The 115,725-nt window shown below is 41.2% G+C and overlaps 8 protein-coding genes across 14 annotated transcripts; 4 read left to right on the top strand and 4 right to left on the bottom strand.

Annotated features, from left to right (window-relative positions):
• Positions 1–8,349: 8,349 nt before the first annotated feature.
• trpv4 (transient receptor potential cation channel, subfamily V, member 4) lies at positions 8,350–21,327 on the bottom strand. 3 transcript variants are annotated; one of them, XM_080499140.1, is made up of 18 exons: positions 21,145–21,327; positions 20,075–20,236; positions 19,919–20,000; positions 18,614–19,062; positions 17,910–18,085; positions 16,241–16,393; positions 14,695–14,835; positions 12,433–12,731; positions 12,152–12,331; positions 11,774–11,932; positions 11,054–11,146; positions 10,874–10,947; positions 10,447–10,612; positions 10,294–10,360; positions 9,868–10,172; positions 9,346–9,473; positions 9,151–9,272; positions 8,350–9,033 (listed from the first exon to the last, which is right to left on the bottom strand). In XM_080499140.1, the coding sequence occupies exons 3-18, from the start codon at positions 19,925–19,927 to the stop codon at positions 8,933–8,935; spliced, it is 2,622 nt and encodes an 873-aa protein (XP_080355266.1). In that variant the 5' UTR covers positions 19,928–20,000; positions 20,075–20,236; positions 21,145–21,327; the 3' UTR covers positions 8,350–8,932. The 3 variants fall into 3 exon arrangements, with proteins under 3 accessions (XP_080355266.1, XP_080355265.1, XP_080355264.1); XM_080499139.1 differs by lacking the exon at positions 20,075–20,236 and having other exon boundaries at positions 19,919–20,019; XM_080499138.1 differs by lacking the exon at positions 20,075–20,236.
• A 2,724-nt stretch (positions 21,328–24,051) lies between these two features.
• gltpa (glycolipid transfer protein a) lies at positions 24,052–27,599 on the bottom strand. The gene is made up of 5 exons (XM_080499147.1): positions 27,482–27,599; positions 25,015–25,073; positions 24,798–24,931; positions 24,560–24,710; positions 24,052–24,431 (listed from the first exon to the last, which is right to left on the bottom strand). The coding sequence occupies exons 1-5, from the start codon at positions 27,582–27,584 to the stop codon at positions 24,249–24,251; spliced, it is 630 nt and encodes a 209-aa protein (XP_080355273.1). The 5' UTR covers positions 27,585–27,599; the 3' UTR covers positions 24,052–24,248.
• An 858-nt stretch (positions 27,600–28,457) lies between these two features.
• Positions 28,458–34,941, top strand: tchp (trichoplein, keratin filament binding). Its single transcript, XM_080499146.1, has 13 exons — positions 28,458–28,502; positions 28,810–29,004; positions 31,717–31,927; positions 32,019–32,075; positions 32,386–32,454; positions 32,848–33,021; positions 33,116–33,228; positions 33,307–33,373; positions 33,475–33,647; positions 33,737–33,818; positions 33,907–34,092; positions 34,174–34,317; positions 34,427–34,941. The coding sequence occupies exons 2-13, from the start codon at positions 28,814–28,816 to the stop codon at positions 34,457–34,459; spliced, it is 1,500 nt and encodes a 499-aa protein (XP_080355272.1). The 5' UTR covers positions 28,458–28,502; positions 28,810–28,813; the 3' UTR covers positions 34,460–34,941.
• Positions 34,942–35,100: 159 nt separating this feature from the next.
• Positions 35,101–51,125, bottom strand: git2a (G protein-coupled receptor kinase interacting ArfGAP 2a). 4 transcript variants are annotated; one of them, XM_080499144.1, is made up of 21 exons: positions 50,806–51,125; positions 46,474–46,607; positions 46,062–46,174; positions 45,808–45,913; positions 45,605–45,691; positions 45,373–45,503; positions 45,187–45,281; positions 44,922–44,967; positions 44,235–44,286; positions 44,078–44,150; positions 43,352–43,449; positions 43,134–43,245; positions 42,872–43,014; positions 42,619–42,768; positions 40,529–40,777; positions 39,573–39,662; positions 38,217–38,299; positions 37,892–38,077; positions 37,550–37,684; positions 37,028–37,091; positions 35,101–36,809 (listed from the first exon to the last, which is right to left on the bottom strand). In XM_080499144.1, the coding sequence occupies exons 1-21, from the start codon at positions 50,855–50,857 to the stop codon at positions 36,597–36,599; spliced, it is 2,412 nt and encodes an 803-aa protein (XP_080355270.1). In that variant the 5' UTR covers positions 50,858–51,125; the 3' UTR covers positions 35,101–36,596. The 4 variants fall into 4 exon arrangements, with proteins under 4 accessions (XP_080355270.1, XP_080355269.1, XP_080355267.1 ...); XM_080499143.1 differs by having other exon boundaries at positions 37,550–37,681; XM_080499141.1 differs by lacking the exon at positions 37,550–37,684.
• Positions 51,126–52,306: 1,181 nt separating this feature from the next.
• Positions 52,307–59,847, top strand: ankrd13a (ankyrin repeat domain 13A). Of its 2 annotated transcripts, XM_080500182.1 has the most exons (16): positions 52,307–52,329; positions 52,659–52,834; positions 54,705–54,840; positions 55,046–55,170; positions 55,257–55,302; positions 55,455–55,598; positions 55,676–55,865; positions 56,190–56,256; positions 56,346–56,427; positions 56,522–56,583; positions 56,671–56,801; positions 56,996–57,153; positions 57,259–57,390; positions 57,479–57,639; positions 57,755–57,819; positions 57,978–59,847. In XM_080500182.1, exons 2-16 carry the CDS (start codon positions 52,727–52,729, stop codon positions 58,174–58,176), a joined length of 1,806 nt encoding a protein of 601 aa, XP_080356308.1. In that variant the 5' UTR covers positions 52,307–52,329; positions 52,659–52,726; the 3' UTR covers positions 58,177–59,847. The 2 variants fall into 2 exon arrangements, with proteins under 2 accessions (XP_080356308.1, XP_080356307.1); XM_080500181.1 differs by lacking the exon at positions 52,307–52,329 and having other exon boundaries at positions 52,369–52,834.
• A 7,913-nt stretch (positions 59,848–67,760) lies between these two features.
• Positions 67,761–75,266, bottom strand: slc6a4b (solute carrier family 6 member 4b; the record flags this gene model as incomplete). The annotated part of the gene is made up of 13 exons (XM_080499449.1): positions 67,761–67,841; positions 67,959–68,126; positions 68,883–68,983; positions 69,115–69,214; positions 69,424–69,555; positions 70,132–70,244; positions 70,359–70,486; positions 71,833–71,936; positions 73,133–73,267; positions 73,393–73,531; positions 73,687–73,906; positions 74,120–74,254; positions 75,050–75,266. The coding sequence occupies 13 exons, from the start codon at positions 75,264–75,266 to the stop codon at positions 67,761–67,763; spliced, it is 1,773 nt and encodes a 590-aa protein (XP_080355575.1).
• Positions 75,267–79,482: 4,216 nt separating this feature from the next.
• Positions 79,483–109,451, top strand: sgsm1a (small G protein signaling modulator 1a; the record flags this gene model as incomplete). The annotated part of the gene is made up of 26 exons (XM_080499445.1): positions 79,483–79,501; positions 79,617–79,660; positions 88,261–88,336; positions 94,886–95,048; positions 95,313–95,465; positions 95,558–95,625; positions 95,864–96,009; positions 96,374–96,511; positions 96,982–97,106; positions 97,697–97,764; positions 97,903–98,066; positions 99,142–99,277; positions 99,368–99,511; positions 100,181–100,310; positions 100,778–100,842; positions 100,978–101,123; positions 101,926–102,054; positions 102,154–102,336; positions 103,100–103,171; positions 103,402–104,580; positions 104,681–104,805; positions 105,795–105,877; positions 106,017–106,126; positions 106,656–106,752; positions 107,177–107,344; positions 109,340–109,451. 26 exons carry the CDS (start codon positions 79,483–79,485, stop codon positions 109,426–109,428), a joined length of 4,020 nt encoding a protein of 1,339 aa, XP_080355571.1. The 3' UTR covers positions 109,429–109,451.
• Positions 109,452–112,327: 2,876 nt separating this feature from the next.
• Positions 112,328–114,569, top strand: gatc (glutamyl-tRNA amidotransferase subunit C). Its single transcript, XM_080499463.1, has 5 exons — positions 112,328–112,594; positions 112,682–112,732; positions 113,491–113,660; positions 113,803–113,906; positions 114,022–114,569. The coding sequence occupies exons 1-5, from the start codon at positions 112,412–112,414 to the stop codon at positions 114,081–114,083; spliced, it is 570 nt and encodes a 189-aa protein (XP_080355589.1). The 5' UTR covers positions 112,328–112,411; the 3' UTR covers positions 114,084–114,569.
• The last annotated feature ends 1,156 nt before the right edge of the window (positions 114,570–115,725 follow it).

Genomic DNA, 115,725 nt, shown 5'->3' with positions numbered 1-115,725 from the left:
CGTCCATCAGGTGTTTTCATGAGGACGGAAAGGGTTGGAAACAAATGGAGACGGTATCCTGAGGGGTACAATTCACTCCTAATCCTGCAAACAAAACATAAAATGAAAACAATCATGCCCTGTCCTCTGGCATCGGAAATGAGACGAAGTTCACTGCTGTCTTTGTCCATTTCGATCCCTGGTTGGGCTGCATTTAGCCCCGGCCAGTCTTAACTTGATGATTCAGAGCAGTGAAATATTTATTATGACTGTGAGATTCCCTTGAATGTACTGCACTTAAATTACTGCGATGTTTTATTGCCTTGTGGGACTCGAGTGAAAGAGAAAAATTGGATCAGTGCAGCAGTCCTCTGGTCTTAAATTAGCATTTCTTTTGTCAGTCAACTTTCAGTGGTAAATTGAATTTATTAACTGGAGAGAGGGAGAGAGCACCAGAGCTTTGTTGTGGGGAAATACTGGCATCAGTCTAGATTTATGAAGTGCAATTATTATGACTGTATTAACATTTTTTCTCTGAGCTTACACCAAAAAAATGTAAACTACAGTTGTCAATACATTCCCAATGTACCACATCCCTAATCCTTATTCTTTTTTTTCTTTTTTTTTTGAGGTGTAAAATAAATTTCTTTAAGAATATATTCAGAAGCCATGTTTTGGCTTGGAAGTCTGTCATTTTTTTAACATGCGTCCTCTAGAAAGCAGTCGGAAGTTGGGCCCCTTGTGTCAACAGCTCTGTGAGATCCAGAGTGGAGATCCTGTATTGTACAACGGTGCTGAACCTCGGACACTGAACGCTGTGTGTCTTAACAGATCACATTTTAAATGTTTACACTTTGGCCACCCAAAGATAAAGGGCAGGCGGCACCACTGGAAAAAGACATTATTTTACCCAAGAATCTGTCAAACATATTAGATTTAAGGAAAGAAAAAACAAGGAGCAGGAATTGGTTTCTTTCATGTGTTGCACTCCTCGAATAGATTGGGTCTCCCTCAAGATAACCTTTGCTTTTTCTCATCCATGAGCCTTAAAGTTTGAGCTAATGATATTTGTAGACTTGTCACTGTCTTTGAAGGCTGACAGAGATTTCAGTCTAAGGAATACCAAGCCCCTTGGCTTAAATTTGCACAGTAAGCCTCCTTAACATTCCAGTGAAAAATTTTCATGTTGTTTCAACAGCTTAATGCCCCAGCCACAGTCTGATTCCAGCATATTTTCTGTCTTGTAGAAATATTTTGACAGATTTACAGATACATCCCATCCCCAAATCCCTTCCGTTTGGCTTCTGCATTGAAGCGTTAAACCCTGTCACATGATGTTGAAGTGGAGAGGAGACACTTGAGGCTGTGGAGTTTCTGATGTCTGGCCTTTCCCACCAGTGGAGGTCTAAGGCACCAGGCCTCTCTGCTAATGGGAATATTGGGTGACGTCTGGCTACTGGACACTGCCAGTAGAGAGTATTCATTCAGTCAAAGGGTTGAAATATAACCCTTTTCAAATAGCAAGGGATTTCCTATTAGGGACAGAGCGGAATCTGACCATTTCAAGGTAAACTGAATAAGACAGAGAAAGAACCAAAAAAAACAACCCACAAACTTAAAAAGGTATTATTTTGCAGAAATTTTAGATAATTGTATTCTTATTAAACATAATGAGGTTCTGTGTGTTTGTGATGATATATTCTGTTGTGCAGGCTCCAAACAGTCTGTCCCCTGGTCCTTAACACATTAATGAGCTCCTATTGATGGGATGCGTCGTAGCCCCACAACTGGGGTCCATTCCACTATTCCTGATTTGGACAATGGACGCTTAGGCCATATTAGGATAATAGAATTAAATTTTCAAATAGATTTGTGCCTGAGCTGATCCAGCCACGGCTCACTCAGCTGCAGAGGCAGAGTGGCATATGGCATGTCATTATCTAAGCCCACCCTCCCCCTGTCCGGGGCCAACAGGGTTCAGTAGTGCTTAAACAAACTGAAGGTTAGGACTGGCTGGCTGGCGTTGAAGGGGAGGACAGCAGGGTTTGAAGGTGGGGGGCGGGGGTGTTGCTAAATCACAGCCCTTGCAGCGTCTCGGAGGGCCTCAGCACCACACCATGGCGCCTGGGCTCAGAGGCCTGCTTTAAAAGCTGGGCTGTGTTTGATCGCGGGGATTTGTTTTCTGTTGGATTATACATGGTTGCTCCCCGCCTGGCTGAGGGGCCCTGCGCAATGTGACAGATCCCAGCAAAAAGAGAGAGAGAGGGAGTGAAGGATAGAGAGGGAGGGGTTTTGGGGTCAGAGAAGCCTCGAAGCATCAGTAATCAGGATAATTGCCATGTTCCTGGTGCTGTTTTCAGGCTCCCGTCGATGATTCTGCAGTGTCACATTCAGATTTATGAAGAACTCATCGCCACTTCTGAAAGACTTATTGTGCCTCAGTTTACTAAATTGTTCATTTGTGAGGAACTCGTTTAACACTGCTTAAAATATTCTAAGGTACCTTGCCCAGGAAATGATGAATTACACCAACACTGCAATCTGAATGCGGACATTTAGATCTATAACTTATCTCTGTGGCCACAGACTGCTATTGACTGTTAACACGCTTTTCAAGGGCAATGAGATGCTCACAAGGATGGCCCGAGGGCAAAGTGGAGAGAAATTGACTTATGCTGGTTGTAAAAATCCCTCAGTAAATCCCAATAAGTCCATGAAGACCTTTCGCCAGTGTAAAGGTCTCGTCGCATATCTTGTACCTTAAATACTGCTGAGAAGGAAGGAGAACGGACAGGCCCTTCAAAGCGGGGTCAGCTCTTTCACTCTTAGAACAGAGGGGACAGGAGGGGAGGGAGGGATTAAAAAACAAGGCAGCTGCTCACGCTGTAGAGTCTTGGCGCAGCTCCTCCAACCTACAGATGACGGACGGGTGGGAGGGGAGTCCCACTCAGCACTGCTTTGGTCAACCTCAGTCATGTATGTCCCCTGGCTGCCCTTGGGCCCCTGGGGCTCGCATCTCGCACTTCTTCCCCGCATCTCTCCTCAACATCTAAGAGAAGATAAATTCACAAGGCCTGTCCTCTCCTACCTAGCGAGAAAATACTTCAATCAATAATTCAGATTGTCCTGGGGAGGCTTGTATAGTTAACCCACTCGCCTTATAAAGCCATATTGCACAATATCATAAGCTGTGGGGTGTGTTTGTTTGTTTGTTTGTTTGTTTCCACACAGACAGAGCACATTGCCATCTCTTTCGTGCAACTGAATGACCCTTGGTGGGTCACATGCGAGCGCCACACAATTTCCATTTGATTTTTAGGTTTCCCCAAAAGCAGCAGAAGTTTTTAAAAGAGAAATCAGCACAGATGATGATATAAATCAGGATCTTTTTCCCAAAGGCACAGCCCCAGAGGCCTTTTCTAAAAGGCATACAGCAGGACGTAATTCGAGGAGCTTACCGTGCTTTATTTCCCAGCATCACAACCTTGTATGTTCAGCTGAAAAAGCTTATGGTCTACAAATATTCATCTAGTTTGTGCAGTGGGCATATTGCTGTATCCAATCTAACTCAAAAGTCTGGGGATTTTGCTTTTTTTCTTCCTGATTCCTCTTACTGTTTGTGAGGCTCTTTGAATGTTCCTGTGGACTAACAGGGCTGGGGTTTTTTTTTGTTTTTTTCCTCCCAAATGATCTCAAATGCACCAACGCTGCCAAAGTCTGAGGGTGCTGCAACCTTGAGAAAATAATATATATGGAAATGGGAAACCTATAAAGCATCTCTCTTATTGTTCTCCCTGCAGTGTTGTATTTATGTTTAAAAAAATGATTTTGTCTCCTCAGGATGAAAAAATGTAAAGAATACTTTGCTTTAAAAAAAAAAAACATAAATAAAAGGAAAAAGATCATATGAGTCTTAGATTTCAACATAAGAAGTCTGAATATTTCAGAAAAAAAAAAGAAAAACCTGTAAAATCCTTTAGTGGTGGGGTTTTCAACTTTTGAATGTGCCTACAGCCAAGCATCCCAGTGATTGCTTACCCTCTCCAGTTCTGCAATCTCCCCCTAATCTTCCAACAACCATCATTTTCAATTTGCTGAAACTGCCACAGTCCCTCCTCCATCCCAATGATCACAGTAGATATTTTGTGTGTTCCCTGCTTTTTGTCAATCTCAGGACTGAAATTTCTTTTCATAATGTAGATGGTTGATTCATCTGACCTCTCCTCTCCTATGTATTATTGTTTGACATAAGTAAATAAAGCTGATGACTTGTAACGTCTGTCCAGTTTATATAATTATTCTCTCTCTCTCTCTCGCTCTCGCTCTCTCTCTCTCTCTCTCTCTCTCTCTCTCTCTCTCTCTCTCTCTCTCTCTCTCTCTCTCCTCTTTCTCTAAACAACCTGTAAGACCCTTCAGAAGACCTTCCTGTAATGGAGGTAAGCATATTAGTCTTAGGATTCCCTTCGCACATCACTACCATATGCCGGCCTTTACAATCCTGTTGTTAACGTGACCTTTTCCACCTCTACAGCAGTAGCCTATGTTGTGGCATCATTAGGGCGTCACAGTTTATCAACAAACATGTGTTGTTTGTGCAGTCGTTTGGAAAGCATTGGTGGATTTCTGGATTGTGCTTTGGAGAAATTGATTCACACAATTATTTGTCACAATACACACGATTAGCAAACATAATTTAATAAGGGATTAATAAGGTCTTATCTATTCTATCTTATTATAAAATCTGCAACATAATGACAAATAACATTGCCATTATGTGTATAAACCAACACGTGTAGTAACAATACTCACAAATTTCATGTCAACACATCAACTCTTCATCAAGCAGGTAACAATATTTGGTAACGTTCACATTTGTTAATTTTGCTTTCAAATGTTTAATAATAAATTGAGGACCCACCACATTATAGATTATCTTAAAAAAAAAAAATAGCGATGCATTGAGCTTTATGCTGCTGTTATATTTCACCCATTTGTTCCTCACAGAGTACATAAACTCGCTTTTAAATTGAAATCATAGCAAAAAAAATTATCATAGATGCAATTTCTTTAAGAAAAGCTGGACATCACATACAATTGGTCCAAGTGACAGCTTGACCTTTTTCTAAAGACACATACTTCTTTCAGGTCTTTATCTTTTTTTTAATATATAAATAACATATTATATTACCAGGGTAATATATTAATTTGGCACAAATAAGGATGTTATTTTTTTAAACTGTGTTTGTACTTTTACTTTGGATTTATAAACATTTCAGCAAGGGCAATTGTCCAAAGAGAAGTTTATCTTTTTCCCACTGTCCCAAATCCCAGTCACTCAGAGAAATACTTTTTATGTTCATGTCTGAGAGTAGTCACTCACTGTCACAAACTTCCAGTCAGAAAAGCAATCCACTATACATCTAAATGTTTAACAACATACGTACATTCAAGAACTCAATTTAGACACTTTTTGTCTCCTCTCCCCTCCTCGCTCCCAACCTCTCCACCCACCTAAAACATCAGATAAGCCGTAGACTGATGAGCCAGCCGCCTCCACCAGAGCGTGTGGTACTGCGAGACTGCACACTGATTTCATACACGCTCGCTCAGACAGAAAAAGAGCTCTGTGGAGCAGAAATGCTTCTCTTATTAGCAAAACTCATTCACCTGCACGCCACATTGAGTCCCTGGCAATTTCACAATAAATCATGAGAGATGCCTATGGAGGCCGAGCAGCAGGCTGAGACTCTGCCACGGACGTACCCTCGCCTGTCAGTTTAGACACTTTGAATCCTTTCGGGTTCAGCAGCCTTGTTTCATCTGAGATGAACTGAAAGGTCATCTCACACGCAACCTACCCAATATGTCTCTGACTCCTCATCTCCCAGTCCCTCCAGTGATTGCTCATTCCATTTAGAAATACCACACTGTGGTGAAGTATTTCTCTGGGTATCATGGAGGGAATTTCAAGGAGTCATCTCAGACAAAGAATTAGCGCTGACTTCAAAACAGAAAGCAACGGCCCTGGTGTGATCCACAGCCAGACTTTCTTTCAGTGTGCAGAATCATTCAGCAATGATTTATTTGTCACTTTTTCAATGAAATTAGAAGAAAGGATTGGTGTCTGTGAGAGCAATATAGGTTTCTGTGTCTGCGTCTGGCTGCAGGACCTCAGGCAGACAATGAATGTTGCACTTGAAGCCATCAGACAGTCTGAAGTTTTGTTTGGTGAATAAAGAATGAGTTGGCCAGGGTCCAGCTCAGGATCCGCTTGAGACTCATCAGCCTAAACACCTTAAAGCTTAACTGGCTGGACAATAGGCTGAACAATTTGTACTGCCAATATCGAGGCTAGTTAGTTTACTTAAGACCTTCTGGTCTGAAACTGTCAACTTTCCCTTATGTGCGCTTGCTGAATGAGGGCCGTTACAGCATGATCCTGCTTGGCTGTCACTCGGTTTGTTGAGACACATTTGTGGCAGTGAGTGCACACATGCTGCAAGCAACTGAGCCATTTTGTTAACAGCTCACACTTCCTGTGCAAGTGTGTGTTTCCAGAGTTGCTGACAGTGACACTTGCAGGACCAGGCCCTGCCCTACTTAACAGGCTGCATGGAGGAGGGCAGGCCAAGTTGTCAGCAGCGCTAGGTGCTCACTGCTTAGATAAACCTGGAGGATTAGTGGCCCAGTTAAAGTTGGGGCAAAGAGGATTAGCCTCTTCTGAGGTGGCGAGAGATTCCCGGTGTCCTTCAGCACTGCTGGCCTTATAGAGAGTTGGGGTTGGGGCGTGGGGGGGGTTGTAAGGGGAATGTGAGCATCACTAATGCAACATTTTAAAGAGGAAGAGGAAATGCGAGGTGTAATGATGAAAGGTGAAAGGCAATGAACCAGTTCATAAATTGTTGCCAGCTTGTGGTTTCAGTAGAACGGCAAAAGCCCATAATTACTGGCCAGGTGTTACAGAGAGGTCAACGAGACCTGAGACATATATTACAAGTGCGCTGAATTCACAGTGGGCTCTAAGCTTTTATAGTAATAACATCGACAATCTAATATTTACTGCTCTAATTAAAATTTATATACATACGCAGTATGTGCGCTCCATAGTGAGAAAGTGCAGCAGACCCGGGAGCCTCTGTCCAGCCCAGGTAGGACGTGTGCAGGCAGAAGCAGGAGAACTTAAACCTCTGCTGCCACCACCAGGCCAGAGCAGGAACTGCAGATAATACCTAAAACCTGAAGAAAGCTTATACTTTTTACAGTTCATAAGTATTGCATTTATTCGATTTTAGTGGAGGCATTAAAGCTGTTTATTGAAACAGGACTGACAACTGGAAAACATTTTGAGATGAAAACATTGATTATTCTCTACGAAAGACAATTTATACCAGCCAGCCGGTCCTAACCTTCAGTTTGTTTCCCCGAGTGTCATCTCATTGAACAAACCCCCAGATTCTTCCCAACTATTCTTCATATCATGATATAAATACAACTTTTAAAATAATATAGAATATGACCTTCTTCATTTTGTTTGATTCCAGTACTCAGTGGAAAACATTCTCAGAAACAAAAGACTTTCTCCCTCTGGAGAAGAATTGAAAGATAAAATAATTGTGCATTTCATAAAATATAGCAGTGTTTACTGTGCTGTGCAGTATTATATACAAATGACACCAGAATGTATAAACATAGGATGTAAACATAATGAACAATGTGACCTGTGACCTTCAACAGTAATGAATTTGTGAAAATAAATTGTATGGTCTATGTGCTTTTAATGAAACACATGCATACATGCAGTGGATGCGCATAAAGAAATGCTATATAGGGCAAGGAGCCAATTGCAATGAAAACACTGCAGCAAATAGGGGGAAGTACATAATGGTGAGGACTGAGAGTTGATTATGCAAATACCCCAGCTGCAAAGAAACAATAACTCTGGAAATTCAAAGACAAACCATAACACGGAAGGCTATTGTCTTGCATTTGCATATTTGCTTGACAACTATAACCTGCTCATCATGCCCATCTTGTTCAGAATAACGTCTTTGTATTCATACAATAATGCACACATCAGAAATTGGCAGAGTGCATTGTTTCTGTTCAAATCAAAGCCTGAGCTTGCAGTCCAAGCCTCAGACTCTTTAAGTCTAAGCAACTATTAAATAATACAAAATTACAATAAAAACAAAACTAAATTATAATGACTAAAATATATATCCTGCTTTTATACATTAAATCTCTGCTGCTTGGGGGGGGGGGGGGGGGGGGGGGTCATTCAAATCAGCACATAGAGTTTAATCTTTATGGCCATACAGGAAGCTCACCGAATGGCTCAAGCAAACAAACAAAAAACTGATTTCTATTCAATAAAACTATAAATATTTATTGGAATATTTGTAGAAGAAATATTTTTACATTGCAATTATAACTGTAGATGTCTATCAAAGCAATTGCTTACACTGCTAATACAAGAATGTGGTAATTACGTCTCTGGAGGTGAATAGAAAAGACATTTTCTGTGAGAATATAATGACAGCGAAACTGCAGAAATGTTTTTTTACTCCCTTAAATCCCTGAGCGATCAGAGGTACAGCACATATTTATGTTTCCTCTTCTTATGTGGCAACTGAACACTAACAAATTACAGCTTGATAATGCACCTGTCTTCTTCTTTTATCTCGGGGTTTGTGTTTGGCTGTGTTGTGTTTTCATAACAGTAATTCTTTAGAAATGTGTTAATCCAGTGTGTCTGCGTGTACAGTCCTCCGGACTATTACCCTGACAATGTTGCTTTCGTATTCACTTTCCTTCCCCTGAACAAAAGGCACATGAGATGTGTGCAAATTAGTACACTTATTGGCCAAATTGTCCCCTGCAGACTGATCTCATTGATGCCGGTGGCGTTCTGCTGCCTCTTTATAACAAGGACAGCGCAGGTCCTCTGAATGCATCAGTGCCTGGATGTCAGAGGCTCCATCTCTATCACCAGATCACGAGGATGAGGACCCTTACTCAACTCCATCACGCGCGGGACGACTGTGGACCAGCGATCTGAGGGAGATAAAGAAGGAATTTCTTTTATCTTTGTGAGTGAAAAGAGTGTGGTTCGCATTAATTTGATTGAATTTGTCTTTGTAGTTAATCATGAGATCACAGTGAGCGTTTCACCTCTTCTCAGCGTTCTGACACCCTGCTGTAGCCCATTGGTCTGGACAGTCTCGCTCTTGCCAGGATCCTCATTGATTATCGCCAGATTCTGATTCCAGTGACACCAGTTCACCTCATCCACCCTGAGGTTAACAAAACTTAGTGCTATGTGACATCAGCTTGAGGGGGACTGTGAAAAAGAGTCACACAAAGTACCTGAAACACCAACGTCGGTCTGGAGTGCCATCCGAGTTCCTCCCCACAGTCACCATCTCACCAGCTCGAAAAGACTTGCGAAGGCAGACTGGGAACGAACGCTCAATGTCCAGAATGGTTGTCGCCCACTTTGTGAAACAGGAAAGAAACTCATCATGTCTGACAACTCTGATCAAGCCTTTGAAGCTACTTTTTGATTGCAGTGAAATTGTGTTATTGAGATCTTCTGACTTTTTCTCTCTTATGTGGAGTTAGCATTATTGCCTCACAGCGACCAGCCCACGGAGTACCATGCAGTTATCCAAGTGATAAATGGCTGGAGGACAAAAGGACTATGGATTTTCATGATGTTATAGGTTGAAAAATTGTTTTTAACTACAATCCTGCCAAAAATAAAGATGCACCCATCAAAAGCAACTACCCTAATCACATCTTTGTGAAGAAGACCAATAAACCAGCATCAACATGTAACAGAAAGCTGATGTGTGAGTTAAAAACGGAACCCACGAACAACCAGATTACCTGAAGCTTCCAGATCTTCTTGCTCTCTTTTGAAACCTGCCCCACCGTCTCCCCCATCAGAGCGATCAACATGTTGAGCAGCAACACAAAGGTGAGAATGATGTAAGTGACTAAGAGGATGAGAAACACTGCTGGATACTGAGCACTCTGTATCATGTCCAGTTCTCCCATCCCAATGGTCAGCTTGAAGAGGTCCAGTAGGAAGGTGCTGAAAGTGTCTGGGTCTCTGCAGTTGGGGTAGGTGGGGCAGCCCCCTTCACACTCTGTGCCCACTGGAGGACACACAGTCAGCAGGGACACCAAGGCTGCATGTTGGGGGGGGGGGGGGGGGGGGGGGGGGGGAGGGGGGAACAAACAGTGAATTACAGTCTGTGTTCAGACGCACATAAAAGATGCAAGTCAGCAGTGACAACTGTGTCTTCCTACCAGATGCATAGCCAATCATGAAGAGCACGTACACCAGCAGGAATCTGAAAAGGTCCTTAAATAGAATCTATGTACAAAAAAAGAGAAATAGAAAATGTGGCAACACATTTCACACTTTTCACTTTATAGATTGTTGTTCTTTTATTATGAAACCTTTTGTATCATGATGCTGTAGGTGCCGGTGAGCTTCAGCCCTCTGGTGAAGTAAAGCGTGTTCATCCAACCAAGGACCAGCGCGAACACCATCACAGTGACGTACGCCTCGATGCCAGACAGGTAGAGAGCAGCTGTGACTACGATCAGTACAGAGTAGATAAAGCTGGAAAAGACAGAGAGAAACTCCCTCAGTGAAGCTGAACATCACAGCTAACGATTTGAATCAACACTGTTGTGAAGCGTGACACCCTCTGCTCTCTGTTTGGATTGTATGTTTAATTACAGCTTAAAATGACACATGTTAAGGGCGAGACCAAGAAGGTAATGAAATGACTCAACGAAAAGGATGCGAGATCTGTCTAATGTAAAAAAGCAGCATGAGATAGAGCAGAGGTGAAGATGAGGCCAACGGAAGGAGACTCACTATAGCAGTTGAAAGGATCCATCAATAAATAAGGACTTCACCCCGGGGCATTTCTTTAGGAAGAGATCCTTAATCTGCAAGAGTGACAACAATGCTGTTGGTATAGATGCGATAGAAAAGACGAGCTGCGAGTGGTTGGTAATCCAACCACAACAAGCCCGTCAGAACACGTTCACTCACATTTGTGAGGAAGAAGAAGATTCCTGATGCCAGTGTGACAATCTCTCCTGCCATCCGTAAGTAGTCAGATGATGTGATGTACGGATACGGAGGCTGAAAGGGCAAAAAAAAAAAAGACTTCATTTCTCCGGGATTCCGCCCAGTCTTAGAACTATAACACTGTACATGTGGAGAGTACTGTACATCATATAGAGGCAATTCACAAGAGAAAAAGTTGATTTGATTAAACAGTGGCAAACAGAGTTTGATGAGGAGACTGTTATCAATCTAATATCTATTAGAATTAACTTATAAAACCAGCAGCTGGTTATCTGAGCTTAATATGAGCCTGTAGTAAACGGTTAAGTCACAAATTGTCACATTTTTAATGCTGTTGTTGTATTCAAATGTGCAACGAAGGAAAAAAACTGCGTTGAAGTTATTCTCGCCATTTGTCACTTCATGCTGCTGTAACCTAGGAAGCTGCTGGCTGTAGCGTCACACTCAGCATAATGACATGGCAGCAGGATCAATCTTCTTATCTAACTTATGGGAAGGCAGCAGATTGAAGAGGAACATTTAAACAGTCAGGTAAACGCTGTTTGGTTTATAGCGGTAAAGCTTTTGAGTACAAACACATTTTGTGCATGAGGAGTTCCTAAAAATTCTGAATATAAAATAAATATCTGCTTTATTCAAACATTGTGTCTTCATTCAAGTGTCTTCATCCTTCACACCTACCACGCCTTGTGTTGGGTGGTAATAAGCCACCAGGGTAAAGATGATCATGGTAATGAGGTAGGAAACCACGCTGATGTAGAACGTGACAGCAGCGAACTTCTGCCACTTGGCTCTCAATAGTGCATTAATGGGCTCCACTGCAAGCATCTCATGGCGGTTCTGAAAACAAGACAAAAAATGTGACACAATGTCATTCATGTAAATTGAAGCTTATCTTGATATTGGACACACAAGCATGTTACATGATATTTGATTGACTTTCTTTATGTTTTATGGAGATGTTTTCATGTCTTCCCCATTGTTTTAACGTGTCTAATACCCCAGCAGCAACCCAGTATTTAATTTCAGCCATTAGAATAACAATGAAAGTTTAATCACCTCGTTACGGCTGTTGTAGACAAGGATTTCCAGCACAGACGGCTCTTCTCCACATGTATCCAGTGAGGACAGATCATAGAGGGAGGAGTACACCGGACCGTAGGCCCAGTCCTTGAACTTACGTGACAGATGACGAGCGTCCTCATCCTTGATTTCACGGCGAATAATGTGCTGAAAAACCTGAAGGGATATTAGATTTGTTTAAACCACGAGAAGGAAAACAAAACAAAAAAGAGACACCATTGAAACACTTTTAATTGTGCCAGTGTTAATGTATCTACCCCTATCTTGCCCAGTTTGGCAGCCATCATGAGAGGCGACATGCCATCATTGTTGAGCACCGTCTCCAGGCTGCAGTCTGGGTACAGCTTGGCACTCTTGGTCAGCAGAAGGTCGTACATCTTGGTGAGGAAGCGGGTGTTGTCCTTGGTGTTGTCTGCGATGTGCACCAGCGCGTGCAGCACCGTGTTCCCGCGTGAATCTTGGCGTCGCAGGTCAGCTTTCTTGTGAGGATTCTCGGTCAGGTAGTGCACGATGTCAGGCTGATTGGTGCATGCAGCCAGTGAGAGAGGCAGCTCACCTGGGAGACACAGAAAGGTAGCGAGACGGTGAGAGAGAGAGAGAGAGAGAGAGAGAGAGAGAGAGAGAGAGAGCTCTGACTTAAATTCTGAAATCACAGAGGATTGGGACAACTGTATTGCAGATTAAAAATAAGCAAATCAACAGGAGGGTTAATTAAGAACTGTAGCTGGCGTACGTATGCGTTCACAAAGCATACTAAACATGGATCAAAGATCTGACTTAAATCCCTGCCATGAAAACAACACAATTAGCGGTTGTTTGAGGGAGGGGCGCAATGGGGCCAGAGTGCCAAAAGCAGCTGCTGAAAATGAGCCGTTGCCATGGGTGACAGATTACTTTGTCACCTCGCATAGAAACGCTCTTCTTCATGGATTTGCACGGGTGCATGCAGAGTGTTAGCGTGAGCCTAAATCCCATTAGCCATCAGCCCTGCCAGGTTCCTGTTCACCTCGCTGCAAAGCTCCGCAGCAAATTACTCACACTGTGCCCGGACACACTGGGATTTGGGAATGACAACCATGATAACTGCAAATAGAAATCATCTCATCTGTGATGAGTAAGGAATACGGCGCTTAGCGGTAATCAAGTGAAGTGTTGTTGAATTTGTGTTGAGTAGGGAAAAAAAATAAAATACACTGAAAGTCCACCTTTGTTTTAATGTTTCAGAGTTTAATATTTAAATTAATTACATACAATAATCTTGTGTTATCATTGTATTACATTACGTAAGAGGGGAAGAAGCAAATCTTCATGTCAAGAATGCTAAGCGTTCGTCTTCTATTCATGGGAAGTAAGAAAAATAAGAACATATAAAAAGGTGGGAAACACATTTTAATCCTAACTCATAAAAACATTAAAAAAAAAAGATATAAATATCCTATTTAGAGCATTAACTCCCTCACACTTGCATTCATACATCCACACATACACAAACACAGCAAACACATAGTCAACCATTTCACCCAAACAAAAACATGCATTTAAGGTTAATTGTCTTCTTAAATTGTCCATCGGTATGAGTCTGTGTGATTGTCAGTCTCTCTGTGTTTCCTCTGTGATTGACTGGTGTCCTGTCCAAAGTGTACTATAGTCCGCTGTGATTGGCTCAAGCCCCTTGAGACCCTGAAATGGTAAGGAGATTGACGGATGGCTGGACCCTCGACCCAACAATGTAAATAAAAATGTGGTTGTTTTTTTTAACATTGTACTAATATTTATTTTCCATGCATCTAAATCTGAAATTATGGTCTGCAGTCATAAATAAAACATACAAGTCACTTGTGGAAAATGACCACAGCCTCACTGGTGAGCTATATGCTGTGATGTCTCGGCTAAAATCTAAACAGCAGCCAAAAGAGGGCAATGTTGAGCTCAGTTTAACCTGGTCTGCTTTCTTCTTTGCAGGTCAGTGAAGCCCTCCAGCAGAGGATGTTTACTTTTCCTAACAGCAGAACACACACCGCTTTTAAATGTCAGCCTTTCTTACTGGTGACGGTTTCTCGTGTCTAAAGTGGAGTTCACCACCAGACCTCACCAGTATCCTGAATATTTTTTAAAAAAAAAGTTAAAAAGCACTAGAGCGCAATTTAGAGTCATCTCATTTCTTCATGGTGACAGAGGTTTCTTTGTCAGAACAAAGAAATACGAATTAATTGATCCGAGTAGCTGCTTTGTCACACATTACGAAACACTATTGTAAGATCTGTCTTACAAAAGAGAAAATAATACCTGTCAGCAGAACTGAAGAGAGTAAGAGTGGAAACTGAAAACGAGACTGGTGAAATCATTAAAAAAAAAACCTCAGACACACCACATCACTGTTAAAGTATGAGGTCATGCATGGAGTTATTTAACTCCATGCATGACCTCATACTGTTAAAATATTCTAAACACAGAAACAGAAGTGCAATGAACGCTTCTGTTTAAACACAACGTCCATGTGTAGGCGTAACGGTTATTACCAAAGTAGAAGTAGCCCCCCTCATCTCTGGGCTGGAAGAAGCGTCCCCTCGCCTGGGCGTGAACGTCGGCTCCCTGCTCCACCAGCAGCTCCACGTACTGTTTACAGCGCCGCTCGATGGCAATGTGCAACGCCGTCTGGCCTGGTGGCGATACACAGCACAGAAACATCAATACGGATGACGCTTTCTCATTTTGTGTCGTGCTGAACAGAATACAAGTAAACATTAGCATGTAAATCCAAAACTTAGGTGAAGAAGTAAATGTGTATTCTGGAAGTAAATAGCACAACTACACAGGAAGAACACCATCACCACAAACACAATTTAAAAAAAAAATTATAATAATCAAAGATTCACAAGCTTTGCAACGATGCTGAACATTTCTGTGCAGGTTGTTTTAATGGGGTGAACACCCATGGACACTGTGCTTTTAAACATTTTACACTGACACATAAAAGAGAGTAATAAAAGTGGTTGTATGAACAGGCACATCTGAGGTAACAATGAAGAGCAACAGCAGGTTTTTGGTTTTAAATGGCATTAAATGATGAATGGGTTGGATTCCATCTCACAACAGACAACGTACGTAGTGAGTCCAAACCAAAAAGAACTTGGAAGGCCTCATTTACAGGACTGTGAGTGGCTGCTGTAAACATACCTAGTTAGAGTAAAGGCATTCCATTTCTAAATAGTTTGCCTCACCAGCAGCTTAGTGATTATTATTGTCACCATTTTCTGTATTGTTTCCTCGCTTATACTGAAGTCGCTTGTTTCAGGCTCCGTGATTTCTCCTCTTCGTGTCTGATTGCTGCTTCCTCCCCTGATGTGTTTCACGTGTGCCTGAGTGTGTGATTATCTGCGCCTGGCCAATGAAAGTTGGGCTTCAGTTCTGTGTCTTGTTGCTCGTTCATCTGCGTTGCTTCACCTTCTCTAGACTCTCTAGATTCCTGCCCAGCCCTCAATGGAGATTCAAGATTTTGACCTTCTCCTGCTGTAACGCAACACTCTGTACCTTCCCTTTTCCCTTGAGAACAAATGAATACTTTTCTCACATCCTGCTGTGTCCGGCCTTTGAGTCCACGCTTCAGTTGTGACAGTAACAGTCAATTAAACGCCCACACTAAAGATTTCAATAGGTGTGTAATTTAAGATGTGGAAGGTGTATAATTTAAGTAATGCAACCTGTGTGGATTATGTGCCAGTAGTTAGTCACTGAGATATCCAGTTTGTCTTCAGCTTTTTAATTTTTTTAATTTTTTGGGGGGGTAAGAAATTCAGCCTCTGCCATGTCATCTCTATTTGATTTTCCATTTTTTTCCTATTGATTCAAGGCTGGGCAGGATGCAGCTGGTTACCTTACTGAACTCAGTACCTAAACCCAACACATACCCATCATTGGAATTACATCATACCCATTATATTAATAAAACAGGAAAATATAACTATATATTGTACCTTGAAGTCCTAGCATCTTTAAACAAGCAATTTAAAAATCCAAATAACTTCAGTGCAGCTATAAATGATCATCATGAAGTTATTTCTGTACCTCTGTAGTAAACATCCCTGAAGGGAGTGTTTATAAACTCTCTCAGGTTTCCGGTCTTCTCGGCGATGTCCACCAGCAGTGGAATGGTCGGGTTCTGACCACCATAAAGGTTCAGCAGAGCTTTAGGCAGACATGTCTTACCAGTGGATAGTTCTGTACGAAGAAAGAACAAACAGGAATATTGTTTATTCTACTCACAAATGTAGAAAAAAAAAACAGGATCATTATTTTGTTTCTTGTTTTTTTAGGGTCTTGTTGGGTTCTATGACTTTTTCAATGAATGAATGAATTTATTTGGATCTTCTACATGTGCAGACACAATAAAACATACAAATATATATTAATCATTTTGATGATATGTAAAAAAAAACCCAGAGGATTACACAAAAAAGTCAGAGATTACTTATTTCCATTGTGGTTCTAATACATGCATTCCACAATTCTGATAGCCAAAGAGATTGTTTATTCACTCTTAATGTACCCATAAAAGTCTATATGATGTATATTTGGGCTTATTGCTCATATATATTTCTCATCTGGGGGCAAATAATTGTCAAAAAACCTTTTCTATTGAAATGCTTCTGGTATCTATTTTCATACATTTCTTACATTATGACTTTCTTTATGATTCTAGATGCTGAGCTGGGTTTGGTTGCTCGACTCGTCTCCAGTCACTGTCTCAAATGAGTCTTCCAAGTCTGGTTTTAACTTCTTGTCTTGGAGAGTCCAGAATGCTTGCAAGTTCTAGACCAATAGTATACAATTATTTTTGTGTAGAATTTAGAGTCATTCTGGTCCCAGGCCCTCAATCCCTGGTCTCCAAATGTTTGGGGTGTTTTTTTTTATTATTTTTTAAAGCATTTTTTTTTTTCAATTCATGTCAGACTTAAGTTTCCTCTCTCTACTCCTCTATGAAGGTCTATGTCTGCCTCACCTTCCTGTTCCTCCCTCTCCTCATGTGTCTTCTACCTTCTATATATATAAGCTGTGGGGATCTGTTGTCTTGGGTACCTGTATCAAGTCAAGTCTCACAGATCAATTTTTTCTTCCTGTGTTGTTGCAACCTTGTTTTGAACCCCGTCTGTGAGTTGTTGATCGTCCATTTGTACTTTTGCATTGTTGACTGAACACATATGAAGTGAACCTGCTGCTGTATGCTGAGTTATGCAACTGTCACCCCTTGAATGGTGACACTGCCTTCTACTTTTGTACTAAAAAAAAAAAAGAAATGTTACTGGAAATTACAAATGAATATACATACTTTGAATTATAGTGATCAGGCAGTTTTAACCCTATGTTTAGGCTTTCAGGTTAAAAGGAAACAACTGCAAAGTCGTATTTGACTTTCTCAGCAGTTTGCTGTGACTTTTCTCTGCTCCTTGTTAGAAGCCTGAAAAAAAAACCTAAAAACTTCTGGGGCACACACACACAGGAAGCTTTCCTCAGGCCTGCTTTCACTGGGACAAAGGCCTCTGACATCACTCCATCTTTTCCGGCTCACATCCTCAAAGCCAAAAAAAGCATTTAGAGAGAAAAAGAGGGATGGGGTGGGCAGCATAGGGTCACATGTAAAGCGAAAATAAGATAAAGCTGACTTCCTACTTCAAACTGCCAAGTTGGACTCAAAATGTAAAAGTTAAAATCTGCCAGAGTGTCTGTATCCGTGTACCTTTAAACTCCTCATCAGTTAATCTCTTCTCATGACTTTGCAGGTACTCCAAAAGGCCACCGAGGGCCTCGGGGTCTGCCCGTGACACACAGTCGAAGAGGAGAGAGCGGTTGAATATCTTCATCACCTTCGGTGGGTCCGAGCTTTGGTCCTCATCGCAAGATGCCTCAGCTTTACTGAGAGGAGACACACATGGCATGATGTCCGTGTTTCATGTTGTACTTTACACAAACAGAGGGAGGCATTTCCTTTTAAAGTTCAGAGTTACTTTTCTCTTTTCACATTTTACTGACACCAAGCTGGGAGTTAAATCACATTTTAATGCACGATCCTTTAAGCCTTCACCCACACCCTTAACGGTGCCAATAAATGGACCTCTGAGTGCAACGGGCAAGTGAGGCAGCCAGGAACAGGAAACAGCCTAAATATTACCTCAGGAGTGGCAGAGGAACCAACAGCATGCCCTCTGTTAGGTGAGGGAGCGGCCTGAATGAAGGACTGCTTCACAGCCGCAGTGTTTGTATGTGTGTGTGTTTATACTTCTTCATGTGGGACACCTCTGTCTACAGAGTGGCATTTGTAAGAGGCCTCCTTTTTTATGACAACATTTTTTCCAAACTCGCCCCTTTCAGCATGGAAACAATTTGGAGGGACACACAGTTTATAGCACAGGTATTTGGACAGACAGGAAACCTTCTTCTCACCCTCTTGGAAGCTTCTTCCTGCGTCTCTTCTGGTTGCTTGTGTTTCTATAGGTACCGTAGTCAAAGAGTGAATCCATGGGTGCTTTCTTTGGGCCCGGAACCACGTTCGACTCGTATATGGTAGTTTCTAGTAGATCCATTGGATTGGAAATGCCTTTCTTGAAAGCACCGTGGAACTTCATCCGCAGGTTCTGTCTGCTGTCTGCAGGCTGATCTGGCTGAACCAGCACCAGGACCGGATCTTGACAGGTGTCCTGGGTTGACGGGGAGCTATCCTCACCTTCGAACAGGTCTGAGAGTCCAGACAGGGCGAAGGCCGCCTCGCCGTCAGACTGAGCAGCCACGTCATTCTCCGAGTCCCCAGAAACAGCGGCTCTGGCGGGGACGGAGCCACGGGTGTCGGCCTTGGACAAGGCGAGGTGGCACCGCTTGAGAAGGGTGGAACGGCCCTGGAACAACAACCAAGACAAAATGTACCGCAACAAACTGCATGCCAGAAACCTCAGGTGAAAGAAGCCTGTCAGAATCCGCTCGTGTTTAGTGTGAAGCAGACACATTTCACCCTCATACATATTTCATGACACAATAACTGTCAGCTTAAATATATGACTTACAAATCGTCTGTCATCGTACCTGCTTTGTTTTAAATACGACCATCTACCTGCTTATCTGAGTAGCATTAAAGGAACAAAGACTAAAATGTCACTCAAGGTAGTGAGCCTGACACCAAGTGGTGTTAAAGTAGTCTTGTTTTTATCTATCTCAAGCTGAAGTTTTCATGTTTTAAAACATGCAGGTCAAATTTCAGTGACAATATTGGTAGTACGAGCCCCCATTTCACCCTGTCCATACACAGACAAAACACAAACCCGACAGTTCTGCCACCTTGCCTGACGGCTGTCATGCGTATATGTGAGTGTGTGTAACAATGTGAAAAGCTCTGAAAATACTGAAGCAGTAAAGTGCAGAGCTTTGATCCTTAATTACAGAAGCACTTTCAAAATGAGGACTGTGAAATGTAAAATAGTCTTTCTGCTCCTCAAGGTGGGAGAGAGCCGCAAATTTTGATTTAATTTTTGGTGATTTTTTTTCTTTTCTTAGATGAATAGTGAGGAATGATAAAAGAAATATTGCCGGGACCTCTAGAGAAACAAGATTTTCTTTGATTAAATTGGCCAAAATTAAGAGCAAATTTGAATAAAAGAAAAGAAAAAAGAAAAAAAAACTATTGCAAAAATTCAGAATCAAAAATCCAGGTCCAGCGTATGTTTGACTGGCTAAGTCAGCAAATGAATTGCTCTGTACCTCATTCATCCCTTTTATCACAATGATGTGCGAGATTCCTCTTCAGGAGAGACTGGAGATGATGCTGAAGCATGTGGCCGCCCTGCAGAAAAAAAGAGAAACTGGAAAATAAAGTATACACAATTATATTCACAATTCCAACATATGGAGACTTACTAGTTTGACTGAATCATCCAATGTTGAGGAAGGGATATATGGAAAAGTTAACAAGGGATTGATGCCAAAACTAATAGGAATCTGGACTCTGATTGGTCAGCGAGGCATGTTTTCTCTCGCAGGAAGAATCACACCACCAGTCTGTTCAATTCAGGACATGAGCTGGAAAGTCCAAACACAATTGCTCTTTACAAGTGGTGTAAAGCCATGATTTCTTCCACGCAGTTTACTACTACAGTACTCTCACATAAGGAGCGCTCCCTTCCAAACTAATGACATTCCAGGATTTGTTCATGAGACCTGTATAAACTGGACTGCGCTGCAAAAGCGCAACACAAACAAGGAGGCAGGGGTCCTATGAAGGGAGAGGAGTGACTCACAGGACTGTCTGGCACACGGGATTATCATGCCTTTACACTTCAGCGGGCATTTGATAGAGAAAAGACGGAGGGACAAAGGGAGGCTGGCCTTGATAAACTGCTGCAACACAGCAAGAACAAAGACCGATGGTACATTATTTAGTGAAGGTGTCTAGAGAGTATTAACCCGACAGAGTGACGGAATGGGATAATAAAACATCAAGTAGACCCGAAGCTCACATACTGTCCACTTATTGGGTCAGGACATGGACATCCACTTGTGAGAGCTCCTAACTGTGAGTGATTCTAATGTCCCCTCAGAGATGTGGGACTTCCTGCCCGGCTGTCACTGATGTGACATTATCCAGAGTCAGAGGGCTGCTGGGAGGCAAAACAGGAAAACAAGATCTATGGTATCTATTTTAGTTATTATTGGGGATTATAATTGTGATACTCACACATAGAATACGTACTTAAAGATAAATAAACGTTTATTGTTGTGCAGAATTAAAGAAACAAAAAGATAACTTACAAAATAAAGTTACAAAAAAAAATTAAAGTAAAGGTTTTAACTGATTTAATTGCAGTAAAAAAATTTTTTATTTCATTATCAAATCAAATAAACTATAAAAATCTGATTCCTTCTTCATAAAGGTCTGCATGGCAGAAACACTTTACTCTGGTTCTCTGAGAAAAGTAAGTGTGTCTTACCTTGTTTTCTGTTCTGGCTCTTGTTATAACTGAACTCCGTAGCCTCGTTCAGCTTTAAGAAAGATCTCAAACTTTTATTTCTCAGTTCGTACTCATTGACTCCTTCTTCAACTTTCCTGTAACTCCCGTCAGAAAAAAAGTGCGTGAACTGAACTTCCCTGTTACCTCTCTTACCTCTGCTTCGTGTGCTCTTCTTCTCCAGAGGCAGAAACAAGCGATGCTTTCACAGATTGACTGGGTGGGACTACATGACTGAACTGACCACTGCCTTTCCTGACACTTGAAGCCAACGACAAAATCTGACGTGCAGCTACTCATATGGCCGCTAGGAGCAGACGAGAGTGCAAAAGACAAAACAAACAGAGTTAATAATAACAATAATAATAATAATAATAATAATAATCATAATAATAACAAGAAGAAGAAGAAAAAATAATAATTACACAGCTTTTAATCACACAAAACTAAACATGACTTATTAAAATGAGTACATTTACGCAACTTCATCCTTCAAAAAATGTAGTTACAAACACTCCCATAGACTGATTCACCTGACTGTGGCTATTGTTACTCCTCTTACAACATTTTCTGGAGAACAGCTTTGAGGTTTGGTGTTACTATTCCAGTTTGTTTCAGTGATTCACTTCCCTTGAACTGATTTTGTATCATTACTAAATGATGACAGAAAATAAATATGGGTTTTTCTGTGTGTGTGTGTGTGTTTTGTTTTGGGGCTTTTTTTCCCACTTTCCCTCTCATGGGAGGCTGCCAACCTGAATGCCCCGTATAATTAGCTGCTTAACAATTATTAACATATTTCTCAGTGATTCAGTATCACATCACTACACCGAAGTGAAGCACAGGTTTCTGTAAATAGGGTGTGTCAAGTCTTCCAAAGAGTCACACATGCAAAAGAAAAGCAGTGAGGGGAACGTTCCACTGCATCCAATATTTGTGTAAAGCTTATTAACTTTTTCAGTCAGCTGTAGTGGTAAGTAAGCAGTTTTCCCTCTGAGTAAAAATATCACTGATTTGAGCCTTTGAGGCCTTTCTGTCATGGGCTTGCATGCTCTCCCTGTGTGTTTCACCCATAGCTAGCTGGGATTGACTTCAACCACCACAGAGCAATATTGAAGATGGATGGTTTATTGCAGGGGAGTTCATATAGATCACAGACAGACTACTGTATCAAAAAGCTCAAATGCAAACATGAGCTCTGATAGAAACATCTGATTGAACATTCAATGATTCAATAAAATGAAGCACTACAGCACTGAGATGCCTCACAGTATCACTCCACCTCACAGGGAACACTCTCATTAGCATCACACTACAACGGCTATGTGTTTTTTCTTCCTCTACATATGGGTGTACACAATTCAAAGGAGCAGATCTTAACAGCAGGAGTTTTAGCAACTTGCAAGGCTGTGATTAAATCTTAAGCTACAAAGCTGCTGCTTCCCTGTAACACATCACTCCATTCCCTATAATTTTAGACTAAACATTAAAAATAAAATCAATATCAATATAGAAATATCACATTCGAAAAGAATAATTAACTCCAAATGCAAATCTTGTTCATATGATATAATGCAAACAAAAGCACAGAAAGAAAAACAATATTTCAAAACACCACAACAGGTCTCTGGCTTAGTGAGTCTTATAAATGAAAGAGGGACATGTAAACAGCCTTTTATATCATTATTACCTGATCTCTTAATTTAAATGTATCTAAAGTTGTCAGAACTGATAGTGGCATAAAATGTAAAATACAATTGTTGTCTATGAGTGCAATAATACATAGTAACTTAGTAGTGAAATCCACAGATGTAGAATTAATAGATGTCTGTTAAAAAAAGCATAGTAAAAAAATGGAAACATGTGCAATTTCAAATTTTGAGTTTAGAAGAACATGTGTGGTTGTTTTTTGTTTTGGTTTTTTTCAAAGAAAGACATATTTTGCACTGTATACTCACTGCAACATAATGAGAGAAGGCACACGTTGCGAGACAATGCCTCACGAGACATCAAGCCAGCTTTTTTGTCTTATAATACCCCCTTAACATTGAGCTAAGCTTCTAAAGTCTTGTGTAATTTTCCAGGTAAAGATCAATAAACATAGTTGTGAAACACATCATGCTTTTGTGATGAAAAACGTTTAGTTTTTTATCATATTTTGAAGAGTCGCAATGTTTCATATTTGTTTGCCTGCATCGTTTACACAGGCTGATATGTATAAAACATAATTGACTAAAGGTTAAAAAAAGAGATAGTCACCTAAATGTGAACTTTGCCTCTTGTTTAGGGGCACAAGTACAACACTGGAGGGCATTTATAAGGAATACTAAAAACAACTAACCAAATATTTAAAATAAAGAGTTAACAAATATAATTACTGTATACACTGAGTCACAAGACCCGTTTTTGCATTGCTTGTAATAAAGATAATTGCTAACTGAAGATGATATTAGAAAATGTACAACCCTTCAATTAAGAAGTATAAACTTCCTCATTAAAATCCTGGACAGCTTTTGATAGACCAGATAAAATGTGGTTTCTTTAATCAAATTTATGAATATATATATGTGTGTGTAACATTGTGCACACTCGTGAGATGCACTGTTACACTATAAACAAAGTGCTCGTGCATTGCATTTCTTGATATGTTTGTTTATTGGCTCACTTATTGTATTGAGATCCGTTATGAAATTTATTACCTATATAATGATTTTGTACATATGCATTTGGTTCAAATTGTACTATCATACTCAGCATATTTTTACATGTTTAAGACAGTAGTCAAACTATGCCTGTGAATTCAATCCCACTATTCACTAAGGATATATGACTTTTCAATGGAGGAGTAAAAAACTGTGCTCAAAGGCATCTTTGAGTTCAGTGAGGAAAATGAGTCATGGAAAAGCCAACACAGGCACACAGATGATCAAAAATGCACAAATATGAGATGTGTAATAACAGTGTTATAAATGCCATCCGACAGTGAGCTCTCAGAGGATGTGAACCATATCGATGAATAAATTGCAGAGCTGCAGACTGCAGGTTTTAGGTGACTGTAATGTAAGAGACAGAGGAGCATCCTGCAGTCACACTGTGTAGTCAAGGTCGGCATTCATCTTGTTATACATCTCATAAATCGCATCAACAGTGGCAGTAAAGTTGATAAGAAATTTTCGGATTTTTTCCAAGCATTCTTCTTCCTTGACATCCCGACCTTTGGAGAGCGCCTTCAGGAAATCCGACTTATAAGGAGCAGCAAAAAGAGTTGCCTGAGAGAGTGGGAAAAAAGGGCAAAATTTACTCTCCGTTGATGAGTTAAAAAAAATATATAATTTCCAGGAAATAATTCAAAGTCACAACTCTTTCACAGAAATGTGGCCAGCTGCTCTGATCTCACCTTGAAGAGTTGTTGCACCAACCAGCCATGGTACCTTTTAAGGGCTATTTCATAGGCTTTGGTGACGTTGACGCGAATGAGGTTGGGGTTGTTGTCATCTTTTTCACCATCCACCAGGCTCTGAAGGAATACTTGTATAAATCTTAGACCTCTGTTGGAAAAGCAGACAGTCACAGTTGTGACAAATGCAAACTCTTCCCATATTAAACAAACTCATATTGTTTAAAATGTAAATGACCTTTTTAGCCACATAAGTGCCAACGTTGCTCCGACTTTGGGCCATTCTCCGCCGTACATTTCCTTTTCTGCCTCCAAAATCTGCTGAAGGGTCTTGAAGCGGCCAGGGTTTGTATCATAGACTGCCTTGATTTTCTATGAAACATAATCAAATGTATGAAGGCAGTGCGAATAGTAAGAAGAGAAAATCAGATATTACTTATAGTAGTCATACTTACTGTGATGTTTCCACACATGTCAGCTTTGATCGGTGCAAAGATAGTGGAGCCAAGGCAGTCTGAGGAGAAATATTTACAAGGTGGGAATGAAAAAAGTCAAATGCACACAAAATCCACAGATCTTCTATTCATATTTTTAGTTTAGTTTCTTCTGAATGATTTAATAGAGACAATTATTTGAGCACCAATGATCACTTATTGATCACTTATAATACGTAATTTTGAGAATATATCAAACTGAAGTGTTTGAAAGTAAACAGCCTGTTTATCATGAAAAGTCATGAAAAACATAACTTGTTCTATTTTCAAATGGTCAAAAGGCCACATGTGGGCTGTAGGCCATACGCTGGCCATGCATATGTCCTGCAATAAAAAATCCCATTGGATAGTGTTCATGGTGTCTGTTCAGAAATCTTTTTATGACAATTATCCCTGAAAATAAAGTGAACCTACCTGAATCGTGACACCATTGCTTTATCTGCAGTCACAACATGGTATCGTCGTTTGGCGTGTTGGTTTAAGTGGGCTAAAACGTGAGCTGAGCATTTGGTGACATCGACACGACATTTCGAGTCCAGAACCAAACACGTCTCCTGGTCAACCAGGTCGCACAACAGACAGCGTTCAGCTCCTGAGCTGTTAGTGGAAACTACTCCTGACTAAATCCTCTCCATTGTGCCCATCAGGAGCATCTATGCGACTCTGATGGCACCAGATCTGGTTTCAGAGATGCCCTCGGCTTATTTGGCCCTCTCTATATTTTCCACTCTCTCGTGAAAAATACACAGTCACTATTGAAAACATCAGACTGCAATAATAACACTAATTCACTTTCATCTTTGGTTGATATCAAATAAAGACAAGAAGGGAGTTTGCTAAAGTGAGAAATTTGGTTATAGTTGAAATATAAATGCATAATTTAGATTTAACAATGCAGACTCTGTCTGTAACCAAACCGACGGGAATGTGACGGTTGCAATCAAGGACTGTATAGAAATTGGTCTAATTAGTCAGCCTAATTCAAAACACCTACGTGAATGCAGCACTGTGAGCGAGCAGGACATTAATGGCTTGTCGGAAAGTTGGCCTGCAAAGTTCCAGGTCAGGAAAAACAATGGCAACAAGGAGGAAAGAGTTTAACGTCAACATCGGACTTGGTTCCTCTCAAGGGTTTCACATGGCAGATTCAATAGTGGGACTTTGGCATATTAATACAGAATGAAGTCACACAAAGATGCCCTGGTGCACCGTGCCACTGGTGAATGGGCAAGGGGAACCCAACACCGTACTAATCAATTTTCACAACTTAAAATCCAGGCCAGTGGATTAAATTATGCATGCTAAAGGATTGTGGACAGCTTGATGGAGAGAAATACGATCCAAAAAAGATTATCATTTGAAAAGAGTGGCATTGTTTAGTTGAGCTTTGGATAAGTGTGACTGATTTCTCTTCTGTATAACTTTTGTATTGTTAAAAAAAATTAAAATAAAAAATGAGGCTCAACAAATAAATCATGAAAGTTTTACAAAGGTGTTGAAAATGACCCTATCAAATGGTAGTGTTTGAAATCGATGCGCCTTTAAGTGTTTGGGCAACCAATTTAACAGTCAAAAGGACTTGAACTATACATTATTTATAAATGTACATAATTGATGTCACCTGCTTTGCCGGCTTCAATCTGGCCTATACTATAAGAACCATGGGAATCCAATCATAACCCAGCACTGTTGCAAGAAATTTATTTAGAAAACCTAATTTTCTGCTGAAACCTCTGACATTGTAGAGCAGCAGTGTCAAAGAAAAATCCCACGGGCAAAAGCCAGCCCGCCACTGGTTACAATGCATTCTGTACAACTCACAAAAAAGAAATTCTCTTTTTTTTAGGACTAAAGTAACTGCTGTAGAAAATTTATTTAATGGAGATTGAGGTGTTTTAGTAAGAGTAGCAGATGTAACACAAACCACTATGAAAACTCACTACTTCATAGCAAATGAAGAAAACCATATTGTGAGACAAATTTGTAAAAACATGCACTTTGAAGGCTTCACACCAATGCAAATGGAGGGTAGTTTTCAGAGAGTTCACCATATTTTGCACTAACAGGAATAAACAAAATTGCAAAATGCTGTGTATGAATTTTACTGTAAAATGTTCAACTTGTTCAGGTTTTGTAAAGAAAATATATGATGTGAGAATGTTTTCACAATGTATTAGTATCTCTTTCCCCTCCTACAAAGAGTGTTGTCCCACAACAACAAAAAAAAGAATACTGGTATGCAATGGTAATCATATTACCACCTCACTGCCGCACTACAATAAATGGACCTGTCTGTAGAATCTGGACTAAAATGAGTTTGACAAGCTTGTCTTAGAGCCATTTTTTATTATATTTATTTCTGCCCAGCTATATATGTGGGACTGTCAACATGGTGGTTGCAGTGTCACACTGTGGGGAGTTCACTTACCAAAGAATGGTGGTAGGTATGACACAGCCTCCAGAAATGGTCTGGTTTCCACCTGTCTGTCAGCTGGCAGCTGTCTGAACTGGTGCTCCATTAGCAGAGCCATCTCTTACGTCCAGACACTCTCTTTACCTCTCAAGTGAAAACAGCAACAGGCTGTCAGGCTTCCTCTGCCGCGCAGTCAGTGACACCAGGAGGAGGAGGAGACACACACACACACACACACACACACACACACACACACACACACACACACACACACACACACACACACACACACACACACACACACACACACACACACACACACACACACACACACACACACACACCCCTCTCTCTCTCTCTCTCTCTCTCTCTTACACACACACACACACACACACACACACACACACACACACACACACACACCCCTCTCTCTCTCTCTCTCTCTCTCTCTCTCTTACACACACACACACACACACACACACACACACACACACACACACACACACACACACACACACACACACACACACACACACACACACACACACTCTAATATGTTGTAAAATCCCCCAAAATCAAATACAATATAACACGATTACAACAACTGTATTCCATGCAATTTCTTAAAATGCCTTTTCATTTTGTGTTTGTGCACGTGTTTTATGTTACTAGAGGTATTTTATGAATCTCTATATTGATTGTGTGACTTTTTCGTAATTCTATTTTACATCTAGTTGTCTTTGTACATTTCTTTTGTTTGCATTTATTTGCATTTTCTTCCAAGGGCCCCGGCCTGTTTCTGACATAACAGTCCGGTAAACTACTTATTACTTCGACATCACGATTTCCGAAAGAATTTTTTTTATTTGTGTGTCTTGACGAAAATCTTAACCGGGTAACGTGGGAAAACACTGCAACGTTTTGAGGAATTACGTTTCGCGTTTTCCAGGCTAGTTTTGACCTTTACTACATCCCGTAGTGTGGGAGTAACTAGGAAGTGAAAAGGTAACTAAGGAAAACCGCGTCCTGAATAGAGGTGAGTTTTCTGCAGAAGCATCCATTTATTTGAATTAACGTCAAGTTAAGACTAAGTGAACTCGTTATATGCGGAAGATGTCCGTATAATTGTGAAGCTAAACGCCCCGTAACAACGTAAATGTGACATGAAGTGGAAGCCATTGACATTGTTGTGATGTTTCTGATCGAACGGGCTCGTGCAGTCGATGCTTCATCTCTGAAATGTGAAATAGTTGTAAGCATTCAGCTCTGTTTTGGGTAAAGGCTGCGTAAAATAAACATACAAGCTTTGACCATGTTGTATATTGGTGTGGACGTCGATCCAGGTCCATGGCTTTGCCCACGTTATCGGCCTCCGCGCCCAGCCGCTCCCGGGGGCTGGCCGCTCAGATGGCCCGGCAGCGGGAGCAGGAGGCCCGGTGGCGGCAGCAGTGGGACAGGCATGCCAAGTATCTGAGAGAGCAAAGTGTCCGCAGCCAGAAACAGGAGACGTGGACCTCCCGGCAGTCCTACCAGCAAAGGTGCACATGAGCTCATATTCCTCACAGACAGCATTTCGCACCTGATGGAGCTCCATCACCAACACAAAGAAGGTGGAGCACAACACACCTGGACATAGATCCCTGCACTGACTGCCTGTGTGTCAAATGACTGACTTCAGAATACTTCTTGTCTGTAAAGCTTTGAATGGTCTGGGGCCTGAATATATTTCAGATTTCCTTGTAGCAAATGAAACAACCAGAACCTTGAGGTCCCCAGGAAGAGGTCTACCAATTGTTCCACTGCTTCTTTATGTGTACATTTTATGTATATACCATTGTGGGATTTCATTGATGTCAAATATATGAAGTGATGATTTGATAACAATGTTTAAAAGGCAGATTGTGTCCCATTTTCTTTATTTATATTTCAGATGTTTTAAACTTGGAGTTAATATTGGTTAATGTTGTTGGCACAATTAGTATTTAAGGTGAGTAAATGTAGAATAAGGCATTGTGTAGTGACTCAAATCAGTAAGAATCTAATCATAATCTATGTAAATATGTTATTAATAAGGGTTGCATTGTGATGTGGTGGTTTAGACTCTGATATTCTTGTACTTGCAAGCAAGATCGTGGTTTAAGTCTGTCTTTGGCTTTTCTGTGTGGCGTTTGCATGAGCTCCTTGTGTGTGCGTGGTTTATTCCAGATACTCTTGTTTCCTCCCAGTGTCCATAGGTATGTATTAGATATAATTGGTGACTGAAAATTGATGGTAGTTGTGAAAATGAGTGTGTTTCACCTGGTGGATTGTCCAGGTTGCTTTGACTGTGACCTTGATTTGGATGAACTGATCGATTGGATGGATGGATGTTTTTGTTTTTTAAAGATCTCTTTATTATTTTTTAATTTAAATACAACGAGCAAGAAATACTTACACCGATTACCACCTTTGAAACAATACAGGCAAGAAAAACAAAAAGCAAAACACTACAACCAACCCATGAAATACAGAATTAAGCAAGCATATATCACAAAAGGGTGGTGAGGGGGAGAAAACCAGACAAGACAATATTTTAAAACAAACAGAAGACGAAAACCCTTGACTAAAGAGTAAATGTAATAACAATAACAAGACATTACAAAAAGAATTACAATTAAAATGACTACAAATCCAAGACTTCAGGCAGTACAGAGTAACGGCTTTTCTGCTTGACTAAGGGTTGAAAACCGGTTGAGTACGAGCCTCTTTGGGAATATCTGTCCAAATAAGACCATAAAGGCCTCTTCGCAAGGTTTCTGCTTTCTGTAGTCCAATATAGGTGAACAAGGGGTCCCGTATTTTATAAAACGAAGAGGGTTTGTCCTGAGGTCATTGCCTCCAGGGGTAAGAGTTCTATTATACTTTGTATCCACATTGAGAGCTGAGGAAGTTTGTCCGAGATCCACTTGAGTAACATGCATCTTCTCTCACCAAACAAAAGGACATCAAGGGGCTTCATCATGTTGGGATTGAGGCTTAAGAGCAGAATGCAAACCAAGAATACAAGATACAGGCTGAAGATCTAAGTTTTTACCAAATATTACAGACATTTCTTTACACACATTTTCCCCAAATAGTTTGATGAAAGGACAGTCAAAGATACAGTGGAAGTACGTCCCCTCAATGGCCTTACACTCATTACAATACTTTGAAAAAGAAGGGTTAAATCTATTCTGTAACAGTGGTGTAATTTGAAGCCCGTAAATAATTTTGAATTGCATTTCTTTGACCTTGTTAGTGGACAGACAACCAGATGAGTCGAACCAGACATGTCTCCATTCGGATGGATGGATGTTGACAATAAATGTTACAGTAGAAATTACAACTTTTTCTATGGCCAACCCACCCCAACTTATTAACCTATGATAGAAACAATAAAATAATAATAAAATTAAAAAAAACTGTATTTCAGAACTTCTGGCTTCCTCCTTTCACATGTTAATAAAAAATGTAATGTCCTTAAAATCTAGTATTTTATCTATGATTATTAATATTAATAATATTATTATTATTATTTTATGTTTTATCCTACTATGTATTTCCCTCACTGCTCTCAGAGTAATGGATCAGTGGATGATGACCTAGGGCTGCACGGTGGTGCGCACAGTGATTACCGGGTAGCAGTCTTGCCTCACAGCAAGAAAATCGGGATTCAAATACTGGTCGGTACCTTTCCGTGTGGAGTTTGCATGTTCTTCCTGTGTGTGCATGTGTGGACTAATACAGTTGTAAGGTATAAAATATACAGAAAGTCAATTATTCATCTGTATAATTGCTCATTAGTTTGATGTTGGGGACTCCTGTCAGATGTATTGATTGTTTTGGTGCTTTTTTTTTTTTTTTTACATATTGCTGAAGCGAAGAAACTCTGGGTGAACTGGTAGTCCTGCGTTTCAGAGACTGGTACAGCTTTCCTCGGTGAGGAGGTGACAGAGATGGTGCCCAGGGTGTTGTATTGCCTGTGACGATGGCGGTGGCTCTGCTGGCGTATTGGTATAGGTTCGTCTGTAACTTGAGTTCTAATCCTGATTCGAGAATTCAAAGTGAGGCTTTGTGTGATCCTTTTGTAGTACCTGGGGAAAGTTGCTGTGATTGGGAATAAAAACGGCTTCTGAGACAAAAAAAAGAAAGGCGATGTCAAATTTCGACAATTAATCCAAGATCCCAGATAAAAGAAATGAGGGAGTATTCTTTGCTTCACTTTTCTTCAGCATGTCAGCGTACCACGAACAGACACTGGCCGAGGAAAAGAAGGCCAGACTGGAGCAGCGCAGGAGCCGGCTCAGGACCATGCTGCAGGAGGAGCAGGACCAGTACGAGGCGGAGCTCCGGGGGCTGACGCCCGACAGAAGCGCAGTGGCGGCTCAGCTGGCGCAGAAGACTGAGGACCTTCGTTCGGCAAGGGAGGAAAGGAAAAAAAAGGTACCAGATGCATCGATTCTGATTTCATTATCCTGGCGCCGTGCCACGTTTAGTGTGTGATCTGTATCATTGCTGTGTTCTATATTTCCAGCTCGCTCAAGAGCTGCTGAGGGAGCACTGGAGGAAAAACACCCCACAGCTGCGAGAGGTAGGAGAGCTTCCACTGTTGATGCAAAGATGGTGAATAGTTAAACTTTGTAACTCAGATTGGGACTGACGATTAACTGATCAAGGTTTTCAAGAATCTAGTTTTTTTTAGTTCTGAAGGTAGCGAAAACAAACACTTGTTGGCCAGATGTCTATTTGATCTGGAATCCAAGATGGCTTGTGATTCAGACCTTCAGTGAACTCGAGTCCAGCGTCGACTTAAGATAATAAAATGTTCTGGTATCCCTTCCACTGAGAGTCGGGTTCATCCGTGTCTCCGTCTCCTTTTGTTTTTTTCATTCCGTCTGCAGCTCGAGTCAGCATTACACGAAGATCATGTTGTCAGCCAGTGGCACAGCCAGATATCTGAGAAGAAACAGGTAAGGCAATCTAACGCCGCTATGCTTCACTTTGTGTTGATTCGGGGTGATAATATCTGTTCAAGGCCACATATTTTTTTGTCAGGTTATGGCGCACGCAATCAATTTTAATTGACACAAAATTATGAAGCGGTCTTCGTTTTTACTTCTAAGTGACAGCGACACCACCCCTGTTAGGCGAGTGATGATACATAGACTGGGTCATTAAGCTTCTCATTATCCTTTTATGTAACTCATTATTAATGGACTAAATCCATTTTTAATTACACTGTGTTCATGCACTCTGTGAGCACAGTATCAAGTCGGCGATCGACTCTGGTTGATCTCCTCACGGTGCATAATTGAGAAAGTTTTGACACCTATTGTGAGTGTCCCGTCTGGTCAAACATGCAGAAAGAGGTGGTGGACCTGGAGGAGAAGAAGCGCTTTGAAAATGAGTACGAGAGAACCCGGAAAGAGGCTCTTGAGAGGATGAAGCACGCTGAGGAGAAAAGAAAAGCGGAGGAGCGTAACAGAGCGGAGGAGCTGCGCAAGCAGATGGAAGAGCTGAAGCTGAGGGAAGAAGAGGTAGGCACAATCTCAACAAAGTATTTCTGTCTGGGCAAGAATGGACCTGCGAAGGCGCTTCGAAGCTACAACGTTGATTTGTGCTTTCACTCAGGCCACTCGACTGAAAAAGGAGCAAGAAGCTCTGCTGGTGAAGCAGTGGGAGCTGGACAACCTGGAAGAGGAGAGGAGGAAGGTGGAGGAAAAGAAAAAGAAGACCGAGATGGGGTAAGAAAGCATTTTTTTCTGTAAGTGTTATGATCCTTTTTCGAGGCAGCGATGACTTTCATGGTTTTGTTTTACCAGTCATTTCTTGATCCGTCAATATCGAGCTCAGCTGAAGAGGAGAGCCCAGCAAGTACAGGAGGAACTGGTAAATCCACCTCATGCACCGATAATGCAGTGTTATATTTCTGGCCACTTTCAACCCATCCTTGGCGTTTTGCTCAACTCCAATCAATACGTGTCATCCAGGAGGCCGACCGTAAAATATTGGCAGCCTTGCTGGAAGGAGAGCATGAGGACAGGAGGCTGGAGACCGTGCGCAGGGAAAGAGCTGTTGCAGATGCTGCATGGATGAAACATGTGATCGAAGAGCAGCTTCAGCTGGAGCGAGAGAGGGAGGCCGAGTTTGACATTTTACACAGGTAAGCTCCCCGATTCACTGCGTGACGTTACAGGACCCCACTCCTGTTGCTGTTCTCAATGCAAAGTTCACGTTTACCGCCTACTTCAGGGAAGAAGCTCAGCATGTATGGGAGAAACGAGAGGCTCAGTGGGAGAAGGAGAGGAGGGCCAGAGAAAGGCTAATGCACGAGGTAAATTTGTCTCCGATTACTTTGGCGTTAAAAATGTCAAAGATTGCGAAATACAAGCTGCTGTTTATTTTTTTGGGGGGTGGGCAAGGTGCTGGTGGGGAGACAGCAGCAGCTTGAACTGAAGATGCAGAAGAACCGCGAGGCTCAGGAGGAGTCCCTGAAGAGACGAGAAGAGCTGATCCAGGAGCTGGAGGAAGAAAGGAAGATCCAACATCAGGAGAAGGGGGAAGAAGAGTGTCGGCGGACGGCGCAACTGCAGGAGATTCAGGCTCAGGTGAGCACAGACCTTGACATCGTGGGGCACATTGCCACTCCGTGTGCTTTCGTGACCTTGTTTTGTATTTACATGATTCAGGTGGAGCAGCAGCACCAACAGCAGTGGGAGGAGCAGCGCAGGATAGAGCAGGAGGAAGAGGAGCACAGAAAGGCCCTGCAAATGCAAGAAGAGGAGCTGCAGGTTGAGATGCAGAGGATGGCCAACAAAGGCTACCAGGACAAGGTAAACAATAAAACTCAAAACCGCTGTTGACTCGTCCTGCATGGTGGGAGTGGAGGTTTCAAAGGGTTTTCTTTCCTTGTTAAAACGTATCTAAAACTGTGTCTTTCAGATTCACAGCAGACCGCGATCCGCCTGGACATAAGACTAGATTCACACTTCATTTTCGGATTTTTTTTTTTAATTAGTTATTGTAAATACTGTTTGCATTGTTGATACCCCTCCTGTCATTATGGACCACTTTTACTGACATGATTCCACTGTGATACATACAAATGATGTTCAGATTAAAGCTAAAGGGATTTTTGGATTTGTTTTAAGACTGATATGACGAAATGTTGTCATGACTCTTGAAAACACACAGTTAAAGTTTCAGTGGAAAATATAGCAATACAATGTTTACATAGAGACTTGCGATAAAGAAATATTCAATATAGACCAGATGAAAACCTTCAGCCTGCAAGTTATTGCATTCATAGACCATCACTGTTCGAAGGCCAATTAGAAAGAACGTTTTGATCCTATAGTGCCTTTTCAAAGATGAAACATGCATGCATGTTCTGTTGGCCATATCGTGTTAATTTATTGTCTTTCACCTTTGTATCGATGAAATTTGTTTTGTATTTTAGTTACACAGTGCACATTTTCCATTTGAATGTGGAACATTTATAAAGTTGTTACCATCAAATCAGATGAGTGTTGTGTTACTTGGTGCTGAAAACTGAAGCGTGACGTCAAAAATATATGACCACCTACAACACAGTATAGTTATAAATTAAGTTTATTTAGAAAATAATTTTTATTTTTTTTTCCAAAGTGCAGCCACCCAGCTGCATCACATACATCCCTGCACACCATGTTAGCACAGAGAAGGACATTTACTTTGATCAGATTTCGAAGTGAAAATGAATCCTGAAACACTGGATGAGAGGATGAACATCAGGTTGCACAATAATACAGGAGACATTCAGAGTTACTGTCCCATATGTCGCACATAAATACCAAACTAGCAGCAACGGAACAGAGCACAGGACACATGGGCATACATACAAGTATGGCTATCAGCTCTACATACACCAGCAGTGAAATGGCACACGAGACCGCCGTACACAGCACCACGTCAGGTCTCAGAAACACACCGAGTCATTATAACTTAAGACAGCAACATCTTGACGCTGGTCAAGAATACATCTTGTGCCCCCCCCCCCCGAACAAGAGTTACTGGCATTTATTGACTTGACGCACGTGCACACATAAAATATCTGCAATCCGTGCACTGCAGGCTACACTTGGACAGAGCACAGAATATAGCTTCTTTTTTTTCAATGCAGCAAACATTAGCAATGCAACGCTACAACATGTGCCTAACCGAAGTTCCTAACATTTAAAGGAAGTTGAACAAAAGGTCCGTACGTTTTTGATAGTTCACGTTTATGATGCGTACACAGTGCAATAAATACGTGGAAGCTCCTTTAGCTACAAGAGTGACGTGATATTATCCAACGGCAACAAATTCATAACCTATTTATGGCTTCTCAGCATCCGAGTGCGGCTTTGGACTGATCGCGTTAACCTGCATCGCCATAGGGATTTTGTTATGCCCGGCTCGTTGGAGAGCAGAACAAAGAAGGGAGAATGACACAGGTACGGCTTTTAAATAAACTAATAATTTATGGAAAGTGCTCAACTAAAGAAAATCCAAGGCTAAACGTAACATAATAAACCCAAACCAAGGGAGGCGCCTGAAGGGCACCAGCCTTCCTGGGGGGAGAACGCAAGCTTGGATTGATAAGCTTTTGAAAGACTCCAAGCAGGTGAAGCAATTCCCAAAGAAGTGGGAGGGGCAGGCAATCGAAGAGGCTCTGAAAGAGGGAAGCGGAGGCAGAAAAGCACCCTGACTGAGGCCGTCACTAGTTACTGTGTTGTGCTTCATCTCTACTCTAAATGAAAAACACTGAAATTGAGGATTGCCCCAAGATATTTTGTAAATTTTTATGTCAAGAGTAATTCATCCCCCGACTGCTCGCTGGAGGAACTATTTTACCTCAAGAGAAATTGTGCTGCAACAATAGCTGGGTGTTGCCATGTAAAGGTCCTGACTTCTCCCTTGATACTTGATCTCTCTGTACAATGTTGGCTTTAAATATTGTCAAAACATATTCATAAATAAAAAAAACCAATGCATGCATATACCACAAATACAAAAAAGAAAAATGTGTTAAACTCCAAAATATGTGTTATAAAACTGAGATGCTGATTGCTTTGCAGCCCTGTAAGTGCTGTTAGTTGGTATTCTCCTTTGTCGTGATGGTGACAAGCTGTTTTGCAGCCTTGGCAATGTCATAAGCACATTGGATGACCTGCTGAGTGACCAGCTGCATGTCCGGTCCCGGGCAGCCCTCCGAGGGCATCGCCTTCCGGCACTCGCTCTGCAGCCGGCATGCACTGGAAGTCAACAAGCGCAGAGAGCTTCTCACCGTCTCCGAGCGAGGCCTCTGCAAAGGAAAGGTTCATCTCAATACAAAGCTTTGTGTGGATTCATCTACATACTGTTATCTTTGTTTGTGATGCTGCCAAACATAACCTGTAGTAGTTTATATTTTACTTGTTTTATACTGATATTTTTTTATTCTATTTTAACCAGACACCATAATCAGATTAAAGTTTAAACGTTTTAGTGTATATGGTAAAAACATAGAAATAGTTTTCATACCTTGGGAAACAGGGCAGCCATTTCTGTTACAGCCACATGTATTCTTTCTGAGCAGGGCATGAAGCTGTGAGGGCAATAGGAAAACAGATCAGCTCAACATTTTGTCGTCATACTCGCATTAATCTGAAAAAGTGGAGTTAAAGAAAAACATTAGTAGCTCCAAATTTTAAACATCCGAATTCCATAAACGGTTATTACAAGGAATGCTTAGTATTGACAACACACCATGCATCGTCATCATCTTGAACTCCAGAATGGCATCAAATAAAAAGTTATTTAACGGTAAATGCAGTAACAGAAAAAAAAAAAAAATCTCACACAACTGTATCTTACCTTTTCTAACTTAAGTAAATGTGAAGTCAGTCTTTGACATTAGGGGTCACTCAAAAACATTCAAGCGTGCTTCAGCACATCAAAGAAAAAAAAAACAAGAGATGCTGTTAGAAGGTGAGACAGAAGAGAAGGTGAAAGGGAGAGGAAAATAAAACTGTGCCTGGGAGGCAGGGACAGAAGCCAGAGTACCAGGAGGTGGGGTCAGGGGACCGGAGGCTGAGCGGCTGAAGGGGAGACGGCGACTTCTCAGCCCAGGGCACCAAAGTGCTGAAACATCCCAGGCTGTGCCTGAGCCGACGCACGCCTTCACGCTCATATGGTCTGCTTTGATGGAGTGAGGGATGCGGAGGCCAAAGTAACATCGACAGCAGAGTGAGGAGGAAGAGTGAATATGCCAGGGAAATAAAAAGGAACTGAAGGACGTGGACTCAAACATAATACTGACATGAAGAGGAACGTAGGTTTTGAAATGAAAACAAGGAAATGAAAGTCAATATAAAACATGTGAAGTAACTCTTTTCTCATCCTGACCTGTCGTGTTTATTCTCCTGAGCAGCGCGAAGCAGCTCCTGGATGTTCTTGGTGATCTGCTCGGTTTTGCGGATGACGTCTTCTGTGCTGGGAAGCGCCGGGTCAGACTCCATCGCCACATCATCCAGCTCGGGTATCGAGTGGCCCTCTCCCATCCAGCTCCTCAACCTGCTCCTCCTGCAGAAACTGCCCAAAGGCAGGAAAAAGAAATTAAAGCGACCACTAGTGCCTGTAGTGGTTCCCTTGCACCTAAAAATCCCTTAAAGCCTCATTTAGCATCGTGGCGACTTTGGGTTCAATGCATCACTCGGAATGATGCTCTTACCTCGAGTCCTCCACCTCAGAGTCATTGAACGTGTTGTCATAGTCGCTTTCGGGCATGCTGCTTTGCTTCTCTAACTTTGACGCCTAGAAGGAGGGATGACAGACATCCCAAGCAAAACATCTGTTACTGAATATCTGCTGTGAAGCATTACATAAATCATGTCAAATAAATCTGAAAAAAAAACAAAAAAACACATCTTGTAAATGTACCACTTTCTTCTCACTGTGTAAACATGAAACAGTACACCCAAGTCCAAGTGGAATAACAAGAAAAAGTGATGCTGGTGTTGCTGAACAGGCCAATGAAGCTGTGAAGCAAGAGCACGTTAGTAATTCAAAAGGTTTCCGTACAGAATTAGTCCCACAGATAAGCACATTTGTGGCAATTTATTCACAATAGTAATATGAAAATGACTGTCACCAACTCACTGTGATAAACATTAAATACATCAACATATTAACTTGTATATGACTTTTTTTTTTTTTATAAGGCTGGATTCATATATGACAGTAAAACAGAAGGTCAAAGCTACTAATCAGCAACATAACTGAAACATCTCATCAGACACGAGCTTCACTCAAGTCCCCAATCTGAAGAGTAAACTAAACCCCAGAGGGTGAATATTTCAGGACAGGAAGTTGGGGTTCGGATGAGTCCGCAAAGGAAACTAAATCTCATACACTATTTAGCTCTTAACACAATACCTGCTTCTCACACCACTGGGGGTTCACAGCGATCAGAGACATTCAAAGTAACTTGAAGCTGCTGCACGTGTTCATACCATTAGAAGTGTGCCCAAAAACAGAGCCAATTCTTTCATGCGGAACAAAATGCAAAGTCGCACACCTGCACTTCCTTCAGTAGATCCACTTAGTGCAAATAAATGCTTAGATGAAACTTTTTTCTGCTTAAATGGCCACTGGATCAACATTGTTTGGGTTTTGTTAGAAGCTCGCTGTGCAAGAGAAGCATGTTTGTTAGACATCGGGTTAAAAAAAACAACATTCTTACCAGCACAGGATGAAACTCAAGTTTTGAAAATGTTTAAATAAATATATCATAATCATGTGAAGTTATGTTATAAAATAGTGTCCAGGTGCTGCATCACTGCTCAGCTCAACAATCAGCAGCAGAGCTTCTGCTTTTTATAAAACCATCCACTTTTTTTTAGCAGTGCAATGAGGGTGATTGCAGATGATGTCTGATGTAGAGTTAAAAAAAAAAAAAAAGGTTGGCTCATGCAGCGGGGCAGACGTGGAGCAGGAGGGAAGGCAGAGGAGCAAGAAAAAAAAAATTGAGCTGTGGGTGGATTTGCTGCATCCCACAAACTGTGGACTTAGTGAGCATGTACTTAACCTTTTGGGTAGTGTCATCCTTCGACCAAGACAGGGTGGATGGGAATGAGGGGAGGGATGAGGAGGTGGTCACAAAAGCGCCCCTTTCCGTCTAAAGACAGGGTTTGAATCACATTTTAAGGACATGGTCTTAAAAAAAAAAAAGAAATCTGAATGGAGTATAGATGTCCCACGTTTCCTCAATCACTACGCTGCCTAAATTAATATATCAAAATATAAAACGTTTATCAAAGATTGAATATGAAGAAATTTTTAATGATAATATACAGAACCATGGATTTTGGATATTCAAAACGTAGCATTTTGTGAGTGTTTTTCAGGACTAATCCATGCTCTGTAGATTAGATTTATGGATCCTCCTCCTACATTTTTTTGTTCCAGCACTTTTCCTGAGCAGTGTCCTGAAAAAAAAACAAAATCAAGAGCTTTGGAGTGATTTCATTGAAAGAAAAGTAGCTGAAAAATAAAACGCAGTCTCAAATGTATCCAAAGAGTTGTTTCAAGGAAAGAGACGACCCGAGAACAGATGAAGTTAATGTGAGTGTGTGAATTCATCATGCATTACAAAAACACAGAGTATTTGTATGGTAGTTTTAATGCTTCATCAACTTGAAACAGTACAAACCTTCAAAATTTATCATAACAACAGCACCTTCTTACTTATACAACTAGATTGGATCTAACAAGCGACTGCCACTCCTGTAAACAACAAACAGCAACACAGGAAATGTGTGTATTACGCTCAACGAAACAAAATGAGATGTGACGAGAGCGACGGCGTCCGAACGAGGCCGGGAGCGTGTTGCCGACTTGTCCTTGAGGCAGCAGATGAACACAGATGGACACAAAGAAAGGGAAGAATGGAATGTTTGCGGAGAGGGGAAAGACATGAGGAGAAGTCATGGGGGGGGAAAGGGAGGAAGTGGCGAAGGAGAGCAGGGAACGGGCGTTACTTACATGAGGTGGGAAGGGTTGCAGGGTGGGGATACCCTCTTCTGGGTAGGGAGTTTCCCCTTTAGGGAGATAGGGCTTCAGGCCCGAGCCGGTCTCATACATAGACATGGGCCGACTGGCCCGTGCAGACTGCCGGCGTTTCAGGGCCGAGGGGCTGGAGGGGTCAGGGTAGTCTGTACCGCTGGGGATCTGATAGATATTGGTAGTGACCTGCCGCTTGAGGGATGTGTTCTCGCATTGCAGAGATTGCAGCTGGAAGAGACGGTCAGCAACACACTAAGAGGCGCTCTCGGCAAAGCAAGCGGTGCACCTTGACCTGACCTACTTCAGTTTACAGCACAGAGTTATAGATTTTGTTTGTGAACTTCTGCTCCTGCCAACATTAAAGTTTCCCGTTTGGATTTCAACAAATAAAGCTGCACACTTGAAGCTGCCTCAGTGACTCAAATATTCACAATTCTGTGCTTCACACAGCCAGTGTGAACGGTAACTGAAAACACCAGTGAAACCAGGAATACACTTTGAAGAAATATTCACTGGAAATGGGTCAATATAGAAAATTTTCAGGCATTATTCTATGTGGCCTTTAAGCCCAAAGTAAATGTAACTGCGTACATTTTTCTATTAAAAACTATTCTATTCAGCTTTTCAAGTTGCTGATTCTTCATTGAATAATAGCCTGGACACTGGGCCAGCTGCAGGTTGAGCTTGTAAGCATTAAGAGCATACAGGTTATACGAGGACAGACAAAATCTCATCTGAACCACCTAAAATCTCAGGAATAACGTGATCTGTGCATTCGAGATGGATTTTCTCTGAGTTGAAAAAATGCAAAGCAAGTGATAAGCAAGAAAAAGATTGTTGCAAAAGTAAGCAACACAGTCAAGGACAGCTGTATTAAAGACAGAATTACTATGAAAAGATAAGAGACATTAAACAATTTAAAAAAAAAAGAAAGAAAAGAGCATTTTGCCGAGATTGAACTGGCCTTGAATACTGAAGATAGTTTAAATTCAGAACAAATTGAAGAACATTGTGTGTATTGCTTATTGAAAATGAAACAGCAGTAAGGTTTAGCTACAAACCTCCAATGGTATTATTGATTAAACTTTTGAGTCATACTAAAGTTAAAATGTGATGATTTCTTTTTCATAATCTTGGACTGAAACCCAAAATACATCACAACCAGATGCATGTTCTCTCCACCACATTTACACAAGATGCTGCTGTTTACATGAGAGAGAGACTGCCTCAAGCACAGTGAAATGATTTGTATCCTCCCACAAACAACCACAAAACTAAAAAAAAAAAAAAAAAAAATACAGAAATAAAATTGTAAGTTGCAGCATGCTTAAATGGTCAAAATCATAATGTCCACATTCTTGTCATTTGTACCAATTTGAAAACTTGGCATGCTACGGTATCAAAATAATTGAGTTTGCAACTGGTTTCAGTGAAATTTCGAAGAAATGTACAAACAACAATAAATCCACACTTACTAAAATGATTCAACAAAAGCAAAACCAATGAAAATTATCCAAAAACAATCTATGCAGTAAACAAAAGTATATGTGATGAAGCAAGGCACACACATACAGTTTCAGTTAGTCACTATATATTAAAAAAAAAAAAAAAAACACACACAAAAGAAAACATTGTGTTGTCATGCATTTCCCCTAACACATGCTGGTTGTTAGTAACATTAGATTCTAATTTATATATTACAAAAAAAAAAAAAAACAAGTACCTAAACTCTGTGTTATTCAATTGGAACAAGGATGCTTTTGGTTTTCTACAAACAACACAAACCAGCACGCAGGACATGTGGACTTTACATTCAGGCTCAGATTGGCCATGCGGTCCACAGCAGAGGGTGGACCGGCAGGGTGTCGCAGCAGCCTGGTCTCTCGACACGGCCGTCCTGCTCATGTCGCTCAGCCTTCACGGCAGCACACAGGCTGCAGCCTCCACTCCACAGAGGGGTTTCGCGTTGAACGCGAGAGGCGCTCCACCGACTGCTGTGACCCGCCCCTCCCCTCGCCCAGTCCGGCCCCCCGGTGTTAGTGATCTTATTGGTGGAGCGAGGTGGATACCTTTTTCTGCATGAGCCGCAGCTCATCGCTCAGGGAGTTGTTGGCTTTCATGAGCTGCTGGATCTTTGCTTCGGAGGCGGAGAGTGCGTTTTTCACCTCCATGTATTCGTGCATAGTAATCGGGCTGTCCGAGAGGTCGGAGTCCAGGCTCTGGCGATGGGGAGGATATTGGAAAAACAAAAGCGGTGAAGCCACAAAAAAAGAGGGACTCCACCCTTCAGAGATTGCACATGTGAAAATATCACCAAAGTACCTTGGTCCTGTCGCCTTTGCTGGAGGGGAGCTCCTGATCCGTGTCCTCATCAGACGCCACACTATCATAGTCGGGCTGGTCGTTGTCCTGACTGTCACTGCAATGCCTGGTCGCCACGCTCCTCAGGATAAGTTCAACATTGTCTGTATTGAAGGAGCACAAAGAGGAACGGTGAATGCACATCGTTCTACGCTTCAGTGTCAGGAGGATTTTGTTTTGAAAAAATAAAAATAAAAATAATCAACAAAAGAAATATACTAACCTTTGGGACTAACAGTTGAATTCCCTTGCTGTCGCCGCTTGGCGTCACTTAAAATATCGATCACCAGAGTAGCAAACTCGTGTGCGTTAAACCTGGCAAGCTTCTGCCGACCCTGAATGCGAAATATAAAAACCCACGTCGGCGTTATCCGTCTGAATGCAAAGTAAATGTGCCAAAAGAGAAACAGCTCAAAGGGAAGCTGTGCACCGCTGTGGTACCTGATTTCGTGTTGATGAATACTCCGGGTTCACTGGGAGAAACGGAACGACTGTCGTCTCCGTCACCAGAGTGCTGTGATTCTGTGTCGCCAACCACACTGCAAATAAATAGATATGCATTTAATGAGTAGTATGAAGGTTTGAATCGACCTCTTGTACTTGTATAGAGTTTAAAGCAAGGGCATCATACATGCTCCCCAGATGAGACTTCAGCCAAATGTAAATACAACAAAGACGACACATCAACGACTCTTTTCCTTAAAGCAACTGCTGTTCATGTTCTGTCCAGAGGGGGTCGCACTGGTTGGGGAAGATAAGACATCTTAAGGCAACGGTGACGTCAAGAACTGAACTCCAGAGGGCAGCAACTCTCACAGCAGTGAGATCAGTGATCCAGCAGTTGAGCGAGTTACCTTATTGCTAGCAAAGTAGCGTCAGAAGTGAATCCGTGGAAACGTGCGTGCAAAAACCTGCAGGACCGTGGCATGTCTACATCAGTCTGAGCAGGAAACACTGTCGTAGGCAGCAATGCAGATGCCAATACTTTGTAGCGCCAAAACAAAGGAAAACCCCTGGAGTTGTCAGAATCTAAAGGTTTAATTTGGAATCACTTTACCAGTCTGGCCCCGTTCAGAAAGAATGAGAGAATATGTGAAGCTAAATGAGTTTGACACCCTGTTTTAAAGTGTCCCTGCAGACGTCTTCGCTGAAAGCGGCTTTTCTTACCTGCATCGGTCTCTCTTCTGTCCACCTCATCATACACGTCCATGGCCAGTTCCTCGAATAAATGATTACTGAGCTGCAGGAAGAAGAAGAAGAAGAAGAGACTCTAAAACCAAACAAAGAGCACAGCACTGAAATTTTTCAAATCACACGTACTTACAGACTGGAGTTTCTTTTTTGCTGCTTTTGCAAGTTCTGATAAATCTAAACTGCTACAACAGAAAAAGAAAAGAAAAAAATCTCATTAAAAAAAATACTGGCAACTTGATCATGCTGATCCAAATAAAAGACACCTTTTTAGTAATACTCACATGTTTCTGATCCATAAACAGACGGCATTTAAAAGAGATCAAACGTTTCATTTTAATCGAAAAGTACAATTTGTTCCATCAGTTTATAACTACAGCTCAAAGTTAGTGGTCTGAGGTCACACCACTAATTATACTAAATGAATCATATCCTATTCATCCTTTTGGGGAAATGCTTTTCTCACACCGACCAGTCCTATTGCTGGGATGTGGAAGGACAGCGGTGACCCGTCCACAATGGGGATCGACCCTACAAACCAATCCCAAGTCCACTGCCCCATATCTATTTACTGCAATTATAGACCCCTTGTCCAAGTCAACTATTTGACTGAGCCTGTCTCTTCTGGCCCAGATATCAGATACTGCAGAAAGCTCAACAGCGTGTCACAACAGGCCTGGGAGCAAAGCACCAGCCTCACTGCGCTCACTTTGTTGGCCCCATTCAGGTTAAACTCATCGACTCAAGCGCACGTTGATTAAAATACATGCTCTAAATGTCAACACGTACCAACACCCACTCACAGCTTCTGCTTTCTTACCTGTCGGCCATTTGTGGAACAATGAAGTGCTGGCCATTTTTATGATCTGAAAGGTATCAAAAAGAAGTTCTGGCTGATTCCCACATCACTGTTGATACTTATAGGAAATGTAAACCCCGTCCTCTTAGCAGCTCTTAAAATAGTACAGAGGCACTATGCACATGGCAAGGCTAATTAAACACCACGAGCAGTTGTTTGTATCGTTTGCTTGGAGAGCCGCGTGGTTGATATGCACAACAACTTTAAATACTCCGTCATCAATTACCTGGTTTTCGTCCACACAAGTAAAATGCCAGTCGATCAGTCAGTTCATACTGAATCTCCACCAGCCTGTCAGCCAGTTCGTGCTGCCCGGCTTCTCTGGAAACACACATTTAAAGTTGTGATTCGTTGCATTTCGAAAAGAAGTAGGGAGGACCAAGCTATTTTGTTTAAGGGTTTCAGGACCCACCTGGCGTAGTCAATGGGAGTTTTGCCGTTGCTGTCCAGAGCTCCAGGATCCGCCCCATAAACGGTTAACAGCTCAGCCTGAGATACTTGTCCTGCCTTTGCAGCTACATGCAAAGGAGTGTTTCCCTTTTCCTGCAGGAGACATTGATTAGAGCAACAAACCATGCCCAGTTAAAAAAAAAAAAACTGTATAGTTTAATGCAAAGAGTAAAACAATGGTTTTAAAGTCTTACAGGGTGAAAAAAGTTTGCTTGTGCTCCAAGGGACAGCAACCTCAAACAAGTCTCCAGATTACCGGTGCGAACACTCGAATGAAGTTGCTGGGGGAAGAAAAAAAAGAGAGAAGACAGATTACATTAGACGAAAATTCAATGAGGCCTTGTGGAAAAACATGTTGTTTTCTCTTCATTGCTGTGAGCACATTTTTCTCCCACACCTTGCTTAAATCCTTTGCCGTTGAGCTGTCATCCTCCCGGCAAGGCATGCGATGGACGAACGCCAGCATTTGATATTTGGCTTTTATGAACTCTGATTTGTTTGGGCTGTTTGGGGCAACATGAGACACAGAGATTAGGGGGAAAAATAAACAACGCATCTCGAAAATCTCAAACGGAAAGAAAGAAAGAAATAAAAGTCAATTCAGAGGAATATTTTAATCTACAACGACTCCTCAAAACTATTGTGACTCACTGGAGCTTGTCCTGAGGGTTGGCCTTCCGTTTCCCGCTCATCACAGACGCAGGGTCCAGGAGAGAGTGCTCCCATATCGAGTTTGCGCCGTTGCTGTATAACGTGTGCACCATCTACGCAAAATGAGAAACCTTATAAGCAAAACCTGTCCCGTTGACTTCAGCTGCAGAGTGCCGACCGGCCGCAACAATCCCCGTCCTGCACCGCGCTCGCTGTATTTGAACAAATTCAATACGGGGATATACAACACAGGGATCCGACGGCAGATTTAAATCCAACATGCTGGATTTAAATCTGCAGTAATACAGCGAGTGTGACGTCAGAGCAGGTTTAGCCTCAAAGTGCAGCAAACTATAAAAGGGGCTCAAGACGTGCAGATAAAGTGAACGTATCGGGGGGTTTCTCTGTTTACCTGGAGCTGAGTAGGAGGCCATGGCGTGTGCGTCAGGTGGCGGACTTGAGAACTATGTCTGCCCAGACTCCGGTGAACGCTGCAGCACTCGTCGCAAACCAACACGCCTCTGTTCACCGACGCCCAGCGCGGCTCTGAGGATGGGGAGGAAATTGACACAGTGAGGACAACGGCGATGATTTGTGAGGCAGCGAGTCCCCCGCACTGGTCATCACCATCACCCCGGGAGTCAGGACTGACCAGGCCTGGACTCTGTCCAGTTCAGTGGCGCTGGAGCCGGTCCCAGGTAGCCCTCGATAGGTCACTTCATGCTTTATCGACTGTTTCCTTTTTAATCAATTTGATTTTAGTAGAAAACTTTCCAATATCCCTTTTAAGGTTCCAACACCTTTTACTAGCTTATAGTGCAGGTGTGTATGTTGGTTAATTTTTAAATAAATGCTTGCCCATTTGTTTTTGAAGCACTTTGAGTTACAAGTTAATCGGTGAAGCAAGTGTTTTTAAAGCACCTAATATGTTTAATCTACTGACGAGCTTTAAAGAGATGCTGATTTTTCTACCATGACTTAACATAAGGCTACAAAACCACTGAGAAAAAGGCAAACCAACATGTTGGTGTGATTAACTGACTGACAGGTCTGACTTATGGTTCCAAAAATGGTGGAAAAAGGGTCAATAAATCACATCGAGACAGGAAGATCTGGTCTGGTTAGATCAAAAATTGCTGATATACTCAAATGTTCACACACAACCGTGAGCTGACAAAAAACGCAACAGAAAATATCCAGTGAGTGGCGGTTCTCCGAGCCAAAGTGCCTTGCTGATGTCAGAAGAATGGCCAGAGTGGTTAGAAATGACGACTTAAAAACAACCACTCATTCAACTTTATTTATATAGCACGAAACAACACAGTCACGTCTCGGTCCTTTTCTCCTCCGAGCTAAAAAAAAACAACTGAAGTTGCAGTTCACACAAGCTCATCATAATTAGACAAGAGAAAAATGCTGCTGTTCAGATGGTGGGATTGCACTCGGAGCCCTTCAGTGGCAAGTTAAACGCCCTGGCACATCTGAGTGTTGTTGCGGACCATGTCCACCTTCTTCTAAAGGGATAGCATGATGTGTCACAAAGCTCAGATTATTTCAAGCAAGTTTCTTGACGACATTCCAATAGAGCACCTTGAGGGCGTGGTCGACAGGGACGTTATAGATGTGCAGCCGCCGCACCAAGACGTCATAATCAGTGTATATTTCCAGCACCTTGTTGAATCTCTGCCGCCGTGAAATAAGTCAGTAACAGAAGGCAAAAATATTACTAGCAAGGCACATCTCGAAAGTGGCCAGTGAGCATATAAATGTAATAAAACAGAAAGAACAAGTGTCATTGTTTTTTCTATCTTCTTTCACAAATGAATTAGTTGGTTTCATGCAAACAAACCAATTCAAAAAAGAAGAAATGAAAAGTGGCCAGCGAAAGGGGTGGCTTTTAATAGAAGATTTTTCTAAATACACATAAACATCCGTTACGTTCAGGCACCAGCTACACAGAGTCTCTAACTGTTAGGTGAAGCCACCACGCATTGTGTAAAAAGGAAGTGAAGAATACCAGTTGGAGGGCGACCCGATAGCGTAGCTTCCTTTTTAACAAAGACAAATGGCTTTCAAATGCGAGCGCTTTCCAGCTGTTTGCACAAGTAATACACTCGCGTCTGAAATAGTCACAGCCCAGTGAGAAGTGAGGGAGTGCTCGATGACCAAAATAAATAGGGCTCCTTAACCTTGACCTGTTCAACACACTTCCTGGAGCACTAATGTCACAGGGTGGCATCCGTACCCACAATCTGACCGTAAACATTCCCACGAACCAAAAACACTGTAAATCCATACGACAGAGCTGGAGCCAATGAAGTGTTAAGCAGATTGAGAAACTGGCACTGTGACGGGGTGGGGTAGGGGTGGGTGGGTGGACGGGGGGGTTGTAAACCACCAAACAGCAGCTGAGGTGGAGGAGCAACAGCTGCAGGAGTCTGCCGCTCAAGATTTGGTCCCCAGTTTTCACAGTCTCCTCCCGATGTCCCGAGTGATAGTGCTGACGTGCCTCTTTTACCCTTTCCTCGACAAGTGCTGCTAAATTTAATACCACATCTTAAATATCTAAAAATATTCACACCCAACAACTGGTCGCGGCCATACGGTAGGGCCACCCAGGCCAGCTGCTGTGGAGACCTGAGGGTTAACTCATTCCAATGACGTGATGAGAGACAAGGTGTTTCACGCTGGGCACGCCGTTTTCTTGATTTCTGTTTTGAACTCGACAAGTTATCGGTGCGAGGGTGTTTTATACATTTGGGACAAATCAACAGTCTCCCACCGCCACCTTGACATGTCCAGCGGTGCGACAACAAATGAAAATCTCCTCTGCACTAAGAAGTATGCGGTCAATTCTCTCAGCATCCTGTTTTGCTTCCTGTGCCTGCTGAGAAACATCACGTCATTGCTGCATAAGTGGGACTTCTCAAAGTACCTCAGACACAATGCGACAGCTATTTACTCGGCTTCCCCGTGTTTGATTTTAAAAGCTTACGCACAGGCTTATCACTCACCCCGAAAGCTGCTTTTAATATTCAGACCGCCACGAGAAGATACTGGCCTTATCTGAAGGGTAAAATCTGTGGCCAATCACTGAAGCTATTATTTTTCTGATGTTGATCAATGATACAAGCGAAGAAAAAAGAAAGGCCTTCCCTCATTGAGTCACACTTAGTCATTTTGACAGTTGTTTGCCAATGTTCATCACACATTGCTCTGAGGTCTAATTTTTGGATGATGTGAAACTGAGGCTTCTTGAAAAATTAGGTGGGGGGGAAAAGGAAACAGCTGATATACTGCTGGAGAACTTTTTTGTGACCGAGATGATAAATAACTGGAACGATTTCCAGAGCATTTTGTCGCCGGACCTCATATTTAAAAAATGGCAGGAAGTGTGTCACGTCTTCCCCTAAAGGGATTAAATACATACTACTTTTTCAAGTCTGTAAGCACAAATAAATTTGGCCATGTTTATATCCAGTTGTGTCGATTGCAGCTACTGGTCACAAGGATTGTGCCGATCATCATCCCGTTTAAGAACAGACGATGTTGCACCTCAAAGCAGGGCCAGTACAAGAGCAAATTTGTCCAAAATAGAAAAGCTGAAGCTCGGAAAGTTGATATGCCACAAGCAAACTACCTACGTTTGACATAAATATGCCTTTATAGCAAAAAAAAATGAACCTCATTCTACACACATGACTCGTGTTGTGCACAAGAAGTGAAAGTCCGGAGCCCTACTGACATTTCCTGGATGAAGCAGCCAGCCTGACTGTACTTTAGAGGACCTCCCTTCTGTACTCGCATGTAATTTAATAAAGAGACTATTAGATTTTAAACTTAAACACCCAGCTGTTAGAAAGCATGCTTAACAACTTCAACTTCTATTGAGGTCAGACTTGCCAGGACTGCAACCTATTTTAAGTCATATCTTAAGACCTTTGTTTTTGTGAATAATTAAGATTTTGTATTATTTTAATTCTTCTTTATGAATTTTCCCCACATACTGCTTAATATTGTATGATATTTGTTTTATTCTTGTCAAGTATTCCATCATATTGTAAACAAAATAAATCAGATAAAAATTAAATTAACATCAGCGTCCTTGCATGAGACTAGAAAAGCAGCAGGCTTGACAACACAATCATCAGAGGAAGTTTAAATAGTGTACAAGTGGATTGTATAGTAGTAAGCTTTATTTCTTGAACAAGGTTCACAAAAATACCTTTGGTCTGTCATCCCCTTTTAATGTTTCTGTAAATCGTATTGTTAACTTTGAGTTTACTTTTGAATTAAACATTAATACATTAGCATATAAGGAGAATGAAATGCTTATAATGACCTGAACCACTGGAAGAAGCATGCATCTTAATTGTTTACATTTTTACAGACATTGTTTACTGCTTCTTTATTTAAATACTCTTTCTATAATCTCCAGATTTTTTTTTTTTTTTTTTTGGGGGGGGGGTTCAGTTTAAGGCAAATAATTCTTTGATTAGATGATCTTAATATCTTTGTAGTTTGTTTTGTACCTGTTTTAGTGTTGTGTTAAAAGTACTGAAAAGCCTGCTCTGGCACACGAACAGTAAATGACACACCTTACCAACTGTAAATAAAGAGCAGAGTAGGTCAGTCACCTCTGATAATCTGATTTAATCCAGCCTTGGCCACTGAGGGACCAAACATCATCGTGCAAATGAGAGCCAAACAAGCTTAATCCTGCGGGCTGTTGTGTGTTTCTTACCTGGGACGCTGCAGTCTGCGCAGACCTCGGTGTTCCTCAGGCGTTTGGACATGCTTGGCTCCTGCAGAAATGTGTTTTAAACCGAGCGGGGTGCAGCGTCCGCTGTGCTTCTCATTGATGTGGAAGACGCCTTCCGCGTTAGCTCTCACCAGCTAATTAAACAGCGACGCGAACAGAAAGCATGTAGCCGCCGATCGCCTCCTGCTTCGGGCTGGCGTCTGCATTATAGCCGCGACATGTCCTCACAGGACAGGAGCGGGGCTGTGCGCCTGGGAGTTCGCTGACTTAGCAGCCACCTGTCCTGCTAACTAGCTGAGCTCGGCTGGTACTTCACTCTTCACTGAGGCGGACGGAGGCGCTGCAGCGGTCCTTGCGGCAGCTGCACACGGGTCCATTGTACCCGCAGTATAGACTCACAGGAAGAATCATCTTGGCAATATAATGGACAGCACCTCACACTCAAAGTGGGATCAATCACTGAAGAGTATAAATGCGCGACGCTGATGTATGAAGACATATTTAGGACTGGAACGATTATGCAACATGATACTTGTGTTCCCATTTGCAATGTATTGGGACGACGCAAAACCTGACAGGCTAAACTGAGGGCAGCTAACAATTTTAGACGTGAGTTTGATCTATTCACCGCCTGCTGCTCAGTGACTAATGGGACTACGGGTGTTGAATTTACATTTTCAAACAGTCTTGTCATTTAAAAAAAAGTTTTTTTATTTAATTTATGAATTAACGCGTCTCGGAACCACGATTTATTTTAGGATTCAGTTATTAATTTAAAACTCTCAAATCATTCTATACTTTATTATTATTATTATTATTATTATTATTATTATTATTATTATTATTATTATTATTATTATTATTATCATCATTATTATTATTATTATTATTATTATTATTATTATGTCAACCTTTACAACAACAAACGACTTGACAAGCTGCAAATATAAAAACTAGGCTTAAAAAACCAAACTAACCAAACTAAGTAAGTAGCCTGTTCAAAAAGCCACTATGTATTATATATGCACCCATCCATGTTTATAATTACTTTATAAGTAATCAAACTAAATGTTGTAAGTCTTCACAAATATATTCCTTGTTTCAAGTTGCAGTTGTCTATTCTGTGTTTATAACACAATACATTTAACAGGTTTGTAAGGCAGGCAGTGGTCTTTTTTTTTTTTTTTACGGCCCGGCATCGCAGCCGCCTGAACGGGCGGTCCAGGCTCAAATTTTCAACCACTTCTCAACAAGGCGGGTCGGTTGATTCCATTTTTTCGTGACAAGTAAAAACATACGTTTCCAACGTTTGATTTCAATATGTTTACTTATTTGATGATTTCATCATAAATGCGTGATAAAAAAAACAACATTTACGAGCAACTATTTGATGCAAAGTCATCTTATACGTTGATGATATTTGGGTTGGTCGCATTAGCACCCCCGTGTGAATGAACTCAATGGTTGCGCCCAAACTGGAATTGACGATTTCTCTTTCTTAAGGCGGTGGGTTTATAAATCCTCAAATCACTTCTATGTCCGATGTTGACTTTATAGATATTTTAGGCGTAACTCATAAATAGTGTGCGGTTTTAAAGGCGATCAGTGAGCCGCGTTAGTTTGGTATTTTTGTTGTTGTTAGTGAGTGTTCTCTGTCGGATCCCCCCCCCCTGTCACTACTGGCACCGCTGCGGGCACTTCCTCGTTCAAAGTTTTATTTTGGGGAAGGCTCGGGGGGCGAAAGTTGCTCCCCGGATCGGATTTTATTTTTATTTTTTTACATTTTAAGAGCATGGCCCGTCATTTCCCTGCATTTCCGTGCTTTACTGTCGCAGCGTTTCCCATGGCTGGACTTGTCGGAGGCTGGCTAAGTTTGCACTGAGAGGGCTCCAGGAAGAGGAAGATGTCCACGGCTAACGTGAGCGAAGACATCCGAGGGACGTTCCCCCTGCACTCATCGGTGTGGGAGAACGACTACAGGAGGCTGGAAGAAGAAATAACCTCGGCACAGGTCAGTGATGGTGGTGGGAGAGGAGAGGAGAGGGGGGTAACAACAATGTGCTTGCTAACCCTACAACACCCGGCTAGCTCGGTGTAGCCTGGCAAAGTAGGCCAGCGGTGTTGACAGATGCTCTGCTGGACAAACAACAGGTCCGAAACGCGAAATCACTTCGGATCTGCGCACGGGGATCTCTCTGTAAATACACGCTGCTAACACGATTCACCGGATCAAAAACAAAAACCAAACACCGTTGGTAATCTGGATAACAAAGGACTGCTGGTGTCGTCTGACAATCACCATGTCAAATGTGCGCAAGTTTATCCACAAGAGTGTCATTTCTGTCAGTTTGGCCGCTCTTCTACTTTCACGGGAACTCGTGATTCACTTTGTTTTGTTATGATGTGGCTTTGGTATGCATGTTTTCGGCTTTGAGTGTAAACACACCATCCTTCAAGGATAATACTGTGTTGAAAGTGAAAATGTTTCTGGGTCTGTTGGTTTAGCATGTGGACAGAATCAATCTGTGGTTGCATCTAAAAGTACCACATACAGAGCTGATTTTTTACCTCCAATCTGGTGAACTACAGATTGTTTTAGTGTCAGAATCGCCGGCTCAGTGGAGCTGTTGTCCCAGTACAGCATGTTTTCTCTAATCTTGTCTCGGGTGGCTTTCAGTGTAGTTAATCGTGTCTTTAAATGCATGTTTGACCCTCCAGGGTCTTCAATGTAAGATAAAGTGCTTTATAGGTCGATGAGATGTTTCCATTGGCTGCTGCCTGATGAATTAATGCCAAATGGTTTTAGTCTGTGGCGATAAATAAACATTTCAAATGTCATGGTAGTGTGTGTGATACCAATCTGGCAAAGTGCTTTACAGTGGCAACAAAGAATGTGAATTTATAATGTTAAAAAAAAAAAAACATCATGGTGTGACAGGGTGCTAAAGTCCACCTCAGGCATTGCAGCCTGCACAGGTCTCCCATCTATCACAAGGCAAACGCACTCAATCCCACTTACGGGCAATTTAAAACCTTGTGTGGTTTTCTTATTCGGTAAATCTCCCTGCATTGCATGTATAGCAAGGGTTGACGTCTTCTGAGTGACTCATGTGTAGCAGTAAGGAGTTAAATGCAATTAACCCCCCCCCCCCCCCCCCCAGATTGCAGGTCCTTATGGAGTTTGTTGTATGTACATTTAAGCTGCTGTGTCATTACTGTGATCCAACGGCTTTTACTGATACTGCCAAACAATGCTGATAAGTAATGCTGTCACCTCAACAGCATGACTCAAAGGAGAAACAGACATGATGTTGATGTACTGACTGATTCTGGATTATTATTATTATTTCTATTATTGTTATTATGAGGAAGAGGAAGCCAGCCTTCAATTTATAGGTGTGGAATTTCAGCTCTGAGTTGTAGGATTACAACCTTCAATTACATGCCTCATTTCATTATATAGCAGGTTGTTGGGACGAGCCTGAAATATTTAGTCTACTTAGTCCAACCTGTAATGACACAAATCCCACCAATTGTTGCTGCCCACAAGTGGCAAGAGGGTGATAAATAACAAAGTGAAGTTATCGTATACGAGAACGGAACAACTGGACAACAGGCAAAATTATTTATTTTTTTACTAATGAAATTGTGCTGTAAAGAAACTAAGCAGTTAACTAACTAAAAACAACTCTCATCAAATAAGCCTAGAAGCTAATAAAAAAAAAAAGTAAAAAGAGCACTGTCCAACGGGCTCCATAAGGATTTTAACAACTGCGATTCCATCTCACGTGGTCAAAGTACAAGAATGATGCTGGAGGTAACGGCAGGTAAAATTTAAACCGGTGTACGCCTTCACTTTTATGTCATTTGTGTCTTCTCAGAATGACATTGAGGCTGTGGACCCCAGAGGACGGACCCCCCTCCACCTGGCCGTGTCGCTCGGACACTTGGAGTCGGTGCGAGTCCTCCTGAGGCACGGTGCTCAAGTGACGAAAGAAAACGCCAACAACTGGACAGGTTAGTGATTTCAACAAAAAATAAATAAATAAAAAGCTTCGGATCTCCAGTATCACAAGTTCTACTGTCGCTTCACTTTCATACATTTCTCTGGTCATTCCTATCGTCGCGGTTCCTAAATGGATACTTGCTTCTCTCGGGAAGCCGATGCGTTTTCCTTAAAAGGTTCCGTGGTTTGTTTTCTCCTTGTTCGTCTTGCATGCAGTGCTGCAGGAAGCAGTCAGCACCGGCGATCCGGAGATGGTTCAGTTAGTGCTGCAAAGAAGAGACTACCTCAAAGCCTCAACCGCTCTGGGAGGAGTGCCTGAGCTGCTAGCAAAGATTCGAGAGGTTTTACTTGATCTATTCTGCAGTTACATCTCGAAATGCTCGGCAGCAAAATAAATGACCCTGTGTTTCTTATCCCCCCCCCCCAGTCTCCAGATTTCTATATGGAAATGAAGTGGGAATTTACAAGTTGGAGTAAGTTGTGTTGGAACATCAAAACGCACAAAGGGATTACCAGAAAATGTTCTCCCAATAGCGATTAGTCTGTATCTGCTAAAAACCACGACGGTCGGACAGGAAAAACTGCATACCTGACCCTTTAGTTTTACTTTTAATTCGTTTCACAGTTCCTCTCGTGTCGCGGGTTTGCCCGAGTGACGTGTGTCGCATTTGGAAAAGTGGCGCCTGCCTGCGAGTGGATGCCACGCTGCTGGGCTTCGAAAACATGACCTGGATCAGAGGGAGGAGGAGCTACATCTTCAGGGGAGACGGTTGGTGTTTTAACGTCTCTCCCCGAGTCTCTTATTCAGGGGTGAATGCGCTTTTAATCTGTAATTGTTTGTGGCAGACACGTGTGCCGAGCTGATGGAGGTGAACCATGATGACAAAGTGGTGGACACCGAGCGCTTCAACATCTCGCAGGAAATCGAAGACGTCACTCTGGAGTCGATGCAGCCGGCCGAACAGGAAGTCGCCAAAAGGTTGACGGGTCCGATTGTGAACACCTACTTGGACACAAAGGATATTGCTTTTGAGAGGCAAGACACACTTCCTTTTCTTTTACCATTCTTTTTTTTTTTTATTTACCCAATACAAATAAATGTGACTTCGTCCGTTCGCCGGGAAAAAAAAAGGTGTCCTTAATCCTCGTTTCATCATTTCACTATTGTTTAAACTGCAGTATTCAAACGGACTCATCCACACTCTATTTGAGTTGGTGGGCGAGTTATACATTAAATACCTAATGAAGCTGGTGCTCGTTGGTCCCTTCTGAGTTCACCACATTGGATCACGCCATCTACATCTTTTACTTTTAAGTGAGCACCGTCTTTTTTCTTTTTCTTTTCTTTTTTTCCTCTCAGGAGCAAATCTTGGATTTGGGGCTGGAGATCGGACAAAACCGAAGTAGTCAACGGATTTGAAGCGAAGGTCTGCAGGAGTTAAATGCATCATTTGTTCAAATCAAGACGCGTAATGGCGTGACGACGTTTTAGTTAATCGTGGATATTTTTCCACAGGTTTTTAGTGTGAACAATGTAAACGTTGTAATCCGGACGAGGACCGAACATCTCACAGACGAGGAAAAAGCCCGGATTAAAAGTAGGTGGACTGTACTTTTCCATATTTACTCCTGCTCTTTTAAAAGGAAACGAGTGAATTGGGAGCATTTTAAAGAATGTCTTATTTTACATAGGTGAGAGGAACATCTTGGAGTCTCTGCTGGGGACCGTGGAGCAGCACATCAGCGCTCAAGGGGTAAAACATTCACTCAGTAATCCAACGCAAGTGACGCATTCATCTCGTGCACAGCAGGTGATGTCATGTCACTGCTCTGCTCGGTAGGACCTCACTCTTGAGTACGCGACTGCCACGAATCCCACTGCGATCACGCCAGGGGAATATTTTGACCCCGGCTTCGACCTGGAGGATAGAGACATCGGGCGTCCGATTGAGCTGAGCATCCGCACGCAGAAGTGAGACTGACGCTCGTGTCTTGACTGGAGCGACAGTGTGAACGTGTTCCCTTTACATTTTGATGTGCTGCGTATTGAGCGTATGACGCTTGTCGTGTCAGTTGTCGTCAAGGGACTATTTTCTCCCAGTTTGAATTTGAGAGTATATTTGGTGGGGGGAAAAAAAAAAAAAGAAAGCCTCTCTCTTCTCACAGGTTTAAAGGTACGTTGTGGATGAGTGAAGAACACCCCCTTTCCCTGGTGGAGCAGGTCACCCCCATCATTGACCTCATGGCTCGGACCAGCTCCCACTTTGCTCGGCTCCGGGATTTTGTAACTCTAAAGTTTCCTCCTGGATTTCCTGTTAAAATAGGTTTGCACTCCGTTTTGAGTCCCGTTTTTTTTTTTTTTTTTTATCCCCCCCCCCCACATTATTTTCTTTTATATTTATTACATGTTTGGCTTTTTTGCTTTGCAGAGATTCCTCTATTTCACGTGCTCAATGCCAGGATCACATTTGGAAACGTAAACAAATGCAGTACTGAGGAGGCGGTGAATTCATCAGCAGCCGCCACGCCGACGTCGTCGGGAGAGGACGACGAAGCAGCCGGTAGGAAGGCCACTTCGTTATTTGCCGTATTGAAATGCAAACCGCAGCGTCTCTTCAAATTGTTTTTTTTTTTTCTTTTTCCTTTCAGCGTCGCCTCCGTTTCAGGTGTGTCCCTCAGTGTTCGAGGTGCCTCTGAGTTACCACCGCCGCGGGGGCAGTCGCCACATGACGGTGCCCAGCAACGACGAGGAGCTTCTCCAGTTCGCCATCCATCAGAGTCTCCTGGAGTCTCGCAGAGAGCCGAGCCAGGTCCGAGCAGTCGTCGCTCCAATCCCGAACAGACGGACCTGCCCGGCGGTTCACCCTCTGCACCGGTTGGACAATCCTCCTCACGCTTCACGGCCTATGTTTGTGTGTGTTCCAGGAGGGGGGCTGGGAAGAGACTGATGGGGAACTCACCGACTTCATGCCAAGCAGTCAGAGTGACAGGTAACGGCGAGTCCATCTCGTTCGTAGAGCAGCTGCGCTCGTCTGTTCAACTGGGGTTTAATTGACACTTTTATACCTGTATGTGACAGGATGGCGCTCACACTCATTTCCCCCCCCCCCCCCCCCCCCCCCCCCCCCCCCCGCCACTGTCCTTCTAGGAGCATCCCAGAGGGGGTGCTGGTGGAATACGGAGACCCGTCGAGCCCTGCCAGCTCCCCCTCGGCCTCCAGCGCCGACTCGGATCTCCGCCTGGCCATGGAGCTCTCCACTCGAGCTCAGGAGGATGAGGAGAGGATGAGGAAGCAGGAGGAGGAGGAGCTCGAGAGAATACTGCAGCTATCGCTCACCGAGAAATAGAAATAATAATAATGATCATTAAAATCAAAGGAATAAGAGGGAATAATGCAACTTCTCCAGACCCAGATGCAACTACCACACCTCAGTTTTCTTTCCTAACCACTCTAGTCATCTATGCAACCGCAGATTTCTTTCTGTAACAGATTATATTCACACGGGCAATATCAAACTCCTGGTGTTCAATATCTTCCCAGAGGTATTTTTGGTAACGGCATACTCTTTTTTTATATATTTCTATCTTGGCGTCGCATGTCTCCCATTTTTCAGTCTTCGTTCATGGACTACCCTTTTTGTAGGGTTGTACTTTAAATTTTTTTGCGAGTTACTGTTCCAATTCAGGATTACTGCGGCACTCCCTTTGTACTGAACACATTGTTGTCTAGAGTGGAGGGGGTTTAGGTAAGTCAGTCTGAGTACTCACGGAGAACTTCAGAGAGTTTCCACTTAAATATGACCCTCTGGCCCCAGTCGGTGTCGCCTCTGGAAGCTAAAATAAATAGAAAATAGGACATTTTGAAAGTGTTGCTGACCCGAGAGGAAGGATTTGAGTGTTCGCTGTGAAGCCTCCCTAACAGAGACACTTTTTGTTAAAATTCATATTGAATAGCAGAAATCTCAGGGTTCCAAACATGTTTTCCCCCATCATGTAATTCCTCTCAAACTGTTAAATGATTCCCTTGTAATTGTTCGTTGGTGCAAAATGGTACAGTTCGTGCATATCAGTCTGTTGTAATGATTTTATCATGATCCTTTGATCAGATATTTGACAGCATTTTCTTACAGTCGGTGAATGTACACTCTCCAGATGGGTTAAAAAAACAAAACAAAAAACAAGCGCGTGGAGAATTGGCTGCACGGTGACAACGTCTCCGCTGCCGTGGGGACGAGGGTTTGAATTTCCCGGCCCGATTTTGCTCTGATCTTCGTTGTACCAGAGGACTTATTTTTTTATACACGGTCACTAGATCAACCTCACCTCAGTTCAAACGTGCAGAAGCAGAGACTCTCCTGATTGCGCATTTACAGTCAAGCAGCTCGACGCAGCGACACACGCGGTGTCGCAGAGATTACCCCCCACAAGGACGGTTTTGCCTTTAGTCGCCACGAACAACTCAAGACCTCTGAGCGGGAGAAACGACAAGCACAGAGTCCAGATCAAGCATGGCCGCCATATTTAGGATGAGTCGCTCCAGCATGTGCCAATGATAGCTTTGCTCTGATGACACTTGGTGCGATCGAAACGATATGATGGTGAAAATATTTCTGTTGTGCCACCTGGACTAAACCTTTGGAACAAATTGTGTTTAAAAAAAAAAAAAAAGATTAATTTGAAACAAGGTGAAATTCCTGTTTTTATTCGTGTGATGCTGAACGATATTCAATAACCACTACGGATGAGTTCACTAACAACCAACCACTTGTCAAAGGTCTGTGTATTTTTGTTTGCATCAGGAGCTTCTGCTGAACGACGACTAGTTTTAATAATGACCGAGTTGCCAAACTGCTGAACAGCTAACTTCAAAAAGCCTACCGTTGGTAAATTTAATGCAAAGCTTTGTAATGCATCATTGAAGCTGATTTTTTTTTTTTTTTAATTGTTTAAAAAAAAAAAGTGAAGAGACTCTTTTTGTCAAAACGTTCTAAAAATAAAAGCACTTTATTTCCATGAGGACTAAATCTGGAGTGTGTGTGCATTATTTATGTGAAAACGGTCCTCATCAAAGATCCTTGTTCTCCACGTTGCCAGAACTATTAGTCACACTAGTTGTACTGACTCTCACACCGTGAGCATGCAAGTTAAATATTCAGCTGACCAAATGTTCCAAGAGCATGAATTTCTTCAAAGACCCTTGATGTCGTAACATGATCCTATAGTTCAGTTTAGAGAGAGACCACTTATTCAAAAGCAATGTTTCTGGATGGGGAAGGAGTTACCTGAGAAAACCCCCATGCATGCACATAGAGCACATACAAACTCCACACCCAAAAGGCCTTTTGTATGAATTGTTGCAAATAAATTCAATAACTTGGGGATTAGTAAAAAAAAAAACGTTTCTAAATTCACTGGTGAGTATTCACATTCACATAGTTCAGAGTAGGGCACCCAAATCATTTAAATAAAGAAGAATGATTAACTATGGGGACAACAAGGAGCAGGTTATTTTCCAGTTCCAGTTCAGTCCCCGTTTGCTTTGTCCATTAGCTTTGCTGTATGAAATAAGAAATATGTATGAAAGCAGTCATCACTCCTATTTTTCTTGTGTAGAATCAAGCAATGCAAAGGTTCATGCTACAGATGATAACATCGTTATGATACTTGCAGGTTCTCTGCTGCTGTGATGAGAGATTTTCAAATTGTCGGATGTGGTATGTTTTCTGATAAAATCTCATTATATTATATTATATTATATTTCCATCTGTCCATCGTCATAGTTTGATCCATTTCAATGCAATAATCTACTTAATCTAATTATTTTGATGCTCAGGGTTACTTTAGTTTAACATGCACAGTTGCTCAAAATGACAATTTTCACTTGTGTAGATTAATCAAAAAATGACCAGTCTTTGACTTTGTAATCCCACTTTTATCAATTTAATGCTTGCAGAGTACAAATACTGTATTATCGAAGCATAAGTGTTTCATCCCCCCCCCCCCCTCCAAAAAAAAAAAAAAATCAAAGCATAATATTTCCTCCCAGATATGAACTCCCCTAAAAAAGAAATCACATGAGAAAATAAATAAGAAAAAAAGAAATACCATGTAGGCATACAATTAATTTCCCTCGTATAATCTAGTTTGGTGAATGTTTTATATAATTTCAATATTACTCCATTTACAAGTGTTTCAACACAAATACAGACATAAATAACTATACAGTCAGGTCCGACAGTTGCGTATCAGACACACCCAAATGTATTTTAGAATGTCTAGTTTCTTCTACCCTTGTTTTCATGACGGCTCCTCCTCTGGTTTGGGCAGAGTCTCATCATTCCGTTTTGTTCCTGCATGATCCAAACCCTCCTCGAGATGAAATGTTTGGCTTTCTGCTTGTGAGTGTTGCCGTTAAAAGATGAAGAGATGGGGCTGAGGTCAGGTGACCGTTCAGGACGGTTCACGCCGGTCAGCTCCCCTTGATCTTTTAATAGTTCTTCAAAGCTTCACCCCCAGTTGTTACTATTCCCACCAGCATGTTTGACTGTGGGTTGGACCTTCTCTCTGGCTCGTACCTCTCCATTCATACGCCCTGCTGTTACTGCCATAAATCTTACATTGGGATTTATCAATACGTCCCCCCCCCCATCTTTCACTGCAACTTGGTGATCTGTCCTATCTCCAGTGTTTCAACTTGTCATTCCTAAATGTTTACTTCTGCAAAAATGATGAGAATATTGCATGACAGTAAAACAAAACAGGATCAAGCTGGTTTCTTAACTGTTTTGAGTTTCGGCACCGCTTCAGCTTTGCCTCGTCACATGTGAGACAGAAGTCTTCAACCAAGTTAAACTAAGAGCTAATTCAACTACAGGGAAATTGAAATAGTCCCTCCGGGAATAATCAGCTCCCAGTCGCATTGTCTGCACCGACCGCTGTCTTTCAGACTTGTCGTGTCACAGTGTAGACTAAATAAATTACTGATGTGACTTTGTAAAGCAGCTAAAAGTTTTATGTTGACAGAACTCAAGTTAGAGATCCTGATTATGGTTTAAACTCACTAATTGTCCCTTGAGACAATAAATAAAGAACTTTTTTTTTTTTAAATAGTGAAACCATGTGTCAATCTCTGAATTTCTTACACAACTGCTGAAGTTTAAACATCCAAATGATAATAAGCTTGATGTATGGATCTTCTGACGTTCACCTCTGCTCTGGTAAAGCAGGATTGTCAATATCACAAACAGCAGAATACCATTAGGCTCAATTTTGATTGATGTCTGACTTTATAATGACTTTCACGTCCAAAGATTTAGTTGTTAAAGGCTATTGGAGATCCAGATGCATAAACGGCATTATTGGAAGCATCCAGACGCTTTAACTTTGTCAGAATAAGTCTGGTGCACAGCTCCTTAGACGTACTATTCTCAAACATGTATTTCAGTCAAATAAAATCTAGGATACAACCGACTCAATTTCTGCAGAGAATTTCGAAGTGCATTCACCTTTCTTTCTTTCTTTTTGCACAGTGAAAACTCAAAGCACAGTACTCGCACTAAATATAAAAACAGAAAATCACGTCCAGTGGATTAGGGGGGGAAATACACAGATATCCTGAGATGAAGGAGCACAGTCATCCTGTGAGTCTTCAGTGAGGTGTGTTTGCAGTCCGTGCAGGTGTGTCTGTGACGTGGGGGGGGGGCGGGTCTGTCCCTCCCTCTCTGTCACGAGCTCCAGTTTCATCGACCTGCCAGAGGCTTGTAAACACACACGGCCATGATGATCATGAGCAGCAGCAGAACTCCGAGGACGCTCCCCAGCACGACTGTGGGAGAGGGGAAACGAGGGAAGAGCAGGCAGGATTAAACCTGTGACGGCGGTGGATGCAGACAAAGAAGCAGCATGAAAACACGGTCCTGTCCGGCCACCTCCTGCCTTCACTTCCTGCAGTGACAGCCTCCCCCCCCCCCATCGCAGCGCGAGCTCTCACCTAGATCCTGCTTCTCCAGGACCACGTAGGACCTCTCGGTGAGGCCGGACTCCTCCTGCTGAGCCCCGGCCAACACACCGACACACTGCAGCACCGCGGCGGGGACCAGGCGCTGCATCGCGGCTGCGGAGGGGCTGGAGGAGGTGATGGTGATGATGGTGATGATGATGATGATGATGGTGATGATGTTTGGAGCTAAGGTGTTTCTTCTTCCGCTGAGAGATCTGGGTCCTAAAGCCGCTGTGTTACTGTGCAGCTTGGTGCCTTTTAACACTCATACCTGAAAAAACATTGAAAAAACAACCTTTGCTTGTACAAATCAATTAGTGATAATAGTAAATAAAATAAAGACATTTGTAAGTATTGTATATGCATGTATATATACACTGAGCAAAAATATAAACACAACACTTTTATTTTTCATGGGCTGAACACAAAGATCTAAGATTTTCTATGTATGCTAAAAGGCCTATTTCTCTCAAATATTGTTCACAAATCTGTCTAAATCTGTGTTAGTGAGCACTTCTCCTTTTGCCGAAATAATCCATCCCACGTCCCAGGTGTGGCATGTCAAGATGCTGATTGGACAACATGAATACTGCACAGGTGAGTCTGTGAGGATGGATCATCTCGGCAAAGGAGAAGCGCTCACTCACACAGATTTGGACCGATTTGTGAAAAGTATTTCTGAGAAATAGGTCTTTAGTACATATATAGAACATGTTTTACATTTTTGAGTTCAGCTCATGAAAATTGGGAGCAAAAGCAAAAGTGTTGCATTTATATTTTTGTTCAGTATATGTATTTTTAATTCATTTTTTTAAGTTAGTTTTTCCTGTCCCGCAGGACACTGAAACCTTTGTGTGTTTTCTGTTGGAATAGGTGTTAAAAAAAAAAGGACAAATGACAATTCTTCTTTTACCGGTTACCATCAAACAAGTGTGAGGCCTTCATCACATTTACAATTTGTGAAATGTCAAAGAGCAATGAAGAATAGATGGAAAGGTCAAGCTCCTTGAGGTTATATCCTCATGTAATTACTCTGCATGACTGATGTACGTGGCCTTTCATCTTCATCTTCTAAAGAAGAGTCCACACTGTTATAAACTCTTATGACTCTTGGTTACATGGCAGAGAAGCTTAATGAGCGTCAGGAAATGCCACCCACGGAAGCCTGGAATGAAAACCGGAGGCTTCCTGAATTGATTCATCACAAAAAGAAAGTGTTTCATTTCAACGTGAAGTCAGGGATCCTGTTTTAATTTGGATGCGTGGAAGTATTTAAGCTGAATTGACTGTTGATGTTGTTAATGAGGTCAATAAGAAAATACACTTGTAAATGAAGGTGGGGAAATACTGAAAAATACACTCTGTTTATTTGAAAAGTAACTGACTTTAATCTTATTTGTCTGTTTCCACCCATATTTCAATGAATATGAATGCTATCATAACATCTTTACTTGTCCAATAAATCAATACATATTGTCCCTTAAGATTTTTCACTTGCCATGTCTTTATGATTTTTGTTTAGTTCATGTTTGTCCTAAAAACTCAAGTGAAAAGATATCATGGGAAGAGATGAAGTCAGTGTTTTTTGTGTTACCAAGATCCTCTGAATGAAGTATTGTATGTCGGTTAACTAAATTCACACTGCTTTAAACACAGATTGAACTCCCAATTTTTAAAAAAAACGTGTCCAAAGTTCAGTTTTGATCAGCCACTGGCCCCATTTGGACCAAATTCTCTGAAAAAAAATGCCAATTTTGGTCAATATTAAGATCAGGATTATTTACTGTGGTTGCTCAGCAACTTTATTACAAAACATTGTGCAAATACTTCAACTTTATAGAAGAAATAGCAAGTAGTGTAGTGCAATTAGACATTTTTAGGTTGATGATAATAAGCTATCTTTAAATGTTAGCAGGACAGAAATGATGTGTCGTCATCGTGGGGGTGATTTACAAGTGCAGGTTCAGGTAGATGGCGCAATTGTTAACATTTCTTGGTCTCTGAATATATGGAAACCATATAAAAAAATATGCAATCTAAATGATAAAGAAACTAAAAAAATACACTGAGATCTAACATGTTACTAGCAATAATCTATTGCTTGTAGGTATTGTGGACAAAAGTTGTGCCAATCAGTTAAGTTTTATTTCACCTTCTGCATTTTTGTTCTGAATGTTGAAATGTTTCATATTAAAGGTTAATATAGCATCATATTGTATTATGCACAACATGCATGTTTCAATAACTGATGCAGAAGGAAGGGCTTGAATAAGAGAATACTTTCTTTCATGAAGTTTCAAATATGTCTCAAATTTTCAACGCAAATTTCGCATCCTTATACTCAAAACAAGTAGAGTTAATTGATTAGTTTATTTTCTTTTGTTCCCCAAGATGTGTTTATTTAGATAAGGTGGATCTCACTTGTCCTCGCAGATTTTGCCAGAGGTCTGTATAAAACCTGGATCCAAAAACATGTATGCATGAACCCTCACCCACAGTTAGCTGGGTTTGGCTCCAGCACCCCGTGATTCCAGCTTTCCTGAACAGGAATAAGTAGTATAGAAGGACAGCTAAATATGTTTCCATTTTGCATTCATCTCTAGGCGCCACTTTTGAGATGATAGTCTGAAAAAACACATATCAAATATAATTTTTTTTAATAGCACGGGACACTCCGAGATAAATCAGCACAATAACCAGAAACGGCATAAGCCAGTTTGTAATTTCCAAATTACAAATGCTATATTTTATCATTTTTTATAGTATCAGGCGTTTTAACAGTATCCATGTCATTTTTCTTCTGAATCTGCTATTCTTCAACATGGTGCTACAGTGTTGTAGTGGTTATCGATGTCACTTTACAATGAAAATAGACGTGGGTTGAATGTCAGGTTGTGGGTTAAGTGTCTAGGTTCACCCGGTGCCGAGTTTCCTTCCACAGTTCAAAGAAATGTTTCTGCACCAGCTTGTTGCCACTTTATTCTCGATAAAGTGGTCATAGGAGAAGGATGGATGCTGCTTGTCAAGCTGTTCATCTCAGGTGGTGGAGGTTCTGCCCTTTTAGCAGCGTCTCTTTTATGTGTCTGTTGTGCTGGTCTGATTTCTACTTCAATGGCAGTCACTGACACAAAAGGGCTTTGATCTGCACGTCCATCAACCAACCGCCCATTGAGGGAATCGCATGTTCAGAAACACTCCCTGCTCTCATGTATGTGTTCATACCTGTCATCCTTAGAGTGATCGGCTCCGCCTTGAATAAAAACTAGCTAAGTAAAGATCTGAGGGGCTCTGTTAGTGGAGATCATGTAATCCCGCTGGGGATAATTTGAAGGTTTCAGCCGCTCTGTTCCCTTGTATGTTGATGGATTCTGGATGCTGCAAATTAACTTGTTAATTAGAATATCTAATAGCAGGGAGCAGCCACCACCGTCACAAAGAAGATCGCCGCACAGAGATTTGCAAGAAAACAATGCGCTGTGGAATACACTGAATTTAATGATTAGCAGTGGAATTTAATACTGTGCAGTTTTTATATTAATAATTGTGTTCAACCTCAGAGATTTAAAAAAATGCACAGAGACCTAGTATGTACTTTATACTGTATTTGTACTTCATGCACATCTTTCAACAGAAACCACAACAGGAAATAAATCACACAACAATCATCACCTTGCTCATCACATTACTCTGTTAAGGTAAATAAGATATAAACTTTTATAGATACATCAACACTTCAACTAAAACAAAGTTTACAGCATATCTGCAAAAAACAGTCTTTCATGAGAGAATTACATTTTGTCTGGAGAGGCACAATAATAATCTATTATAATATGTCACTAGGAAATTTACATTATAATTTTTTTACATATAGTGTAATACTTATTCAGATTAAGGCAAATCAGGCAGCCTGGTGTCAAATGAAGTCAGTCGGGTGAAGACCAAACTGGCATTTTGAATTTAGAATCTGTTGTCACACACATATGACTACACCTAGGTAAAGTGCTTGGGCATTGCCTGTTAAAAAGCAGAAATCCATCCAACTAATGAAGGACTTTAATTTATCCTCCTGGGACCTGGTGGGGGCAAAATATATCATTTTTTTCATTTTATTTATTTTTTAAATTTGCGATCCACCTAATATTCTAATATAATGTGTGAATGGAAAGCCCATTGTCTTCGTTAAAATACAACGGGATTAAGCAGAAAAGCACAAAGAGTACAGAGAGATGGCTAGTGGATAATATGTTCACCACAGAGAAGTCATTGGTCCCGTGAGGATATAATTATAGTCAGTTGATTATCATATTGTTTTGTTCTTTGCCTGTTTACCTCACTTCTATCCAATGGAATCATTAGTCGGAAAACGGTAAACACTTTTATCAGAAATATCAAGCGCTTGCAACACAAGCACTGTGCACTATGGGACCTGAAATACAGCACTGTTGAAATAACAGTATTATTTAGAGTCAGCGAGTTCAAATTTGGTTCCACTGAATCTGAAATCGCATACAATGTGCGGCTACATTGATAAGTTCAGGGAGAAATGTTCCCATACAATAAAAACCGTGTGCTGTTACCTTTGGAAAAGAAAAAAAAATGTTCCTTGGCTTCCTCTCCTCATAAGATAGATACAGACAAACTTAGAATTTGCCATCGACTCCTAAAATCACAAGAACACTTGAAAATGGTGATATATGAAAGCTAGAAACTATCCAGGTGATGCAGGTCTGAGTCACACAGACAATCACACATACAGCAAAGGAACTGAGTACTGCTATCTCAGCTCCTTTTACAGTTACCAATTTAGCAGCAACGACCTTTTAACAGTAACCATAAAGCAGCCTTGACGTTGAGTCGGGTTCAGATTCAGTGACGTACAACTTCAAACTGGTTTTGATGGGAGTCTAAAAGCAGACAAAAGGTGTTTTCTCTTCATGGGACAGCAGCCATGTTGAGGTTGTCAGTGTGGATATCTGGTATTGTCCTCTCTGGTCTCAGACACACTGCCAGCCTCTGTAGTAGGAAACAATGCAGTCATTGGGGGGGGGGGGGGGGTAGCAGAAAATGTGTGAGAAAGTTTGTGTTTTCCTTTGTTTGCACTCCACTCGTTCTTTCTCTTTCTCCACTGACCTGTTTCAGAGAACCAGGCGTCCACACCAACTTGTAGACCATGTAGATTGGGATCCACATGAAGGACGAGAGGCCCATCATGTAGCCCACTGTGATGCTCCAGTCTGGGTACTTGTAGTCGAACAGTGTGAGGGGTGGCGCTTTCAGCAGGGAGCTCACTATGATATACTGAGGAGAGTGGGCATATAGAGCATTTCCATGTTTAGCATTTCCATTTATGTGAATGGAATTTTCATATCGGTCAGTAAGGAAAATACCGGAGGTGGGTAATCTACCTGTCAAAGTCTTCCACTATTTAATAAACACAGAAAGAAAATCACACTGGTGTTATATTGCTGAATGTCAACAGGGAAGGCCTCCAGGGAGCTGGATGTGAATAAAAGATATGTAGAGGAGGGAGACTGACATTTGTGTTTTGTGGAAAAAAGGTTTTATGGATTATATTTCACATTGAGAGAACCTTGTACGAATGTGGGATTTCTCCTGATTCCCTCTCAAATTCCAAAAAGGGAGTTCAGGCTTATTTGGTGACTAAATTACCAGGAGGTAGGTTCGTGCATGCGTCCATAGTGAACCCTGCCTTCACTTGTCATCAGTGGAGATTAGTTCATTTCCAGCAACCCAAAATGGTTAAAGAGGTAAAGAAGATGTGTGGATTAAGCAGTTTGGTCTACGGTCACTGTTCCAGTCGTCTTTTGAGCTTTACGCCAAGCTTTTATGCATAGTTTGCTCTGTTGGTCAATGGATTTGGTCAACTGCAACAGGGAATTGATCATTCCATGACATGGGTGTACATTTCTTTTTTTTTCTTTTTTTGAGGATTGCATGGTCACTAAAGCATCAAGCCAAAATCAAAAGTGGTTAAAGGGCATGCAGGCTTTGGACTGTGTCTACTATAACTCCAGCTCAGAGTACATCTCTTACCGCCAGAAATGCTGGACTGATGGCAACCCAGCAAACTTTCCAGAATAGCCCTGGAGATGTGCCGAGCATCGCCTGCACGTCATTGCTAAACCTTTTGATACCTGAAAGCAGAAGAAAGACAGAAGTCACATTGTTTGACTTTGCGTATTCAAAATACATGATTGAAAGCCTTATCAAGTTACAAATGAAAGACTGAAAAAAGTCAATCAAGATGATTTTTTTTTAAATTTACCATAGAACCAGGAAACTGCAATAGCCTCAAGGAAACCCACTGCAATAATGGAGCATCCAACTCCAAATTCCTCCAACAGCTTCACCACATAGGCACCACCCTGTTAATAACAGAATCAGACGTCACTCGCTGTCTCATGTGGACTACTGATAATCGACGCCTGAAATCAACTTCCTGCAGATTTCAGTATTAGTGTAGTATAAATGCCCGACATTGTATCTATAACTACCTGACCCAAAGGGTTAATTCATTCAAGGAAACGGTAATCTCTTATTAATTGAAAAGGTTAGTGTTGTGTGAAAAACTCACATTTGTAAGAGTGCTGAGAGAGCCCAGGAAACAGACAACTACCAAGCAAAGAACAAAAAGTTCCCGCCTGTGAGAGAAATGATCCGGGTATTCATCCAACACAGCGGTGATGATCGCCTCCAGGCCTCCGAACTGAAACACACACAGACGTTATTACTGGAAAGTCACAATTTCTCCAGATAGCCAGGCTATAACATTTATTGAGCATGTTTAAAGTGAATTGAAAGACATTAAAATTGAGCATGTATTACTTACTGAAGGGGGGGGGGAAACCCACAGTAATGAAGTGGTTAAAAGCTCATGTTCCACAGAGAAATCGTACAAATTAAATTCACTGTTGTTTATTGCTATCATGATTGGATTTTTTTTTATGTGGTCATGTAAATGTGATTATGGTATTAAAATATAATGTAAACATGGACCTTGAGTCATCTACTTGAGAAAAATATACATAAGAAAAGGAATAAAATACAATTTTTCCAACTTAAGTTCAAGGTGCTTTCTAAAAAGCCAATTTTAGTGATGAAAAAAACAAACAATTTATTCATGCAAGGATAATACCGAATTCCGTGTGATGTGAACAGATGTTTGATGTGTGAATTGATGGATTGATAAAGCAGAATATTTCACTTGTTCATAATAAACAGCCACACGTGTGCATGTGTTATTGGAGAACACAGTCAATATTAAACAGTTGACAGTCCATACCGTGCTGTCAAGTCCCAGCGTGATCATCATCACGAAGAAGATGATTGCGAAAAAGGTAGAGCCCATCATGTTAGCAATAGCTTCGGGGTAAGTAATGAAGAGTAAACTTGGTCCTGGAAAGCGGAACAAAATTAAATATGAATAAAACAAAGTATTTAATGATTCCTAACCTCAAAAACATTATTATTTTTCTTTGTTGATTTCACTTATCACTCTTATTTACTGACCTTTATCTCTGGCCACATCCTCAACCCTCACCTTCCTCATCTCGGCCATGTAGCCCAGCACCGTGAAAATGACAAATCCCGACACAAAGCTGGTCAGACAGTTTACCAAGCTGGTCACTATGGCATCACTGTGGAGGAAGGAATTTAATGTGGTAAGTAAACGAGTAACAAGTAAACGATCTCGTCTCAATATTTTCAGTGTCGTTTCATTCGCTGTGAAAAAAAAACACAGCCAATGTTTACTAAACCTAACCCTAAACCCTGTAGGGTAAAAATATGAAATCATATTAAAGAAATGAGGAAATATGAAATCACATCTTAAAAAATTATTAATGAAAGTATTATATATATATATATATATATATAATAAGAAAGGGTAAAAGTGTAAACTACCACTGTAGGTTTTTTTTGCTCAAATCAATGAGGCACATATTAGATTGACTACCCAACTCTCTCTGTGATTAAAGTCATGAAAACACTAAGAGGTGACGCATTATATCTGTGAGATGTGATGGAAATCAGTTTAAAAAGGTCTCAGAGACGTGAGACTCGTGTAGCATCCAGTTTCATTCAAGATCTGAGCGTTTTCTGTTTGCTCCCGTCCTCCACACACACTCAACTCAACCTACAATCTAATTTGAACTCTTCCTGAATGCAGCTTTAGGTTTATATCATGCAATAACCTCTGCTTGTGTAATTGAGACGAGTGTTTTGCATCGAGGTGAACTCAAATCATTAACAATACGTCCTTATCCTCCTGAACAACCGGTAGTTCAAATCTGTCCTCTGTGGTGGACATTTTTAAACCTGGCTGTCTCTCACCCATTGCATCTTACTAAAATGACTCATGTTGGTATTGACAGAGGACATTGAAGGCTTTTCAATGATAACAAAAAATGTTTTTAGTATTCTAATTACCTTGCAAATATTAGGAAATTTATAAAAAAGTGGGAATTGGATAAAAAAAATGTTTCTCCTGGTGGTCAGGAGGTTACAGCTTCCGTACCAACATGCCCACCGAGGTCCCCGGGTATCAGCCCAAACGTGTCACACTGGACATATGCAGGATTCCTTTACTCAGTTTGATTTGTTTTCGGGTATTCCTTGGTTGGTACCGTTACTAGTTATGTAACTTCAATCTGATGTATTTTGCACATCAGGTTAAATCTTGACCGCCAGAAGTGGGAAATCTCATTTTCCACAAGAAAGGTGTGTGGTGTACAAACAAGCCAGGTTTTGTTGTTAATCTACAAACTCTTAGTAGCTTCTAACCTCTCCAGTACATTTTGTTCTTGTTTTAAATTAGATATACATAACGATCAAAGTCGTTTGACTGAAATCTTAAAATAATAGACACTTGTGTTTCTAAGAGTGCACACTAAGTAAAAAAAGAAACCCCCCTTCCTGTATTGAAGTCACACACTGATTCCATGAATAAGAGTATAATTCAGTGGGTGTCGAGGCTTGTTCTTACCGATAGCAGTTATTTGTGAAAGGGTTGTAGCTTGAAAGAGCCAACAGGACTCCAAACCCGGGACCCAGAGAGAAGAATATCTGCGCAGCAGCATCCACCCACACCTGGAGACCAAACAGAAACACACGTCTCACTGTTTGGAGACTGCATGATGCACTCGTCCCGAGACGTCTACCGAGGGGCGGGAGTATTCTGAAGTATACAAAATACAGCGAAATGGCTTCAATCTCTTTTGGTGTCTTTCATTTATCAATTTCTTAACTTCTCTCACTACATGTTGTCAACCACGGGAGCTGCTGTGTCACACAGAAACCTCGCTGCCGCACAGCTGTACGCAGGGAGATCTGAAGAGGAGCTCGCATTCGGCGTTAAAAAGAGGAGCGCGGCGTTGGATGCTGGTGAGGGGAAGCCTTTGTTAATGGGCAGAAAATCTAAACCAATTATGCATGTTATTATCCTGCTCTGTGGCTTATTTATGCATCTCATTTCACCTCATCCATATTCCCCTCCAAACCAAAGCACTCACACATGTCGAGCAAACAACAACGGCGGACCGGGGATGAAGCTGAGGGCGATTCAGAGATCTGAAAGGAATACGAGTAGATTCTCAAGGGGAGAAGTGGCTCAGACTGAATCAATGTACTGCTCGTTGGAAACTACAAGCAATACGTGGAAGATCCAAATGTGGCGATTGGCTTCACTTGTGCAGTAAATGGGACACTCATTCAGGTGACTCGTGCCCATCTTAGATATCTGGACTGATTTGGTGCAGAGTTAAGGGCATTTTTAGAAAGTTGTACAGAGTGAAGGAAACTAGAATATTAAATGTTTTTCTATTTAATCAGCTATTGTCGCAACGAAATACAATATAGATGTTAAAAAGTGATTCTCAACTCAGTAATAATTGGTCAGACTGAAACAATGCAAACGACACTTGAAACTCATGTGGAACATGTGTTATTATTCTTACCTGCATGTGAACATTCATTATTCAGAATATCTTCATCCCTCACTTGCTCTGTGTTTTCTTTCTAATGTTTTAATATGGCTGATTCAAACATTAGGCAAGGAAAGTTAAAAAAAAGTGCTCATAGGTAATCTACATCAGCATTATAAAAAGCAAAATAAAAAGACTTGCTGTTTTATGAAAGTTTTACCAAAAAAAAATCCCTAAAATGGTGGATGAAATTCTCAAAAATGTTTCATGATCCTGCTCTTTTAGCTGCTGTTTTATCTCCAGACTGGAGCAATGTGCATCCCTTACAGAAACAATCGGATCAACCAACTTCATTCAACTCACGCTGGTCTCCAGCAGCTTGTCCCACTGGGGCTTTAAGTAAAACACGACGCCTCTCCAGGCCCCCGGCAGAGTGGCTCCTCGAATTAGCAGGATGAAAAGCACTATGTAGGGCAAAGTCGCGGTCACCCACACTACCTGAGGTGGCGGAGGATGGATAAATCAGAGAAGCAGAGAGATGAGGGCACCACACATCAAACCTATGCAATTACAGAAAATGCACAATATTCCTCCATATGGTCAGAGGGGGAAAGCACGGCTACCTTTCCAGAGGTCTTTACCCCCTTCCAGAGGCTGAAGTAGACAATGGTGAATATCAGAAAAAGGCAGAGCATCAGCTGCCAGCGGACACCCCCGACGTCTCGGAGCCCGGAGGACTTGTGGATCTCGAGAACGTGTCTCCTGTTGAAATAACACACATGAATCGTCGCCCGTGTTTTCATCAGACAAGATCGAAGCTCCAGTACAAACACTCCGGCTGACAGTATTTGTGTAGAGTATTACTGTAAAGCTATTTATATACGTGGTTTCTGTTACTCACACTTACATGCACTTACGTGTAAAATTCCTCTGCCGGAGATCTGGAGGAATTCGTCCAGGTGACGTTGTCCAGGCCAAAATAGTTGGTGCAGTCGCGGGTATTCCACACGTTGTCACAGTTTGTCCACGGCAAGATGCTGGAGAAGGAGGAGTAGAAGTAGAAGAGGGCCCAGGCAATGATGGTGTTGTAGTAGAAGGACACGTACAGGGCGATGATACAAATGGCATATCCTATACCTGAAAGAAAAGCGGGAGGACACGAGAAGAGACAAACAGCGCTGAAACCATTCGCCAGATTGTTTTGTCAACAACAATGAGATCCCAATAATTCAACTGAGCTTAGAGTATAAATGATTTATAGGAATTATAATTGCCCTTTTCACACTTTCAGATTTCACAAGATAGAATCGTTTGATCTGAATGTGAAAATGGTGCTGAGTGCAGTCTTACCTTTGAAAATGGGACAGATGTGTTTCCATATGGAGATCGCTCCGGTCCTGTGAAACTGCCCCAGTGCCAGCTCCATGTAAAAGAGCGGCACGCCACCGAAGATGGCCATCAAAATGTAAGGAATAAGGAAAGCACCTGCAGAGAGATGCAGAAGGACAGGTTAGGTCTTTAGTTTTTCTTTTTCTTTTTTAACGGAATCCCAAAAGATTGTTAACTTTAACACTTGGGGCGGGGAAAAAAGACAGAATTATATGAACGGATTGTTCAAAATGTAAATTCAAATGCAGAAAATGAAGATGCATGTCTGTCATATTCCAGAGAATAAATACTAGTCTATTCTATTTTATTCTATTCTATTCTATTTACGGGATCCTGAGATATGACCCTATAGTCTTTCAGTATGTATTTTGAATTTGCATTTTGTGTTTTTTAATTCTTGGTCGCCTTTTGTATAAAATACGGTGCATCAATCTATTCATGCATTTAAATCTGTTTGCTGCTGAGATGTAACCACTTGATGGAAATTTGTTAAGAAAAGACAATCTACTCCCAACTTACGTAACACATATTGCATCTATCTTTGACACTTTCAAAGCACTTTTTTTTTATTGCCCGATTTTTTTCCCCTCCAAGTTCCTGATATGATTTTTTTTTTCAGGCTCAACAATTCAGAAATGGTTCCAAACAATCGATCCGCTATCGTTAGTGAACTTTTGTTTTTCTTTTTTTAAATAAGTAATCCGTGCTCTCCAGAAACTTCAGGATACTTTAAGAATAATTAATAACAAATTTGAGCAGAATTATTTGAAGACTTGAAATATATATATCTTTTTTTTTTTTTTAACTAACTGCCTTCACACGTGAAATGTAAAGTTATGCAACGCTTAAATCTGGTTAAAATAACAATAAAATTCAAATAAAAGTACTCACCGCCTCCGTTTTGATAACATATGTAAGGAAATCTCCACACATTCCCCAGGTCCACAGCAAAGCCAATGACAGATAAGAGAAAATCCATCTTTTTGCTCCATTTGTCCCGGGAGTCCGTCTGTGTGATGACCGGGACCGGGACCGGGACCGGGACCGGGCTGTTGGGGCTGTAGCTGTCCGGGTTCGGTGAGCCGTGGTGGGTCAGACTGCCGGCCATGACCAAGTCCTGTTGGGGCACTGGACTGTGAAAAGTCAGCCAGAGGATCAGCTCCACGGAGAGGAGGATGATTCTCCTCTAACGACGACAGGAGCAGTGGGAGGAGTTGTGGGGCTGCAGCAAACACTTGGGGATACCTGTTAGTGGACACACATGGACAGAGCCTTTGTTTTTGTTTTTGTTTTTTTTGTTTTCTAATTAAGTTAAATCTGATCGAGGCAAATAGGCATGCGACAAATCATTTTCTTAGTTTGTAATAGTAAGTTCAGTCTGATGGGGGGTGAAAAAAAAGATATTATTCAGATGAATGCAAGAGGTTGAGCCAAGTTGTTTTTTTTATTCTCGCCACTTCAGCCATTCAAAGCATGATATAGCCTTATCAAATCTAGCTATAACGAGCTCCATCATTAAAATAAAGTTATTGCTTCTGTAAAAAAATTTAATACGTGCAATGAAATAAAATTAAATAAAAAAGGATGAAACCTCATGATCAAGTTTCGAAGCGGATATACTAAAGAGCATCGAAAATCACAATGATGTGACACATTACTTCACTATTTGGTTTTGATTTATGTTTTTTTCATGAATTAAATGATATTTATTCCTCTTTAAAAAAAAAAAAAGTGTGTGTTCTTTACAGTAATAAGATTACATCATGCTGATTATAGTGCTGCCTCAGTGTTGTTTCTCTGTACATATCCATTGTTTCCTGCAGAAGGAGAGTGTGGTGGCCCACAGCTTTCAGAAGCAGCTTTGTGCCCAGAACCTGTGAGGTTTGAATCCTGCTGCTGACAGGTCACCAGGTCACTGACGTGAAGTCCTTAAGCCCCTTGTACTGCACTGCAGCACCTCACTGCATCTTGCAGGAGTACTTAAATGTAACTGTAATTATGAATGGGGAGAATTTAATCCCCCCCCAAAAGGATTGATCTTTAATTTTATGCAAGACGTGAAAAAAAGATGGAACTTACACTTTGCTAAGACATTAAAATATACCTCTGAATCAAAAATGTCTCTAGTATTCGCTGCGATGATGTAAAAATTGTTAAACATTGGGCAGCTTCATGTCTCATACACCAGTATACTTTTCAAAAATGTGTTTCAAAGACCTGTTTCACCTTGAAACCCACGGACATTCAGCCCGCTTCAAAAGTTTGCAGCAGGAAGCTATAAATACCATTCTGAACCATCCGGGCTTCCTGGTCCTTTGCAATTGTAATATTGTTTGGTGAAGACAGTCAAATACAATCACTGCAGCTTAACTGGACTCATTAGGAAAATCTAATAAAAACACTTTGTAATGAAATCTACTGCTTTTAGTACCGGGCAGATTCAAAAAGCCACTAACTGGATACCCAGAGAGCTGCAGTCATGCGGGTCTGTGACCCGAGAGAAAGTGCATGAAAACTAAGTTACTTTGGGAAATAGATACGATCCTGAGATAGCAGCACATCCAGGACCTTCATACAATTGTCACTTATGTAAGAACCAAGTGGCACCTATAGTGGGTTGTTTTTTTTTAGATAGATAGATAGATAGATAGATAGATAGATAGATAGATAGATAGATAGATAGATAGATAGATAGATAGATAGATAGATAGATAGATAGATAGATAGATAGATAGATAGATAGATAGATAGATAGATAGATAGATAGATAGATAGATAGATGTCTTCTCACTGCCAGAGCCAGGATGGGAAGCAGTAAACAGTTAGCTGGGGGGGGGGGGGGGCTGCGGTTGCCTGGGGGCCAAATTCATAACAACATGACAACAAAAGCACACACAGCTTTGGCTTCTCTAACATACAATCCTGTCAATCTGCATTGGCACACATGTGCAGAAGAACATCAGACTGACAGGAGCCTCTCTCACATGCCTTGTTACCGCTTTGAGCACGTCTCCTCTAATCACACATGGACATGTGCACGCTGAGCTGTGTTTTTACAGACAGATATGATGATTGCTATTGTTGAAAAGTGGATCTGGTTTGATTGGAAATTCTGTTGAATTGTTTTGGGTTTTTATTCAAAAGGTAACATTTGTTCATGTTTGTATGAAGTGTGCGAGGCCCAGTTCTTCTGCTGGTGACTTCAACCTGATTGCACAGTGGCACATGGAGACTCGTGTCAGACACAAACCGAGGTCCCCATCAGGGAAATCACTGAATTGGCGTTGGTAACCCTCAAGTCACGATTACGGTATGAGGTTTAGTTTGAAGTTTGCAGTTCAATGACAGTTGGCAGTGAATTAATGTAAGCCAATGTAATGCCCCCAGAATGCAACACGTGTACACATGAATAGCATTAAGTCCATCTTTACCTGTGTTTTTTTGCCATTCATCACAATAACTGTTTTGTGTCTCGCTGTGGTTCAGAGAAGCAAGCATTCAGCATCTCTGGTTAGATAGACTTGACACTTCAGAGCATCTTTCCAGACGTCATACGCTGGCATAGAGAAATTATTTCTCTCTCAACTGAAACGAGCAAATGCAAATGCAGATTTCCCTTGACACTTAGGTAAAGGCCAGCTTGCAGAAGAGCTCCAGTGTGCTGTTTACTCAGGCAGAAGTCCTGCTGTGACATTTACCAAGACATGCTATTACCCCATATTATCTAAAGCCATCCCAGCGAGGGAATCCTGGACTGAAGCTCATGCTTATAAGGAAAAGCAGTGAAAAGGAGGGGATTCAGCCCCTTCCTTTCAGTCTGTCATCTCGTGTTATCGCTCCGTCCATTCACCACCTGATTTACCTGACAGCTTTGTCCTCCAGGGAGAATTGGACCCAGAGCCCCAGGACCTGTTACTCTAGTTCAGTGAAGCTTACGAACTCCTCCTGCTCCTATTCTGACACTGGTGGGGAATTCACGGCACCTTTCAAGTGTAAAACTGATGTCATCGCTCTACAGAAACTGAAAACTTACAATTCATTTAGATAGATTGGCTCTCCTTTGCGTTTTTGGTATAAACACGAAATGACACCACCTCCATCTTCTGGACAGTTTGAGTTAAAGCATGATTCAAATCATGACGGATCAGAAGAGTTTGCATCATTTTTCTTTATCAAATGTGGTAAAGTGAAGCGACCTAACAGAAGTCTGAAATGATTTCTAGATGTTCTAGATTTGTATATTATTGTGCTTCTCACTAAACGCTAGAGAGTTTTGTTTCTTACCATCATAATGCTCACCCATAAATGAGACCAAGCATATGTTACCATTAGGATTTGTTCCGAATATTAAAAAAGGTTCTTGGATAAATTAAGCACTACAGTACTTTATCCACATGCAGACATAATATTTTCTTTTATGAATTAAAAAAAACCCAAAATAAAATCTTACATACATTTTTTTTTTAATTACTTGAGACATGTTTTTTTTTTCATTGTGGATTACTTGACACATGTTGGTAGTCTTGTAATGTATGTGATCCTAGTTGTGTATTTGATTTTAGTAGTTCGTAGCGGTAGTAAGTTTTGTTTGTATTTTTCTAACTTTTTTTCTGTGATTCGCTTGAAGTTGAACATGGTCAAAATTTTCTCTAAAAAAAAATGTCTCTAAAAAAGAGAAAAACATGATTTAATAAAATATTTTGAGAGACGTTTATACAACTCACAAGCCAAAGTTAAAATAAATCAAAGAAAAACGGCAGAACACTGTCGTTTTTGTATTTTATTTATTTTGTTCGGATAACAGGGATGTAAATTCCACTAAACCACCGTGTAGCCACATATTTCACGAAATGTTATTATGACCTTTTCCTTGCTCTCCCACTTGTTGATCCATCAGTCTCATCCTCTGAAAGTATTTTCACATATTGACCAGCAGATGGCGGAAACACAACACTTTTCCCTGTTAGATGGAAGACCCAGGAATTATCCACGTGCAGCGTGCCAGTTCCCTACAAAACCACAATAAAGAGCTCAAACGGTTTTGTTTTGTTTTGTTTTTTCTAACCGTTACTCATTTCAAATAATGTAGTTGAACAATATGCTCGTAGGCAGCTAACGTTTACTGCCCGCTGACTGATCAGGGCTTTACTTGAAGCATATTTGATTAGTGAGTCGTCGCAGCCAATAGATAGCGGTGTGTGTCTTTAAGGGGCGTTGTGTTCACGTGGAGGTGGGTCACCTCAGCTCGAGGCAGGCTGGGCTCAGCGCGAGCCTTCCGACTCCACTGATGAGAGCGTGCCGCGTGCAGACCGGAGACTGGAACCATGGCAACAATCATGGCAGGTGGGAGCAAAGGATTCAATCATTTGACAAGTTTGTTTGGTTTTTTTTACAAATCCAACAAGTTTATTTGTAAACATTTTGCTTGTTTATTTGTTTTAATTGTCCCGTGTTTTAGAAGCAGAAACCCGCCAGAGGCTGTTGCGCACCGTGAAGAAGGAGGTGGGTGTTTTCATCTGTGCGCTTATCGAGTCGGAAAAACAAACACGCCGGTTTGTGTGAAGCTGTGTTGCGTTGTTCAGCCTGTTCATGTGCAGGATCATGGGCTGTGCCATGCAAAATAAAATAAACTAATAAGGGGGGGAGTCTTTTGAGGCTTTTCTCCTCATAATGACATCTGAGACGGATGAGGATGTGGCGCTCCTCATCTTTACAAACTGTTTATTGTTACATTAGTCATAGCTGTGGTTAAAAAAAGTAGTTTATTTTTCATTTTTTTTCTATTGTTTTGCTTTGAAAGCTATTCATTTTTATTCTGGGCTCTAGAGTTTGAGGGATAGTGCTGCAGCTCAGTGTTTTTTTTTCTGGGTGGAGAAGCAGCACGAAGGAAACAGATTGTCTGTCGTCAGTGTTTGTGGCAGAAGGAAAAACCTCCTGGTAAATCATTAGGTAAATCATTTGGTGGTTTTCCTTTCCACACAACGTCCACATGTGTCTGTGTTTGTTTAATGCATGTCAGTGGATTTCACATGTTTGGAGTTCAAACAAATACAGAAGCATCTCCTTTGGTTTTCGTCAACAGTGTTTTGTTTTTTCCCCCCATAAATCCTTTTATTATATTTTCAAGTGACATACAAAATACCATATAGAACAGTATACAGACTCCAACCCTATGGCCTCCCATCCCGACAGGCGACCTTGAAGGGAAGACAAAGACAAAATGTGTATATACATACATGAAACAGCAAGGATATTAATTTACACACGTATTCATAGATATATACTGTATACACACATACATATACACAAACATTCAAATGATAAACAATACTCAGCTGCATCAATTGAACTACACGTTTACAAGAATGCAAAGCGTCTTTACAGTCTGATGCAGGTAATGGTAGAGAAATAGGCTGTAGACTACTTTGTATTAAACTCAGCTTTTTCTGGCAAAGTATGTTGTTGTTTTTTCACAATTTTAGGTGGTACATGACTTCCCTCATCCATCCTGGCATGGGAAGGAGTTAATTGAGCCTTCGTTATGGTTGTCATAACTTTACTTGAGCACATTTGCAGCATGAGATGTTTTGATTCGTTATAAGACGTGGGACACGTCCACACATCTTCATTTCTTTAGTTTTTATTCTTCATTGTCATTCATCCATCGGTTTTACAAACTCATTTCTGTCGTATGTAGGCTATCTTATGTAAACAGCTGGTGCAACTGGAAGGAAACTAAAACTCAAATCCAGAATTTACTTTAATAATAGAAACACAGTCATAACAGTGTGATAAAATATTTACAGTTCTACCAGCTCATATTCAAGCTATTATGCCTTCGGTTGTGTGTGTGTGTGTGTGTGTGTGTGTGTGTGTGTGTGTGTGTGTGTGTGTGTGTGTGTGTGTGTGTGTGTGTGTGTGTGTGTGTGTGTGTGTGTGTGTGTGTGTGTGTGTGTGTGTGTGTGTGTGTGCCATTGCGAATATGTTTGTTTCCCTCTGTCCAAATAGCTTTATTTTTTATTTTTTGTAATTATCACCCACAGCTCTCTAATCATTTACAGCAGACATTATCAATCATCAGAGTTTTCCAATACAACCTGAACTCTCTCGTTTGTGTTGTTGTTTTTTTTCAGTTGCAAGCAGCTTTATTTAGGTGCATTGTTAAATGTTTATTGCACTCTTTCTGTCTAGATTCTGCCATTTTCAAGATCTCCTAGTTAAAAAAAAAAAAATGCAATTTTGCTGCTGTAATTGCCTCATTAATCATGAGAATTTATTTCTGCTAAACATAAATAATCACTTGCTGCATCTTGTGAAGCAGGGATTTAGAGACTTTGGTGTGATTTGTTTTGTTCTTGAGTCTGGTTTGTAGTCTTATCTGCGAGGCCAGACCCTTCCCATGATTAAAGCTGGCTCCTCTGTGTCACTCACAGCCACTCCTTGCAGTGTTTACTAAGTATAAACTGCAGGCTGATGGAGTCTTTGGACTGACCAGCAAAACAGCTTCTTATTTAGCATGATAGATCATTTTATCCACATGTTGTACTTAATGAATATCAACATTAATCTGGATAAGATCAAGAATTTCAATATCATGAAGTAATAACCAATCCAATTGAAATGTTGTTGATTTTTTTTCTTTTTAACACTTAAGCAGCAAATGCAACATAAGAGATGGAGCTAAATCCAAATTCCTTGATTGTAATGACTTGAACAACATTTAAAAAGGCAGACCTGTCTCATGCAATGATACGACCATGTATCTTTGAGCGTTTTAAATCCATAAAGCTTCCAGAGTAAACCCATCTTTGAACCTGGCTGGAGAGTGACGGGGCTAAGCCGTCTCACTATGCTTTCTGTCTTTTCTCATCGCTTCCAAAACGTGAGGTGTCGTCCTGTCAAGATCTAAGGAGGTCACTAAAGCCTTCAGAATAAAGGCTGTGGATGTCTTTAAGTCTGTCAGTGAATGAAAAACTATCATAGATAGATAGATAGATAGACAGACAGATAGATAGATAGATAGATGTGTTATGTGCTATATATATATATATATATATACTGTACATACATTACCTACATATACAAATTAACAAGAAAAATAGTAAATACATAATGTATGAATAATATCAATATCAAGTATGTTTTTTTATTTTATTGATTACTGAGATGCTTCTTGATATTTTGTTTTGAATATGTTTTATGTGAGATTTACAATTTATTTAATCATCAATTATCACACCAAGAAACTTACTTTCGTGAACCCTCTCAATTTCCACACCGTCTACCTTAAACTGTGCATATGTGTCCCTTTTACCATTGTCAAATACCACAAATTTAGTTTTACTTAAGTTCAATGATTATTTATGTTAAACCAGTTCTTAAGTTTGCATATTTGTCCACTGATGAAGTCGGGAAAACATCCATCTACTCAGTTTTTCTTCCCAATTGATCCAAGCTTAAGGGAAACAAATGGTGGGGTATACCTCCTGTAAAGGTATACCTCGCTGCTCACATATGCTGAAGTCAACTCTGAGTTGCATTATTTTTTGGGGGACATGATTGTTTATCGCTTTTTTAGCAATATGTCTTCTACTTGAACTCGACATAAATGCTGTTGTTTGTGCCATTTATTCCGTGAGCGTGTCATTCCGTGTGGGCTGCGCCATATGGTGTCTGCATGCTGCGTGTACTCGCATCCATCATGTCCAGCTGGTTTGGTGCCACCAGTCTGCTCAGATATAAGATATACCTGGATGTGGGCCATTATCCAAAGAGCACAGTCCATTTGTGACGGCAGAATTACTTTCTGACTCAAAATTGGTTTGAATGAGAGTTCCTATTTGGCCCAGCTTTGATAGAGAAGCTCGCTTTGGGCCTGTGTGTGTGTGTGTGTGTGTGTGTGTGTGTGTGTGTGTGTGTGTGTGTGTGTGTGTGTGTGTGTGTGTGTGTGTGTGTGTGTGTGTGTGTGTGTGTGTGTGTGTGTGTGTGTGTGTGTGTGTCTCTCTCTCTCAGGCGTCCTGTGCTCTCTGATCGTGCTCCTCCCTCTGTCCTTTTCAATATCACACATGCACCGCAAACAAAAAAAACACACCTGTGTTTGCTAAAGGAGCGCAAGAAACAGACCATTAAGTTGCACTGCTTGCTTTTCTCTGACTGAGGAAGACCAGTTTTGGTCTGTGTTGATAGTGAAAAGACATTTTCTGCTTCATCTTGGTGCACAGTTGACAATGGACAGCCGCTGTTATTCTTTGTGATGTAGTACAGTCATTTGTTATACAGCTTTGAACTTGGAAACGAACCAGTCAGCAAACCCCCCCCATGACAAATGTGAGTGTTTACACAGCAACACAATAAGGCGAACAAATTGGACAAACAACATTATCATCACCCATGTAAGTCAACACACGGTTGAAATTCTGCCCTGTCAAGTCAGAATTATCAACGGACGTCACTCTCTACTCGTATGGAACCACTGCTGGTTCCGGTAGCTCACGAACTGCACTTGGCTAACATGATCTGGCTGTTTTCACATTGTTGACGATGAGATTTGATCACGGCAGAGTGCATCATGAGGAAATAATCTGGTTGTTTTCTTGTAGATGCATGAATTATCACAATTGCATTAAGTCCATGTGGCGAGTCCCGAGTTGGACAACTTTCGGGTTTGTTTTATAAGTAAAAGTAAGTATATTTCCCATTTCCCTGTTGCAAATGAATGCACCATATCATCCATGTTTTTAATCTATTGGGTAGATGTATTCGTCTCCTGAGAGAAGAAGCTTGAGTGTGAGGGTTTTGGTAACGTCGAAACAAACTTGATGGCCTTTTTTTGAGTGAAATGGTTCTAATTGAATGCAGCTGCTTTGTGCTGCTCGGCTTCCAGTGGTACAGGATGTGTCATCAATGGTTACTTCACGTTGACGCTGTGAGCTCAGCCGTGACCTCACCAGGCTCTCAGAAAGTCCACAGATTGTTCATGAAAAAGGTGGCACTCTTAACTTTATCTGTGAAAGAAGCGCACGAGACCCAATGAAACGCTTCAGGAAAGAGGGTGAATGAGACCGTTGAGACTTCAGTCAGTGCTTTCAGCAGATGGATTTATTGACGCTCAAGTCGTGTTCCCGACATTTACTCACGATTAGATATGTCACACTATATATTAATTCTGAAATCTTTTCTGTAAATCGCTGCATTTATGAGATTAGAAGGAATTATCGTCCTGATTTTGTTTGGATTTCTTTCCTCCCCCCGACTGTGTGCTCCCTTCATCCTTCAGTGGCCAAAGAGATGATAAATAATGAAGGGTGGGTGTTAATGGATGGGGCTTTCTCCCTGGCTTTTATTTCTTGGCTCCGCTATTGCTGCAGTTAATTGGAATACTCAGAAGATCTTTTATCACACTGGCTCATATACCCTCCAGCAAGAGCAGTTAGTTAGAGCAAGCCCATCACGCCTTGCTCCTGCGACACATGTATATAATGACTGGTGTCACAGCACGCTCAGTGTTTTATCTTCAGCGTGAATGGAAGTATGTTTTGCCACAGGAGGATGAATCCCTCAATGGTGAAATGTTTTCGATTACACCTGACAGCTGAACATTAGCTGAAGTTACTCAACGCAGCGCATATAGAAATATTTTTAGTGACTTTATTTATAGACCTGCCTTCATCAACAAAGATGAATGAACGTTGTTTATGCATCTTTCAGCCAGATTTGAGACACGTGTTGTCTCCATAGAAACCCGCGGGTTGTCTGTGCCGAGGCACTTCACCATATAAAGCCCTCAGGGGTTTGATCTGTAGCCCAGATGAGAGAGATGAGGGATGGCACGAGGATGTGTGCCATATCCAGTTAGCAAATCAATCAGCTTTCTATAGGTCAGGTACATTTAAGTCCCCTGTGCTTCACTGTATATGTTGCCCTGCGCGGATGCGTGCCTTCTTATACAAGTGTGATGAAGAGCAGAGCGGGTGTTCATCACTTCAGACTGCCACTGTCTCGGTTGTGCTGGCAGCATGAATCATTTCTGACGATGCTGAAGAGAACAATGCCACTGACGCGACTCAATTTGTGTAACGACCATTGCCTCATTATTCAGTGTTTGGGCTTTCCTTTTGTTTTTTTCGTCTCGTTCAAAACTGAATGTGGTCTTGAGGCATTGCTGATTTTTATTCCCAAGTGGTTGTAAGACAGGGTAACTTTGGTCCTCATCACGTATTAATAATAAGAGAAAAGTCAGGGATCAGTGGACAGACCCAACATGTTTAAATTATTATTTATGCATCCACATTAATGGGATATTCTCTGTGAGATATTACAGCATGAGCTTTATAATCACGACTTCTTACCAATATTGCAATATGAGAGTATATATGTCTTTGTCCCAAATGTGTTATTTCCTTTTGTTTCTGGTTTTACCATGGGGTTTTGTCTGGTCTGTTGTGTTGTTCAGTTTGTGATTTTCTCAATATTGCTAATATATATTGGACAAAACACAGAAACAGAAATTCTCCTTCACTGGAATTACAATATGAATGTGCAGGTGTCACTATTAGAATGTCATTTAGTTTATATCATTAAGCCCTATTAGGTCTTTGTATTTTTAATAAGCACTACTATTTTGGGACATAATGCATAATGATTACTATTATGAATTTAATCATTTCTGTCTTGAATAGCTGCTATAGCAAGGACTGTATGACAGCAGAAAGTTTCATCACAAAGATAACACGAGGAGAATTGTGGGATGTCTTGGAAGGGATAGAGGCATAGAGGAAGGGAAGTGGATTTATACACACTAGGGAGGGGGAAACAGGTGTATCACATTTTTTCTTCATTACCCTTCTTCTTTCCCTTATCGTGTTGTCTTGATTTTGTCGTCCTGTGTTTAACAACCACTTCAACATTAATCTACACAGGCCGACCAGCGTTGCCAGATATGGCTGGTGTCCCCCAATTGGGGAGCCAAACTCTCTTACCTTTTAACTTACCTCTAACGTTTTTGTTTTTTTTTTGGGGGGGGGGGGGTTTCGTGCATTTGTGTGTTTATGTTGTCTTCATTATTGTACATATAATAGTTTTACGGTACTAACATGATTCCTAGGCAGGCTAAGATTTGGGTTGGTTTTTATTGTGGAATGTGGGTCTTACGCTGTTTGGGCTGGACACAGTGATGCTGTGCTGACTGGCGTGCGTGCTCTACTTCACTTCACGTCGTCTTCTGCGCATGCGCTCTGGGGCCCAAAAACATCGGGTCCGATCACGTTCACACAGCAGATCGCATTTGAAATGATCCCAGCAGAAAAATCGGATTCCAGCAAAAAAATTGGATCCCAGCAAATAAAGAATCGGAATTGAGCATCAAGTCGCAGCTGACACAAACTGATGGATGTAACACCTGCTGAACTTGATGAGTGAATCAGGCTGACCTACACAGTGCTGACAGCTCCAGTAATATGTCACAGCAACACTACGATAATACAGTCATTTGCACCTGTAAGACATGATAATTAAGAGAATTGACAATTAAGCCAGCCAAATCACTTTTCCAAGTAGATAGTTGTGTTTTCATTAATTGGTAATAGAACTCCACCAGTTTGTTTGTTTTTTAATAACGGTTATCAAGTATTAGTATTTCCTACCACCCTAACCTCTGTCTTTTAAAAGTCGCAGTTTTGCATTATGCATACAAAATATTCATTTAAATATTCATATTTTATATAGAGTAGACCACATGAGCTGAAAGTAATATCCACAATTGAAATAAAGCGAGCTAGCAAGCTGATTGAGTCTTTTTAATTCAATGACTACATTTGTATCCTAAATATATTTGAACAAATCCAGTTAAATTTTGGTTTTGTGCAATTCCTAACACGACCCAAACACCATCAGTGAAATGTTACAGGCATTATGCTCCATCTGTGTGAAGCTACAGATAACTAAACTAGTTATTAAAATCACTGATCCGTAAAATTGAGTCCTGGTGGAAAATCCAACCCAAGGCCAGAAGTTTATCACCTTGAGAATTTTATGATCCAGTTGTAAATTTCTAACTGGGATCATTGGCTGCTTCATGACTAGAAAAGTGCCTCTCAGAGGAAAAGGTGTGATCATCACACCCCCAAACAGGAGGATCAAGTACAGATTGGAAAATGCGTTTTATATGGTTGTTATATACAGTACATAGTATATAAAGTGCAGTCGAGCACCGGTGTGTGTCTTGTTTGGTTCTCTGTTAAAACACTTTCAAATGTATTTTTGAGGGTTACAACAGATTGAGGGTAAGAAATCGGATTGGAATTCACCTGTGGTGGTGGTGACTGGGGGAAGAGGCTGCAGTGAATGTCGATGAATGACCTGAGAGAGACTTAGAAACCCGTGCATGTATGTGTGGAGAAGGTGGCCCCGGCAATGCGATAGACTCATTGTGGACAGACTCATTCCAACAGGAAATTGCAGCGATGACCGGAGGTTGATTTTCCCCCTGCAGATTGCAGATCAAAACCCACACAGGGGGGGGGGGGGGTCTCCATAGCCACCAGAGAGAGTCATTCACCGGTTGTTTTCACTATCAGTGTGTCGCCGTCGCCGTGTCAGCAGGGACAAGAATGCTCCGCCATGACGACAACAGCGAGTTAATGAGCGTTACCTTTGTGAGCACGAGTCTGACCCTGTCCGCCTCTGGTAAAAGAAGTGAGGCTTGCATGCGCGCAACTTAATCAATTGTTCTCACTGAGGGTTATAAGATGTTCAGATACAATGGTCAGGTGACTGGTGTACTGTCCTCTGCGTTCCCTCCTCCCCACTTCCAATTATACAACGTCGATTCCCCACCGGTCCTCGAGATGAGAGCTGGTGACTCATTTTCTAACTTCACTTGTCCTAGTCCTTTCTCTGTATTTGGTTTTTTTTTTACTTTTCATCTCAGTATGCCCCCAACACCCCCCCTACACACACACATTTTTTTTTCACACACTGTCATTAGATTCACAAATCTTCTAATTATCTAATAAAACATATTTATCACTGTCTCACAGCCTGTTTTGTACCAGTTGTGGCATATTAATGAATGAGTCACCAAGCGTCTGCTATGTCTTTGACAGGTGAAACAGATTATGGAGGAAGCTGTTACCAGGAAATTTGTTCACGAAGACAGCAGCCATATTGTGTCCTTTTGTGGTGAGTAACCAAACACATTATTGAGTCACACGGTTTTTGCTGACATTTCAGCTGTAAAACACTTAAAAGGCCTGGTTTTGTCTTAACATTGAAGTTACTGTAAGAAATGTCTCCAAGCTTCACAATATGTGATTTATTCAAAACAAAATTAATGATCAGTTTTAATAACATTGCCGTCTATCAATTACAGAATTTTTGATGACTCCATACTACACCTGACACATGAAGTGATAGGTGGATCAGAGTAGTGTGTACGCAGGCAGATTTGACATCACTGTGAGGACCTGGCGCCGTGTTTTAATTTTTTGTTTGTCAGTTTAAAATCTATCACGTTTTATATTCCCCAAGACTTCAATATAAGTTTGACATTTCAAAACATTTCAGTTATTATTTGCTTCACATAATGTTTATTCATAACTTAAGTGTAATGTGCCCAAATACATGATAATATCAGCAGAAATGCATCACCGGGCCATCAGAATTACAAAGGTTGTTTCGTCCTTCATTCCTTTTAGCCTTCACTGAGCCCATTTTCATAACAAATACATTATTCAGATAATTGTAATAGTTGAATGTGACACAATAAATGCACTCCACAAATGGAATAATTGGAAAAAACCCTTGTTTACATGTCTTTAGCCATTATAATACTTCTTTCAGAGTAACAGACGTAAGATTAAAGCTTCCTGTCCTTTTCAAGACATTTTTCCTTGTTTTGTTCAGCATGGCAGTGCCTGCTGTCTTCGTGAGCGTTTTCATTTCATTCAGCATGAAATTCTACTCTGAAGTGGTTCTTCATCAACTTCCAACTGCTGCACATTATGCAGATTGGCTTTTTTCTTCCACTTACATTTTGATTAAGTCCCTTTCTGTTTTTCCAGGGGATTTTGAAAGCATGGGCAACAAATGAAAAGTAACAAAATAAATCAGACTAACAGATACTGTACTGAGCCAGTCTGAAAAAAACAACTCCATTTCCTATTGATACATGGAAATCTTTCCTCAATGGCTCTTAAATCACATGGTCAAACTGCAGTTTGATGTCCAGTTATTATTGGCCAGCAACACATTTTAAATTGGGTCCACATGTGAAAACTAGTCTCAACTGCATTGCTTCTTAGCTTTATTTGGATCTACTGTCTTGAAGAAGTTGACTTCTCAACAACGACAACAACAAAAACAAGCAACTTTTGAACAACTTTCTGTCTGTGGAAAGAGTTTTAAAACCCAGTGTAAAATAACAAATAAAAGTAGTTTTTATATTGCACATTCTGTGAGCTGCCTCACAAGCTGCTCAATCAGTCTTGGTAGAAACCTGGATTTCCCCAGGAACAGATGATCAGGGAGCAATGGGGGATTGAACCACCAACCGTGGGGTTGGAAAATGACTTGTGCTCCAAACTGAGTCACAGCATCGGGAAGAGACATACCCCAGTGTCTTTTAGAAATTTGCATTATAAATGCTGTGTTTTACCAAATGTTGTTGTTCTTGGCTGCAAGTCGCTCTGAGAGAGAGTCTGAATATTGTGAGAAACACACTGCCCACGTGCAGACGCTCACACCCGTCAGAAGTCTGGCTCAGACCAGTGCTGCAATCCACATTTCGATATATTTGGGGATTTCAGTGCGAATAAAGTGACTATCAGCTTGCAGAGAATGTGTTATTTTTATGAGTTGGAACCCATGTGTGCAGACAAAGACTGCACTTTCAGTGTTATGAGGTTGTTGGAAATCTACTGAAATGTGCGACTGTGCTTTCATGACATAAACAAGAGGGCGACAACAAAATGTCCCCTAAAGGAAATGAATGAGTCGTCATCACTGTACCGCTGTGTAAACACTCACAGGGAGACGCAGCAGTAACAATATCCAGGAAATATCCCATTTATGAAACCCTGCTTGTACCTTATTTGCGTGACAATTTTTCCACATAAATTGCACATATTTCATAATAAATAATAAAGGTAAACTCATTGCAATGACAGTTTCATGGACATTATTGAGCTCATTTTAAAAAAAACTGAAGATATTAGAAGTGTAAAAGAAAAAGGTCAAACTAAGAATAGTATCCCTTCTTCCAATCAAGATAATATAAAAATATAACCAGTTTGCTGCTGTGCCTCTTGGGTTTTTGCATAAAATCATTAAGCCTATTTGAATTTCATAGTGTGAAACAAATTTGTAGCACAGCTTGAAATCCTCTCAAACCAGCACAAGATGTTGGACCTCCTTTCCTTCACATCAATGGCTGACTAAACCTCCCAGAGTTGTTTTTTTTTTTTTTGGTTTTCCTCTTCTAGGTTATGAAAATAATTTGTCTCAGAGCACAGGTTTCATTACAGTGGCTGGAAGTTTCAGTTTTATCATTATGTCAGTGTCGTGAGGATTGTGCATGTCGAGTCGTTGCGTTACTTAGACTGCCGTGTCGATATTAATCGATAATAGCTGCTGGGGAAGGAGCTTCTATAGTGTGTCCCTGTGGACGTACTGCCGATCAGGATCGCCCGCTCATCTCCCTGTTCTTTTTTCCAGCCGGCTTCATCTTCCTCCTCCTCACGGCTCTTCATCCTCATAGAGGCGCTTGTTACTACACGTCCTCTCTCAGCTGTGGTCTGTTCAAAGAGCAGCGTGAGTGGAGGATGGGAGAGGTGCTTGGTGGTTAATTCCCTGGAGGAGCAATTAACTCCTCCCCTCATGGCCTCATTGATGAGCTGCCCTTGTAGATTATAATATGTAGACATTATGGAGGAAGTGAACCACCGCTGAGTTAATGTTGAAGAACAATGAGCGGCTGTACATCAAAGATAAAAACATGAAAGACCTCACTCCTTGACACATTATAATAGTCACGAGAAGTAAGAAAAATCAATTCACTGTCGTCTTACCTCGGAACAGTTTGCTGGTGGGCCATGGGAAATACACCCCTTTCTGTTCTAACGTAAACTGTTTTAGACCAAAATATTTTGACAATGGGTCAAAATAAGAAAATACAGCAATTAAAGCTAAAAATGTCACTTCATCAGCAGACTGCTGAAAAACTTAAAGTGAAGCTGTGGGACTTCAAGAGACGATGCAGCCCCACATGTTTGACCCAGGATCAGACCAAAATGCAGAACTGGAAGAAACTATAATACACTGTCATAAAGAAACCTCTGTTGACCAAATGAAAATGAGAAGCTTTTTCACCAGACATTCAGCTGAAAGACCCCACAGCTGCTACATAATCTCAAGTTAAGTATTGGACTTACTCAATAATTTATGTCAGTATAATTTATCAGGACTTCATGTCAGTCCGGATGAATGCTCAATAATAATGTTGCTCCACAATGCAAATCAATAGCTAACATGAGAGCAAATAAAGCACCGTAAGCGTAGTGTTTAAAATCAATTCAGAACAAGCATGGTGACGGATTAGTACGGTTCATTCAGGTACCGGGAAGGCAGTGTTCAGGAACAGGTACTCACACCAACAAAGCAGCAATACAGGCAAGGTCAAAAAAACAAAGGCTGGAACGAGATGCTGAAACTGTGGCTGACAAGAGAGACAAGCTGGCACAGACAACAAACATTTAGGATAGGAGAGACGACGGCTCACAGCTGACAACAAAGAAAGATCAAATGAGCTGCAGAGCAACATGGAGCGGAGTGTGGGACATGAAGGTTGTGTCAGACGATGACCTGAGCTGAGAGGGGAGTTAGAGGGGCATCACATCACATCAGAGCACAAACCTGAACCGTGAGGTAAATAAACAAATGCATACCCAGACCCTGTCACCGGAGTGTCCCTCTTGTCTTTTATGCACTGTTTGGCCGCTAACTTGCAGCTCAGAGCATTATTGTGTAACATTTGGGCAGCAGAACATGACGACATTGATTCCTTCTCAGGCAGCTAACAAAACCTTGGTTTTGTTATATATTCTTACAGTTTAAAAGCCACTACATGACAAAAACAAATGCATCGAAAAATAAGGCAAACTATATTTCGACTCTGTCCTATTGCTCGCTTTATGAATGAATAATTAACTCATAGTCAACATTATCAGGTACTTTTTAGTCATCCACTCACAAACTCAAATGCCCACACTAAATCTGGTTTGGGTGCTCAGGGTGAAATGTTAGTCAGCTGTGTGTCACTGGCAGTCCCCCAGTGTCCTCAGTCGCCACAGATGCACAATGATTAGAGGTAATTTAGTGTGGTCGCTGTTTTTACCAGGAGGGGCTGTGTGAAGGAGGAATCCCACAGACACAATGCTTCCTTTCTCATACTGTTAGCGACTATAATTCTTAAAAAAAGAGAGACCAGATCAAACCTAAATGCATTAAAGTCTCTGTATGTGAAAAAATATATAAATATATAGCTATATAATAGGGTAAAAGAAAATTGTTTAAAGGGAACTCTCACATACTGCTAATCTCATTTTATGGTTCAGCTGCAATGACAGTGGATACGCAGTAGTTTTCAAAATGTGTTTTAAAGTGTGAGAAACATGAATGTAAGAAGCACTTTTTATTTTATACATTCAAAGAAGGAGCTTCTTCTTTATTTTTGGCCCAGTGCCATCAGAGGCTAGTTAGCAAGTATGACAAACTCCATCGAGAGACCTTTTAATGTAGCACTTTGTTCTGACATTTCGCCGCTTGCCCTTATAATGATGTGAGATCAGGACCAAAAGACAGAAGGAAAAGAAGATTAAGAAAAGATGACATGATACATTCATCACCTATGATGAGACGAAGCCTTCTACAAACAGAGAGTATAACAACAGCAGTGGTACAGAGGAGGAGAATGGAGGAAACAGCGGCGGCAGAGAAAAGAGAAAGAGATCATGATGCTGATGAGTCTTTGCTGCCCCTCCCTCCGCTCATCTCTCCCAGACCTCGATCGCTCCATCAACAGGGGTTTCCATGGCAACCCCAGCCTACCCCTGACCCCATGTGAACAGAGCCACAGGATTAGTCCTGAAAGCGAACTCAAATGTCAACACGGCTTCAGGCGCTGCCACGTAGGCCTGAGAGGGAAGCAGGGTGTCTGTTCTTCACCGCAGTCAAGTGATTGTGGAAGTGTGTCAACATGCCATGGGATAAACTGGAAAAGATCATCTGCATTTGGTAATTACCGGTACATAAAACCTCTGTATAAACAATTCTGAAAATCTCCCGTACGATGGAGTTAAACGGCTAGATTTTTAGAGCCTAAACGTGCTTCTATAGGTTTGATATATTATGCATCCACCAGCGTCTCGGCCAGCTTTATCCATGAGAGGCTCACGAGAACCGGAGCCTGTCCCAGATGTCCAAGTGGAAAAAGAGTACACCATGGGCATGATACTGTTCATCACAGGACAAACACAGATCATCACCCACATACTTATTCACACCTACTGCCAATTTGGAGCCAATGTTTTAGAAGAACCCATAAAATCTACAGGAAGAACATAAAAAATGCCACACAGAAATACCTGGTGTTGAAGATGGGTCTTCTTGCACTCACATGCACGTACAGTTCCCCCCATTAAATGTCTGATATAATTCGATTTCAAATTGGATTCATAAAAAAAAACAAAAAAAAACTTTATTGAGCTACTGAGGCCAGTAACAGATCAGACTAGTGAGTCTCATGAAAAAGAAAATACAATTCCAGTTTTGAAAAATGATGTAACAACTGAGGTGTAATTTGCTGCAGCGAGCTTTGTCGGTGCATATCCTGTTCATGACATTCTGGCATTATTACGTCAGATTCATGTAAGAAGGGAGTCTCTTGGCCTTGAGTCGCCAGGCAACTTAACTTATTTTCTCAATTCGGCTTTATGATAAAATTATAGCGAGATATAGTCCAATTTGAGCCTTTATTCTGTTTAAAAGAAATATATCCAACGCTTTAATTTCCTTGGTGTCTAGATGTAATTTAACTCCATTCACGACTAATTAAGGCAGTCCTAGTATCATGATTGCATAATGAGTCATTACAGTATACCCACACTTCAAGGCTGCAGTTTAATGGCTCTAAGGTCACAAGATAGTACTTTCTGTGCTTTTCAAAAAGTCCAAATAAAAGCCAAACCAACTGATTTGTTGATGTTGACAACATGCCAAGACCCTGTTTTCTATAAAACCTCTTTAGGATATGGGTATCTTACTTCTTGATTCTTTTTTTTTGCATTAAGAAATTGAATGTTTTCTAAACTTGATAATCATGAAAACTTGTAAACGTATGAAACTTAAGCGCAGCTGCTAATGAATGCAGTGAATGTTAGTCCTTCTTTGTTTTACCTTCATGAGTAAATAACAAACAAAACTATTGTGTTTTTTCAACTTTATTTCCTGCTTCCAAGTCATTTATTTTTGGAAATTTGTTCTTGCATACTTACAATACTGATGTTTCATTGGCAAGAACATGTGCCACAAAAGCTTCTTTTCTGCTTCCAACTGCGGCTATTCATCATTTTGTTATTATGTGGGATTATTGCGTTCTTTATTGCTCAGCTGCTTTGACATGCAGTGGGAAGATACATTTTCTTTTTCTCCAACTGTGTCTTTGTGTCCTCACAGCTGCAGTGGAGGCATGTGTTCTGCATGGGTTGAAGCGGCGGGCAGCAGGTTTTCTGCGTAGCAACAAGATAGCAGCGCTCTTCATGAAGGTTGGGAAGAGCTTTGTCCCAGCCGAGGAGCTGTGCAGAAAGGCCCAGGAGCTGGAGCAGATCATCGAGACCAAGTGAGACGTCCGTAGCGCACGAGCGCGTACTCGCACATCACAGCAGGCTTCAAAGCTCCCTTCAAAGACTGTTTGATTGTCCCCAAAAACAAATGTCTGTCTGAAGGTTTTCCTTTGTGAAAAGCTTTTGAATAATTCACGTGGATGAGCCATTTGAAACTTGAATCTCTTCTCCTATTAGCTTCATGTAATGTGGAATTTAATTAATGGAATTTTTTAAAAACATGCTTTTTGCCATTAAAAGTTGTGACTCACCGTCTGCAGGCGCAGCCAAAGCCTGCAAAGCCAAGACAGCCTTCGCAAAATGCCCCGACTGCCCAGCCTCACGCCACATGGAATGAAGAACCTCTGGATCAGGACGGCTCTGTTTGAGAAGGTGCTGGACAAGATTGTCCTCTATCTGGTGGAGAACAGCAGGTACACCAAAACACCAAATCCTGACGTGTCCAGCTGTGTCACTGAATGTTTATGTCCCCTCAAAATCTTTTCTGTTCCATTTTGTCTTCTAGTAAATACTACGAGAAAGAAGCTGTTCTCATGGACCCAGTGGACGGTCCTATCCTTGCATCTTTGTTAGGTAATGAAATTTGACTTTGCAACCATTTGTGTTGTGGAACTAAACCCATACTCATGGAGGCGAGAACATGCAAACTCCCCATAGAAAGGCCACAAGCCCATTCTCAGTGTGCCACCACCTTTCAAGCCCTGTCGATTGCATTTTCACCTGTCGTTCCAAAATGTAGCCGCTTGATTTTTGGTGTATCTCTTGTGTCTAAAAAAAAAAAATACGTTAAATATTTACACCGTTGTTACAGTTGGACCTTGTGCTTTGGAGTACACAAAGATGAAGACAGCAGACCACTTTTGGACGGACCCGTCTGCAGATGAGTTGGTCCAAAGGCACCGCATCCACAGTGCCCATTGCAGGCTGGATTCTCCCACAAAACGGCCTGCACTGTGTGTAGGTATTACTCACCGAAAGGTTTTTGCTCAGCCTGTGCCTTCCCAGTGTATTAGCAGACGTGCAGTGCCTCACAGTCGGTTACATTTTGTTCTGAGATGTTCACTGTCTGCCTGAAGAACCTGCGAAGATTATTGCATTAGCTGAAGAACAGCGTGTCCCAGGTGAGAGAAACAAGTGCATCTGAAACCATTCAGTCGTGATATTATCAGTGAACGACAGGAACTCAGAACACCCACTGCAGCACGAAATAAACTGGTCTTTTGCACCGGGATCATGGGAGGCTGCACTGGTGCAAATGAATGGCTGGATGTTAGCCATGAGTTTTTTTTGACTTGATGTGTTCTGTCTGGATAATGTGCAGATCCAGAAGCGGCATTCCAGCAGCAGCATGGATGAACGACCTTCTCCCTCACCATCCGCTCGTGAATACGTGGAGTCACTTCATCAAAACAACAGGGCAACGCTTCTGTTTGGAAAGAACAATGTCCTCGTGCAACCGGTAAATGTCTACTTCATGTTCAGCAACTGCAGACATGGAGATACGGCCCTTCACAGAAACAATCTTATTAAAAGCTCAGGAATATTGCACTGCAAGCTAAAGCTTTGATATATTACACCGTCATCCTATATATCTCAGAACAACTGTCATATTCCTCTGCGACGTTTTTATCCTGGATGTATTCCCGAAAGCCTCCATACTTTGAGGCTTAAGCATCCCAGACTTCATTAGTTTGCACTATAATAGCAACACAAGGACGTGTGGTGAATACTAAGAGCCTTTTGTATCTCCATCTCCTTAGAGGAAACAAATCATTTTGTTGCTTGCATGTGTTACCAATATGTAGATTCTCTTCTCATTCTCCAGCATCACAACAGTCCCTTTCAGGCTTGTATCTACTGACCAATGCTGCGTTTTTTGTTTTTTTTCCCCCTTCACATTAATCACATCTATCCTCGTGGGGGTTTTAGAGGGATGACATGGAGGCTATTCCAGGCTACCTCTCTCTGCACCAGACTGCTGACCTCATGACACTGAAGTGGACCCCCAATCAGCTCATGAACGGCTCAGTTGGAGAGTTGGACTATGAACGCAGGTGCAAAATCCTCCAGCTGTGAATAGATTGTGATTGTAATGACTGTCTCTCCAAAACCTGCATCTGGTGATAATCAGTGAACCTCCTCATGCTATAAGAACGTTTCTCATGTAACGTGCCTCCTCAAAGAAGTGCAAACACCTTACGCTGTTTGTGTAACTGAACAAGTTATTGAAAAATGCAGCTTGTTTGTGTGGCTCAGGGGCTCGGTGCACTGAATAAAACGCTGCTGATCTGATGAGTCTTATTTTCAGCACACCAGCAGCCAACAGATGGTTTATTGACTGAGACCCGTCAGACATTTCTCAGGCTGGCAAACCATGTTATGTTCCTGTGCCTGTGCATGGTTTCTCTCAGCCCAAAATTGATTATTGCACTAGGCAACTGTGGCTGCTTCTCTGTGTGCCCAAGCTTGACTTTTTTTTTTTCTTAGCCATAAAATTAACATCCCTTGAGATTGAGTAGCAGATAATAGGTAAACATTACTGTTGGATTTTGTTTTTCGTTTTGAGCTTGACATCTACTCAATGTGCTACAAATTACTGTGGAATTGTAGATATACTGATTGTGTTTCATTCCATGTTTTTCAGTGTATATTGGGACTATGCCATGACAATCCCTCTGGAGGAGATAGTTTATTTGCACTGTCATCAGCAAGGTAAGTGTATAGAAGCCTTAACATTTTGGCAATTCTGGTGCTAATTAATGGCTTCTATTCTTTTTACCCGCAATCAACCTTACAGGCAACACGTTATCATAACTAATGAGAAAATCATCTCTCTTTTACCTCCTTCAGTGGACAGTGGGGGGACGGTGGTGCTTGTCAGTCAGGATGGGATCCAAAGGCCTCCACTTCGCTTTCCCAAAGGAGGCCATTTGCTCCAGTTCCTCTCCTGCCTGGAGAATGGCCTTCTTCCTCACGGCCAGCTGGATCCTCCACTCTGGTCTCAGAGGGGGAAGGTCAGTACTTTAACCCTTTCTCTAGAATCACTCTCGAAAAAAATCCTTATTCACTCAGTCACCTTCATCGTCTTGGCTATAGTGGCTCAACCAAAAATCAGACAAATAGTTGACAATGTGCATTATTGATTTACATGACAGTGTATCTCCAAATGTGAAGTCACACATCTTCATGATAGAAGCCAGTTCCAATTCCAATAGTAGCATTTCTTATGAGAGATTGAACTCTGTGAATTGTGCAATCTGTGCAAAACATGTCAAGAATATACCAATGTAGAATAAATGTGTGGCTAATGCAGTGCTTCTCAAATGGTGGGGCGATCCCCCCTGGGGGGGCGTGGTGGGGTGTCAGGGGGGGCGTGAGGCAGGTGCAACTTTCAGTATTAGTGTCTTTATTCATGCTTGAACGATAAAAAAAAGGGCCTCCAGCTCATTTTATTAATTTATTTTGATAATCAGGCGATTGTATGCAGAATGCTGGTGCCAGCAAATCACACAGTGGTTTATACAGATAAATAAATAAATATTATCAGGTTCTCAATGGTAGTACAATTCGGGGGGGGGGCCTGAAAAATTTTTTGTCCTCTGGGGGGGCCTGACAGAAAATAATTGAGAACCACTGGGCTAATGGAAGATAAATCACTCCTCATTCTATGATGATCCAAGACACATGCTGGCAAAGTGAACAGATGAGAACATTTGTAGACCACAGACACTCCCAAAAACACTCCCCTAACTAATGCATGTTGCCAACACCAGTCCTCTAACTACAGTCCTTCTGCAATATTGTTCGGGAGTCACAGTGACGAATGTGTGACTTCATGTTTTCTCTGCACCACCACAAAAAAAAAATGTCTTGGTGAATGACTGGATGCTTTTTTGAGGATGTGAACAGCAGTGTGAAAGCAGCTATCCTGAGTAATGAAATCCACCCACACATGTTCAGCCACTATTAATAGGATTAATCATACAGACACTCGTCATTTTTAATTCATAAGGACGGCTTAAATGAGCTCCATTGGATAAGGTTTTTTAGTTGTTGCCATTCATTTGATAAGTTAGTTTGTTGTTTCAGGGCAAAGTGTTTCCTAAGCTGCGGAAGAGGGTTCCTCAGGGATCTGGATCCTCAGACTCGGTCTCAGATAAGGAGGAGGACGAGGCCACAGACTATGTCTTCCGCATCCTCTTCCCAAACAGTCAATCAGAGTTTGGTGAGTGGAACCAAATAAACATGCGAGATGCTGAGGCGCCTCACCGGATTGTTTATTTTTCATGAAAACGTCGCTCGTTGTTTGTTACAGTGATTGTAACCCATGCTACCCATCTGACTTCCTCCCTCTCAATTCAACTGAGTGGACAGTCCACGTCAAAAACAGGGACCCTGGTTGTACCGAAGAGGTCCTGCAGCTGTCCTCAAGAATCCCCATCAGTCACAGGAAACAGCTGTAACACCATCACACCTCAGCTCGTCCGTCTATCTGTCAGCTTGTCTTGCTTTAATTCCCTGCATCTAATATCCTCCTCGCCTGTTGTGCGCCTGCAGCCAGTTTTATTGATGCCTGGCGATATTAAAGCCACGTTGCATTACTTGATTGCAGTGCAGTAACCTTTTAACCAATGATTTCAGATGAAATGTAACTTTTGAACTGGGAACAGGATCATGCTCAATTGATATTTCTCTTTGTTTGGACAGAATCAACGGCGATGCCTTCATGCTTTCAAATTGTGCATCCATTTCAGACCGCTTAAATGTTCTTTACGTGCGTCGTCTTCACAGGAATCAAATACAAAATGTGCTTTAAAGTAATGGGGGCAAGTCACAACTGATCTGCATAATTACACTCATGCGAAGCTGTTTACGGCTGTTTTAATCATTTAAGGGCAAATGTAACTGCTGCTGAAAGTGTGTGCAGCTCTTTAAAGTGACAATGATCGTGTGTGTGTGTGTGTGTGTGTGTGTGTGTGTGTGTGTGTGTGTGTGTGTGTGTGTGTGTGTGTGTGTGTGTGCGTGCGTGCGTGCGTGCGTGCGTGCGTGCGTGCGTGCGTGCGTGCGTGCGTGCGTGCGTGCGTGCGTGCGTGCGTGCGTGCGTGCGTGCGTGCGTGTGTGTGTGCAGTGACTCCTCCTGATCTGATGGATCAGGGAGCCCCGATGTGGCATCCCACTCTCAGGAAGTCGTCGTGTTCCTCCTGCTCTCAGGGGAGCTTCTCCGATGGTGCACTGCCAAAAGGATGTAACCACGAGAGGTGAGCAACCAAAAAAATCTCCCTGCTCGAGCGACCTGTGAAAATGAAGACCAGGGCACCCACTCAAAAAAGCTGCAAAGACGCACCCACTCCCCAAGATCTCCAACCGCAGGGGAAAGAGACAAGAATCCAGCTGTTTACCAGATGACGATGTGACATTTGCCTCCCGGGAGAATTAACTGATATGGCAGATAAAAGACGTACTTGCAGGCAATGGGGGGGGGAAACCTGCTGAGCCATTTGTGTCTGTACGACAGCACAATAGTTCATTTGATAAAAGGTCAGCCCAAACATTGTTACAAGCATCAGACACAGAGGCACATAGGGATTCAAGACAATTTGAATAACATCCCTAATCCATGATTAATTAAATGGCAGTTCAATCTTAGTGTTTGAAGAAAGGGGAACTGACAATGTCAACGTGTTTTTACGCATGAATAAAGCGATTATTTTCCGTTTTCCTGCAGAACTCCTCTGAAGTTGCTGTGTGACAACATGAAGAATCAAATCATCTCAAGGGCATTTTATGGCTGTATGTGTTCATTCGATTCTGAAAAAAAAGCCCTTCAAGCAATTTCCTCTTAACATTTCTTTATGGAAATGTTTTGGCTTCAATTAGCACGCTCTTCTGTAGAAGTAATAATTAATTAACTGTACTGTCAAACAGGGTTGGCGTACTGCCGTCACCTGTCGACTGTGCGCACACACCTCTCCGCTCTTGTCAATCATGCCATTGTGGCGCCCGACGTGCCCTGCGATGCCTACAAAGGGCTCACCACTGATGTGTGGCAGACGTTCCTTCAAGACTGCTCTGTGAGTATCACTGACTGAGACACACACACACGCGCCTCTATTTCATCCTGTTAATCCTTTGTCTCATCAGTATTCATCCTATGCTGATCGCATGGCTCACACCATCCGTGTGCATGAGGCGTGACTTATTGTCCTGTCAGTCTGGAGAGCTGATACGTCTAGCAGAATTTGACTTGACAGTGTAAAATGCTAAATGTTCCTCCTATCGCTGATTATTTCTTCATGACTAACATGAGTGCATATGTGCTCATTACTGAGGTAAGCTAGTCCACCTTTGGCAGAGATGGGAAGTTACAAAGTCTAAATATTTAGCTTCTGTATTACTTTGCAGCTTATCTTTATAGGCTTGAATAATTGTTTTTCTCTAGTGTTTAGTGTTGCAAAGTTTGACCATAAAAACAATGGTACAGTGGATTGTGGGTTTAGATCTCCCACAACGAAACTTGATTTACTCCAATAGGATCAAAAAGGAAGCATACAGACGACAAGAAGAACAACAAAAGCAAAGATCAACAACATTCAGAGAATTTTCTCCAAGTGCAGTAACATCTGTTGCTCCACATTTTGGAGAAATTAAACTTTTGCTCTGGAAGCTTTGAAAAATGTTGTATTATCCCTGCTGTTAACATAAAGGCTGTTATGATAGCGCAATGTTGATATTTTTATATAGCTTCGGTTACTACAGAAAAAAAAGCCCAGCATCACAGAATATCTGCATACAAATGATATATTGACAAGATAAACATGCTTTTTATTTGTCTTGCATTTCAAGTATCAGTTTAACCCAAGAGATGTATTCCAGACCTACAAAGAGCAGGAGCTGCTGCGGCTGGTGTATTTTGGTGGCGTGGAGCCCTCCCTGCGTAAAGAAGTCTGGCCCTTCCTGTTGGGTCACTACCAGTTTGGGAGTTCAGAGGCTGAGAGGAAAGAGGTTTGTTTTTTTGTTTTTTGTTTTTCACAATTATATCTTTGCCCGCCAACCTTTTTTCCACCTTCTTTGCTGATCCCGGATTGCTCACCTTTATCCCAGGTGGACGATCAGGTCCGAGTGCACTACCAGCAAACCATGCGCGAGTGGCTCAGCTGTGAGGAGATTGTCCGCCAGCGTGAGAAAGAGCAGCACGCCGCGGCTTTAGCAAAGTGCTCCTCCGTAGCGAGCATGGACAGCTCCAGTCAGAAAATGACCCATCACGACTCCACTGTGAGCAATGAGGTAAAAGAGTAAGAGAAGCATAAGCAGATCACAGAAATCACCCACACTGAAACATTACGAACAGTGGAGCATAGATCTAAAAAGTATGCAGGCAAATCCCTAAGAGAATACGATGCGCTTCATAGGGAGCAGAAATATACGTAATATAAATGTGATACAACATTTATTATTAAAGCAAGCGGCAATTAAACTTTTCCAATATGGGCCCCTTTCTTTTCCAAGAAATCCTAATGGGGAAAACTTTCTTGTCTGTTGAAGGAGCAGTATAAATGTACCTATGTTGTGATTAATTGAAGCATCAAAACAACAGTAAACTGGTAAAATATTCGGATCCATTTTTCTACACAGTAATTAAAAACGCATTAAGCTTTGTTAATAATTGATGGAAGTTTAGATTAATGATTTGTAAGGCTGGCCTGCAGAGAAGAATTAAATTGAACTGTGGAGGAGATTGTGGAGTGGTTGTGGACGGTTATGGTGGCTTTACTTCTTGACTGTCCGAGTGTGAAGACCAGAATGCGGACTCTGTGTCGCTTGCTATTCTGTGTGCATCTGACATGGCCTGTAACACTTTAGATTTATCTTCCACAGTGAGAAAAGTGCACAAATTCTCTCAGCACTGAGAGCCATTGTTGTATATTTTTAAACGTCTAAGCACAGCATACATGAATTGGTGATTTTATTGTGAGCATGGCACATGCAATATGACATAAATTCATAATTTTGTGGTGTATTTTCTGCTCTAATGTGTTTTACTCTGCAGTCCCAGTCCTCCCAAAGCTCCGACAGGCAGAGCCTGGTTCAACTGCAGAGCGATTCCAGCAGCAGCACACAGGTACCAATGACTGATCGTATTACAACCTGCAGTGATTATCTCTGTCTGTATAAGTAATCTAACAATCTACCTCAATGTTCATGTTGTATTTTTTCATGCCAACTAATGCACATGATCTCAACATCTTGAACCAATACTCCTCATTCCTGCATGCTCTCTCCTGGTAGTTCTTCATGTCCTCCCATCCCTTCCCCTGGAGTAGTCTGCTTCCCTTTGGCTTGTTCTTTCAGGTGTTTGAGTCTGTCGAGGAGGTGGACCAGATTGAAACCGAGCCCAAGAACGAAGAGGCCAAACAGGCCCCAAAGATGCCAAACGGAGCCGTGCAGAACGGGACCAGCTCTCCCGACTCTGGACATCCGTCCTCGCGCAACTTCTCCATCACCTCGGGCCTGTCGGACGGCTCCTTCAGCACAGAGGATAGCGGTGCTGCCGATACAACCCCGAAATCTGCTGCAGTCCCCCAGGCGTCCCAGAGCTCGGTGAAACCTGCCGACGGAGCGAGTGACGATCTGACAGAGGACATGGGAAAGCAGCTGAAAGGTGACGTGAAAGAAGGGGAGGGGAAAATCACATGTGATGTGGCCAAGACTGCAGGAACCTCGACCGCAGAGGTTACAGATGATGGCAAGGACATAAAAGAGATGCATTCGGTACCTGAAACACAGGAATATGCTGCACAGCCAGAAGCCGCTCAGAGTGACAATGCCGAGCTTGAAGATAAAAATGTGGATACCGATATTAAAGAAGGTAAATCTGTAGAATCACTGGGAACAGAAAAAGATGTACCTGCTGAAGACACAGTAGCAGCGACAGTAGCTCCCGCACCACCCAAAGCAGAACTCAATGAATTAAGTCTTCGGAAAGAAATAGGGAATGAGGAAGCTTCAAAGGCTGTAGAAAGAAACATGGACGAGATGAAACGATTGCATCATTCAGGTACAAGTCAAGAGGGTTTATTGAGAGAGAGGAAAGAACAATTATTCGAAGGTGCTGGCACTGAAATGAAAAACAATCCCGCTATCAGCGCCCAGTTTCCAGCAGAAACTGGACTCTTGAGAGCAAGAGAGACCTATTGTATCTCTCAGAAAGATGAGGTTCAGGTGATGACTGAGTCTGATGAGTCTCCCTCAGCCATAGAGATGGAGGAGATCCCCAAAGCCAAAGTTTCCATGGTGCCTTTAAGCAGGAAGGGACACTCCGAAACCCGGTCTTCCGCTGAGGACTCGGCCCCTCGTGCTGATCTCAGGCAGGAGGAGGAGCGGGGAAAGCTCAGGCCCGAGGGCAACGAGTGCATCCTGTCAGAGGAGCCACAGATGGAGAGCCTTTATCCTCCTTTTGACTCCTCGGCTTCATCTGAGAGCAGAAAGAACAAAGTGACCTCTCAAGAATCGGCTGGGAGTACTTTCACAGTACGTGCACATTTTTCAAAAGATCCTGCTAAATACGTTGAAGCAAAGACGCTCTATTTTGAGTGTGCTTTATTTACTATAAAAGTGTTCTTTCTTTCAGCAAGAATGCTTGGACTCGTATACATTAAATCTGCATCGGATTGAGAAGGACGTCCAGCGATGTGACAGAAACTATTGGTACTTCACGCCCGCAAACCTGGAGAAACTGCGCAACATCATGTGCAGGTACAACACTCACAGCAGCTGAGGCTTAATGAAGGATATTAAAATGCTCAATGAGAAAATTGTTCATTGTTTTCGGAACAGTGTTTACACACGCACATCTTGCCTCATTATTTTCTGATTAATAAGTCGGGTTCTTGTCTGTGTTGCACCAAACCAAGAATAAATCGATTATTAAACAAAGGTGCATTTTGTGGCTAATCACAACAGTAGTGTACCTCAGATGCACAAAATCTTTATACGTATAGAAAATATAGGACTGATTAATGGTCTTTGTGTAACAAAGTAGTCTATCTTATATACATACTGTATATACATACATTCTATAAACAAAGAAAAGCTTGGTCTGTAGAGAAAGTACACACTGCATTCAGCAAACATGCCTGAAAACCAACTGTTTGGACTTGCATATCTTTGTGATGTTACAAGGAGACTCTTGTGTCACATGCCAGTGTCAGTGTAAATATAAATGGAGATTACAGGACAGGTTTTTAGTATACATAAACGACAATGGCCTTTCTTACGTTATGTTAAAGGGTAACCACTGTTGACTGTTTCATTTGTTTGAATGTATCTTCTACAGCACGCACAAGGTTCATTCATTCATTCATTCATTCATTCATCTTTTTTTTTTTTCCTAAATGCCGTCATGTCTTCAAAACACTGTCATGCCACGAGCATGTTTATTTGGCGAGCATCACTATGCAATTTACCACAGTAATTTCTAAACTCAAGGTTTTCTAAACTGTAGCTGAAATCTGTCATAAATGCCAGCCGTGTGCTCAGTGAAGTACACGCCGATTCAAGTTTTGCTGGAGAAAAGGAGCATATTTACAACTGAAGTGCCCAATCATGTGATCAATGACAGATTTAGTAGAGCACAAATTTGCTTGGCTTCGGGGGTTGATATTGAAGTATTGAATCGCCTGTAAATCTGGACGGATGCACATGACTCACGGCAGCAGTCCTTTATCTTGATTGTATTTTTGCAGCTATATCTGGAGGCATCTTGACATCGGTTACGTACAGGGAATGTGTGACCTGCTGGCTCCGCTCCTAGTCATTCTAGATGATGGTGAGTCAACACACTGATTCACTGTTTACTTTCCCTCCTCTCTGACATTTGGTGTATTTTTACAGTTATTGATGGAACAACAGACGACAGTTTGCCTACTCACTTTCTCACTCCATCTCCCTCTCCGCTCTCCTTCCAGAGGCTCTGGCTTTCAGCTGCTTCACTGAACTCATGAAGAGAATGAATCAAAACTTTCCACACGGAGGAGCTATGGATACTCACTTTGCAAACATGCGCTCTCTCATCCAGGTGACACAGTGCCATCCCAACCCTTTGTACATCCTGAGCATGAGCCTGTGCAGCGCAGGGGTGTCAAACGAATTCCAGCTCAAGTCACATGCGTCCCTATTTGATCTCAACTGGAAATCATCAAATCATAACCCTGAATCATTTCTATTTCTGTGCAAAGTATGATTTCATTTTGAAAATTCTCAAATTTATTACACATTTTTTTTTTAAAAAGAAAAAATGTGAACAATATGGAATTCATCTTAAAAAGTACCTGTTTGCCAAAACCCTCGTTAATTCTCATGCCACACAGCTGCTGCAACACGTTTGGAATAGTAGTTGCTTTAAAAAAAAAAAAAAAAAAAAAAGTCATTCTCCTCTTTATGTATCATCTAATTGGACGGACTGGAACCTCTGGTGGGCCTGTTTTGTCCCGCGGGCCCCATGTTTGACACTCCCGAACCGTCATATTTTTCACATCGTCCTCCCAACAACTGATCTCATCAACGTTTCCCTGCTGTGAATCTCCTCTGATCCCTTCTTGGTATAGATTCTGGACTCGGAGCTGTTTGAGCTCATGCACCAGAACGGAGACTACACCCACTTCTACTTCTGCTACCGCTGGTTTCTCCTCGACTTCAAACGAGGTGAAGAGTTGGCATTGTGTGAAAGAGTTTTTTGCACCAATTAGAGAAGGAGCAGCGCTTCCTCTTTAGGCTCTGTTTGTGGATAAAATGCCAAACCGTTTGGCTGCTTGTTAACAATTCATGCAATTATTAAGGCTCGGGAAAGATATAGGAGGGAGCTTTATTTTTGGAAAACTATCCGTGGGGTGTTGCAGAAATAATTGGCTGTCACAGTATAAATGGGCTTCACAGCTCACCATACTGAATATTTACCTGGCTCACCCAGTAAATCCCTTTCTTTCTTTTCTCAACAGATGAGCTCTGCCTTTTTAGCGAATACCTGCTACTTCCCTTCTCTCCCTCCACTGAAGGCTGCTGCAGCTCATCTCAGACATGGAACCCTTGAGAGCTGATGCATTCAGACTTCCATTCTTTTGTCTTCCAGAGTTGGTGTACGATGACGTGTTTGCAGTCTGGGAAACTATCTGGGCAGCCAAGTACGCCTCCTCCAGTCACTTCGTCCTGTTCATTGCTCTGTCGCTGGTGGAGATGTACAGGGACATCATCCTGGAGAACAACATGGACTTCACAGACATCATCAAGTTCTTTAATGGTAAAATGTGCTGCAGCTGAGGTTAATGTGTAAAGCGTCACATCTTCATCCACAAGTTACATATTCACATTGTGAAGCAAGAGCAATAATCATGACACTATGTGGCCCTTCTGTGAAATAATATCAATTAAAAAAATATACCCAAACTGCATGTACATGAGGAATTATGCTACCATGGGAATGAAATTGGAGTCACTTTGGGTTTCGATGTCTCATCAACAGTGATATAATCTGAAGTACCTAAAACATGTGCATCACACTGTATTTCTATTCATGCACCAGCAAGGAGCACCTCAGTGGTGTATTACTCAGTGGTCAGTAAAATACACGGCGTCCTGGTTTAGGCTCGTCGTCGGTAAAGCACTCGCTGACTAGTCTGTTTTTCCAAACAGGGACACATCCATTGCTGAGCAAATCAGTCCCGTTTGAAACCTGGAAATGAAATGAAAGGTCTTAGCTGTGCGAAGCTTATCAGAGGTTTATAAACTGAATCTGTGTCACGCAGGCGCTACAGATTGTAAAATTTCATCCCAAATGACAATCGGTGCAGTGAGTACTACAGTAGTCTATTTAGTGATTCAGTCACAACTGAAAAGCTGAATGCAAGCCTTTCATTTGCAGCAAGCAATCATTTGAACCAGAGAGATTTTGAGTGATTGGCTTTCAGTATCTATCTAACCCGGTCAACCTGGTGTTCTCTAGACTGGGTCCAAACCATATTTGCTATAACAACACAACCAGCAGTTTTTCCAAGGTTTCAAGAGACTGCACATTTTCTACAGAGATCCTATAATATTACAGTGGCCACGTCTGATAGCATAATTGTTTACTGCCGCATTGTTGATATCAAGGTTCAAAATGAGTTCGATGAGAAAATGCCTGCATCGGTTTTTTCCAAGTCTCACTCTGGTCTGCTGATAAAAAAAGATTTATCGTATTTCAAATTCTCTGGAGCGTCTCTTATCTTAACAGTCCAAGGTTGCTCTTCTTGGACACAAAAGCCTCGTAGCTCTTACTGAAGGATTTTGGGAGTTTTTTTCCCACGAGGGGAATTTGATAAAAAGCATTCACAAAGCATTCACAGACTTCAATTGTTACATCAAGCTGTGCTGTTTTCATGAGATTTCTTTATTTGCAGTTGGGTGCAGTTATTTACAGTGAATGTGATTTGTTTGATGCATTCATCATAAAAAATAGAAACCTTGAGATCAAGTTTGAATATCCTGCGCTCAAATTGAAAAGTAGGTTTGACAAAGTTAATGACAAATGAACTGTTGTGATGGTTCATTGCCACAATGTTATAATCTATATTTGTTTAGTCAGACTTGACAAAGATTTGCTTGTGTGTCAAATCTAAATTGTTTTAAAATAACATTTTCAGTATAAAAAAAGATTTACACTATGAATTGTAAGTGGGATAATTTACCCGTGACATCAGCCTGAGCAGTTCTTTATGTTGTCAAGTTCCTGTAATGTTCAGGAGGGAAGTGCTTTTTGAGCTTGTGGGATGCCACAACAGCAAGAGAAATCTGTGCCATGGCAATACATTTTCCCGTAAAGATCTTTAGAAAAGTCATGATGATGGAAAGGAGTAAGTTTAGAACAGAGCGACTCTTCAAAACCCATGTTTAACATTTTTAATTTGTTGTCAGCGTAATACAGAAAATGTCAAAATTCTAAAATGGGCTTTAGTGCAAAAACACAAATGGTAAAGTTAAGACATTTGCATCATTCATACAAACTTTTTTTACAATATTTTTAAAGAAAAGCACCTATGCAAGTAAAAATAAGAGTTGTGCTTTTTGTTACCATACAATCATGTCTTATAATGTGAAAAACAGTAAGAAGTGCAGCATTCATCCAAACCTGATTCACTGGCATGAGGCGAAGCTTGTGCCTGTTGAGAGTTGGAGGTTTTCCAAGAGAGTTGGTCAGAATGTTAAACTTGTCTTGTTTTGAGTTGGGGTTTTTTTTTTTTCTCTCTCTCTCTTTCAGAAATGGCTGAGCACCACAACATCAAGCAGATTTTAACCCTGGCCAGAGATCTGGTGTGCAAGGTGCAGATGCTGATCGAGAACAAGTGACTGTCCCGTTTGTCTTCTTTTGCTTCCAAGTACGAGTGTGAGCGGCTGTAGCAGCGCAAGACAGAAACACACGCACACACGTACAGAAAGCCTTTAAAATCGTAACTCGCTGCTATGCGCCTTAGCCACGATGTTTCCATGTTGTCAACAGGTGAAAGAGAATAGACGCTCAATATTTGTCAGTATATTGAAGTAAAAGCTAACGTGATTTAAAAAAAAAAAAAACTGGATTTAGTTTCTAAATATTTTTCTCAGAAATCCCTCAAGTGTCCATCAGAGTGCACTGAATATTTTGAGATAAGATGGTTTTAGTTGCACATCTCAAACCAAAATGCAGAACTCAATTCAACCTATAGAGACTATATTTATGAGAAAATGCATTGTGATAATAGTTTATAGTAATTATTTTAATAGTCAAAGTCTACGATATATATCACTAAGATATCCACTTATTCCTTTCCCTTAATGATGAAATGATTGTCCTCAGACTTTTAACTTTCCTCACACACACACCACACGCAGGTGGCAAATTGATTTCTACTAACTGAGTCACAAGACTGACTTGTGGTCCAAATTGTAACACGAGCTCCAGGTCAGTTCAACACAAAGCATTCAGTTTAATTTAGCCTTTAGTCATTGATTTAGCCTCCTTCAGTGTTTTCAGTGTCTTGAGCTGCCTTGTCTGCCAAATAGTATGTCTTGATTTGTTATGTGTGCCAAATGTGTTTGAATTTAGGAGAATGAGATTATAACCATAACCTGATATTTAAGTGAATAATGGATGTCTGGGCTTCATTTGATAATCCTTGTGAGTTATTTTTAATTATTCAGCCGACCGCTGTGTATTTTGTAAGGCGTGCCATTTAGCCACTTTGATTTTTGTATGGTCTTATATTGTCCGGTGCCTGTTAGTTCAATCAAATGTTCATTTGATCTTAAATATGATTATACAAGGAGGAGTGCAGATAAGGCAGTGATAATATTCATTCACAGTGACCAAATGAAAAGTTTTGATGTTCATTTCTATTCTTTAGACAGAGAGATGAAAATAAAAGGTACATTAACAGAAACTTTCAAATTGACAGCTGTGTTGTGGTTATGATAGATTTGGACTTTGTAACAATTAAACAAAATTTAATTTGGGGCAATTTGTTTCCAACTATCTCACTCAGAATTCGGTGGGTTGTTCTTCAAGTGTTTGTATTGATGTTTTCTTTGTGAATGCCAACTGCTGTCAGAAAACCTGTTTTAATTTATTGTAACATTTATATGCCAAAGTATTTATGTATTTATTGATTCATTTATTTTGTCATTCAGATGCTGCTTTGTTTGTAAAGCTAATATTTTTATGTTGTGGCCTGTTACTACATGTGTATTGTATAACAATCAAATTCTATACTAACAGTTCAGACATGCATATATATTAAATGGTCTATGTTTTTATTAATAAAAAATAAAAATGGAATCATTATTTTTCCAAACAAATGTGTGCATTTTATTACATTCGAACGGAATGCAGATGCAGAAACACACCACCACAACCAAGATACTGCACATGCATTCAGATTTGTGAGGCAAATGTACCCTCTTAGAAGCTCAAACTCACAAGAAGTTGAAATGCAAGTGTGTTATTCTTATTATTAAACACAAGGATGAGCACTACTGTCTCAGTATTGTTTGAAGCTTGAATTAATTAAATCGATTAGCCTCAAAGCAAAGCATGTAAACTTCTAGTCAGATTAGAAGGAGTACAAAATAAAGAGCATATTTAATATATGATTAGGTTTGTACAATAATATAATACATTAGTTTAAGATGCTGTATGTTGATGATGAAAACAGCTCATGTGAAGGATAAGCTTTAGTTGAAGATGAAAATGTAATTGCCAGAGTGGATACATAATGTGTTGAACAATAGCTTGAATATTCTTTAATTTTGTAAGAAACATACAAATCTGGGGCAATTAATATCTAATAAAATGAGTAACTATCTCTCCTTGCAGCCTGACTTGGATTTGTAGTCGGTTTCATGGAACTGCTTTTTCGAAACCCATAGAAATTTGACCAAATAGAAAAGGTTAAAAAAAAAGTTTACATCCATGGAATTTAGGAATTGATCGTTTTATCTCAGCAAAGATGCATCGATCAGTAGATATACAAGTTAAGTTTTTGTGTGTACAAACAGAACGATATGTATATTTTTATGATTGTAATTTAGTAATCTGCTGTGAGAGAGAAAAAAAGTCCAATAAAGGCTTTCCATGTCTTGCTTTTAATTTTATCTTTTGTTTTGTTGAATATGCAAATACTTTTGGTACAAAGTTGCTTGAGAAAGCAATAAGGTACGAAGTATACACATATCTAAGATATGACAAAATGACATAAGAAGACAAATGCACCAAATTGTGCATTTTCTACCCTTTATACGACAGTCAATGACATGCTAATAGAATGAAGAAGAAAAAACGAGAATAAATCAATATTAAGTCATTAAATCACGTCAAGATTTGTTTTTCACTTTTAATTTTAAGTAAAATTATTTTTGTTTCAATGTATATCGAGTTTGTTTCCGTCGTTCCCCCCAATGGGTTTATTTGAAAGACATTTTGCTCAGGAATGCTTCATATTTGTCCACATGTCGCTGTCAAAGTGGATGTTTGAAGCGTTTGTTATCGTAGATAGCAGGAATAACAGGAATCACAAACATTACATGACAGCAAGGTTCAGGGCATGACTCGACGTCTGATTGGTTCAACGTCATTCGGCGTCAAACCAATCAATGTCCAGTAGGTGTTGACTGCCAGGACTACTAACCAATCAGAAACAGAGGAAGGCGAGTGGTGCCTTCAATGTCCTGGGAAAAAAATACATTTTCTTCCGCTCAACCATGAGGAGCTAGGTCCCAGAATAAGTAGACGATTCTTGGGAGAAAAACAACACGCTGTTGAATTTTAAACACAGCTGGTTAACTCAGTGTGTTGAAAATGTCGGCGTTTAGCTTCGCTATCTCACGCACATGTTCCGGCGTGTCACGGAAAATAGCTCGACCTTCCTTGGAGCTGCTGTTCACAGACGATGGACTTCCTGCAACAAACAGAAGAAAGTGTCTGCAGAGCAACAGCACAACTCTCCGCCGTCCGTTCTGCTCACGACCTCATAACCCCAAGGTACAACACGTTTTTATATATACATCCAGCTATTCGTGAAAGCAACACCGATCTGTCAGTGTAGTTACCTAAGGATCTCTCGTCCAGGTGCCACAGGTTCCGACGTGGGAGGCAGTGCCTGAAGACCAGCTGCCGCCGGTAATCTCACCGTGCACAACTGCGATTCAACGTGTGATCAGGGACTTTTAAGTATTGCAACTCCTGCTGATCATACAAATACAAATGTGTCTGTACTTCAGCATTCGTTGAGATCGTACAGCCCACAAACCTCTTATTGGATCCATTGAAGTCATGATTAAAAGGTCGTGGCCAAACTCTGGCAACTTTGCTAGGGGGGTTTTTTGTTTGTATTTTTTATAGGATTTCAACAGTTTGAAAGCTGGTTAATGCACGTGATTAATGTATTCAATATGATGAGGCAGAAGTACTATAAGATGTGACAAAATCACACATTTTTGCTTTTTTGGTTACATTTTTCAGTGTATAAGTACAGTACCCTATAAAGGGTAGAACATTTAATTCAAAACCACTGTCATATAAGTGCTGGACTGGATGATTTCAGGCACCATTTATATTAAAACGCACTCGGTGACTGTTAATCTCAACCTACTGATCTGGACTGTCTTATCTGCAAAATTCTTTTGTTTTTTAGACGAGCACCTAGTGTTTGATGCATAATTTTGTGAGGTAGAGTAAGTTTAAAGTTAAATCCCTCATATTTGTGCAGACTGTTGTCCTAACCAAGGAAACTCAAGATGAAACGTCTTCATTCTGATTGATTGTCGTAGTTTTGATGCCTTGATCTGATGTTGTCTTTTAAGCTGTCGTTATCGTACAGCACTCTTCTCCACAGTTGTTGGTTTTAAAATGTACGTAAACTTGATTTGACTTCACAGCCCACCAAAGTCCCAAATGACCTGGTGGATCAACTGGAGAGACTGGCCTTGGTTGATTTCCGCACCAAACAAGGTCTGGATTGTCTGGAGAAAGCCATCCGATTTGCAGATCAGCTTCACGTTGTGGACACGACGGGAGTGGAACCAATGGACTCGGTTCTGGAGGACCGGTATGACACACACAGTGCACACACGGTTGCTTGGGAACCTTTTTTTTTTTTTTTTTAATGAAATAATAGCTCCAGTTTGAACACTTTGCAGAACTTGTTTATCGAAGGATCCCAAATCCTGTGTTTGTTTGTGCTCCTTCAGGGTTTTATACCTGAGGAACGACGCAGCGACGGCGGGGGACTGCGCAGAAAAACTGCTTCAGCTCTCAAAAAACACAGTTGAAGAATATTTTGTTGCGCCACCAGGTAAAAAAAAAATCCCCTCCAACATATTTATACAAAAAAGCTACACTACATATCAATCAAATATCTTTAAAACTCACTCATCTACATCAACTGACATTTTGTTTTCTTACAACAGGAAATATTCCTCTACCGAAGAGGGAGGACCGAACTGCCATGCTGAAGCACTCCGAGTTTTGACTTTTGTAAATGTGTCCGTGATGTTTATTACTTTGAGGAAAAATGTGTCTGTTGTCGTCTACAGTGTAACGTAGACGTCTGATGAGAAGAAGAATGTGGACATTGGGAGACGTGTAATCGGACCTGCAACCTACAGATCTCTACTGTGTATGGCCAAGATTGCTTGTCATTATTTAAGGCCTTGCTCATGGGCTTAAAGTGATCTGCCAATGGTCGGATTCCCAGGCCTGCTTTAGATTGTGGAAAATGTTTTGTTCTTCTTTTTTTTTTTAAACTGTGTGCAAAGTTTATTTTGAAAGCCTCGGGCCTTTGTGACCTCTGAAACCCCCCTGAATGGGCCCCGGTTTGAGAACCATCTTTCATTTTTATTGCTTAACACTTACTGCACATTCATGCACACTGATGTGCTTTTGCATTTTATCGTCACACATAATTTTGACTGTGTTCATGCAGATCAGTTCATACTTTGAGAGAATGTGTCTTCAATTTCACCATCAGGTAAAGAAACAAAAATGTAGTGTATAATAAAGATCCCCCCCCCCCTTGTTGTGGACCCACAACACATGTTTGTGTCCATTCACTTTCACAACCATGAACCTCAAGTCGGGGACAAAAAGAGGCAGTACAATTACCAGCCACTACTTGTCCAGTCACTTGTGTCACTGGCACACCTTCAGCCTGAGCTGGTCTTTCTCAATCACTGACAAACACACACAGTATTTCTATTCTGTTAAGTTTAAGTGGTTTTAGCTCTATGCACTCTATCAAAATAAGGTAATAAGCTGCTAGAGGATAGACATTGTGAAGGGTAATTGGATTAAGAAAAGTAATGTCCATTTTACATGAACTAAAGGTGAGATTCTTTACTAAGCAAATAAGAGTAAACAAGCTGGCATTAAATGGGTTAGAATCCTGAAAATGCTGATGGTTCCTTTTTTCCTAATCAAGATTGAAGGTGGGGAAAAATGGGATAGGATATTCTAATAAAATGTATATTTTATTCCTTTAAATTCCTTTAATGATAACGCAGTGGGATTCAATGAAAAAATCTGATGCCACAAAAATTACATCTGAATCAGAATAGTGTTTTTGAGTTTCCATTTTATACATTCTACAATTCATAATATATTTAAAATTATTGTGGAATTGGATATAATCAAAGACAAAGAATAAAAGCTTGATAAAATATATTGTAATTATATTTGTATTTATACGTGATACACAAACACTTGTATCACCTGTGGAAAGGGTGTAAAATATATGCAATTTGTTGAAAATTGCTTAAGTATTAAGTGTCAGTTACATGGAACATTGAAAGTACTTCCCTTTTTGGTACAACTGATATGTATTGATATCTGATTGTATTTTGTTGTCATATTGTTCTATATATATAATGGTGACTTAACTGTTGCAAAAATAAAAAAATAGTAGACTGTTTACGTAATTTAATGTTTCATTTTTGTTGTTTCGATAGCCCAAGGGAAATCAATAAATCGTTTCTGTTTCTGTTTTGTTTCTATATAAAAAACAAAAAAAAACAAAACCTAACCAGGTTGTGATGACGCAGCTCAGCTGACGTTATGGCGTGATGACGTAAATGAAGAATCAGTTTCAATTGTTTTTAATATGGTGTATGAAAACA

This window comes from Blennius ocellaris (genome assembly GCF_963422515.1).
Source record: "Blennius ocellaris genome assembly, chromosome: 7".
Taxonomy (NCBI): domain Eukaryota; kingdom Metazoa; phylum Chordata; class Actinopteri; order Blenniiformes; family Blenniidae; genus Blennius; species Blennius ocellaris.
The sequence above is the reverse complement of the archived record's forward strand: the minus strand, read 5'-3'. Positions and strand labels throughout refer to the sequence as shown.

What these genes read in the sequence shown, in the direction of transcription:
- trpv4 (XM_080499140.1), bottom strand. An exon ending in AACTGATGAGGAGTTTAAAG is followed by an intron (nt 16,394 to 17,909) that starts GTACACGGATAC and finishes TTCTTCGTACAG; the next exon opens with AACTATCCACTGGTAAGACA. An exon ending in AGAAGATCTGGAAGCTTCAG is followed by an intron (nt 9,474 to 9,867) that starts GTAATCTGGTTG and finishes TGTTTCACAAAG; the next exon opens with TGGGCGACAACCATTCTGGA.
- gltpa (XM_080499147.1), bottom strand. Translation starts at nt 27,584, where the DNA reads ATGGCTCTGCTAATGGAGCACCAGTTCAGACAGCTGCCAGCTGACAGA. An exon ending in ATACCTACCACCATTCTTTG is followed by an intron (nt 25,074 to 27,481) that starts GTAAGTGAACTC and finishes ATTTCTCCTCAG; the next exon opens with ACTGCCTTGGCTCCACTATC. An exon ending in TGGTGCAACAACTCTTCAAG is followed by an intron (nt 24,432 to 24,559) that starts GTGAGATCAGAG and finishes CCACTCTCTCAG; the next exon opens with GCAACTCTTTTTGCTGCTCC.
- tchp (XM_080499146.1), top strand. Translation starts at nt 28,814, where the DNA reads ATGGCTTTGCCCACGTTATCGGCCTCCGCGCCCAGCCGCTCCCGGGGG. An exon ending in AGATATCTGAGAAGAAACAG is followed by an intron (nt 32,455 to 32,847) that starts GTAAGGCAATCT and finishes TCAAACATGCAG; the next exon opens with AAAGAGGTGGTGGACCTGGA. An exon ending in AGCAAGTACAGGAGGAACTG is followed by an intron (nt 33,374 to 33,474) that starts GTAAATCCACCT and finishes CGTGTCATCCAG; the next exon opens with GAGGCCGACCGTAAAATATT.
- git2a (XM_080499144.1), bottom strand. Translation starts at nt 50,857, where the DNA reads ATGTCCAAACGCCTGAGGAACACCGAGGTCTGCGCAGACTGCAGCGTC. An exon ending in AAGCAAACTTTTTTCACCCT is followed by an intron (nt 45,504 to 45,604) that starts GTAAGACTTTAA and finishes TGTCTCCTGCAG; the next exon opens with GAAAAGGGAAACACTCCTTT. An exon ending in TCTGAGGTGGAGGACTCGAG is followed by an intron (nt 38,078 to 38,216) that starts GTAAGAGCATCA and finishes GCCTTTGGGCAG; the next exon opens with TTTCTGCAGGAGGAGCAGGT.
- ankrd13a (XM_080500182.1), top strand. Translation starts at nt 52,727, where the DNA reads ATGTCCACGGCTAACGTGAGCGAAGACATCCGAGGGACGTTCCCCCTG. An exon ending in AAGAAATAACCTCGGCACAG is followed by an intron (nt 52,835 to 54,704) that starts GTCAGTGATGGT and finishes GTGTCTTCTCAG; the next exon opens with AATGACATTGAGGCTGTGGA. An exon ending in CTCGCAGAGAGCCGAGCCAG is followed by an intron (nt 57,640 to 57,754) that starts GTCCGAGCAGTC and finishes TGTGTGTTCCAG; the next exon opens with GAGGGGGGCTGGGAAGAGAC.
- gatc (XM_080499463.1), top strand. Translation starts at nt 112,412, where the DNA reads ATGTCGGCGTTTAGCTTCGCTATCTCACGCACATGTTCCGGCGTGTCA. An exon ending in CACGACCTCATAACCCCAAG is followed by an intron (nt 112,595 to 112,681) that starts GTACAACACGTT and finishes TCTCTCGTCCAG; the next exon opens with GTGCCACAGGTTCCGACGTG. An exon ending in ATATTTTGTTGCGCCACCAG is followed by an intron (nt 113,907 to 114,021) that starts GTAAAAAAAAAA and finishes TTCTTACAACAG; the next exon opens with GAAATATTCCTCTACCGAAG.